The sequence below is a fragment of the Vigna unguiculata genome, chromosome 1 (genome assembly GCF_004118075.2).
Source record: "Vigna unguiculata cultivar IT97K-499-35 chromosome 1, ASM411807v1, whole genome shotgun sequence".
Classification (NCBI taxonomy): Eukaryota; Viridiplantae; Streptophyta; class Magnoliopsida; order Fabales; family Fabaceae; genus Vigna; species Vigna unguiculata.
In genome coordinates, this window is record NC_040279.1 from 37,923,464 (window position 1) to 38,045,904 (window position 122,441).

Genomic DNA, 122,441 nt, shown 5'->3' on the forward strand with positions numbered 1-122,441 from the left:
TCTTCTCCGGGGTAGGAACTTGAGCTTCTTTACCAACAGCCAACTCCAACTTCTTGAATTCTTCTTCAATATCTTCATCCTCAATATCCACGTATGACGGAGTTTGTTCTGCAGTCACCAAAAAGTAAAAAATTGCTCACAAAAAAAAAAAAAAAAAACTTAATTATTAACATCAAACACAAGACATTACCACCACCCTGAAATCGCCTCAAGTTCAATATCTCACAAACCAATGAAACCATTTCATTTCAAAATAAACTGCAAAAGCACGGTTCAAATGCATGCCACAATAGACGTGACAAAATATACCTAGTATCTTTTCAACTTCCTTGTGTGAATCAATGGTCTCTTGGATATCTCTTAAACAAAGATCAACATCTTCCACGCTGATCTTATTTTCTTTAATGGCTCGAGCTCCAATCTGCATAGCTTCAGCAACCTGCTAGCAAACAACCGAGCACCAGTCGTAACAAAGACAATATGCAGCTAAAAGATTCTTCAGATTATGACGAAACTGAACAACTTTGTATAATGTTTAAAATCCTGCCTTCTTTGTTGACTCGGCATCAGCGATAACACCAAGTACCTCCTCCACTCTGTTCAAAAGTGATGAACATTTTTCTCTACTCTGGGTGACTAATTTCAGCTCCCTTGCATAGCTAAGGGCCAACTTTTTGTTCCCAGATTGTAGAGAAGCCAGCGCTGATTTTCTCAACCTAATAAAATGAATCTGTGAGGCAACTAAACTTTTTTGAGCAAACATCCCTACCAGATGCAGCATATCTGTTAAATGCAACGGATGATAGTATATGATGTGAAAATCACAGCAACTTTTGATTTTTGGCTTCTGAAGACCACACTTCTCTTGGAACATATAATTTATAGAAATATAACCAATCAAATTACATTACAGTCAAACTGTTGTCCATTAATCCATGTTTTAAGAGTGGACGGCCCATAAATTATCACAAGAGGTCTAAAACCAAGGTGAAAAGGTCTATGACAATGGTCACACAACAGAAACCGTAAAGTAAGATATCACGTGAATGAGGATATCATGCACATCAGAAATGCTATTTTGCCCATATGTTTGGATAAGCTAATTTGCGTAAAAGAACGTCTTATAACCAGAATGCTACTGAGAGGTTTAACAAAAAGGAAAATAATTTTTTCTAAGAAAATATCAAAACCAAACATAGAGTAAGATAGTATAATATTTTTCTTTGGAACAAGGAAGGAAAATAGTTCAGCATACGAAGCAATATTTTCTTATATTTTTTCTTTAAACTTTTTTACTGTTTGTATTTAGAAGTTCCTTCAGGATACATATGCAAGTATAAAGTTTTATAAAATAAACTCACAATTCATAACGCCTGTCAGTCACATCCAGTTGCTGCTGAAGCTTCTCAGTTGTCCAGATCAGGTGCAGCACATCATAGTCTAAATTGGTGATGCTAGATAATGCTCCAGCTGAAAGAGAAACTTTTACTCCCTGAAAATAAAGAAATTGAAATAAGACAAGTACGTAATCAGTATTGATAATTCCAGCCTGTAACCAGTATCTATAATAGTCAGATTTTTTATGTGGTCTATTTATTTACCAGAAATGTCAAAAGCTATATACGTCCCATTCAAGACTTACATGTAAAGGGAAAAATCTTCCCTGATAGCATTTTTTTTTATTGGAATAATAACTTCAGTTACCTCAACAAAATCTTTCTTGTTTACTGACAGATACTGTGCTGTTCTGCACCCAGACAGATACCTCAATATTACAGATGCCTCCTCCTGCCCTCCACATATGTCCTGAAATTTCTTCATTGTAACCACACAAGACGGATTCCAGTGACTCTCAGATAGATGTTTGACAACTTCAGCAGCCTTATCCTATACATGAAGAAATCAAACTACAGTTGAGTAGTAGTAATCACAAATCGAGCAAAATCATGGTTCTAAATTGCAGTCTGCGACCACAATTGCAACCGCAATATTGTTGTTGTGGTGCACCCCATAATCACATTATTTGCCACAAGTCCATAACGTAGATGCAATAGTCTCAACGAAACCTCAACATTGCTTTATTTCATTTTTATCACAAGAAAAAACAAAGATTCTAATTTCAATTTTTCATTCTATCTTCTTAATGACAATGGTGGAATCAGTATTATTGTGTTGAAAGCCGAAGGAGTACAAGAGGCATCTCATGGTAGTCGGTGGAGGGTAGTGTGATGCATAACTGTAGAATATGTATCAATAATGACCACAGTAAAAATCTTAACCAAAGATGCATAAGATAAATCAAACACTAAGGAAGGCCGGAATTTTCATAAGAGTTATTTGGTTCAAAATTATGGAGTGGGAGATGAACAACAATGAGGAAAATTATTGTGCTCCTCCAATTTACCTTCCCACCAATTTCTAGTGGATTTGATGAGGGGAAATGCTAAATGGTTATGGACTACACTTACTAAGTTATCCTTAAACTTACTAGTTTCACAAAATTTATCTTTTAGTCTCTACACTTAAAATCATCTTTTTTAGTCTTTATACACATTTACTAATACATGCCATTATTAACCTCATTTATATAAAAGGATTAGAATGATATTCGTAAAAGATAAAATGAATACTTTTTAAGTATATGTAAAGTTTATATAACTATAAGGACAATGAGTAATTGAATCTTATCTGTCTAGTATAAGGGTACTTTATTTTTTCTTCCCACTCTTTGCAAACCAAACAAGAAATCTCTCTACCCTTCCTCTTACCAAACTAACAAATGAAAAGAAAGGATTAAAGCTCTTGACATAAAAGGGTGCGTGATAACTGATAACCTTAAGCACAGCCGTTACGATGACACGCTGTTCAGCCATAATATCTGGAGTTGCTGGTCTTGTTATCAAGTTACTCACTCTTCTGACTAGTTGGAAGAATCGCCCACTCGATGGATCCGCAAGATCCACAGTTCTTGTAATGTCACCTTCATTATACATTAGAGACTGGCAAATGAAAATATGTAAAGACAAAAACAAACAAAAAATAGTAATGGATAATAACATAAACTGATCAGAAAGAAAGAGTAGTGACTCGTCCACACTCACCAATACATTGTCAAGACACAAAGGGGTTAACCCTCCTCGATTAAACCAATCATTCTTAACCTGAAAATAACTAACTTAAGGTGAGAGAAAAAAGAAAGAGGGAAATTGAAATTGGAAAAACCTGGTATCACCTCGTACTTACTTGGGAGGGTCGAATGAGGAGGAGGCGAAAATGTGTGGCGATTTTGATGATCAATTGTTTCCAGAATATGAAAGAGGGTTCCCAATCGCATCTTTGCCCGGAAAAAGCTTTGAATCGAGCAACGGCAATCACGTCGTCGTCCCAATCAGCAACTTCCTTAGCTATGAAATCCCTAACGCTCGCCCCATTCACATTCGAAATTGAATCCATCTTCCAAATTAAATCACTTCCTTTCCCGCATGTTTTTTCCGTAAACGTAACCCTTTCTTGACGCTCTAAATTCGCTACTAGCTAATTATTCTTTTTTTCATGAAATTACAAATGCTCGGAACAAAATCAGTTTCTTGCTAGTGTGTTCTTCAAAAAGTCAAAATAAAAAATAGTTAATGACTTCCATCTGAAATTTAAAAATTGGCACTTCAACAAGGGCGATACTCAATTAGTTGTTTATTTCATATGATTGAAATTTCTAATAAAATTGGGCGGGCTTGTACGTGCATCTTGGTGTAAGATGCGGATTGAATAGTAAAAGGCTTATTTGTTGAATATGAATATGGGCCCAAGCCCAAGCCCGCAGTGATTATGAAAGGACGTTGGTTAATAAGAAACAACGTAGTTGTTACTTAATCAACTAATCATATAGTTTTTTTATTAGAATTTAGGATGAAGATGCATTTGTGGAATTAAAAATTAAAAAAATTCTATTTTTATTTTTTATTTTACATCAATTTTTAGGGTGGTAAGATAAAATTTTCACGTAACCTTAAATATTTTCAAATGATATTATTTAGGCTACAATATATTTCTAATTTTTTTTTTTACTAATTTTCTTTCGTTTTTTGCCTTTTAAAATATTCATTTTTTTTCTTTAACCTGTAAATTTGATTTAATGTTTTCATTTCAAAATATGATTTTCTTTACATAATTCTTTTTTATTGATACAAGATACAAAACTCGTCTCGTTAAATTCTCTTATATTGAATTTAGGATTAAATATGTTTTTAGTTTCTTAATTTTCAGTAAATTTTAGAATTAGTTAATTTCAAAATTTTGGATTAATTTAGTTTTTCATCTTTCGAAATACGTAAATTTAATTTTTTTAATCAAATTTTGTTAAATTTATTTGATGTTTCGTACGCATCTCAGAATTATATTTGAGTTATTTATATTATTTGACATATTTTTACTTTAATGTTAAGTCAAATATTATTATAAAACGTGTTTGAAATGTCAAATAAATTTGATAAAATTTGATTAAAATATTAAATTAACATATTTTAAGAGATGAAGAACTAGATTGGTTCAAAATCTTAAAATAAATTAATTTTAAAATTTACTGGAAGTTAAAAGAAGAAGAGCATATTTAACTCTTATAAATGAAGAAAGTCGTTAATGTCGGATCTATCAACATGTTATTAGATGTTTCAAATTTTCTTACTGTTCCTCCGACATACTTGTCACATTTTTTATGATTCTTTTCGTTTGAAGCATTACTTGAATTCTACACTTCTCACGGAGATAACTCGCGAGTCAAGATTCGAAACGGATAACTATTATATATTGCTTAGGAATGAAAACCATTAACTCAAATCTGAGAGTTAAGAGAATAAAATGAATCTTTAAAAAAATATGTTTTAGCTTAATATTTATACCACGTATCATAACCTAAAACATTTTCAAACAGCCATGTCTTTTTGTTTAGTACAGAGAAAATAAAAAACAATGAATGGAAATAGATAAAAAAAAATGGTAAATTTTCATGTTTTCGATTTGAGAAAATAAAAAAAGTAAAAAATTACTTCTTGTGGTCCACTTTACGGTTTGTTTTTCCGACTATTCAATAGATTTAGTTTTGCTCACTAAATAAAACAAGATAGAGGAGGGAATAAAGAAAGAAGGGACAAAACTTTGGAGAACTTTAGTCCTGTGATGTGACAAGAAAATGAGAACACAGAACTTTGCATGAGAAACGATAATGAAGAGGCCCAGAGAAAAAAAGAAAGAAAAAAGAAAGAAAGAGAGAGGTTGAAAAGGGACTACCAGAGCATAACAATCATTTATATTTTGGAGTATACTAATTATTATTTTTTCAATTAAACGTTAGTGATACCCATCATTGAATGACTGAGATATTTTAGTGACTTGTAAACATATACATTAGAGGTAGAAAAATAAATAAAATTATAGTTGCGTACGTCATATAATTTTTTATTTGCATTGTTTGTTCTAGTGACGCACATTATGTAGTAAATCATTACTTGATGAGACTAAAACTTGAGCATGGGAAATTAATCTTTACATCTTCAAAGCTGAAATCAGTGAAAATGATGTAATCTTTATGAGAGTTGACCATCACTCCCCACTAACAACCATTTTTTTCCATTTTTAAATTGGTTCTTCGTAAGAGTTAAAGTCATGTTTTAATAATGAGTATTTGCCATTTTCCCTCTCTTTCTCTTTTCACTTCTATTCTTCATTTTCCCATCAAACTTGACTTGGTCGCACACACACTCACTCATAAAAAGTTATGTGCCTTTTTCCCCCCTTAAAAAGTCGACCATTCTCCCTAATTTCTAACATATCTCACTGTTGTAAATCCAAATTGGGAAAATAAATTTTTGACAAGATCGTAAGAATAGCACCGTTAATTATGACAAAAAGTAATACACAGTTCGCCACTAATTATGATGTGGTAATTAATCCGTTTAAGAATTCTTTGTTTCTCTTTTTTTTAATTGTCATAAATCAGACACATGCATGTGCCAGATTACTTTAACACTCATGCTCTATAATTATGGTTGGAGGACAAATGTTCAAAATCCTTTAAAACATATAATTATTATAAATTTAATTTGAATGTTGGGTGTTGCAGAATAGACCTGTGTATGTGGTGGAAGTTATTAGCATGCAAGAACATGGGATGTTTCCTAAAATAAATTGTGGGATTTGAGAGAATTAGATGTTGATCTGTTGGACGTTAACATCAAGGAGAGGATTGTGGATAAGGTTGGGCGATGCAAAATGTGAAAGTTTGCAAAGTATTATAAGACAGCTTAGCACAATGTCTAATCCCATTAAGGTGATGGTTCATGTTTGTTGTGAAATAATGAAGACATCTTTCATCTTTCATCACTTGCGTGTTTATATTCAAGGACATCTTCATCATGGTTCATTCCCACTTCAAGTAACTTCTTCGTTACAATCTACAACGTTAACCACTTTGTAACTTCCCCCTACTAATATAACCCATCCCATCACCACACCTTTTCTTTCTTTTCTTCTTTCAAACAACACTTCGTCACCCCAATCATTCTAATGCTAATTACTAATTAAGGAACAAACAAATCCAGCTCTGTATATTCTGGGCTTTATTCATTGCACTCCAGGTGAGTGCACATCTCTTCACAACTTTAATAATTCAGGAATATTAAGTATAACTCATTATCATTTTAATTATAAGAAAAACTCTAACTCCTAAAAACTTACTTAATATATACTTATAAAAAACATTTATCTATATTTATCTATTGTTGAAAGTCTTACATTAAGATGATTTTACCGCATATAAGTAAATTTTATCTTACCCAGGATTGAATTTAGTTTAAAGTTCAATTTTTAACATAATATGAAAATCATGTGATAAAACTTATCTTAAATATATAAGTAAACTCAAATATCACACTCTTAAAATTCACTTTTTAATTATCAAAACTTTCAATCTTATCATTCTGAAAATATATATAAAAATATATAAGCAACTTCAAACTTATTATTTTTACCATAGCTTTATAATAACTAACAAATTCTCCATTATAAAAATATTATCTAGTACATAAAAATCTTTATGATATATACAAGTGTTAAAGTGAGTCAGCCCATCAAGTTTACACAGGTTGACCCACGACGGGTTGAGCTAAAAAAGTGTCAGCTCAACCCAGTTCACTTGCTAATGTTTTTTTTTCAATTTATTTTATATAGTTATTGCATTAAATGATAATAAATTAATTTAATTTATTTTTTATAATAGTGGAATCAAAGTATTCACCCAATCTTCAAAATATATTATAAAGATAATATTTACGTATATAACTTGACAAACAAATTTATTAAATATTTAAACTATTCAAATATTATTAAGCAATATTCTAGTATTTTAAAATATAAAATTGTGAACCTATATAATTAAAAGTAGTCAAAATAATTATAACAAAAAAATTGTTGATAGGTTAACGGCTCGAACCCATGAGTTAAATGAACCGGATTTCGTTTAACTGACTTTTGAAAAAATTAAATTTTTCTCGATTCAATTCGGTTCAAACCGATGATAAGCTCACGGGATACAACCATATTAACATCTACGCTTATATATATAACTCATTCAAACAACTATTCATCTACCTAACAGTGAAATCATTTCATTAACAACATATGGCAAGTAAATCATTGGAATGCGAACAAATAAAAAGATTATTAGTAGCTAGATTCCTCTTTTCTTTTTCTTTTTTTTTTTTCCCTTTCGCAATGTGTTGGTTTGTTTGGACAATATATAGCAAACATTTGGTTCCTAATAGATAGGGTGCAACTCAACATGCAGGAACTGCTGTGTTAATTACTTGCCTGCAAAGAGCCAAACGCTACCCAATTTTAATGATTGATATTAAGATTAACTTCCTCCCACTTCAAACTTCATTTAGCAAAGGAACGTTTATTTACGATCAAGAAAAATCCACACCAAACAAATCAATTAAAACAAATATAAAAGTCAATTTTAAACTTATGGAAAAAAAATCAATTGAATTTCTGAAATATAAAACAAACAGTTCAGTAATAATATGGATTCATAGTTATCATCAGGGTATACTGATTTCGTATCCAAATGGTATATGTGACGATTTCTTTGAAAATGGATGTTCTAAATGTCTCGTGACCCATATTTAATATTTAGAAATAAATGATAGTTATATATCTTTTACGTCTGTGTGTCAAATAACAATCTAATAAAAGTAAAATAATTATAAATATTTTACTCCATTACAAGTAAATAAAATTTTATAACAATCAAAATATCTATTATGAAAATGTTAATAAAGTTTAAAAAAATATTTTAAAAATTATAAAAAAAATCAAGTTAAAAAATATTTCAAATATTTACTTTTTTTCTTTAAATTATAATAAAATATTTTTATATACTAATAAAATTTATAACACACTATTTAAATGAAATCATACACTTAAAAAAAACTAGTAACAATTCAAATTTAAATATAAATTTTTCATTTTTTTTAATTTTTTTTAATTTTATGACAATAATATTAAATTATTATATTATATTTATATAATTACGATAATAAAATTAAAAAAAAAAATATTTTATATGATAAAAAAAATAAAAAAATACTAATAAAGACCGTCTATTTATCATCCTAATTTGAATGGGATGTGAGTGAAATATAACCAACATGAGAGTAGAGAATTATTGTTTTACGTTACAAAAGAAAACGAAATTTGTGTGCCAATAAACACGCAGCACGTTATACTTATAACTGTTATAGAATATCCTTCATAAATTAATTACACGCTTATCATCATTCTCTAAAGTCGTTCTTGGTGATTATTTTGGCAAAAGTGTGTATAATAATGTGTGCTTTAAAAGCATTGGGTCCTGCATGAGCTAAGTTATGTCCCATCTAAAATAAACTACAATAATTCAATGTTTTGTTTCTATTTCTTCTGTGCCTTCCCTTATACTCTTTTCAAAATGGAAGACATCACATTGCACATTTCTAAGTCAATTCCTCATCAACATCCTCACATTACCTTATATCAACTTTCCATGCTACTTAAGAAGATAAAAATTATTTTTAATTAGGACTAATTTACAACAAACACATTTTTAATAAAATTTCACGTTCATCATTCTCACTCCACATGTTTTATAAGCGTGTCAACACCATGTAATAACACATACAAAAATACACTTTTCGAATTATATCATATGACCAATTATCACTTTCATTTTCATTTCCATTGAACAATTCAAATACCGTTCTAGTTTTATCTGGTTTTTCAGTCGTGGGCATTGGAATAATTAAAGTCGATATGCTTCGTATTATCGTTAAAAATTTAAGTGTAAGTCTAAGTTTTACATTGACTATAAATGAGAATGTAGAGCATTATATAAGAATAAAGACTCATAAACACATTGTCTTAAGGTTTTTGGTTGAGAATGGTGTCAATATCTTATGTGGTTGGATTCAAGTCTCATTAGTGTTGTATTTCCTCAGTGAAACCCCCTCTATAAACCTAACAAGTGGTATCAAAGCCGATGATTAAAACCGGCTCAAATGAGTGCAGGTCCCTGTATCGAAAGTTTTCCTGATAAGGGTTCTAGGTAAGCGTAATGGTGGTACGAGAAGGGGGTACTCATGGTTAAGAATGTTTGGTTTTGGGTTGAGAATGATATCAATATTTTATATGGTTGGACTCAAGTTTCATTGCTATTGTATCTCTCCAGTGAAACTCCCTCTTTAAATCTACATTAGTTGAAAATTATAATAAAGAAGTACAGGGAGAAGGAATATAAATAAATATATAGGCCAAGTAATGAAGGTGTCTCTCTTTAATTAATTGAGCAACCTATTGTTGAATTGACACCGGTAGTTACCAGTTATTTGGGGATCTAGTTTCCCCAACAGTTATTTATGTGAAAGTAGTGTTTCCCTTTTTGGCATTATATTGCCTCTGGCTGAAGGGTGACCCTAATTATATATGGAGCAAGACAGGGACCATATTTGGCACAACACATGATTTTCATGATGAGGAACCCTAGTTCTAGATTCAATGTCTACCTTCGAATAGGGATTTTTTTTGGGGCGTGTGTTGTTCGTCAGAGAAAGAGAACAGAATAAAATAATAGAAAGGGAAATGACCTTTTAAGTTGTTTGGCATAAAACAAATGAGAGAAAAGAAAGATATTAAGTATGTAATAAAAGTGAAAGGAAAGGAAAATGGTGTGTATGAAATTGCTTAAATCTTGTAAGTGACAAAAAATAAGGCAAAAGAAATAATTATAGTTCTATAATTTCATGGGTAGAAAAGGGACTTGTTTTCCATCCAATTTGGAAAGAAAGACTCGGTGTTTTTAATAGAATGTTTACAAATTACTTCATTTTCCGTGTTTTTTGGCATTGATTTTCAAACTTTCTTTACAAATTCACGCCTCCTAACTTTTCATGGCTAGAAACGTTTTTTTCCTTTTACAATTCATTCTGTCAACTTCCACTTATTTAATATGAGAAATATTGCTTAGTTAATACTGTTTATAAAAACCACACAATAATTTGAAGGAAAAGCAACAGTATATTTGACACACACAAAAATCCTAAATTTTAATTAACTATCATAACTAAAGATGGTTAATTATTTTATCTTAAACTTTATACCTTAAATACAATATACTTAAAAAAGTTTATTAGAACCATGAAATAGGTGATGACCTAATATTATACCTAATAATTTCTTCGACACTTGTGCTTGACCTTAGACTATTTCGAATGATTGTTAAATTTATAAGAAAATAAATTAATCAATTAATTAATAGTGTTTTTGTGTGTGTTTGTGAAAATTGTTGCCACATTTTTTTTTTGTGAATGATGTTGTTTATTTAAAAATCCAAAGTAAATTAATATGAAATAGAGTTAATAGGAGGTGATTTATTAAGCGTTGTAATTTGAGTTTAATTCAACTCTAAAAAAGTCGGTTTGTAAGGAAATTGTAAGTTTATTTATTTTTATAAAATTAGTTGACGAGAGATTTTAAATACAAATTCTCATACCGTAACATGTACAATAAATACCAAATTTTACTGTACGAGTCCTAAATAATTACGATATTATATTAAAAAGTTTATTTTAAGTCTAATTTAATTTTTATAAAAAATAATTTATAAAATAAAATTTATATAATAAATTAATCATAAATTGTATCGATGAGATAGTGATTTAGTAAATGATTTTAAAAAATGCATATAGAGCCTATTAAAAGGTGATGCTGCCACATCTCTCTCTTTTATGCTCCTTATTAATTAACTAAATATGTTGACAATTTTGGACCATATATTCTTCCTTCCCTCTTGCCAATCCTTGCAACGTGCACATACATAAGGTAATAAATAACAAAGATTTAGATTATCATTTTGCTTTTTAAAATAATAAAATTAGTAATAAGATATTCAAATTGGTTGTTAGTTGTGCCGAGTTATAAACATAGACATAATACCATTAATAGACACTTTAATAGTTATTCGTATTTGTCAAAGATTTATTTATATTGAAAAAATAGTGTAATTTATGCACTTATTTTAGTTTATTTTTAAGGGAAATTAAATATATAACGATTTTCTTTTTACCAAAGCTACTTCATACATATTGAGAGAGAAGGGTGTATTTTTTTTTTCTATGAACGAGTTTTGTAATAAGAACTAACTTATTGGTCACAATATCTTGCAAAATGAAGTTTTAGATATAAATTTTGAGGAACTGAAATTCTATTCTAAAAAATAAGTGCTAATTTGTTTAAAAAAAATTGTGGGCTAAAACTGTATTTTATTAAATTTCGAAGATTAAAAGTACAATCAACCGTTAAACATATAATACTTTTGCAAAACACGTGTACGATAAGATATGCATTGAAAAATAAATATAATTATATTATGATACAATGTTATCCTTAACTATTGACAATTTATTTATATAATTTCAATATTTAACAAAAAAATATAAAGAAAATGAGATTGAAGTAACATGAAAACAAATAAGTGGTTGTAATCTATTTTTTATGATTAGAGATCTCATAAATAAGATTTATATGTGTAAAAACTAGTTATTTGTTAACTCTGATACCATTAAAAGTTGATTTCAAATCAATTATGTTCATTTTTATGGTATATGTGAAAGTGCTAGATATTACATTGAAAATTTAAACTTTATAATTAAAAATCTATGTGGTGTAAGAATTTTAGTTAAAACAAAGTTTTTAATCATTTTCATATCCCATATGGGTGGTAAATGATTTGCAGCATATGCATGATAAAATAACATAACATATATATGAGTGTCAAGTGGGATCACTTATATGAGATTTTAGCATGATCTCTAGGGTACTTGTGAACACCAGACAGTGCATGACCTAGTAAGCGCAACACATCGATAATAACATAAATTGTTGAGTTGTATTGTGATTGATAAATCGCTAACACACACTAAGTGTAAAAACAAAGTATCTTAAAATCACTCGGTTCTTGATGAGATTTTAAGGAATGAGATTTTAAGGATTTTTTATGGGTTCATCAGGATTATATTATATATGATGTGACTTCATTTAACCCACATAAAGAATTGACACCACCTTAAAACCTCAAGACATTGAATTTATGGGTATTTTTTCTTATATGGTATTTAGCTCTTATTTTCAGTTAATGTGGAACTAAACTCACACTTTAATTGTTCCTAAAAATCTTCTCTCAAGGATGAGTCTCTCTCATATGATATATTCCCCACATGTGTATGTTAACCTTTACTTAAACCGTTGTTGTTGTTATGATTATGATGTTGTATTGTTATCACAATAGTCTAAACCGATCTCTAAGACAAATACTACTAATTAATTTTATTGGTTTTTGGACGGGGTTTGTTAGGATTAAATTATATATATATATATATATATATATATATATATATATATATATATATATATATATATATATATGTGTGTGTGTGTGTGTGTGTGATTTTAGTCAATTCATATAAAAAATTGACACTATTTTTAATTCAAAATTTCTGAAACATTGAATTTATTAGTATTTTTCTTGTGTAGTATTTACTTTTGTCATTTATAACAAATTTTACAATTTAATTTATTTGTGTTTTTATTGACATTTACAACACCAAAAAATCTTAAATTCTTTCATTAAATTATAAATTTTGAAATACTCACGTTCAAATAAATGTTATAATTTATAAATAAAGAAAATGTGAGTGGGATTCTTTGTGAAAGGCTGAGAAAGAAATTTGTGATTTTAGCTTGATTGATTTGTTTATCTAATTTTTTAAATTCTTAACCATGTTATGTATAAATTACTGCATATTTTTTTCTCCATCACATGTTTTCTTTTTCATGGAGGTAAAATTGAAAAGAAATGGAGCAATGTGAATGAAAATAGCGTGACGAACATAGTTAAAAAAGTAAAAAAAAAACATGGTGCATAATAAATTATATTCTCAGGGAGTCTAACTTAGTCGGTTTTATAAGGTACACAAGTTTTCGTGATAAACATGTATTCAATTTCCTCCTATCAAAAGAAAGCAAGTTGTTACTTTTCTAGCCACTAAATCAAGACATTGAATGTGAAACTTAAAAGAACATAAACACGGGTAGGTAAATTTCTTTTTTATCGGCAAAAATATCGGTTAGTGTACTAATTTTTTATATATATATATTTTTTTCATTATACAGTAAAGTAGGAAATGCTTATCCTAATTGAAGAGAATGATATTACTTTCGTAGTACTTTTTTTTTTAAATCAAATATTTTTAAAAACAATACACGTGTCACTTCTGTATATTTACTTCTAAAAATCATTAATAAACGATCGAAACTTAAACATAAATAAAAAAAAATATCAGAATAAAAAAAATAACATTAAAAACCATAAGCATAATCTGTAAACTTTTTATGTTAAAAGAATTATTTGAATCATCAAATAATATTAACACCTAATTATTTTCCAAAGCAAACCTCAAGCACATAAAAGGAAAATATTAAGGAAATATGACAAAGAAAATATAAGACAATACAAAAGTATTTATGATTTATATATATTTTCCAAACTTATATTAACATAGTGATAAAAAAGTAGTTTATGTAATATCATTTACATCGTCAATATTTCGATATTTAAACAACAAAACAATAAATGCTTAAGAAATGATAGGGGTTGTAAAAGTCAAACATGTCCACAGAAATTGACAAATTAGGCCTGGTAATGGGTGCACCAAGAACTCAATAAGTACAAGGCACGTTAAAGTATCTCTATTCATAAGTCAATTATATTCTTTATGATTTCAAAACACAACCTAATTTTAGAGTGAATCTTTTTTCTATCCTTTTGTTATTTTTCAAAAGATTATAACGCATTGCTCTAATTAACTAAGATATATTTCAGAAATGGGGTAAATATATTTTTGAAGGGTTAAATATGTTTTTGATCTTTTTACTTTCACTAAATTTTAAAATTAGTACATTTCAAAATTTTAAATCAATTTAATTTTTCATCTTTTGAAATGTGTAGATTTAGTCATTTTGATCAAATTTAACATTTCAAGCGCGTTTAATAATAGTATTTGACTTAACATTAAAGTAAAAGTGTGTCAAACAATATAAACAACTCAAATACAAATAAATCCTGAGATGCGTACGAAACATAAAATAAATCTATCAAATTTTAATTAAAAAGACTAAATTTATGTATTTCGAGAGATAAAAAACTAAATTAGTCCAAAATTTTGAAATGGACTAATTTTAAAATTTAGTGAAAGTAAAAGGATCAAAAACATATTTAACCCTTCAGAAAATAATTTTTCAATAAAAAATGAGAAATATCAATATTATGAACTCTAAAAATATATTAATAAATCAATCCAGTCTTTTTTTAAGTACAATTTTATTATCTCACTTCCCCTGTCGGTAGCCTTGCTACCATTCTGTACTTTGAATGGTTGTTAAATTTTCTGTTCAAAACAAACACGTATTCTTCTCAATTAGTATTATATTTATTTGATAATTAATTTTATGAGTTCTAAGAAGAAAGGACATTGAGTTACAAAAAAAAAAAACACAAAAAGTTTACAATTATTTTATAATAATAAACTATGATTCTTTTTCGAAATATAAAAAATACTTGTATATGCTTTAAACTCATCATTATTTATGAAGTCTAAACTTCATAAAATAACTTACGAAAAATCAAAACACCGACACAAGATATTAAAATAATAAATTTATTGATTTTTACACGTTGATCTTGTTCCTAACCATGTGGATTGTCCAAATACAAAAACTAAAGATCTGGTTTGAAATTAAGGATATTGTAGAAAGGAGTCATACTCCATCCATTCATGGTACATATGGCAAATAAATCCGTTTCCGTGGGTATTGCTCGAACCCGTCCCCGTTTTGACGGGGAATCCCCGCATTGACTGGGTATGGGTATGGGTATGGGGAATCCCCAATTTTTTCAATTGGGTATGGGGATGGGGATGAATATATCCCCGCCATAATACCCGTCCCCGCCATATTTCCATCATCGTTTAAATTATTAAAATATTCACAATTAATTAAGTAACCCTATATATTTTTTTATTTTTTATTTCTTCTAAATATTTGGTTTGTCATGAAACTCATTCGCATCTCCAATATATTTTTTATCTTATCATAATCTTTATGTAATTATGTTAAAATGATGTATGTCAATTAAAAAAAAATTATGTCTAACATTTGAATATTTCTATTATTTTTTAATATTTTTATTTATTGTATATTTTCCTTTCACATGAGAATGTTTAATACTCTTAATTTAAGTGTTTAATAGCATAAACATTTCATTTACTTGGTAATATAAAAAAATCTTTACTTATTATTATTAATTTTTATTTCATTTCAATAACTCTTTTATTTCGCTAAAACAATTTTTGTTATTTTCAACCATTGAGTATATATGTTGATATTTGAAAAGTTTTCTTAGATCTCTAAGATATTTTTCGTCTTATCATACCCTTAATTATACATTTGTTTTTCTTTGTGCAATTCTTTCCAATAGTCTCCAAATTGTTTATAAGACACACATTTGTTAATTTTTTAATATTTTTATTTTTGTTTATTTTCATCATGTAGAATACTATTTCGATAATTTTTATCTAATTATTTTTTATTTTCTAACTCATTACAATCATACTTTAATTTTTTCACTATAATTGTATAAATAATTTTTATTTACTACAATATAAAAATTTAATGTAATTGTCATGAATATTTTTTTATCACCATCCAACATATATTGGAGTTTAAAAGATACAATATCTATGATAAAATTTTATTATGTTTATTATTTGTTCTTTGCGTCATTTTTTTTATCAACCATTGAGTATATATGTTGATATTTGAAAAGTTTTCTTAGATCTTTAAGATATTTTTCATCTTATCATACCCTTAATTATATATTTGTTTTCTTTTGTGTGATTCCTTCCAATAGTCTCCAAATTGTTTATAAGACACACATTTGTTAATTTTTTAATATTTTTTTTTGTTTATTTTCATCATGTAGAATACTATTTCGATAAATTTTATCTAATTATTTTTTATTTTCTAACTCATTACAATCATACTTTAAGTTTTTCACTATAATTGTATAAATAATTTTTATTTACTACAATATAAAAATTTAATGTAATTGTCATGAATATTTTTTATCACCATCCAACATATATTGGAGTTTAAAAGATACAAGATCTATGATAAAATTTTATTATGTTTATTATTTGTTCTTTGCGTCATTTCTTTATCAACCATTGAGTATATATGTTGATATTTGAAAAGTTTTCTTAGATCTCTAAGATATTTTTCATCTTATCATACCCTTAATTATATATTTGTTTCTTTTTGTGTGATTCCTTCCAATAGTCTCCAAATTGTTTATAAGACACACATTTGATAATTTCTTAATATTTTTATTTTTTGTTTATTTTCATCATGTAGAATACTATTTTGATAAATTTTATCTAATTATTTTTTATTTTTTAACTCATTACAATCATACTTTAATTTTTTCAATATAATTGTATAAATAATTTTTATTTACTATAATATAAAAATTTAATGTAATTGCCATGAATATTTTTTTACCACCATCCAACATATATTGTGGTTCAAAAGATACAAGATCTATGTTAAAATTTATTATTATGTTTATTATTTGTTCTTTGCATCATTTTGATCAAGTGATGTATTATAACTTTTATTAGTGTATAAAATATAGATTCATTATAATTTAAAAAATTGAAGTAAACAAACATTTAAAATATATTTTAATTTAAATATTTTTTTCCTTTTATATTTTTTTAAAAATATTTTTTCCTTTTATAGTTTAAAAAATATTTTTAAAGTTTATCAACTAGGTTTCATTAATGTTTGCAAATTTAATAAATGTTTGTGTTCTCATTAAATTTTATTTGGTATTCTAATCTAAAATGTAAACAATTATAATTTATTTCAAAGTATTTGATATCAAAGAAACAACCATACTCCTAATATTGAATATTTGATAATATTATGTTTCCTTTACCGTAATTTTTATTATTTTATAAAAATTAGTTAAAATTAATATTAAAGTAGTAAGTAAACGGTACGGGTATGGGTACGAGATTATACCCGTTACCCGGTGGGGATGGGGATGGGACAAAAGTTTAATACCCGTAGGTTTGGGTATGGGGATGAGGATGAATTTTTTTTACGGGAATGGGTATGGGATAATGAAACCAGTCCTCGCCCCGCACGTTGCCATCCCTAATTCATGGATGTAACTAAAGAGGTTATATATATATATATATATATATATATATATATATATATATATATATATATATATATATATATATATATATATATAATATTGAATCTGCAATTGATGAAAGATTCCAATAGTGACATAATTTTGTGGAGGTACAATGATAAAGGAATGGTTCAATAATCGGAGTGAGAAAGTTTAGGACAATTTAGGGCCCAGGAAGAAGAACACCTACCATCAATCCTTATCATCTATGATGGAGATGCAAGGACATGTTTAGAGCCATCTCATAAATTCAACCACTCAATTTTTTTTATCAGTTTTTCTGTGATATCTCCTTCTTTTTGTGGCTGCTATACCCATTTTAATTACAATATCTTCATGGGAACATAATTCATTCCACTGCAACTTTAAAACATTTCAACTTAGAGTTTCAGGTTTATTGTCATTTTTCATTTTTATTTTAATCAAATTGTCTTTTATAATATTCCACTGTTAGTTAATAATTAATAAAATATTTAATCTTCAAACAAAAATAGTAATAATTGATAAACTACAATAGTTAAATTTTCCATGAAATGAAAATAGAAATATAATTTTCATGTCTTTTTTTTCTTTAGTACCAATTCATTTTTAACAGCTAATTTTATGATACACTTTAAAACAAGTTAATTTCATAAATTTTAACTTTAACTTTAACAAAGAAAGTGTTAAAATTTCAATTAAATTATGAATTATTTTTTCCAATTACAGCCTAGATAAAATTAATATCACCATTCATAATTAGCATCACGTGATACATGTCACATTGTTTTTTAGATATACTTTTCTTCTAAAAAAAAAAATATCCAATTTAGACATGGTTTTTCAATGACCATAAGATATTGAAAGTTTGAGATATATTAAATACCAATTATGTACTGAAGTTCTTTTTAATAACTACAGAAATTTGAAATATCAACTGACTAGTATACTATCATTGCCTTTTTGTCTTTATCCTACGCTACGCACTTATATTAGAAAATATTGTGAAATCTTATCAACACTTACATCTTTAATTTTTGAATTTTTGTTTTGTTCGTGAAAATGCAGCTTATTTGTCAATATGCATCCGACCCATACTATACAAAATTAAAATTATTCAATCTTATTATAATTTAAATTTTTACCAATAATTTTAAAAACATATCTTATGAAACGTTAATTACGAAACACCACAATTTTAAACTTAATAAAATATATAAATTACATACAAATTACTTACATCCATATATATATATATATATATATATATATATATATATATTATTACGCATAAAGTATTAATACATCCTTAAATAAAAAAGTATAATTTAAATAAAATTGCACAAAAACTTAAAAGTGATTTGTACCTCAATAACACAACTATTTAAGCTCGTATATGGTGATAATACTCAAATCAATTCTTCGTTAATTTCTTATCATTTTTTATATTAAAAGATGAGATTTAGGCCGATGAGTTGTGGTATTCGTTCTTATAGTAGGCTTCTATATTTTTCTTTGTCATATTACTCAATTAAACTTTAGTAAATAACCACGGGATAGCCAATCTATATTATACACTCTCTAATATATATATATATATATATATATATATATATATATATATATATATATATATATATTTGAATTATGTAAAATTTTTGACCAATTTTAAAAATTGTGTAATCATATACTACTACCATCTAGGAATGGTAAAAATACTCGCGTTGGTATCCATTGATAAAATTTGCAGCACATAATTAGCACCTGTAGATATTTTTAATATTCGTTTATAAACGAATCGGATCGGATCGAATGTGAGTATCATACTACCCGTACCCGCATGTATCCGTCATTTGCAAAAAATTAAAATTAAAATTTAATTATATTTTATTAAGTTAAATTTAATTAAAATTATATTTTATTAGGTTAATTTTAACTAAAATTAAAATTAAAATTTAATTTAATTTATATTTTTTTTATAACTTTATTTAAATTTTATTAAAAAAATATAATTTTTTTTTTATATTTGTGGGTATGCGGGTATCCACGGGTACCCACGGGTTCAACAAAATCTGCAAGTATTTTTTAAACAGATACGTGACGAGTAAACAAACAAATAACAAGTGATTTTATTTTTTTACAGATAAAGTTACATATAGGTACTATCCGTGTCCGACCCGATGCGTTGCTATCCCTACATCAATCTCTAATATTATGATAGCCAAATTTGATAAATAAACAAAAGTGAAGTAACATATTATTATAAAGAATTTTATAATAAATCCCTATCGATTATAGACATGTTATCCATACAAAATATATAATAATAATAATAAACATATTTTCAAATCTTTATATTAAGTTTGAACGTAAAAACTAACATGCATCATAATATAGATTTCATCTAGCAATATCTGAGGACAATGTGGTCATGTACATATCTTGTTGAGCTTTAGTGACTCTTCGACATTCAATTTAGGGTCAGAAACCTCCATTGAATTTCATCATATGACCATCATTTATATGACTCAATGTATCTATGGAATATGTTATATTATCCCATATCATAACTTGATTTGTCGATAACTCATTATAACTACAAAAACATGTATGTTTAACACATTGGTTATTACTCATAACATCATCCATATATGTTGCAAATTCTTTTTCAATAATAAACATCATAATTATGAATCACATCATCAACATATCATATAATGTTGTTTGAGTGAAATACTCTAGCTTGAACGACTTATCTTCTCTAAATAAGAAAAAAAATCTCGTTTGAATGAGAATGAGTCATTTAAGAGAAAAAAAAATCATTAGATAAAAAGGAAATTTGTTTGAGTAAAAATCATCTCTTAAGAAAGAAAAACTACAAAGAAAAGATAATTAATTGTTTTGACATATTTTCTTCTTAACAAATTAAAAAAAAAAAATAAGAATTAAAAATTGTAGCAAAATATAACTAAAACATCACTCAAAGGTTTTAATTAAATCCATTTTGAGAAATTAATATTTGTGAATAAATCCTAAATTCCTAAATCAGTTGCACCATAGATGTCCAACTCCCAAAATTCAATTATATTACCATGTTTCTTATGTATTTCCATGTCAGTTGCGATAAATATTATGATCATACAACCATTTCTTTAACCAAAATTCAAATTTTTGTTCCGAAAAATACAGCTAATTGGTAAAAAAATTGGAAGAAATGACAGTGGAGAGGGTTTGATATTTTGGAGGGAATACATAAAGTTATTCAAGAGCTTTATTTGACAGAAGATAAGGTAACAGACCACTTTGGATTTTCGAATAGTTCCTTTGCAATACAAAATAAAATAAAATGAAACATGTGACAAAGAACTAGGTTTTCCTTTCATAAAAAAGTTTAAAGAAAATTTTGATAAGAACCAGTACCCATCAATATTTACTTACACACACTTACGATAAATAAAGTTATAGTATGTATAAAACTAAGGATTAAATATGTTTTTTGTACTTTAATTTTTAATAAAAATTGAAATTAGTTTTTTTCATAAACTTTGAATCAATTTAATTTTTTAATTCTGTAAATACATGGATTTAGTCTTTTTAACCAAATTTTATTAAATTTAATTGACGTTTCAAATACATTTCATTATAATATTTTAATTTATTTACATTGCTTGATACATTCACATTTTTATTTCAATATTAATTAAGAAACGCGTTTAAAATATCAAATAAATTTACAAAATTTTGATTTAAAAAACTAAATATATTTCCATATATAAGAGATTGATTTAAGATTTATAAGTAAAAACATATTTAATCCTAAAATAATTAATTCATCGAAGAAGGTACTTATCGGTGCTTCTTGTGCAGCCACGGTACCATTGCTTCTCTTTTTTCTTTTTAATTGTATCGACAGTACTTAATGATGTTGAATCATTATTATTAAATAAAGGGAAAGTGTTAAAATATATTTTTTTTATAAAATCAAATCATTGTTAATCAACCAACATTTTCATAATACTTAATTAGTGAACAAGACTTCTATCAGAATAAAAAAAATAATGTAAATTGCAGTGAGTTGAAATTTTGGGACCACAGTATTGACATCCAAACAAAAGCAAGAAATCCAGATGCAGCAATGAGGGGAAGTTCAATTTCTAGTTATAGCAACTGCATTGTAAAAATTTTCCTTAAATGCTTAAAATAAGGAAGAACCCTAATCATAATGATGATTAATTTATATAAAATTGTTTGCAACAGATCGATGTTGCGTAATGATCCCATATTTTGATATTTTATTTGTGATTCTTAGAGCTTCTGCATTTCGATGTGGGCCGCAGATTCGACAGTTAATGATATGCAATAATTCAGAATGCTTCTCTTTCCTTTGTTTTTTTTTTTTAATCCTATACATGTTTTTTTTGAATACAAAACATATGATGTTGTTGATGAGTTTGTAGATGAGCTAGCGTTGAGTTGCAGAATATTCTTTTCCATTTTTTAATTATATGCAGAAGCTTCTTAATTCTTATCCACCTGAGTTTCTGTGTAAGGATACACATAATAGAAAAAGGTGCAGAAAGCACGAATGGTAAGCTATAAAGAAAAAGAAAGAACAGAACAGAACATGGAGAATGAAGCTGTTGTGCTTTAGTTTCATAAAATATAAATATACCTGCTTTTCTGTATTTTTGTATGTGTATATGATGGAACCAACCTAAAGTATCATCGTTATCGTGCTTTGTTCTTTCTCTTTTTTGTTTTCTTTTTACCTTTTGATTATTCAAAATTAATAATTTAATTGAACCAGAATATATTTCATATATAATTGCTTATCAAATGGGGCAGACCATTTTTTTTTACAGAACATATGAAGTTTATGCTTTGAATATCATGCCTTAAACAATATTAACCTTTAAATACTTTATAAAAAGTCTTACAAAAATCATTTTATTTAATACATTTTTTTTTAATTTTCTAATAAACAATAAGTATCATTAACATGACAATTATGTTCCAATAAGTGATGAATACCTTTTATGACAGTTGTATAATTAGATTTTGAATATAAAAAGTAATGTAATACTTATTTAATATTTAATGACCCGATGCGACTGGTCAATATTAATATATATATTTAATAGTTTAAATACATTTTTGGCAGTTAATTAGAGAAGAAAAGCTAAGCACTCTCATATGATTTGTTCAAAGAAAAATTGCATATGTGGTGAACATACAACTGCAATTTTTTTTTTCTTATGTATGTAGGGGGTCCGTAATGGTGCTACCTTATAGGATTAGTCAACACTCCAACTGTTTGTATTATGTACCAAGAGAAGTTGTATTGTAACTTGTTCTTATTTCTTTCCTTCCTCCTATAACTCTTGGAGTATATCCATTTTCATGCTTCATGTACAAGCATGAATTGTAGTAAGATAACTCTTTACCTTCATAATACTACCACTGAAATTGCCCCACCTTCCTAAAAGAGACATCAACATTCACAAGTCATACTACCGATATGACATCTTATACTGTTTTTCTGGGTAAGCCCAAATTACTTTAATTCAAAGTTAAAAACTATTTTTTCAAATATTAATGTTTTCTTAAGCAGATAACTCTTTCATTTTTCTATACACTGATTTAGATATTAAACATCTGGTACATGTATTGATGCTTGAGATATAGTCGTATGCCACAGTACTGTTTCTTAACCCCATTTTTCTGATTTTATCATGGAGCTAAAATGAAGCTTCCCTGGCTCCAAATCCATCTCAATACGTACACATACTTTTAAGAGAAAAAAGAAAGAAATAGAAGGAACCTTAGCAGTAGTGAGTACTGATTATGACATCTCTTTGGGACCTTCCTCTTATATTAATTCAACTCCTTTTCTTAGCTGCCACTTCATTTTCCTGTCTTCAATTCACATAATCTCTCTCGCTCTCATATTCTCCCTATCACAGTCTGGCTCAGTGCCACTCCTGCTGACATTTCACCTACACCTACACACAAGTTCAATTCAAGAACCCATCAGTTAATTGGAAAGGTTCACCCCTCAGTGTTGTGGGGTGAGAAGCTACCAAAAACTACAAATGGGAAGACATTCCTGCTGTTACAAGCAGAAACTTAGGAAGGGTCTGTGGTCACCAGAGGAGGATGAAAAACTTCTGAGGCATATTACTAAGTACGGTCATGGTTGTTGGAGCTCGGTTCCTAAGCAAGCAGGTACTCCAACACTCTACCACCTCATCTACCGAAAAATCAAGGGAAGAATTTTTTGTAAATTTTCCTGTCAATGTCGTTTATTGGCAGGTTTGCATAGGTGCGGCAAGAGCTGCAGGCTTCGCTGGATCAATTATCTGAGGCCTGATTTGAAGAGAGGTACATTTTCACAAGAGGAGGAAAACCTTATCATTGAACTTCATGCAGTGTTAGGGAACAGGTAAATCCATTCCTTCTTTTCATGATTAAACTCTTCCGTTTTCTTCACGTTTAGTCTCTGGCTCTTGCCCAATCATACTTAGCCATAAAAAATAAAGAAAACTCTTCCATCCTGGATATGTTGACATGGACATTCTTTCTTTTCTCAGATGGTCTCAAATTGCAGCACAATTGCCTGGGAGGACTGACAATGAAATAAAGAATCTGTGGAATTCTTGCCTAAAGAAGAAACTGAAGCAAAGAGGTATAAACCCTGTGACACATAAGCCACTGTCAGAGGTTGAGAATGGTGAGGAGGACAAAACAAGGAGCCAAGAATTTTCCAATGAATTGAACCTCTTGAATTCTGAGAGCTTCAAGTCAGATGAAGGGTCCTATGAGCAGAGAGCATCTTCGATTGCCCCCAAAGCCTATGAGATGGAAGGTTCCTGCAGCTCTAAGATTAAGACCAAAAACGACACCAACTTGATAACCAATTGTTCCAACAAAGACTTGTTCCTAGACAGCTACACCACTACTTGCCAACCCTCAGATTTGATGGGAAATTACCCTCTTCAGATGACTGATACTCTCCCAACCAATTCAGACTTCCCAACCAATTCAGACTCCAGCCATTGGTTCAGTCCAACTGCAAGACCCATTGATATAAACTCTGAGTTTACTTCCGATGTTATGTCCATTCTTCCACCTACAACAGCCTCATTTCTCCCTAGCACTTCTTTTTGCTACAAGCCATCACTTGCCGTCCCTCCAGAAGATATTTCAGCACCTTCTTTTGCTCTGAATGGACCCAATTACAGGGAACCCAGTGCCTCCAACAACAGCAATGGCAGCAACACAAGTGATGGCAGCAGAGAGTTCACAAGTAGCAAGAACAGTGTTCTTTCTTCGTGGGGACTGACAGAAGAAGCCAAGTGGTCTGAGTACCTCCACAACCCAATGTTGATGCTGGCAGCTCCTGAATCATTGTGCAACCAAACTAGGCCAGCCACACATTTGGTACCTGATAACACTTTAGGGTCCATAATTTCTGGTTCCAAGGAGCAACACCAGTCACAAACTTCTACCATCTTTTCCAAGGACATCCAAAAGCTAACAGCAGCCTTTGGACATATATAATAGCATCAGGATTTGATATAATGAAAAATTTTAGAAGGGGTTCCAAGGGATTTATTTATGTTCTCAGTACAGGTGTGTGAAACAACAGATTAATTTTGCTCATGTATATAAGCCAGGTCCGTCACAAAAACATTTCATTTTGGTAATTTTTATTGTGAGCCAACTCATCTGTCTTTTTACCTTCTCCTGTTTGGGTGGAATATAATTGCAGAATAATAAGGATTGCTCTGCTTTGTTCTTTCTTTCTTTTGACTGCAATGCAATGCTGCATTAATTTCCATATCTATGCCATCACAAATGTTCACTACTGCACGGGAAGTATCACTTTATTTTTCAACGGGACTCACTTTTAGTTACTTTGCTTACACACAATTTACCGAATCTCTTTTATCTCACCCCATACCATCTCCTATTCTTCTCTAACCACACCACACCATCTTTTAGAGTACTAAAAATGACACCAAACCTGTGCAGCAAGAACTTTACCCTATCCAATATTCTAAGTGTTACCCATCATTTTCTTTACACAAGAAGGACCACTATTTTATCTCACTTCCATAAATAATAGCCTAAGCTCGAGACTTTCCCATCTAAGAAAATTTTAATTTTACCGGCACAAGGAGGCGGCTAGAGCTGTTCTCCCTATAAAACTATATAAGTGAATAATTTCCTTCACTCATGAGCAAGAAAGGGACAGGAGCAAAGATTAAATGTAGAAAAAGATGCCCCAGGATAACCTTTGACATTTGCGAGCATTTTGCTTACTTTTAATTGATTTCTTGAGACCTTGTTGGGTTCTCCCTTTCACAAGTTATTGACGCAAGGGAAGACTATAACAGGATCATGTGCGTGTAAGTAGTAATAAAGTGGCACCACTAATGCAATGAATTGAAGTTGAAAGTTGCTCACTTGGTTACGGTCCGTACGATGAGACATGGACAGCTAAGTGAAGGAGCACCTTATATGTGTGCAATGTCTTCTAGCCCTTTGAACACTCTTGAAAACATTATCTCAAAACAACCTTTTGTTTTGCAAGTGAGTAACTTGTAGTTCCTAGAACCGCTACTACATAATTCCAAGCCAGTTTCTGCAAAACTGGTTTGTGGCTAACCACATCCCCGCCACAGGTGGCAACATCAATGTCTCCTTGGCTTTCGTGTGCCAATTCACCTGGCGTGTAAAATATCTATTGCAACCATACTTTAATTATTGAGGGTTTCTCAAGATTTCATAATCCACAAATTTCCACAAGTTATTTCATTTATTTGTTTGTCTCTCAATTTGTTGGGAATAGTTTAAGTATGAGTCAAAAAAGTTCCACATTTGATAGAATAAATAAAGTTAAATACTATATAAGAATAAAGACCCATAATACCATTGTCATAACATTTTGGTGTAAATCTGATGTCAAATATCTTATATTTATAAGACTAATGTCATATATACAAAATTAGAATTTCTCGATGATTATGACTATAACTAACACATATATGAAAAAACATATATAACCCCACAATACGGAAGGATCCAATTTTCATTATCAAAACATAATTTCAAATAATTGCTAAAACTTGTTTCAGTGTGGATAAAGCAAATCCAAATCTATCATCAACGTTCAAATTGAAATTAATTTAAATAACTTTCATTCTTTTCACATTCGAAATGTCGAGGCGCACACACCTTTTAAGTGTTAATTGACTTCGTCATAAAATCTATTGAATTGTTTTAGTATGTATCTTTTTGCATTTTACACTTTTTTCCTCTAGTGCCTCTTCAACAAATTGATATTGTATAACTATGTGTTCTGTTTTGAAATTAAAGGTAAGATTCCTTCTATCGTGCAGGAAACTGAGTGTCACAATATACAATACTCATCTAAGGTTAATGTCCGAGTTTTTCTACTAATCTTTGATTTCAAACAACTTAGATAGTTTTGATGTTCTAAGCTTTGATAGTAGACAAAACATCGTGTAGCTTTGATAACTAATTTATTGTACCTCCTTCAAGTGTAAACACATAGCCATCAATGCATCTTATTTTATAAAGATTACTTGCAAAATATAAATTAACATAGCTCTTAGCAACAAATTCTAATATTTTAAAAGGCTAGAAAACATATGAAATTCATTTGACACATTTAAGGATTTTCTTATCATTATTCTAATATCTCCACTTAGATTTGTCATGAATCTACTTATTGATTCCATTGTTTATGTTTGATCTTGTACTAGTCATGACATAAAATGATCACTATAACGGATACACTTAAATATCAAATCTTTGAAGCATGTATTTTCACTACCATACTTTAATAACTACACCATTGTTTAGTACTTTGGTACTAGAATGATAATATTTGCTTGCAACTATAATCAGATACAGGACACGAAGAAAAAGAGTAACAATGAGCATGAATAAAATTTCACTCATACAATATTTTTTTAAAAGATTCAAGGTTGTAACAGTAATATTATCTTCGTTGAAAATAGCTCTCATGCACTAGTGTAAAGGAAAGAAGAGATTTTTGGAGTGATATTCAGAAGACATCATCAACTCTTTTGCATAAGAATAAATTGAGGCAAAAGATTCATCCTACCGATGTGCGATTCAACACTACTTTTGAGTACTTATTCCTTAGGTTTTGTTGGACCACCAAAACAATTTTGGTACAATGACAATTGTAAATAAGGTGGAAAAACAAGTAGTTTGGTCTAGTTTAGTTTGATAGACCACTTGTCATTTGATGCAACTCATATTGTAAATGTATTGTAGCTTTTTTGGGTGTTTAAAATATGTTTATGTTTTTTTAGATACACTTATATTTTTTTAACATTAATTATATTAATGATTAATCTTTTTTATAAATGTAATAATTTGATGTATAAATAAAGTTATTGTTATATAGAATAAGTTAGTTCACAAGTTTTTTTAATGAATTTAATCTAATTATGAGAAGAAAAAAATCTACTCCAATTTAAGATACAACTTTTATTACCTATCCAAATCCATTGTTTAGACATTTTAGACCTACGTATTAAGTCTATTGAACATTCTAAAGGTATATAATAAGTGACAGCATCCCAACTAACCTACCTGAATACTTTCCAACTTTCTTTAATCGAAAATTATTTTTTAACCTTTTTTTTTATAAATGTTTGACAATGTCAACTTAACAGTATCTCATTGGATGAAAAAAAATTTAGCGTAGCTTGAAATGAAAAGAGAAATATTTAGTTTGACTTGAAAAGAAAACTTTATCAAAATTTATCAAAACATCATTTTACTTCTTTAACTGTGTTCACTGTAATATGAAGAAAAAAAAAGTTTAAAACCAAACTTTTGACTCTTACTTTGGTTCTGTTTTTCATTTTTTTTTCAATGCGTATGTGCAAAAAGCCCATCCAGGCAATATAGAGAAAGGGCCTAGAGACACTGGCCCAAAACATTTGAAGAATGGTCTTTCTTCGTGTACTTCCAAAATTCTTTTTACACCTCCAAAAAAAGTTTAAAATAAAAAATACTCATTGACCATTTAAGTAAAGTCATGCACATCACACTCCCAAAATTATTTTTGGATGTCGACTTTCGAAAGTCAACTTTCGAAAGTCAAAATATATTACCGGAAGTCGACTTTCAAAAGTTAAAATATATTACTGGAAGTCGACTTCCAGAAATTAAAATATATATATATATATATATATATATATATATATATATATATATATATATATATATATATATATATATATCCAGATATATATTTTGACTTTGGGAAGTAGACTTCCAATTATATATTTTGGAGGTGTGATGTTTGTAACTTTATTTAAATGGTCAAAGGATATTTTTGAAATTTAAAAAAATATTTGGAGGTGTAGATAAAATTTTAAAGGTGCAGAAAGAAAGATCCTTTGAAGAAAAGGCACCAAAATAAACAAAAAAATATTAGACAAAAAAAAGAAAAATATAGTACAAGCCCATATTATATCTACCGTCACCATATTATAAATGTATTGTCACTATCTACCGTCACCATATTATATTTCGAAAAGACAACGCGTGTTTTCCAACATTAAGATGAACAGAGAATTATGCACAAGATTTTGCATTTTCCTTTCACTGTCAAACAAATTTTCTATCCTTTGTATTCAAATAAAAAGTCAAAAGCCTTAATCTTCGGTTCATTCTTAATTAAGCACTTTCTCTACCCGATAATGCTACTGGAGAAGAAAATTTCAGGTCAGTTTAACCACTTTTCATCACTGGTGAAACACAACAAAAAATAATATATATAATATAACAGTCATATGATAAATAATATTTGGGGTTTTCAAAGAAAGAATCTTCCATTACTATCAATCAAACTTTTATAATATTGTGAACAAATCTATATAAAAAATTGAAATATTATTTTAATTCAAAATTTTAAATATTTTAAAGATAATAATCTGTAGTTTTTTATTTATATATTGATTTTTATTTTATTCATTTACCAGTAGACTTCGAAACTGTTCCTGAAATACTGATATAATATGACCTAGAAAGATGAAAATTATAAAAATATAAATAAGATTGTGAAAGATAAATTGTAAATCTTTTTCATCGGTTTCTTTCCTTCTCAACTTCGTCTACATCTCTTTACTTACTAAAAAGTTCATTTTCTTTTAATCAAACGAAAGAAACTATTTTAAAATCATTTTTCAATTATAATTCGTTATTAGAAGATTAAATAAACATATAAAAATTTATTCAAATAAATAATTCTCACAGTTAATCAAACTCTTTTCTACAAACAAAATTTGTTCTTCATGGTAAAAAAACATTACAAAAAGAAAGTCTAATTAATGATCGATTATAGTGATAAAAAATAATTAATTACTATAATGACAAATTATAATTTATAAATTAAAAAATGATTGGTACTAAAATATTTTTTAAATTGATAATTATAGGGAATTGATATCTAAATTAGTTACTAATATTATAGTTACCAAGGTTTTAACTAAAAAAAATTAGTCTTTAGATTTTTTCTATTAGTGACCAATTTATATACAAATTTAGTGACAATATATATATAAATTTAGAGACCAAATTCTTTTTTATAGCTAAAATTTTGGTAACTAATATTGGTAACCAATTTAGAGATTAATTTACTATAAATGACTATTTTATAGACTAATTTAAAAGTTATTTTAATTATCAATACATTTTAGTTTATAAATTAATATTAAAATTGATCATTGTAAATATTAATTATTTTTTATTACTAAAATTCATTATTAATTAGATTTTTTTCATAGTGAAACATTTACATAACTAAGATATTTTGTTCAACTAAAAATCCACCCAGAACTAGAAATTGTAATTTTTTTTAAACATAATTTTCTTATAATCAAGACTGACATGCACATTACATTTTGGTATACATATTTTTGGAAGGCAGATTCAACTCCATGCTTTTTATTTTTAAAATGCAAAAGGTGAATGTGTAATTTACCGCTGTTTTCAGTAATCAATAATATTTTTGGCACGGAATGTATAACAAAAAATGTTGTCGATTTTGATGAGTGAGTTGAAATTTGGGTGTTACTATGTTGTAATGGCATAATATTTAGGGTTCCATGTTAATAAATACTATTGATTAAAGATCCAGATTCAACCACCACACATTTTTTGGTTGCTATCTATAGATCACAATTCTGATAAATTTCATCAATTCAGACAACTCCATTTATTATTTGACTTTATTTCTGAACTTTGTTGCTCCACCTTTCTTTTCTTTCTTTCTTGTCACTTTCTGGGAAGATACCAATGCTTTCATTAATTGCTTCTGCTTCTACAAATATCTATACAAGTACTTTCCTTCCTTAACTACCAATTAATTATCGTTAACTATGAAATCTACCGTATCAATTTTTTAGCATAGTTATTTCGTTTAGCATATATATTGAGTTTTACTAAGTAAATATTTAAATTCAAAAGTACTTCCAAATCTATCAATTTATGCTTCCTTAAATGAAGAAAGTATATGTCTTGAAAGAAGACCTTAACTACATTCAATGTGTAATTATTTTCAAATATACACTAAAATCACAATACAAACACATGACTATATTCTTAATTAAATGGTGCCTTATTTTTCGGCTACAAAGAAAACATTACAAAGACTGAACTAAACCTAGTGGCACTAAGTCAAAAGGTTTCGACCTAAACATGACTTTATATTGTTCCAATATTATATATATATATATATATATATATATATATATATATATAATATTCAGAAGTCTTGCCAAAGAGAATCTGTGCATGGGTGGAGCAAATGCAATGTTAAAAATGTATTGCATAGTAAAAATTTTAAAACCCGAAAAAAACTTCTTTTTTTTTTTCTTCGTCAACAGTATATCACCTCATCCAAACACAGTGTTAAATGAAAAAACACTCATAGTTTCGAACAATATTAAGTCAACAATACATATATTTTTTATAAAACTTATCACGAGAGTTATGAATCTTCACTAAAAATAATATGTTTAAAGTAAAGGTAATTTTAATATATAATTTCTGTGTCAAATTATTAAAACTCGCACATAGTGTACATCTCTCTTTTTCCTACATATTTTTTATATCACTCTTACTTTACATATGAACTAATAATATCAAAAAATATATTTTGTAATCACCAAAACATAAGTCTCTAACTTTACTCTCTTAAAAATATCACAAAATAATATGAGAACAAAGTTTGAAATTGAAGTTATCTCACTTAAAAACAGACTAAAATATATATTTTCTTATTTGTTAAAATTTGTTTTATTCTTCTATCATCGTTTATTTTAGAATTTTTTCTTTTAAATTCAGGTGAATAATATCTCTTAGCCAATTTTAAATAAACAGTTTAGTATTTTATTAATATTTAAAATAATTAATTTTAACAATAGTAATACTTTTTCGTCCATCTTATTCACTAAAAGTTACGAATATTTTTATGAAGTCACAAATCAATTTTTTGAAAAAATGGTGAAGGTTTCTTTTTGTCTCTCAAAATCAGTAAAAACTCTTCAAAGTATCTTAAGTTTGGGATGGTTCTCAACACCCATTTTTTCTTAAAAAGGAAAAAAAAGTAATGAAGAAAAGAAAAGATGCAGAAATAAAATAAAAGAATAAGAGTCAAACACTATATATTTTTTTTATTAAAGAATGGGCTTGGTTGATAACTATAAAACTTATGCCATAATTTTACGCAAAAAATAAAAATGTTCTTCTTACATTAAAGTGTCTATATCTAAACAAGCAATAATTGTTTGAAGTCTAGTTAAGTTATAATTCAAAAAGACCTTTGGATTCATGAAGGCTGGATTATAAGTTGAGATGAAAACCAAAATTTAAGTGTAGCATTCAAAAACGGGTGAAATTAAAATGTACATCCTGGAAAAAAAAATATATAAGTATAATCAAGAAGAATAAAAATATTAGTGATATTATAGTATAAAAATGTAATTAATTGATCAGTGACCGATAAAATTAACATGTGATATAGGAATAATAAAATTATTAACAAAGCTGATTATGTATACATGATAACAATTTTAAGTTATATATTTTGCTGTTATAAATAATTATTGTTTTTTTTATTGATTATGCTTCACTTATTTTTTATGTTCTGTTTTATCTATGTTGTTCTGGTAAGATATATAGTATTTATTTTAATTGTATACAAACAAACAAATTGATTTAATCAATAAACAATGGTAACATAATTATAATATTTTTATAATTAAAACATATACAGCAGAATAAGATCTTACTTTTTTTTTGTCACGGTTAACGTATTTATTTAATGGACAAAAAGCAACAGACAGTCCAATATCTACTTCTGTTTGCATTTAGATCTGTAAGTACCAAATTTTCTAAAATAATTCATCAATTGTAGAGTACTGTCACTTCAAATCTCTTTTGTATTTGCAAAAATAATTTTAAATCTATATTTTCTCCCTGAAATTTCTTTTAGTCAAAGAAATATAACTTATGTGTGTACTCAATTTTAATAAAAGCTGTTACATGTTATTTTTATTTTACGTTTTTACAAACCGTTATTTGATTTAGGCAGCATCTTTAACTTAGTTAAATTGTTATATTAAGTACAAATAAAAATTTTGAATAAAAAAAATTACAAATTTAATGTCTCAAAATTTTGAATTATATTATAGATGACAATATCTTATATGAAATTTGAGCTAGATTTATTGTTGGGCACAATATTTATCTGACTAGTCGAACCTTAACAAATATGAGTACGAGTGTTCCTTATTTAGAGGTTATAATCATATTTGTACATGATAGAAATTGTTAATGATATAGTATGAGTGGTTTAAAAACTTTATGTTATACTAATCCTTTGAATAGAGGTGAATTGAGTTGGCAATTAATTTAAAGTGTTATTGATAGACAATGATTCTGACTCATCAAACGGCTAGGGACCCAACGTGTCCATCATGTCCCTTTACTCATCATTCTACCATGTCATCCAAATTTCAACCACCATTTTATCACCACACATTTCTTATATGATCATCGTGCAAATCTCGACTTCTTTCGTTATTCATTGTTTCTCTTTTTGAAAATAAAATAATATATATCTTTTTGAAAATAAAATAATATATGTATATTCTAAAATTAACTATGATATCTCTTACCAGTAAAGTAATAAGACAAGAAATAAAACTTCCGTTTTAGTACTGGTGTCGTTGATAAACTTGGTCCTAAAATTAATTTTTTTATTTCAAATCTCAATATAAATGAATATTTAAATTTAAAAATTGGATAAATATAATGTTTCTAATTTGATTATGTTAAATATTTTACATAAATTAAATAATATTTTAAAATAATATTTAAGTTAAAACGTGTTAGTCTACGACAAAGTTCAATATATATAAAAAATTAATGTTATTTGAATTAAAATCGACAGAGTAAAAAAAATATAATGTTATTGAATTAATATTATTACATTCATTATTTTTATAATTTGAGAATCAAATTTCAATTTTACATTAAATTTAGAGATTGGAAAAACATGTTTAATCTAAAATTTAAAATAATTATTGGAAAGTCACTTTTAATAACATAATATGACTATAAATTACTATAAATAAAGTATAGTAGACTAGATTGAACCACGTTATAAATATGCAAACGTTTAAACTTAATTAAGTTGTTAATCATACAAAGTGTATTCTACCTGTTTCAACCAGAAACTGTAAAATTGTTCCTCATAATTTATAGGTATATACAGTTTTGTGCACAGATGATGTTGTAGGTTTTTCAAAGAAATCCTGCTTTCCAAATACGGCATTGATTTTTTTAAAGTTGTTAAAAATTGTATTTAATGAATGATTGAATCTCCTAACATTCAAAACCTAATTGAATAGTTTTAATTAATTAATTAATTAATTAAACATTGACAGATGAAGTATTGAAATATTCAGATGATTAAATTTTGCAGCAGAGCAACTTCTATACATATTAAGATTCTATAAATGTAGCATAATTATTTTAACATTTTAACATTGTGAATTGGAGAGAGCATACTACTATGTTTTTATTCAGTGAACCACATATATATTCCAACTCAATCACGTGATTCAATTTTTTAGTTTTTTTTTCTCTTAGTACGTAGTATATACTTAAAATTTTACATGTCATTTTTCATTTTAATTTATAATCTTAAATGAAACAATGTACGTTATTCTTTCAATACATTTAAATTTTATATTTAAAATGGTAGTATCATTATTCCAATTCTAGAATCAAGAGTAAAAATGGTTGTAACTTGTATGAATGTATATATTAAAAGATATTAGATAGGTAAGTGAGACTTTTAATATATTAGAAGAATTTAATTGTATATAACATTGATAAGTAAGAGCTGAAAATGTCTCAAAAAGAGGACGTGTAAACAAGTTAATGGCAGATTTAATACATTCCAACCGTCCAAGCTTCCTTCCATCACTGTTCATGCTTTATCAACGGTCGGTGAGCGTCCCTGTGTTAATCAACGTAGTCTCACCAAAAACCCCATTCAAATTCATTTAATTACTCACAAATCCAATTTTTAATATTCTTTTTCAATAGTTTGAACTTGGACAGTGACAAATTCCCTAAAAAAATATAAATAGAGAAGAAAATGGGTGGCTAAAGAAAACGTTAAAAAATGAATATCCATGATCTTATGGCCTGCAGGTTTGCCTTGTGCAACTATACCCCAACAATAGTGAAACTCAGGGACCACTTTCTCTATCACTCCTACTCACATCTTCTTCATAAATTATTCTATTTTGAATAACAAATTGTTTTTTAATATATATTTCTTGTTAGAAGTGGATTTGTAAGGTCATATTACACCTACTTATATATTATAAATTGATCTTATCTCTAGTTAATGTGAGACTTTTAATATATCTACTTACACCAAGGTATATTTATAACAGAATGTTCAAAATTTTTGTTATGATAGACTCTAACCTGACTCTGATACCATGTTAAAAATAAGTTTTAAATTTAACTCAATCCCACAAAACTGATTTATAAGATAATGATTACACTCAAATTATATATTGTGAATTGACCTTGGTCAAAGTAAAACTTTCAATAATTTTATTGATAAATAATAAAAAAATTTAGAACTAGCAGAAAAAATGATGAAATAAAAAGTTAGATATGCGGCATGATTATATTTGTTTAGAAATAGAAGGTTTCAATAATTTATGAAATTTTCTTGTTGTCTGGAGAATGAATCATTACGATCAAGCGTTGGATGCAGCGACGAAAGGGCACGTGGTGCAGACTCTGAGAGAAGGAGACAGGTACACAGGGTGGGTCTGTTTTGTTGTGCGACAGTGAGTGAGATTATCAGTGTATATCTTCTTTCCTTTTTCTTTCCATTAATTGTTTTTTGTTCAAATGTAGAAACATAACCCAAGGTGGTCACATTCATCCCATAAATAATTTATTATTATTTGTAACGAATAATGAAAATTAAAAGCGTAATAAAACGTGGACAGGTGTCTCCAAATTCCCTCGGAACAAACGAGGAAAGGGTGAAATTACGTCACCGGAGTTGCACGTGGAGAAAAATTAGGTTTTTGTTTTGTTTGGGTTACACCGAAATAATTAGTTAACTAATTAAAGTAACATTTTAAAAAAATAAAGCGAAGGTAAGAGCCCAATTCCAATGGGCACCACAAAATTTCGAGGCTATTCTTTGTTTGTTGGTTGAATGATTGCGTCCCAAACCAAACAGTCATCACTTCAACTCCTAATTCTTATCCTTTTCCATCCTATATTACTCTTCACAAGTTTAGATTTGGATAAACCACTATTATAAAATCAATTAAAAAATCAAACTTTAAGCCTAACATTTTTTTTTATTAATTTTACTAATTTAATGTACACAATCAACTCATTAAAAATCACTCCAGACATTCTTTGAGTAATTATACCAAAACTCAATTGTTTTAAAACACAAGAAAATTCGTTTTTTTTTTTACTTAGAAAGATTAGTCCAAAGCTTTTGGTATTGAATAACATTAACACGGTCAACTGATTTTAATTAAGTAATGTTGAGTAAGTGTGAGGTTGATGATCTGAAATCTCCGCGTAGTATGCGCGTTCCTCGAAAGTAAAAAGATGATGGTAACATAGAATAATGAGTGTAAATGGCACACCACACTACAGATAAGAATATCTGAAGAATAAGAATAAAATGGAATGAGAAAAAAAAATATGGTGCCACATAATGAGACGGTTAATCAGGTAGTCAATTATTACTTTTGCTTTAACTAACCCCAATCTCCTTCACTATCCATTCTTTGACCGCCAAATATCACCTTCTCTTCCTTTTAGTCCAAATTAAAAAAATACAGAGAGCATACGATAAACTAGTGAGGTATATGTATATAATTTAATTTATCGGTCTCGGAAAAATATTAATAATAATATTAAAAAAAAAATGTTGCGTACAAAGTTTTAGCATAAATAGGGTGGTTGAGTGAAGGTGGTGTTCTACTACTTCTCTTCTCTACCTTATCATAAAAAGCCAGAAACGAATGATTCACATTAGCCAACACTAAACGCCGCTCTACAACTCTCTCTGTCTTCTTTCTTACTTACTAATATATGGCTTCGGATGAGACCATGACCTTTCTCTCTTCCTTACACGAAGAGGATTTTGACGATGACGATGACGATGATGGATTTGATGACCATCATCTCCGACAACCTCATCCCCACAACTTGTCGAGGCTGTCAGTGTGTACCAGCAGCACCTTTGGCGTAGACGACAACGACGATGATGTTAACAATCTGGCGTCCATGTGCGTGTCACAGTTGTCCATAGAGAGCTTTGATGCAGACGGGGAGTTATCAGACGGGAAGGAGTTATCCTCGGATTCAGAAAACGAATCGGGAAGTTGTTACTCTTTGCCTTCCACGCCCCCTCAGAGGAGGAAAGAGGTTAAGGAGTACGCGAGTGACAATGGAGGAGAGGGAAAGGGCACGAAGAAGAATGATCCTCGGAGGAGGAAGAGGAGAATGAGGAGAGAGAGATGGGGGTTTGAGTTTGAGGAAGTGGAGAAGAGTAAGAGGAAAGAGGAGGAGCATGTGGGTCAAGGGTTAAGTGGAGAGAGTGATCAAAGTGGGGTGATGGTAATAACCAGGCCAAAAGGTGGGAAAAGGTCTCTCTGCATGGATTTGGAGGAAGTAAAAGCTTGCAGAGATCTTGGGTTTGAGTTGGAACACGAACGCATGCTTGAGATCCCTTCTCGTCTCTCTTTCTCCAATTCAACTTTTGAAACTAGCAGTGGTAGCAACTCTCCCATCGCCAATTGGCGTATCTCTGCTCCAGGTATAAACAAACATATATGTGCTTCAAATCATACAGTTTTGTCTTGTGTTTAATTGGCTTCTCATGCGACTTATATCAAACATTGTCTGTGCACAACTGTGTTATTAGATATGCATTGTGGGTGTTGTTGATGGTTGTTTAAGGAATTGAATAGTGAGTGTTTGTGAATTAGGTGATGATCCGAGAGACGTGAAGGCTCGGCTGAAGGTGTGGGCGCAGGCGGTGGCACTGGCATCTGCATCAAAATACAGCACATGAATTCGATTTTCCCCTAATTCCTATATACTCGTTTCCTCTCAGAGACTATATAATATACTATACTATAGGGTACTATAACACAAGTTTTTTAATTTTGTTCTCACTATGATTATTGGTTATATAATTTTGTTGTAGAAGTGTTGAGGTTGATTTGAGGTGGAAGTTTCTTTTTTGAGTGGTGGTCGCTTTTGCTGTGTACAGTAGTGTTTTAATGAGATGAAAAGGCCTTGATGAAAGAAATTAGGGTGTGAATAGCCAATAAAAATATGTAATACAAAAAATGTGAATTGAGAAAGGTGGAACTTTTATGGGAATTTTGGATTCATATACACATCTTTGGTTGTTATTTTATTTGTCGCCGAGTTTCGGAAAAAAGTGGTCAGACAAACATACATTATCGAAAGATTTTTCTTTTATCTTCAACAAACCGACAAATGGTCAATTATTAAACAGTGTTAGTGCCGTAACCAATACTTATTTGGATGTGTTTGAAGCGTCAAAATTCAAATTCAAATCAAGTTTCGTGGTTTAATTTTTTGGATTAAACATGCCTCAAATGTCATTTCAGAATACTTATGGTTAGGAATTTAAATGTATTGATCATAAATGAAAAAATAAAATATTATTTATAAAAAAGTTATAAATTCATCGTCTCAATATTTTGAATTAAAAATAGTATCAATATCAATTCAGATCTTATTAATATTATATCTTCTTAATAAAACTACGTGTGTAGACCTAACACTTTTATAACATCATAAGTTATTTTATTATTTTAAAAAATCTGAGTTTAGACAAAATCTTCATTGATTTTCCTTTCCCAGACGTTTTCATGGGATACGATTCTATTCTTAAATTATTATGGTTCAGCAAATAAGACAAAATGAAATAAACTGTTCCCTTTTTTTTTAACATTCTTTTCTTAGTTTATTGAATAAAAAATAGTACTATTCTCTTTTTTAAACAAATAATGACCATCCAAATAATTAAAAAAACATTAAAAATAAACTTGGATTTTAAAATTATTGTGTTCATTTACCCTGTCGGCAAAGCAACTTATTAGTCGAGGGATGGGACGAGTATGTGATTTCATTTTTAGAATATTATCCATTTATTTGTACATTGACAAAGTATAAAAAGTTACCTCATTATATTTTTCAGACAAAGAAATTACGGCAACAACTATAATGATGGTATATCACAATGCATAAATAGTGTGTTACTAAACATTGATATACTAATCGGTAAAAAAATATATTGTATACATATTAATCGAAGTAGAAGTTTTCTTTTTATTTTATATTAGTATACCATAACTAATATAATTCTCAATTTTCTCATATTCACAAATAAATTATTATAATCCTAGAGTTAAAAACTATAATATGTTACCATGTTTTCATAAACATAATTATATTGTAAATGTAATACAATCATATCGTAATATATACCTATAAATAAAACCGTTAGATACTTTTATATGTGTAGCCAATGTGATATTTAATGTTTTTATTTGAGAAAGTATTTATATACTTTTTGATACATTGTTGCTTTAATGTTAAATTAAATACTATTAAGAAATATGTTTGAAATGTCAAATAAACCTATCAAAATTTGATTAAAAGTATTAAATTCATGTATTTCAAAAGATAAAAGACTAAATTAGTTTAATATTTCAAAATTGACTAATTCTAAAATTTATCGAGAACCAAAAACATATTTAACCCTATATTTTTTAAGACGTCAATTATTTGAGAAATATGTTGCAATTACTGTGGTGAGTCCTGTACACACCCACTAGTTATGGGTTGTGTTGTTTTATGTATTGACCACAGATTCATGTCTTAACTAAACCCACTAAACACGTTAGACTTTATGTGTCAATGTTTGATCCGTGAGTCCAAAAAATTAAGAAAAATAGAAAATAAATAGATTTGGCACTGTCTATGGAAAATAACTTTAATGAGTGATAATGATATTAATTAATTTTTAGGACAGATCTACTCAATAGAATACCAAATTTATGGCGCTTCATTGATTTGACATTAACAAGTCGCCAACGATAAAATTATTGAAATAAATGAGTCTAAGATTATGAAACCAAATAAATTGTATTTGGAAACACCAATTTATTTTACATCAAATTGTATCAAACGCAGTTTTCAATTTTTTTTCTTTATAAAACAAAAACGAAACCACCATTAAAAACACGTTTCAGTTTAATTATAAATAATACTATAATATGAATACAATAACACTAGATGATATTGGTTATCCAAATTGTTATCGTCTAAACAACGTTACATCACTAAAACAACATATGATACTCTAATAAAATACTACAAATCATTGGAGCCATGTAGGAGTAATAATTATACGTGGTTTAGTGGTTTTTCCTCAACATTCATTACGTTATTTATTAAAGTGCTAAATGCCTCTTAGTAATACATCACTTTCATTTCCATTTCCATTCTCATTTTTTTTCAAAAGAATCTATGTTTATTGTCGTTGATATAATGTACCTTCATGCCAAATATTAAATTTATCACTCTTAGATCATGTTTAAATATGTACTGCTCCATTGTTCTATCGAAGACGTTACATTTTTTTGTCTATATTTCTTTATTTTACATTTGATGTTTTGGACTAACTCTAAAAATTTCTACAATAAGTTACGAAAATAAATTTTTAAATAAATCTAGAATTATATATAAAAAAATATATAGCTGATGCTTCTATTAAAAAAGTGACTGCAAAACAAATTGAATTAATGTACAGTGTGGACCTTACCGGTGGTCCATTGGTTTGCAAAAGAAGCATAGTTGGCGGACTCTGTAAGGTGGGTAGGTGTACTGCTTGCCCAACTCATTCAATCAGCCCACTTCATAGGCCCACCTGGTCTAACTACTTATATATGATCTTAACTACTACTCATCCATATTTTTGTTAAATATATTTTTAATTCTTAAAATTAGACGTAAAATTAAAATTCATCTCTATAATAAATTTTGATTCAAATTGATATTTAAACTGATTACATTGATTGAAACATTCTAGTTCAAGTGTCCGTCTCTTGAATACTGTTTAATTATTTCAAAAAGAGTAAAAATAATAGAAAAAAAATATTCATTTATTTTTAAAATTTGAAAATAAGGACAAAAATATATAAAAGTTTAAAATAGGGACAAATTTCAATTTCTTCGTACATAAACCTTTTTTTTCATCACCATACTTTACTAGTATCTCAATGCTGACAACAAACTGGTGCAAGTACAAATATGTCAACCATTCAATACCCGTGAAGTCAAACATATGGTAGGGAACATATCCAAGTTTGGAAAGCGTGATTAATGATTGTGATGAACATTCACAATAAAGAGGTCAAGAGATTAATGAAATTTGAAAAATTTAATCAGGGGATGAAATGGTATTAGAACAAAAGATAAAGGTAAATTTTAAACTAGTTGTTGAATTTTAGAACAAAGTGAACTGTGCAATTTGCTACAAGTATTTGAGGAGGTACCACCATAGTTGCAGGTTGTTCTTCCTTAACCCAGATTGGTTGTTCGAGTCCTAAAACAGCTATTGCTGACTCTTAACGTGTAACTAATAGCTGACAATGTCCATAGACGGCCATAAGTGACTTAAATGTAAGATTGAATAAGGAGTGGTAAACTGACCATAGTACAGTAGGAGTAAGTAAATAACAATAAAATACTCAGAATATATAGGCTAGCACTACGAGTCAGCCTCGTGGAACGAGAATATGTCATGGTCATGGTAGATGTGTCATCACCACTGCAAAGGAAGAATATGAGAATTTCAGTCTCACTGAGGAATTGCAAAGATGGCATTCAGAAAGGAAAGGAGGGTGAAGTAAAAGTCAAACTAGAGGACTGGTAGTCCACCACAGTAGATCTACCAGCTCTGCAAAATCAGGATATTGTCAATCTCAATGTCACAGTGGAATTGAAGAAAAGACAAAGGGTGCAATTTTTTTATACTGGAAAGGGACAAAATAGGAAGACAACGAGAATGGTTTTTCTTCCTCTGCAGATGACATTGTTAGTGTGTCACTACGCAGTCAGGACATGATGGTAGTGGTGGAAAGGACTTAACAACAGTGAGTTACTCTGGGATTATGAGGCTAAAGGGAAAATTATAGCAGGGCACGAGACATAGGAATTCTCCTTGTAACGAATACAGCAACCGAAATTTATTCCATTTACGTAATTTCTACAATGAGATATATCAGTTTATCATACGTAGAACCCTATCAGGAAATTGATGTTTCCAGGAATCATGTTTCAATCTTTTTTTTTTTAAAACAAACATCAATCCATCACTTTAAAGGAAGCCTGAAAGGTGGTGTGATTAGTTTAAAAGGGAAACACCCTTAAGGCATAGGTTAGGGGTCCCTGCTAGGCATTAGTACGAGAAAAATATCGACAATATTCAAAAGGTAGCAGTAGAAGCACAAGCTCAATTGTTAATTTTAGGTTTTTAATCGAAAGAAATCTTTTCGACTTATTAATAAGCAGATAGATCTAACTAATTGCAACCTCAATGAAGAACTATATTTATTTTCATTACAATTGATCAATGTTACATACACATGGCAATTACAATGATTACATTGATAAAATATAAAATTGCCACATGAAAAATCAATAAACTTACACTCACTTGAAAACCGAATTATGGCAGGTTTTGTCACAGGGGTAAGGACAGTCTATAGCTTTGACAGTTTTCCGATCAAAATACCATTGTCCAACAGAAATTGCAACTGGCTGCAGGAAAAGAAATATCAACTTATCAGATGACGTTTCTGTAAGAACAATAAATAGTGAATAATTTCACCCAAAGGCATTAGCTTCACTTTGTCTTAGACCTGATCGAAACAAGCGTTTTCAATGAAATGAAGGCTAGATATATTTTGAATGACTGTTTTCCTTTTCATGAAAGGGTCAGACTAAATTGTCATATGTTTAACCATGAAATACATGGATTGAAAATGAAAAAACAACAATATTGAACTAATACGTAATTAGTCAATGATTCTAGCTCCCCAGAAGATTTATCCGCATATAACTTTAAATCTTTATCATTCTACTTTTTTTATTCTATACAGAAATGGTAGCCTCATGCGTTTGATTGTAAATGAATCCGTGCTTCATATGAAGACAAGATCGAACCATAGAGATGCAATGCTTTTTAATTCCTATCAAGATAGTTAGTATTAACGAAATTTTTTTGGATTCTCCATACATGATCTCTCACTGGTCTTTTCATTACTCCCAATTAGAAGAAAAAGTTAGTCTAGAAAACTCTAATGTATTCCACCAGCACAGTTTTAGAAGCATAAAAATCTAAAGCATGCATACCGTCTTGCCGATAGCTGGAGAGTCATCAGCAAACCAAGTATCTTGTAATTCAGAGTGGCAATGAGCAAAACAAGAATTGATGAATAACCCAGTACGAGGTTCCCCTGAGAAGCCTTTGATGTAGTTTAGCATTTGATTTCTGAAGTCTGATTCAGAGAAAAGATATATTATATTATATTATATTATATTTCAATGAAATCAGATGATTGTAGATATATAAATTCACATACACATTAGAGATCAAAGTTACCTTGGAAAATGTGAATTTGAGATGAGTTACAGAGTGCACGATCATGTTTACAATCATTCCAAGAGCCATGGGGATCTGCTGAACGAGAGACCAAACTTTCTTGGACCTAAAGGAAGAAATAAGACTGATTTAGTCCATATCATAAAGAATTCAGATCTAATCAGGTTGCCACAGGTACATACAGGGTAATCATCGATAATCACAGAGAATATATGTTTCTTGCTTAGCTTACCCTATGGACTTTTGTTTACGCATAAAATAACTAACATTCAAAACTAATTAACTGAATGATGTTTGAATTCAACGTGCCTACAGGGCCAAAGCTTTTACTATGGATTGGGCATTGGTAAGAGTCCAAATTAAAATTATTTTTCCTGTACCAAAAAAATGAGAAGTAGAAAAATTCCTGACAGTACTAGGAACGTTTGTGACAGGAAAATCATAGACCACAAATTAGTTAAACAAGAAATCACAGCATCCATACGATAGCATTTTGAGGATAAATGAAGAGATACAAAACATATAATCAGGCACTTTATTAACAAAAAAATTACAAGAGAGTGTATCCGTTAATATCACCTGCCATGAATCATAAGCTGCATTGAGAAGAAACAATGGAGTCTGAACATGGTTGATCAAATTTTGAGGAAAAAAGCACTACAAAAAGAAAATTTATGTTTAAAATTTGCAAGTTTTACAATTTCAAGTTATCGAGACATTCAAAATAATAGAAAAATACCGAAGTTGGGTCCAATTCACTGAGACAACTTTTTGGAAGATTTTTTTGCACTTCCTGCAGTTTCAACAACATCAATGTAATGGCATACTTATACATGTTTCTGAAATTAATATAAAGTAAAACCTGTAACAAGAAAGTTATCGCAAGATTGAACCAAATGACTCTTGAAAATTGAGCTCAGAACAACATATCCATTAAGCTACATTCAATTTCTTACACATTTTTTTACGACATCAAACATTACCTGTAACTTAACTACACCTCCAAAGAGATTCCTCATTGTGCGAACCCCAGCAACATCAACCCTACATTATTGAACAGATAATCAATTACATCAAGCTCTATTGATGATGTGCGCCAGTTGTAGCAGTATAAAACAATACAAAACTTACGCATCCAGGAAAAACCCTGCATCACTCAAACATTTCACTTTGGTAGATGGAGGAAATAAGGTCCGGAACTCATCACAGTGTATTATAGATGCTAGACCACCAGCAGAGCATCCAGACAAAAGAGCCTGATAAAAAGAATTAATTAGCATCCATGGATTTTGAAGATTGATTATTGCGACAAAAGGGACATGGTAAACCTGGTTGGCCTTCTTCATCCCCTTTGACAACAATTCCTCCATTGCAGCTTCCCAGATTTTTTGTCCTCGGAATTGAAGCTGTGCAGCCTGAAACAAATTCACATTCCAATATAAACATAAATTCAGAATATTTCCGTGTGCAATCCACCAACTCAGTAACACACATTGGAAAATTCACAATTCAGTAACACATTGTGTCAGTATGTCAGTATGTCTACATTTGAAAAAAAAAAAAGACATGTCAGTATGTCTATTTCTTTCATAAAAAGCAAATCAATTTTGACACTAAGAAACATTGTGTCACAAAAGTTGCCTTCAAGAGATGCAAACATGGCATATATGAGTGGAAGAATGAAGTAACACTAGGACCATAACTGTGATTCTCCCACTCTTGCAAGGAAACAAAACTCTGCTTCTTTGCCATTGATGAGTCAGACGATGTGAAAATAGATAGCAAAGCTCTACTTACTTACTTACTTCAAGTGACTACCAATTGACTGAATGTTTCAATAAGTATATAGATACGAGGGGAAAAATCTATACTATTATACTTTTTCATACTCTCACTAACCTCGTCTTGACTATCTCCACTGAAAGATGCCCCATCACAGTACCGTACTTTAACTCTGTTCCAGTTAAAGAAATCTGTGCACACACGAAAATATCCGTAAAAATGGGAGCACACAAGACTCGAGTAAGCAAATCCTGTAATCTCAGAAGGAAATAATGCATGAATTTGTAAGGTAAAGACAAAAACCAGGGTTTTCTTCAGCTTTGTTGCTCAATATCCCTGTGAATGCTAGTTGCTTTTCCATGAATTTTGAGGAACCACGACGAGTAGTTTTTCTGAAGACACAACTTCTGATGGTATTACACCATCCTCCACCCTAAGCAAGCCGGGTAGGTAAACATTTAATGAGGTGTACATCATAATAGCGTTATGCCGATAAATTATCACAGTTGCATACAGATTTGAATTTTTTTAAGAAATTGTAAAATCTTTAAAATATTTTTAAAATTCTGATTGAAACTCAGTGTCATGACACCTGGATATTCTGTTACATACCTCCAATTGAATGAGCCAACTATTTGCCCCAGATCCAAATCCAGGATGAAAGTGGTAACCAGGCAACGTTCCATCTAAACAAACTGGCAATTCAGGACAAAAATTATTACAAATCTTGAAAATGCAACTCTAGGTAATGTTTGCGTTCATTTTTTTATACAGCTCTAACATTAATTTGCTTGTAGAATAAAAATAACAAAAAATAAAAATCACTCCACTTATCAATTCCAATCAGAATCCACTATGCAAAATCGACTCCATTAAAAATTATTTTTGCAAACTCTCATCTAAACCCACGCAGTAGAGACAGTCTTTATTAACCTAAATTAACCTAAAAAGCATGCACAAAAATTATATCCATCATACTCGTACAAGTACTATCTTAGTGCATAGACATGCATAGTCCCGTTCAGTGACAGTAAACTAATTACATAACCAGAAAGTGAAAAAATTACAAAGAGAGCATTTGGGGGCACAAGGAAAAAAATGCAATGCCAAGTTCAGAGGATCTTTTACAAAGTGGCTTAATGGTGAAGCCAGCATTCAAATCATTTCAGAGAACTAGCTTTAAGAATTGTCGAGGCAAATTACAAATAATTTCATTCATTCAGAGAAAGAGAGAGAGAGATACCAGCTCCTTTGGAATCAGCTCCCGGAATAAGAGTGAGAGGGACCATGAGAGGCCTTGCAGCCATTGAAACGGCATCGTTTTGGTCCAAAAACTCATACTCAGATCTAACATTGATAACCACAGAAACAAAGGTAAATACTATCAGAAGGAGCACCCTCATTCTCATTTCTGAATCTACTCACTGAGTTAATCACTTGTGTTGTGATAATTATTGGTTTGTTTATACAGAACACAGAGTGTGGGTTTTGGGTATTGGTTTACTCACTACACTACTGCTGAAGTTGTTATATAGGGCTTTTAATTTATCGCCGATAAAACGGAATCAGACATGTATCTCGTTTAGCTGGTAAGTCACCAAGGATACCTCTGTCGGTCCCTTTTTGTTTTTGTCTTAATTAATTTTCCATGTGCTGTATGATCTGCATTTGTTGCCAAGTGGGTGAGGATGTTTTGTCCAAACCATTTTCTCCTTAATGTGGAATGTTCAAGACAATAACTGGAAAGTAATTAAAGTAATGAAACTGTCTTGTGATTGATGAATGTTACCTGCAAGCATTAAAAATAATGAAATCTCAATTTAATATTCTCTTAATCTTCCTAAATATCGATGAAATCAGTTCAAAGTCATAATAAATATATATTTTTAGCAATTTTTTAATTTTCATAAATGTAGATGAATGCTTCCGGTCGTCATTTCAAAATAAAAAAATATATATTTAATAATTATTTTAAACATCCATCAATATTTTATTCTGTTGAAAAATGTAATGGGTAACTTTAATAGACTTTTGGCTGAATTATTCTTTTCACACTTTAAATTATTTTGACGTTTTACTTTTGATGTTTAAATCCTATTAAACCTATTAAACTAATTCTTGAAAGATAGTAGATTTTGATTGCTGGAGTGAGGAGTCTTTATTCATCGGTTCTTTAATAGGACGTATTTACGTTTTATGACCAAATGCACTAAAGTTAATTTACGTGATAAGGAGTTTCTAAAACATTAATAATGACAATTAGTGATACTTTATAACATCTCTTAGAAGTCATTGGAGTTGGTATCTCACTTTGAATGAAATGTCTTGTGAGCATTATTTTTACTATATTTTTATGAATTTTTCGTTAAAAAATTTAATTATAAAAGTCCTTCTACTATTTTTTTTTTAATTTGTAGGCAAAAATAAATGTTTTTAAAGATAATTGTTTTTATTTAACACGAAAATAAAGTTATGTCATATCATATACCAAGAGAAAATATTTTATAAGAGTCGGCTTTTAAATATTTGGCTACAGGAAAAAGAATAATATATACATTCATATTCTTATCGGTATTTATTTGTAAATTTAACTAGTAGATGAAAATAGGAAGATGAGTAATATATAAAATAAAAAAAATTATAAATTTATTATATTTAGATTTTAAGTTGAAATAAAAAATTTATAAATTTATTATCTTAAGATTTTAAATTAAAAATATATCTATTCTTTATTTAAATTTTAATCAAGTTTTATTAATGTTAAATATTTCTGATAATTTTCTTTATAAATGGTGAATCTACAATCAATTTTAATAACGAATTTATACGAATTCAGTATAGTCTCTATATAAAAAAAAATTACACGAAAAAAATATTCAAGTAAGTGCATTCATTAATATAAATTGGAATATGAAAAGATATTCTCAATAATTAAATATTCATAATATATATATATATATATATATATATATATATATATATATATATTGTAACTATGTAGTATGTGAATCTCGTAATTCTTTTGCATTTTAGATATATTGTGGAGAGTACTTGAAAATAAAAATATGAAAGCTTATTAAAATATTGCTAAACATTACTCATAAAAAATTTAAAATAATAAATACTTATCAAGCATTTTTGTTTTATAAGACATATTTACTGTAATTCTTCTTTTCTAGGCTCCGTTCATGTGAGATTCTTAGCTCACCAAACACTTAATACATTATTATTTTTACTCGCAATCTATAAAAGGTTGTAGGCAGTAAAATCGAAAGTAATCAATTTTTAGTTCTTCTAATAATATGGATACGATATAATTATTTTTTTTAAAATTTTAAAATATTTATAAAATATCTTTGTAAAGGCATCAACTACCACCGCATATGAATAAATACATGTACTAATATTTTTGAAAAAACAATAATGTTACATAATCTATTGTTTTGGATCATCCAATCAGTCTCATATTGTTTGAGAGTTGAGGTCAAATACAGTTTAAATATTTATTTTTGTTTCCATCCTCTGACATACTTTTTAAAAACAAAACTGTGACAAAAATTCACGTTTCAAAACGAACAATACCTTGAGAACATAGTGATTATTAATGTATAATTTCATCAATATTTTATAAAATTTTATATAGACTAGATAATATATAATTATAATTCAACCTACAAATTAATTAATGCTACATTCTCAATTTATAGTATTTATGGAAGTTAAATTATTTGTATTTGATATTTTCAAGCTACCATATTAAATGCATACATTTGTATGTAATATTATTAAATTAAATATACTAAATAATAGTATTGTGTGTATTAAACATGTAAATTAAATAGTGCAATATTAATTATATGTTATATTTATAGATATTAAAGTTAGTATGTTTTTAATATTTAGATAATGCTATCTTAATAAAACATATGTAATATTAATTATATATTATGGGCAAAAAAGAATATTAATTGTATATAGTTTTAAATAAATAAAATTTGCATAAGATATATATTAGTAAAGTGTGTACAATATTAATTATATATTGCATATTTAATAAGCGTATTTATTTAATGACTAAATACATGTGTGATTTTGTAATAATTACATTTTATTTAATATATGTTTCTAAAATATGTAAAGTTCATAATTTTCTTAAAATAAATTATATTTAGCAATATCATTGACTTAGTCCTGTACTATATTTCATTAATGTGTTAAATGATATTATTTAATGTTTATGAAAATGCTGAATTAATAACTTTAAATAAATAACACGTTAAGCTCTATCAAGTTTAACAATAATATAAATGTATATGCTAAAGACTTGTCAATTTTATATTTCAAGACAAATCATCGTCGTTTGGAGTGTGCTTTCCAAGGGACGTTGTCCAATTTACAACTTTAGATTTTTTGTTTTTTTGTTTTTGTTTATAGAAACCAACTTTAGACTTTAAAAGCACTAACATTCTAGAAATAATAATTTTATGTGGTCCTATAACTATTTTTAAATGAAACACAAGACAGGTATATTTCTGTTCTTTGTCCTTAACTTTATGCAAGGGAAAAACCCTTTTGAAACTATTTTTGGTAATTTGGGTAATTCAGTGTTTGATGAAGGATTTTGGACTGAAATTTAGATCAAAATTTACTATTTTGCACACTTGTCCAAGAAAATAAGTTTGGGGGTAGAATTCACCTAGGTGAATGTGGCTCTAAATAGGTTAAAAGAAGATTGGATATGGGCTGGTTGCTATGCTAATTCGGGCCTGGTCCATAGGACCTTATCCTTGTGTGGGTTGTTTCTTCCTGCACCCCACAAAACCTAATAACCCAATTTTACCCCTACTAAAATTATATTAAAAATATCAAATTATATTCCTAATCATTCTCCTCCCTTCCCTCAGGCTATGGTTTTCAGTGTTTGGATCATCTTTGCATTTCATTTATCCTTTTTTGTCTGGATTTGGATTTTTTAACTTAGAAAAACTGCACTCATTCGGGTTCATGGTTGGGCTCTTTGTCTTCGCATTACAATGTCTCCAGCAACAGTGTCCGTTGATGGTTGGATGTTGATTGGACGCTTGTACTACTAAGCTCCTTTTGAAAATCATTATGTGCAAAAGCTTTTAATGGTTTGAGGGAGAAATATAATTTTTTTTAATTGTATAATTTTAAAGTTATTTTGATTTTGAAAATATTTTTCAAAATACATATTTTGGAATCTATTTTTTAATGTATTTTGGAATGCATATTTCAAAATTTGAAAATATTTTTCAAATGTATATTTCAAAATATTATTTTCTTTAAATATCTTTCGGATTTTGAAATCCTATTTCTGGATCGAAAAATGCATTCTAAATTATACGTTTAAAAATGTACACTACTAAACAAATTCATATTTCCTGCCAATTTCTTTTTTATTTTTTTTAGAAAATACTTATAAATTTTGTTATGAAAAAAATTTTACAGGAAATTGCTGTCAATTTTTTTGTAAAATATTTTGTATAAAACACTTTTCACAACAAATTTTGTAGGAAATACTTGCGAATTTTATAATTTTGTAAAAAATAATTATCTACGAAAGAATTACCTCTCAATCAAAATTCTTAGAAAAAATAACAGAAAAAAGTCTTTTCTTACAAATTTTTTAACAAATTTGCAAGAAAATTTCATATTTAGTAGTGGTATTTTGAATACATCGAATACAAACATGTTTTTAGTTCTAGAAATATCTTTCAGATTAACAATGTGTAAGTATTAAAAAAAATTCAGAGATAAATTTTACTTTTTATAATATTTTTACTTTTTATAATAATTTTAATGAAGGATAATTTGGAATTAGTGAATTTTATGGATGTGCAAGAAAAAAAGAGACATAGAAAGAAACAACCATGTGTGTGTTGTAATGAAAAAGGAAAAAACACCGGATAAATCCTAAAAGGATCTCACTATTCCTACACACCTATTTATAAGTAAGGATGGACAAAAGATATAAATTGTAAAATTCAATATATAGAAATCTAATCCATATTAGTTAAGTTTATTTAAATAGATTTTTCCAAAATCAAATCTTTATTTTTGGATTTTAAATTCAATCCACTTAATTTGAATTAGATTGAATTTAGATTGAACTATTTTTTAGATTTGAAAATCCAAAATCAAAGTGTGTTTAAATCAAGCTAAAGTGGTTGAGAATTAGTTTTAAGCAAGTCAGTTCGAGTCAAAGGTCGAGCAGATTCGATATGAGTTAAAGGTTGTGCTAAGTCAACCTAAGATGAAGGTTGAATCAAATCAGCCAAAGTAGAGTCAAGGTCGAGCCAAGTTAACATAGATACAGACTCAAGTCGAGTCAACCTAGAATGAACACCGAGATAAGTTAGTTTGGATCAAAGATCGAGACAAGTTGGTACAGGTTATTAAGAAGTGGACTTTAAGTCTAACTCAACATTATTCACATCGAGGCATATACATCTTGTGCGTAGAACTATAAATGGGTGGTCCGATAGTGGGTGATGTTGAGGTAAGGCGACCCCGACCCAAGTCAAGCTAAGTGAACCAAATCCATGTCGAGTTTAGTTGACCCGAGTTCAAGTCAAGACGAGCTAGTCTGATTTTATGACAAACCAAATTGACCTAACCAAATCTAATAGACCTAATAATCTTATATATTTATTCGATCTTCCTAAATTTAATTTAATTGACAAAGTGGATTCAATTAAATTTAATCCAATTTTATTGAAAAAAAGTTCAAATAGAATTCATCTAGCTAAAATAACGAGTTATAGATCTAATTTATTCTATTATATCTATATGGAATCTACTCTTAATTTTGGAAAATCTAAGACTAACCTTATTTACAAGCACCATCAACTCTATAACCTGTCTTATTCAAATACACTAATACATTTTGGTGATCTTTATATCTTGACAAAATCTTAGTATTCAAAGAACGACTAACTCTTTTTTAAACATTAGATGAAATAAAAATAACCGCTAATCTACAGCATAAAAATGTTAGTCAATTATCTATATAGTAAGTGTTTTAACTATAATATTTCTTATAATTTACATAAAATTTGGTTTTTGTTTTGTTGTTCTTGTAGACTTCTTTTGTTCATATCAGTTGCTACAAATTTTCTTGGCCTAAGATTATCTTTTTTGTCAGTGCTCTTAGGAACAAAATGTGTGGCTCAATCACTGGCTAAGCTCGATACATAAAACACAACGAATGGGATGTTACCTAAGCCTCTTTTTCCTTCTAAGTGGGAATCAACGAATATCTTACACTCTCTAGTAAGTAATGTACTTTGGGATGAATTGTGAAAAGGAAACTTATTCATCATTAACTTCAATTTTAAATAATATCTGTGTTACTAATTTTCTCTTAATGGTTTTTTTATCAGCAATTTGCTTTTAAAGTATTTCATTTAATTGAAAGTGATTGGACATTGTTATAAATCTTCATATTTTATGTACTCAACTATAAGCTTAAAATACGGAAGGTTTTAACTGACAGAAACCAGATATTCCATAAGAGAATAATCTTTACAAGGGAGTCAACTAAAATTTGAATTTTCATTGAAAAAAAAAGGGTTTTTATTTAGTATTTGTTCTGTGTGGATAACTGTCTATGAAGGAAAGTACATACAAAAGTAAGAAAAGAGAAAGAAAAATTCCACGCATTTGGACAATTCCTCAGGAGTTTCGGTATCTGATTTGGTTGCAAAAGGCATAAAGTAAAAAACACTGTGAGGTTGATATGCTTCTTAGGGTTACAGAAAACAACGTTGATGCTTATAATATTCCTCATGAAAAGGAATAAACCTCATCTTCATCACCCATCTCTACATCCAAAGAAGAAAAAGATTATCCTATTCGTGTGACAAAATTTATATGCATAAATGGAGAAGATTGATTGCTGCCTAACTGTGCTTTTGATGAGGTAGCACACACATGGGCCACATGCATTGGACCATATATTTATCATAATTAAAAAATACTGAGTCCTAAGTTGAAAGTTATGGACTTGATGAATGAGAGCAACAAAATTACAAGTGGTGCAAAAAATTCCACCCTTTATCGTCACCTCGCACATTCTCACTTGGTGGCGGGTCTTTCTACAACTTCATGCACGCATGCTCTCGTATAAATAGATTCACGTGAGTGTGCTACTACCTAATTAATTGTTCCTGCTACCTTCAAACACACCACAGCACAAGTGTTGTTTCGTTTCTTTGCGAATTATTGTACTTTCTTATTCTGTTCTCTAATTAATGTCTTGTCCTTGATTCTCCTCCTGTGCGTAGCCTTCATAATTATTTTTTTCATTATGCGGTTCACATCCATGATTGATGTTTATCAGTATCCGACCACATTAAATAACTCACTATAGGCTCTTGTTTTTATATTTAGGTGGAACCTGTTATACTGAGCTAGAAATTGAGGTTTGGATCATATATATACCTCTATATACTCACTTCATCTTCTTCATTGGTTAACCAAGTAAGTCTTCAGTACATATACACTATAACACCTCTGGTAACCTTGTTCTGAAACTTGTTTGTTTTTGTATGTTTCGTTTACCTTTATGATCGATCTCACTTAAACTGAAACCATCAAGTTACCGGAAGTGATGTATTTGCATTTCAAATTTAAATGGCAAAAGGAAAATATAATATTAACGCTTTTCGATCCACTCCCATATATATTTTTTCATGTTTACTGAGATGTTAACAGTTGCTGCTTCTGCATGCCATACTTAATTTCTTACTTCTCAATGGATTTCCACACATATTATGGTTTAGTGAGCAGGGTTTTTGTGAACATTGGAATTGACACATTTATTGCATGTTGATGCAGATTATAATTTGTTTGAGATGGATGCTTCTTGCGGGATTGTTGGATTCAAGTATGATTGCTTGCTTTTCGGTATGAATGATGCTACTCTACTACTGCGCTCTTACATGTTTCCCGAGCTGTACAATTTAACGAAACTGCACGTGAATTTACTATTTTTTGAATTTTTGTAAGCTCTGTAAACATTATGATGGTAATGATATAATCAAACAAAGAGTAGGGACGCGAAAGTGTGGAATGATAACTCAAGATTTGGATGAATTTTATTTGATTTTGAGAGAAAAAGAAAGAAGGGAAAGTTTAATACATTGGATAGTGACAGTGCGTTTTTCTCCTGCATAAATTGGAAAGAGAAAATTTAAGAAGAGGAGTTTCGGAGAGACAAACAAGCTATTATTTCCCTCTTACAATTTTAAAGGAAAACGGGAAGTGTTATTTATGTATGGCTCCAACTTTTCCACAGATATGGACGATACTCTCTACCCATTGAGCTCAGGTCTCAATTTGGCATGTCGGAAGAACATAGAAGGTACAAACACTAACCATGAAAATTACAATACCTCTAGTGTCAAGATAATATGCAAAATATGTACCTTAATCAAACCAATATTGTTTACAGAGTACATGTTAAAACACTTGCATATGGAGGAAAGTGAAGTACCAAAGATTTGCCTGGACTTCTACAAGGAATATGGGACAACTATGGCAGGACTAAAGGTAGAGAAATATCACCATTTTTCTCGGTTTCCTCTTCATCGTTCTTTCCTTACTAGAGTATCAATTTCAGGCCTTTGGCTATGAGTTTGATAATGATGAATTTCATGCCTACGTGCATGGAACACTACCATACTGGAAACTGAAGCCAGATCCAGTGTTAAGGAACCTTCTGCTTTCCATGCCTCAGCGTAAAATAGTATGTGTAAATATTATATATTAGTCTGTTCAGCGGAGAGCATTCCGTATAATTCTAACTAGGAAATGGTCATCTCAGATATTCACCAATGCAGATGAAGCTCATGCACACCAAGTGCTCAACAGATTGGGCTTGATCGAATGTTTTGACAGTGTCATATGCTTTGAAACGCTTAATCCTCCTGATCACACAGATAATCCCGTGCTAGCATGGGGTAACTCGTTGAACAAAGAAGGTTGTAACCAGGTAGAGAGTGGATGCTTTAACAAGACACAAATCCTCTGCAAACCCTCTGTTGAAGCCATTGAAGCTGCCATTCAGATTGCAAATGTAGACCCAAGGAAAACGGTACAATCAAATTACATGTGTTTTGTGTAGCATATAGTGTAGAAATAAGCATGCATCACTTAAGCATTTACATGTCGCTTCTGCGTCATTTTAACCTATATGACATGAAATTATTGACGGATGCACGTTTTAACAAAAAAAGCAAACACACTATATAAACTAAGTGACGCATGGAAATTATGCCTTTGTGTTTATTTATATTTATAGAGTTTGGCCATTTAGTCTTGGAATCATCTTACTATAGTTATTTGTTGTTCTCTCTTTTCCATCCTATGCAGTTGTTTTTTGATGACAGTGCTAGAAACATTGCAAGTGGGAAAGCTGCTGGACTTAACACGGTTATTGTAAGCTATAATTTATTATTCATGATTCCTCTTGGGAAATTTTAGAAATCGAATAGCTATATGATTTATGCACATATCTAACTCAAGTTACCACTTTGGCGGCAGGTGGGACGCTCAGATTTGGTGCCAGGAGCTGACCATGCACTGAACAGCATTCATAACATCAAAGAAGCATTACCCGAGATATGGGAAGCTGAGGGAGATCAACAGCAAATGATCCAATCTCAAGCAGTTGAAACCATGGTCCTTGCATAGATTTTGCTTTGAACAAGCAAATTTTTACTATCTATCAATCCCAACCATGGTGCATAGCAGTTGGCTCCCCACTAATAGTGATGCTTAAAAATGTAAATCATGTTGTTGGGAGCATGTGATGTAAACCCAAATAACAATAGCATAAAGAAATGGAAATGAGAATATTATTGTTCTAAAGATTAAGCACGAGTCTTGCCATACAAAATATGGGTAATTAGGCAGCAGCTAATGACAATCCAAACCCATTAACATGACTAATAAGGGATAATCAGAGCATTGGGAAATGAACTCAAAATCAGATGAAAGTAAAGGAATTCCGGGTAAGGATCAGCCCTCTATAGGCAGTTCTCCGCAATTAACAATTCTGCAAGGCTTCCGAGGGGCATCTAACCTACTCGTCTCCTGGGATTCAAGTGTTCTCACAACATCCATGCCATCAATGACATGTCCAAAAACAACGTGACGATTGTCTAGCCATGGAGTCTGCATAAAAAATAAAGACAGTTAATATTTTATAAAATTCAACAATTTAAAGATTCATGCATTTTAGTTTAATAATTCAGTACTGAATACGATAAATAACACCACAACGAAATGGTCCAGATCTGTGAAGAAAACATATCTTAGATCAGGAAAAAGACTTGATAAATACATTCCCTAGTGACTAGTGAGGCTTTTCCAATGAACAACCACTCAGTGGATATTGATGTTACGCTTGATTTTGAGTTTACTTTTATTGAAGTTTATCTATCATTAACTTGAAATAATCAGGAGGGGCAGTACATGTCTCTCACCTTTACAGTGCAAATGAAAAATTGACTACCATTGGTGTTAGGACCAGCATTTGCCATGCTTAGAACTCCAGGACCCGTATGCTTCACTGCAAGAAAGTGTTGAAACTAGAAATGTAAGCAGACTAATTAAACTGAATTTTAAATACCAATCAGGCAATCACTATTAAAAATTTATAATTAAATATTACTATCCAGCCAGAATAGAGAGACATACAGGCAAAACTCTCATCTTTGAAACTTGGACCATAGATACTAATTCCACCAGTTCCCTGCAGCAAATAAAAGCACAATGTAAGCGAGAATAAAACTCAGTAGCCTCTTTGATGCATATACATGGCATGTCAGTTGGAAAGTAAACGCACTCATCACTACATATATGCAGGCATACAAACAAAAAGTAGAGCTCACATTTCCTTCCGTAAAGTCTCCTCCCTGAATCATGAAATCTTTGATTATACGATGGAAGGAGCTTCCTTTGTAACCATATCCTTTCTCACCTGTTAAAAGATTATTTAGCTTGATATATAAAATTCAAAGTTACACAATCCATTTCAGAGAAGAAATCCAACGGCAGCAAGAAAAATGCTGCAGAAAAACTTGATTGCTTGCCTGTGCACAAAGCACGGAAGTTTTCAGCTGTTTTGGGAACATCATCTCCAAATAGACCCAAAACAATCCACCAATAGCCTCACCGCCAACTTCCACGTCAAAGAAACACTTAGTTGTCACCTTGGCTTGAAGCTCAATAGCCTAAAGAAAACAAAAGCATGCAAGAAAATCACGTTAATCACAGCAGAAGATAATATTGAGCATTGTCCAGACTTTTTTACATTAAACCATTGAATATGATTCCAAACATGGCGTCGTGAGTATGAACAATCACAAATCCAAATACTGAATGATAATTCGATCAACAAAAGATCTAAATTTTAAAAACTATTCAGGGTCTACTTGGTTAAGAAAATGTTTTCTCCTTCTATTTTCTATTTTTGATAATTACAAATACCACCTTGTTTTGTTTTCACTTGGTTTGCTATTTTCAAAAATTTGTAAAGAAAGTGTGAAAACCATGTTCTTTTCAGTCTTGTAAGGACGTCCAGTGGAACAGAGAGTAAAGTTTAAGAGACCCTGAAGGTTTTATCCTTTAGCTTCTCCACTGTCTTGTAATAATCATAGTTATTCTTTCAGTAAACACAATCCCAAACCAGAAATTTCAAATTAGAAACTTACATTGTCTGTGGCGTTGACACATGTCATGCTCCGGTATCTAATTGACCTTGCTCCAGATTGTTGCCTCACAGGGAACCTCAAGGCATAGTGCGACCTAGATGCCAATGCTTTACCGTAACCAAGCTGTGACCCTGTAACGCAACAGACCACACGTGGCCTTTGAACCTTTGACACATCTCGGCTCAAATTACCCTGAAAAAATGGTAGCAAACTTCCATCACTGTTAACAGTTGACACCTTTGCAATCCAAAACCCCTAATAGGCAAAGGTGTGAAAAATAATCTCTTTCATACATTACATCGAACAAAAGCGATTTGGGTGCTTCCAAAAGGGAAAGTCAAAACGGTGCACTTAACGGTAACGCATTCTTGATAATTGTTAGTATTATTGAAGGATAAAGAGAAGGAGAAAGGAAGCAGAAGAGACCTGAGCCCGTGGAAGTGAGTTCTGACAGTGAACAAATTGAGCTGATAATGAAGACGCCATACTCACTCGAACCTTCCCTTGCTGTGCTGAGCGGTGTTGATATTGAAGAACAAGACCCAAAGAGATAAAAGGGTTATAAGGATGTGTACCATTTTATATGTAAAGAAAAAACTGAAAGTATATGCAGTTTTACATTTTAAAGCATATTTTTTTTTATTTTAAAAATAATATTTTGTCAATTAAATTAATTATCTTTTAAGTGTGTATTTAATCGTTTACATCTAATATGTTCTGTATTCTAATATCTAATAAAAAAAGGGGGAAACTAATAAAACAAATAATAGGCATGCTTGCCTTCAGATTTTTTTACGAACAGTCTAGAAGAGATATTGAGGGATTAATAGAAATAAGAGTATAACATTAGTTTTTTGTTTTACATAATGAAATGGAAGATAAAAGGAAGGGCATGTTTATGTTTATGTTTAATAGTCTCCAATTTTACTAAAATTTACAAAAAAAAAAACATTTTAGATGTTTTTATAGAGTGGATTGTAAATTTTCGTCAACGGTGTTGGGTTTGAATAATTTCTTTTGACTATAGTCTATATACGAATTCCACTACTATTATATAGTATTTTAAACCAAAAAATCTTTCTAGTTTTCTATACAATTATGACACTTTGATTTTATTAATTATATAAGATATGATATTAATAATAAGTATAATTATTGTTTTGCTTGCTGGTGCTGGTCTTATCATCAGCTGCACTCACCTTGATTTCTCAGCCACCATTTGTGAATTTAAAATGTCGGAATGATTAACGGACAAAAGAAATAATCAGCAAATAATTTAAATATGCATAATTCTTATTTTTCTTTTTGTGGTCCATTCTAAACCAGATTTTATATTTGGGCTTTCACCAAAAACAATAAAAAAGAATTTCAGCCCATAAAATGGGCCAGGCTTTGAATACAAACAGTGCTTCTGTTAGAGCTCCAGAACAAAAAACTCCTCCCAGAAAACGTGTCTGCTTTTACATTGATTAATACAGAAGAAAGAAAGTTTTATATAGATGTTAAGTTAAATGAAAAAGTCAGTTAAGATATTTAATTTATTTTAAAAAAAATTATGTCAAGTATTTAACGGGTACTTGAAAGTTATTGGTCCTAGTTGTTAGGTCTTTTAATAGTTTTTTTTTTTTTAATTAAGTCTTTTCTTTTTGTTATTAATGGTTCAACATCTAGAATGGAGTGCAATTCATTCTCCATAGTCTTCTTTCTCAAAAACAAAATACATATTTTCAACTTTCTATATTCTAACAATCTAACATCGTTTTTGACGAACTTTCCTCTGCAGGGGAGCACAATTTTATAAACATTACTAGAATTGAAAAAAAAGAAAAAAAAGGTAAACCCTAAATGGATGAAAATGGTATACCAAGGATATCCATGTGACACAGCTCACAAAAAGTTGTGATTTTTCACCGTATTTACGCATATACATACATATATATAATAATAATAATAATAATAATAATAATTTTTCAAACATAGAAAGGACCACCTACTAATAAATACACAATAAAACTTTTGATAAAAAAAATAAACTAAAAAATTTTAAGTTCCACCGTCAATTTAAATCCGTCTAAAAAGGAAAACATGTGCGTAATGCAACCAAAATGTTGTTGGATTCACATTGACAATAAAATTGACTATCTTGTACCAAGTGTGGATACATAATGATGCGGAATTATGTTGATTAACCCTAATAAAAGACAAATGTAATAAGGAATATATATATATATATATATATATATATATATATATATATATGATGATCGAGTGTAAAAAATCAACATGCCTTTAATATTCCTGATATAAGTTTAACACAGTTTAAAAATATATTTTTAGTCTTATACTTCGATTAAAAATTGGAAATCGTTCCTTTTCGAAACTTTGATCTATTTTGGTCTCTAAGTTAAAAAATAAATAAAAATATTTTTTGTAACCTAATTATGTTAATTTTAATTTTACATATTAAGCATATTTCATGTTAATAATAAAGTTATTTACACTGTTTGACATATTTTCGATTCAATATTTTTTAAAAGATGTATGGACAGTTAAAAAAAATTAATATAATTATGTTAAAATAACTATATTAATTTATTTTTAAAATTTAATGACCAAAATATATAAATTTTTTGAATGAAACAAAGACGAATTTTAATTTTTAAATCAAAATTTAAGTACTAAAAATAGTTGACCCTCCAAATTTTTTTAACAAAATAATGAGAATTAAAGGGTTTGTTGGGTGTATTAAAAACGTTTGTCTCACACGTAACATAGCATCCATTACATGTCATGTTTCGCATAAAACAAATAAATGAAAGTTGAAACCTGGTTGGATCAGTGACGTACATTGTTTCATCCAACAGCTTTAATTAGTGTATTCGTTCAGACTTTAAAATAAACTTCAACACCCGTTCCTCACAAAATATTTATTATACGTTTAAAAGTCGCAGCAATAAAAAATCAAGCAGGTCCTACTTTTTTTAAGACAATGTTTCTTAAAATTTCACTAAAAGATAAGACCAAATTCACTTGAGACAGAATGTACTCTCATTGTCTTTTCCCTTTACCTCATTATTTTTCACAGAGCGTTGACTTTGTTTACGCAAAAATCATTTTTGTGTAGGCCTTAAAATAGATATTATGTCAAATAATTGATAGATTTTTAGAGAGGGTAACGTTGAAAAATATAACAGTAATGAGACCTAAGCTTAATCATTTACTGACATATCATTTTTAACTCAAAATCTTAAGATAATTAATTTATGAGCTTTAATCTTTGTATGATGTTCTACTTTCTCATTTATAATTAATGTGGGACTTAGACTCACACTTAAATTTCTAACAATAATATTTCGGATAATTCTAGGAGGGATTAAACTGCAGTTTTATTTTTTGTTTTTCTTTTTTTAATTTCCCTGTTAGTCAAATAATTCTTGAAGGGATTAAAGTGTAATCCTTCTTTTTTTTTATTTTAATTTTCCTGGTAATCAAATAATTATTGGAGGCATTAAAGTGCAGTTTTTTCCCAAGCGAAACGTGAAGTCAGATATGTGTTTTGTGTTGAATGTTTTATAATAATAAGAAAAGGTTTGAAATGATAGCCACTGAGTTTGGGTCATCCATCGTCACTGCACAGTGCTTCATAGTGGGTTTGGTTAGTAGTGATCGTGGAGAAGTTGGTGCCTATGCTCGTGGGAATCAGTTTTGCGTCACTTTTTATTTAATTCTCTATTTTTTTTTTCTATTTCACAACGGTGTTAATAATTTTATGTTAAAATGAATTAATTAAAACATATCATTTGATATTTTTTTAAAAATGGATACAAATTGACAGTCTAAATGAGAGAGCGAGTATTATTAAATTCTCGTTATTATTATTTTTTTTCTGTTTCACAACTGTAACAGTAGTATTTATTGGATTTCAAACTGCACCAAACTCAATGATGACAGTGTTGGAGTAGTGCCAAATCTCCACCCATTACATTCAATCCTCTTCTGCTACATTTTGGTCGTCACACCAATTATGTTTATCCAAATGCCCCTTCTCAAAAATATGCTTAAATCATAGTGTTTCATATTTAACCTAAAATATAAAATACTCTGTTTATTTAACAATTTCAACAAAAAGAAAAACTGTAGCTAAAATTGTGATTTGAAAAGAAAACATGCGAAAGGAAAAAGCTTACACGGTTATTATGAGTTTGCAACTTGAAGACTTTTTTGTTTTCACCTCACAAGTGAGACAAAAACGTAACCCCAACATTGGGGCCTTACAATTAATGAGGAACAGTGGTAGGGTAAAGAATTTAACCACAAATTGTGTAATTGGCGAAATTTTGAAATAATGGAAAGAAATATTTTAAATTTGGTATAAGAGAAAGAAGATCTAAAGATCCTGGAGCAGAAAATGCATTCTCAATTATATGAAGCCACAAGTCAAAGAGATAGAAAATTAAGAGTATCATTGCATTTTGTTTTCAAAGTTTTTCGGATTGATTGGTTCATGTCTGCAATTAGGAAACTATTCTCCTATTATGTCAAACATTGAAAAATACCACACCTACACATTTATTTTCACTACAAGTTTAGTGATTTTTTTTCAAAGATTGATGCTTAAGTGGTCAGATAAATAAATAAGAAAAATATTATTTGGTATATTATATATTTTGTAAATGTGTAAAAGAAATTATTTATTTTCATATAATAAAAAGTGTTTTGAAAGAATATAACAAAATAAAAGCGACGTTAAAAAATTGTTGGGTATGTCCCACTTGATTCCCACCCATCCAATTTCATTGATGAGAGTGATGATGGGCATAGCTAATTTATTGACTTCAATGGCACCAAAAACTAGCAATCATTTGGAGGAAATTATGTATATTGTATATTAATTAAAGTTTGTATTAAATTATACAAAAAACTAGCAATAATTTAATACAAAATTTGTGATTTAAAAGTAATAAATCAGATTTTTCAATAAAAATTATATATAAACTTGTAATATTGTTTTATTGAAAGTTTGTATTAAATTTACCTCCCAAACCATTCGAAACGCAATGAAAGAGACCCTCCATGTTTGAGTCTTATTTCTCATAGTCAAACCAAATCCCTACCAACAACAATTTATTTTATATGTTATATCTTTTTAATCACACACAAAAAAGTTTTTCTTAGTTTTCCATCAAGTTACAGAGTATCTATGGATAAAAAAACAACTTTTTATTTTACAAAATCAAGTGTATTTTTTGTTATTACATTAAAGTTTTTTTTCTGAAAGAAAAAAACTTATATACGCACTCTTCGATAAAAACAAACATGTTACATCAATTTCATATAATTTGAAAGGAAAAAGATATATAAAGAGAATGATATATCTATCTTTTAATCGCTCTTAAACTTATAAATATGACTATTATAACATTATCAGCAGTCATGCTCGCGTATTAGTAAATGCAATTAATTATTAAAAATGTGCGAGTTGTCATATAGAATTAATGCATTTATTTTCGATTAATTATTAAAATGTGCGAGTTGTAATATATAATTAATGCGTTTATTTTTGAAAAAAAAAATATATTATAAACTTAGTTGATTTTAGAATGAATATGTCGACATTTGTTTTTCCAAGTTTAGTATTATCTGTGTAAACAAAATATTGTTTTAGTTAATAAAAATACTTATCACTGTTAATGTATTTGTTAAAAATGAACATACTTGTCATACATTCATACATGGCAATATCAATATTTGTGACGGGATAATAATTTTATATATTCTCAATATATGCGTCTTCGGCTAAAAATTATTTGCTTTAAAATGATCACTAATAATAACATAATATTTATAAGTTTGTAAGTAAACTTAAATGTGTCAGTGATCATTTTATTAAGTTAGTTTTTAATCTTTGTTTGTCGTTAATATATATATAACATCATGCAATTATAGCATACACATATGCGCTACGCAATTTTTAAATATTATAAATGATAGTATTTTTAATAGATGATAATAGTGTAATGTTATTAAGTTAATATATAAAATAAATTTATATTTATTAAAAATGAAATGAGATATTAAAAATAAAGTGAAATGAATAGAAAAATTAATTGTTGATGAATAAAAAAAAATAATTTTATAGAAAATAGATAAAAATAACCATTCATTTTAAAAAATTAATAAATAATTATATTATAAAAAGTAGAATTGGTATTATGAAACGTGAATACAAAAGAAGAAATCCTCTTTATATATTGTTATAATAATGTAATGTTATTAAGTTAATATATAAAATAAATTTATATTTATTAAAAATGAAATGAAATGTTAAAAGTAAAGTGAAATAAATAGAAAAATTAATTGTTGATAAATAATAAAAAGAAATTTTTTTTATAAAAAATAAATAAAAGTAACCATTAATTTTTTTAAAAAATAATAAATAATTATATTATAAAAGATATAATTAATATTATGAAACATGGATAAAAAGAGAAAAACCTCTTCATATATTATTGTAAATATCATTACTTGAAGACATATCTCAACATTCAAATCTATAATATAAAGTTTTATATCAGAATGAGAATGAGAAAGACAATCCAATTTTATATCATAAAAATCACAATAAAATAAATAATTACATTAAAAATATAAACGACCTATTTAGTATGAACTATTTTACAGATTAATCCCTATTATTTTAATTATATTTCTAAAATACAGTGTCATTTTTGCATAAAAATGTTTTTTCAAGAGTGAATAATTTATATAATGTTATTAATTTCATTAAATAAAAAAATACAAATTTCAATATACATACAAAGCAAAAATAATCTACTAAGTCTTTTTCAATGTTATTATTCTCCTAACAATTATATTTTAAGGTAACTTAATAATTTTAATTATATATTCTGTGAAATCAAAAATATTCAATTAAGTTAACCACATCAACATTTTTAATTGTTTCGAAATTTGGTATTAAATAAATAAAAAAACTTATAAATTATATATTTTTCAAAATACTTTTGTGTATACACGAAATAACATTTCAAAAGCATAATATAAAACAATAAAATATTTTTTGTAAATATAATTTTATAGCAAAATAATTTCTATCGTCTTTAAATATAATTTTTTGTCTTTAAATACATTACGTAGGAAATGTTACATTTCTGTGGCACACGGGTCATGTCATGTATTGGAATGTCATGTTCTATATATCATTTTATTATCTAACTACAAAACTTTGATAAAAGCATTAAACCAGTGGAAATTAAATTTTGAGGGACTAACATATTAAAATGAAATTAAAAACTAAAGTAATAAATGACTATATCATACCCACCCCACCAGTAACATATTTAAACCTTGTATGTGTGATGAAAAGAAAAGATTATATTTATGAGGTATTCTAAAATAGTTTCAGACTACTGGTTTAAAAATAATATTAATAATGAATTGTGATTAAAGGATGATGTAGAATATGTTAGAAGATGATAAGTTTTTATGAGGCATTAATAGTTAATTTATGGTTTAGGTGAGGAAAAGGAAAGTGAAAGAGTAAAAAGAAGAATTAAAATTGGATAGAAAAACAAAAGGCCACACCACACTGCTCTCATCTTCTGCTCTTGTTGTCTTCTCCCTCACTCAGCTCTCCACGGTTAGTCAAACACACACTCACTCCATTTCACACCTCTTCTCAATTCCCCTCAGAACCCTCTTTTCCTTCGTTCATGATTCATTTCGGCCACGCCTTCCTCCATGTTCATCTGTCAGATTCCGCGCCGAAGAAGGAAAAAAACTCTCTCTTCTAAAATGGGTCTGCCTCTCTATTCGCCTCTCAACTCTCTTTCACCGCACCTTCTTTCCAGTTCTTAGATCTGTTTCTCCACCACTGTCCACCAGGTTAGATCGCAACATTTTCCCACTAAAACTGCGTTTCCTGCTTTACCCCTTTGGCGCTGTTTGAGGGATTTTGTTTTTTGATTCAGACCCACTTTGCAGGACAGTGTTTTGGTCTCTTTTTATGTTACTTTATCCCCAAGCAGCAAATGGGTCGCATCGCTTTCAGCCTCGGAATTTGATGACGATGATGATGATGATGATGGTGCATGTTGGTGACATGTGTAATCATGGGGTGTTTAATAATTAGGGCTATATTAGGTTTTCGTCTGGTTTGTATTTGTATCTGGTAATGGTGCTTATGTTCAGAAGCCTTGTGGTGTTGGCATCTCTGTGTCAGGGGTGTTTGCATTTGTTGGAACAATAATGGGCAACGGCACTTCTCGTGTTGTTGGCTGTTTGGTGCCGTTTAATGGCAAAAGTGGGGTTGATTTGGAGTTTCTAGAGCCATTAGATGAAGGGTTAGGCCACTCTTTTTGTTACGTGAGGCCTTCTATTTTTGAATCTCCTGCCATTACCCCTTCAAACTCTGAGAGGTTCACTGTTGATTCTAGCACCCTTGATTCTGAGACATTGAGTGGTTCATTTAGGCATGAGACCATCGAAGAGAGGCCTGGCAAGAATGTTCCGGAGACAACATTCAAGACAATATCAGGGGCTTCGGTCAGTGCCAATGTTTCCACTGCCAGGACTGGTAACCAGAATGCTCTACTTGCTAGTGATGTTCTAGAGCCTGCTGCATCCTTTGAGGGAACATCGTCGTTTGCTGCAATCCCTTTGCAGCCTGTTCCCCGCGGTTCTGGACCTTTGAATGGATTCATGTCGGGGCCATTGGAGAGATTTGCTTCCGGTCCCTTGGATAAGGGTGGTGGTTTCATGTCTGGGCCGATAGAGAAGGGAGTAATGTCAGGACCTCTTGATGCCACTGACAAGTCCAACTTCTCAGCCCCCCTTGCACGTGGTCGCCGAAGGCCACACCTCCAGCGCCTCATGAGAAGTGTGAGTGGTCCTATGAGAAACACTTTTTCTCGGACTTTTTCCAAGCACTCCATGGGTGTCAGTTGGGTGCAGCGGTTATTCCTTCATCCGGTGTCCCAACTAGCTTGGAATTCCAAAGAGGCGAAGTTTCGGTCTGAAGTTTCTAGAAACTGTACTGAAGTTGGATCGTCGGAGTTGGAGTATAAACATACACAAAATTTGCAGTGGGCTCATGGTAAGGCCGGTGAAGACAGGGTTCATGTTGTGCTTTCTGAAGAACAAGGGTGGTTGTTTATTGGGATATATGATGGTTTTAGTGGACCAGATGCACCTGATTTTCTGATGAGTCATCTTTATAAGTTTATAGACAAGGAATTAGAAGGGTTGCTCTGGGATTATGAAGATAATCCTGTTGATCCACTTAAACCTGATGTCCTTAATAATGGAAATGATGTAGTTGCTCTAGAATGCGGTAGGGAGGAAATGTCAGATGCTCATAATAACATTTCAAATGAAGAAAGATCCTGCTGTACAGAAACTTCTTGTCCAGTAATGGTCAAGGATCAGCCATCTAATAGTGAGATAGTGGAGGTAAATGCTGAAATTAAGGTAAATGTTGAACAGAAAAATTGTGGAAGTCCCAGTGTTGACCATCCTGTTCCTGTATCTGTTCCAATTGGACAATTGAGTGGTCAATGCAGAAGAAGTGTGCGACTTTATGAGCTACTTCAGATGGAATCTTGGAATGAACAAGTGTCAGAACAAGGCAAGGATTCTATAGTTCCTGCTGAACTAAAACAAGAAAGGCAGTTGAGGTTCTGCTCATCTGATGGTAAAGAGGATAGATCTGGACACCAGGACGAATGTCCTACTACTTCAGGGGAAAATGGACGCCCTGGGTTTAGTTCGACTAATCTGGAGCCTATAGCTCCCTTTTCTGTTTCAGGACAAAGGCAGAATACAAGAAAGTCATATATTGGTACAAAAATCAGAAAAATGTACAGGAAACAAAAGTCCTTACGTAAGAAACTTTTTCCTTGGAGTTATGATTGGCATAGGGAGGAAACTTGTTTTGACAAGAAATTAGTGGAATCCGCAGGACCCATTAGAATATGCAAGTCTGGAGTAGATCATAATGCAGTTTTAAGAGCAATGGCTCTGGCACTTGAAAGAACAGAAGAGGCATACTTGAAAATGGTGGAGAATAGTATGGATAAAAATCCAGAGCTTGCCTTAATGGGATCATGTGTATTAGTGATGCTGATGAAGGATCAAGATGTCTATGTTATGAACCTAGGAGATAGTCGTGCCATTTTGGCTCAAGAAAGACCAAATGATCGTCATCCTAATCCTTGTCTCGTCAAAGATGACATGAGGCATAGGAATCGTTCTAGAGAGTCATTAGTAGGCATGGAGCTGGACAGAATTTCGGAGGAGTCCCCAGTGCACAACATAAATAAACATGTCAACAAGATAAACAAAAATCGAGAGATATCCATGTGCAGATTGAAAATGAGGGCTGTTCAGCTTTCTACTGATCACAGCACAAGTATAGAAGAGGTGTGTTTCTTTCTCTTTTTCTATTGATGAACTGTAGGTTAATATATTATAATCAAATGTTCTATTTCTAAATTGTGTTCAGATAGTCTTACATGGTTTATTGAATTGTCATGTATATTTGTTGATTTATCTTGTCTCTACATATGTTCTTAACTACCTTTTTGTATTTAAATACCTATGAATGTTCAAATTTGAATTTATGTGAGAAACCCATTTGTGAATAATCATTGGGCATTTGCTAGAGTTTTTTTTTTTCTTTTCTTTCTTTATTCTCATGCTTTTAAACAAAATGAGGAGTAAGATATGGTTGGTAAATGGAGAAATCCATGTTGAGGTGTAATTCTCTGGATGAGATGAGGTCCGGTCAGACTTGTTGGCAATTTTTCTCGAGGAATTTTTTTTTTTTCCAATTTTAAACTGAGTTATCTATCTAACAAAAAATTTAAGCAAATACCTTGAGTTTTTCAAATATTACCTATTGAATACAAAGTACTTCATTTAGAATCACCTTTTCTAAATCTCATTTACCCTTATTTCATATTTCATCAGTAAGATCTGGACCTAGCATATTTTTACTTATATCTTCTGCCTATATTACATCTAGTATTTACGCATACAACATACAGTTGTCAAGTAGCAGTGCGAGTTTCTTATTATTTATATTTGATGCTTTCTGAAATTCAAGAAAAAAAAAATCAAACTGAATAGAAATTTTGGGTAAACAGAAGACTTGGGTAACACCTTATACAAACATTGAATTATTTATATTTACTGTAAAGGAGACTTGATTGTATTTGTTAAAATAGTTTACCAATTTTTTCAATTCTGGTGGCAGGAAGTTTTTAGAATAAGAGCAGAACACCCTGATGATAATCAGGCCATATTTAATGATCGAGTGAAAGGACAATTAAAAGTGACCAGAGCATTTGGTGCTGGATTCCTGAAGAGGGTCAGTTGATCTTCTGACTTTAGCTATTTGAATTTTAGTTTCCTCCAGTCCTTTTGTCCATAGTTTTATTGGTGGGATTCCACTTGTGTTCATATTTCATCCGTTTTTTTTTTCATGACATGGACAATACCCTTTCAGATTTTGAACATAAAAATATACATATTTTCAAATTCATGCTGTCTCCTTTTATATGCGTCTGTATCCTTGAAAGAAAATGCATAGACATTTCTCTTCCAAGGACGAGTATCTCCATCTCCAATCACTGCATTAAGAGGGTTCTTGTTCATTAGAAGCCGATCATACTATCTGATTTTCTCATTTAACCGTCAAAATGTTAACCAAAAAAGGAGTTGGTGGATAACCAGATGATGGAGTCAATTGTGAATTATTATATTTTAGCTTCTCTAGTGTAATCTACTTTAAAGGGTAGGTAACACATATCAGAGATAAAGCATATTCTTTGATCTTCTCTTTACATTTAAAATTTTTAGTGTAGTTTGTACGGGGTGGTCAATGATAGATTTGTCCCTAAAGAATAATAAAGAGGTAGCATGTTGATATGCATCCTTTAACATTCATTTACTTTATGCATGTTGTGTATCACCGAATTTGAATATTAATTTTCTCCCTACTAGTAGTAGTGACAAGACCAACTTTCGGGCCTCCAGTATGCATGATATCAGAGATGCAGAGTTTATGACTTTGATATTATGAAGTTCGTAATCAAATAGTTTATGATAACTCACATTCAGAAAATAATTTACATCTGCATTTTGGCTACTACATTTTTATATATTAAAAAACTCCTACATATTCATCATTGTTGAAACACTTCTACACCAAACTCTTTGTAACACCTTACACATCAATGACTACTTGGGTAACGAATTGAGTGTATGTTCTTTTCTTTCAATAAAGTCTTTGCATTTTCAGTATATTTAGTTTATTTTCAATTTATGTTTATATTCTTGCAATTTACGCTACAAGTCATTATTTTTTACTTTGTTTCTCTTTTCATATTTCTCTTTTATGTATCATTTTACATTTCCATCAATTTACGCTAAAAGATATTTTTGAATATTGCATGTTATTTTCTTTGACTTCGCAATTACTGATTTGTTATCAATTTGACGTGTAATTTGATTTACGTAAGATAGAAACATACATGGTTCATTGTTATTTGCTTAGACCCTAGTTACAAATGTAGATGTCAATAGGAGCATATTTGCTTACAGACACAGTACTAATCTTTTTGATGGTGTGAATAAATAATGAAATGAACAATACTTGTTGTTTTCTGAAACCATTTCTAACTAAAATTGTATGATTTAGCCATGTTTTAACGAACCTCTACTGAAGATGTTTCGAGTTGATTATGTGGGCAACGGTCCTTACCTGAGTTGTGCTTCGTCTGTTGTTCATCACCGGCTATCTTCAAGCGACCGGTTCCTGGTGCTGTCCTCAGACGGGCTTTACCAATATTTCAGCAATGAAGAGGTAGTTGCCCATGTCACCTGGTTCATGGAAAATGTTCCCGAAGGCGATCCTGCACAATACCTTATAGCAGAGCTTCTATTCCGTGCTGCAAAAAAGAATGGTCAGTGTCACCCATGTTATGTCATTATTGTTATTGTTATGGCATTCATTTTTGATGATGAAGATTTTTGCAGGAATGGATTTTCATGAATTGCTGGATATTCCTCATGGAGATCGCCGTAAATATCATGATGATGTTTCTGTCATGGTCGTTTCCTTGGAGGGAAGGATTTGGAGATCATCCGGATAATCATTTTTTTATATTTTATTTTAAAATACGACTCTTTCATTTTTGCATGTTCCTTTCATAATGTAACAATTTTGGGTTAGAAGAAGTAAAATTATTTTAGAAATCAAAATTAGCCTCTCATATTTTTAAAAAGAACCTCTTCTTCCCTTTAATGTCCTTTTCGCTTGACCATTTCTTTACAAAAGTAGTCAATTTAAAAGTGACATTTTTTGTTTAAAAAAGTTCACATTTGAAATAGTTCACTGTTCGGAAAATATTAGTTAGGTTTTGGGTAAAAGGAATGTATGTTGTGGCTTTATTTGAAATGAATTTGTGAAGTGAAAGATTGAAGTTGACTGAGTTTGTGGATGGATGGCGATACACATACTTAATTGGGAATTGGTGACGTAAATTTGACTGACAGCAACGCCTGCCGCGTGGCACCCAATTCATTCTACAATTTATGACCTTTGTGTCCAAACCATAAAAACTATACAAAATCTGGTCATTTTTTCATTTTTAAGTCGTAAATGTTTGGACCTAGATTTCTGAAGGCTAACAATAAAAAGAAGGTACAAATTCAACTTCGATATAGATCATAATTCTGATTTGAGTTTAAACTTGCACTATGATAAGTTGTCCCATTTTGAGGGTGATTTTAAAGTAGAAAAAATATAGCAAGAGAATAGATGATAAACATAATAAAATATTCAAAGTATACGTAATACTAGCATTTCGCACGGGTCTTGGAATTTTAAATATTTAAAATCAAAGTATATTTATTAAATTAATTTGAAATTATAAAAGCATAATTAAATTTAATATAAATATTTTATTTTATAAAATTAAATAATAATATTTTAATTGATCTTGCGAAAAAAATGTATTTAAGTTATTATATATATCTTTAAGAAAATGTATTGTAAATTCAGTTTTAGATAAAATATTGAGTAGACAATGTAGAAAAATATAATAGTAGATTCCTTAATAATAGAAATGATAACCATATAGAAATTGTTGAATAGATCTTATAAAAATATAAAAATTAGACAATACAAAAGATGTGAAAAGTGAACAACATAAAACTATAAATGATAGATCATGCAATATAAATGTAATTAGTAGATTCTTTAAAAAAATACAAATATTAGATGATACGAACAAAATATAGTAAACGATTGAAAACTACAAAATGTAGACCATGCAAAAAGATATAAAGAGTAAATTATACAAAAGATATAAAAGTTAGATGTCCGGTGGACTCTTCTATTAAAGTCATTTTTCACAATTTTTTGTATTTTGAATTTTAAAGTTAAACTTTGTCATCATATTTTTATAGTTTTTTACAATTTATAATTTTAAATTCAAACTTTAATACTTTATATTTTAAATTTCAAATTTGCAATATATATCTTAGTTCAAGAAAAAAATATTAAAATTAAAATCATGATTTTATATCTTTAAAAGTTTTAAAAGTTTATAATTTTCACTTTGTAATAATACATTAATGTCCATGTTATAAAAGATATTTGAAAATTATTGTTTAAACTTTTGTGAAATATAAAAATATGTGAAAATTATTTTAAAATATTTAAAAATTCGTTAAAAAGACTTTAATATTTTACAATTTTTTAGATGCTGTATTTTAAATTCAAACTTTGATATGATATTTTTACCAATTTTTTACTATTTTTAATTTTAATTTAAAGTTTATTACCATATTTTGAATTTTAAATTTTCTGTATTGTTGACAATATAAATGTTAATAAAAAAAATTGATTACTTCTTTTTCATAGTTTAAATTTCAAATTATAATGTAAGTTTTAAAATGATTATAAAAATGTAACTTATCTGTTTTTTTTTCTATTTAGTAATAAGAAAGTGATTCAATAACTTAGAATGATAAAAAAGATAGAGCAGTATGGTCATTTGGAAACATAGTCCCTGATTTATTAATAGCTTCGAATGATAAAAAGATAAAGCAGTTGGTCGTTCCACAATTCACATCTTAGATGTAATAACAATCGAATTTTGAATGATTTTTTAAGAATTTCTATTTTTTTATCCATTTCCGAATTGCTTTTCTCTGGAAACCTGTAATAATATCTTAGTTGGAAGCATGCAGACAATTAGATTTAACTTCAACTTTCTTTGGTACCAACTGTTAGTGAATTTTAGTGGTTGAACTGTATTGAAAAGTGAGGTGCTGCCTTGTGAACGATAGAGGAAGGACTGAAAATTGTGAATTTATTTTGTACAGACAAAAATAAAAATAATTTTTGTTGGAAGGACTATACTTTTTTTAGCCCTGTAGCTGATTTTCATATTCTTGTCAAATTTGCTTTTGGATTTGTTAACTCCTGATTAATTAATTGTGTTTGTCTATGCATATAAAATAAAAATGCTTGAATTTTTAAGCCAAAAAATTAAAGGGCTGTGTTAGGTTGATAATAATCTTCTGCTCAAACAGTCTTGTTATCTCTAATTCTAAATCTGGAGTTCTTCATTTGACTGACAATACGCTTTTAAATATTCAGTCTATTTGAATAGCTACCCTTATGAAACTGTAATTAATCAGTTTGATTACACAGATCATAGAGAGTTGTGAGGGACGTTTTCCAGATGAAGAGGTGACCGAAATAGTTGATTTGGTGACAAAATGAGTTTATAAAGTGAAGTTTGTACCTCACTTATATAATACAAAATTATTTTATTAACTATTTTATTTCTAGTTAATGTAGAACTTTCAACATCGGAGAGTTGTGGATATACTTTGAGCAAAGACATGGAAGGATAGTCTATAAAGGTATAAATTTTCACATCTAAATCTTAATTTTTTCTGTGATGATGGAGTTTTCACGTTCTTGTGTTTCTTGTTTTTACTGATGATGCGTTTTTTTCGACAAGAATCTAACTCGATAGTTGAGTTTCTTGTACTATTTGGTCAAATTCACTTTCTTTCTTAGCTTCTTAGAAGGACCTTCCAATATTATACTTTTTTAATACAATAGGTTTGTGATTCTTTTTGCTGTATACTTTTCATCTTACTCTCGCTGCCCAACGTGTAATCTTCCATGTCACTTAACATCAACTTCTTCAAAAGATACATGCATCCTGTTGGAGTGATAATTTTAAGCAAAATTTTCCTTTTCTTTTTAACATAAGTGATCCAAGATGGCTTATTTCTCTTCTTGGCATTAGTATTTCAGAAAATCATTGGCAATTAAAGAAACAATTGGCTATTGAAGAAGAGTGTGTTTCTCAGGTTAGAAATTCAACCATATTGTTTCCTGTTCTATGTCTTAATGTTAAGGATCTGCAGAATCACCATGGAAGAGGAATGTTGTTCCAACTAAGGCTTGGAGCGATGTTACCCCAGCTTCTCTCTTGGTTTTTGGATCATAAATTCATCACCTACTACTTTTATCATATAAGCAAACACCTAATCTACATTATTTAAAGGTCTTCATGGCCAACAAAAAACATACACAATGTGCTGTTCTGCAAATAACTATACTTGTGAGGGTAAATACTTGATTCCCCTTCTGAAGCGATTCGGATATGTCGGTGTTTTATACCAATGTCTAAAATAAATAAAAGATATCAGAAAATGCTAATTAAGATATATTAGTACGTCATAAGTAAAATGTAAGCTTCCAATATAAATTCGTGCTTATGTAAATAATACAGACCAAAGTTGGTAGGCTTCATCGCAATACTTAAATTGCTAAGCCACAACCACATGGAATGGAACATTTATAGTAGTAATTATTACAGGCGTAGGGAATAATAGAAGAAGAGTCAAACACTAATATTGATAGGTGCATTAATTTTTCCGTTTTCAGAACTGAACATTGGTGATGAAAGACTGGCCAAATCTCCAATTGGAGGGTACTGCATTGTTTGCGGTGCGAGTCTTTCCATTGCTGAGTTGAACTTTGAAAGACAAACTCTGAGCATTCAGATATCTCAGGCTTTGCCAGTTAGCACCCCAATTTCTTGTCATGCTTTCCCACTTGTTCATTTTCGACCCTTTGATCCAAACTCCAGAAATCTCTCCTCCTCCACCTACGTTGCTTATAAGCACCAATTCAAAATAGTCTCTCCCGTTCATGCTAAATCTGATGCCTCCACTTCTTTTGCACCCAACTCTGCATAATACCAATACCAGTTAGCAAAAGTTTAAGACTTTTCACAAACACATAACATCATAAACATACTTCCTGTACAAAATTGGCACAATCCCAGCTTTGTACTTTGCTATTGTCTCGAATGCAGGTTGAGACATGTCAAAGTGTGGTCTTGGAGGATTACACCAACCACCATTGTCATTAGGGAGAGCATAGTTTGGGGGACAGAAATTGGTGGCAGTAATAGTGATGGAAGTGCCTCTAAGGCACCATTGAGGCACTTGGTTTGCGTCACAAACTATAGTATAACAACCACCACATGATTTTCCCTCATTAAACAAAACAGTGCTCAATGCAGCTGTTTTTATACCATAACCATCAGTGTTCAGATTTCCATACCCACATGCTCCTCCTGCCAATCAAAGTTAGTCGTCATTATTTGTTTGTTACACTTATGAAATGAAAAAACGAGACAAGAAAATGCATTTTAATTAATTACCCATTGTTCCTGAGGCATCACTTCCACCATAGAATGTTGCATGAGCTCGCAACCAAGCAGCTGATGCTACTCCAAGTTCTGTGGTGAATAGCACCAGAAACCATATGAGACCACTCACAATGAACTTTTCCATCTTCTCTTTCTCTAAAGACGAGGATTGTTTAATTTGATGCTCTTATGGCATATTCCTATGATCATTTATAGCAGCAGCAAGGACTTTTAGCCCATAGAAACAGCTAGCTGAAATTCAAATTGTTGGAAAAGAAATGTTGACCAACAAGTTTGTCTCCTCTTATCTTGAATTGAATATTCTCTATTAAATGTATTTATTAAGAAACTAAAAAAGATGACATGAATCCAAGAGTAGTGTGTAACGTGGATCTTTACAATGCTAAGTATAACAGGGTGTTATACCAATATAAATGAAAAAAAAAAATCATCTTAAAATAAAGTACTTTCTAAAGTTAATGATAAATGATAATGAGCAGAAGGGAAGTAGAAGTGAGCAAAAGAGTGTAGTTTAAAATTAAAATTTTACTTTATTGTTCAAATTAAATTTCAAAAATGTTATCCAATGATTGGGTATAAGGTTTTTAACCGAATTGTGGTGATTAAGGAAATCCATGTCACAGATTGGATGATTTAAGATGTCCGTAGTACGAGAGTGGTACAGCACATGCAATTCCCACAAGCACACAACATGCATGATATTATAATGATAAATGGTATAAATTATAGGGCATTTCAATGATAGGTTATCAAAGAAACAGATAGAAGGTACTTCAGTTCCGTACTTATATGTATAATATATGAAAAGTCAATTGGAAGATGCAAATGAATGAAAGAAACTATGGGTATTATGGATGAATATTTAATTCTTTCATAGTTGTAGTAACATGCAATTCCTAACTACATGCCATCATCATATTTGTTTATATATATATCAAGAGATGGGGTCGCATGCAGCTTCATGGCTAGATGCCATGTATTACTGCACCCATCACATGGCACATGGCTTTTTGATTTATTAATTATTATTTTGGATCCATTTAAAAACCCCTTTCATTAAAAATAATCAATCTAAAAAATTGGTACATATACTTCACATTCATTTGATATTCCGTAGTATATAGAATCACCTCAAAAAATTAAATTTGTTCTTCATTTATTTTTTTATACAACTATTAGATCGTAACCCTGAGATAATTATCGTGTAATGAATCCCTGGTATAATAATGGTTTTGATCGATAATGTTTTTTTTTTTTTTTATATTTGTAACAAATTTCACATTTTATTTAATATTTGTATTAAATTATTGAAGTTACAAACAATAAATAGTTACAAAGATACTTTTTTAGATTTGTTGGATCATAGCATATATATGTATATATATATATATATATATATATATATATATATATATATATATATTAAAAGTGAGATGCTAAAAACTAACAATAAGACTAAAGTTATCATATTTTCAAAATTGCAGAACAAAATCGAACAATTAAAACCAAAATTATCATTACACTTCAACTAAAGGAACATAATAAAGTGTATTTGTAGTAAAGTATTTGCTTGAACGTTACCTTGAGAATTCTTGTTAGAAAGACCATTTCTTAATTAATAATGAATAGTATTATGTTAATGCCCGTAGAAACAGTTACGCGTTGAGAAGTACATGGGCCCAAATAAGAAAGGCCCACACCAAGCAAAGCAACTCAGGAAAAGTTTTCTTTCAGTCTAAACGAATCCTACCAGAGAAAAGAACCTGTGTTGTGATGATTATATTTGTATTAATTGAAAATAAAAAGATAGACCATGAAAAATAAAATAATATATATATATATATATATATATCTCGAAACACATAGAAACGCCTTTTTACTTTTACGTTTTTTTTCTTTTAATTATTAACGTCTAATGATATTACAATAAAAAATATAAGAGTTTTTTGCAGGAGTCATGTCATAAATATATTTCCCTTAAAAAAGTTAGGTTAAGAAAAGATAATTACAAGTTTTTGAAGATGCTGGGACCGTTTTTGGTTTGGTGTTAGATGATTATTGAAATCGCTTTTGGAAATGGCTTCTCGACATTATCTCTTAAGGATAACAATGGCTTTAGGGGTGTGTTTTATTTTTCAAATTTTCGTTGTAAGGGATAATAACGAACTAATTGGTGGATGTTGTTAAACTGACCAATCGATGTATGCTTACGGAAAAGACGTGCTGAACAGTTATGACAAAAATAAAAAAGTTTGAGACAAATATCATAATTCGCAGACATATATGTTGTATTATGAACTTTTGTTTACGTTTTTAATTAAATCAACAGTTTTAGGGTTCAGTCATTAGCATTATCCATGTTATTTTCATTTAACCGTGTCGCTAATACGAGAGAACCGAATGCACATTACCAATCAAGAGTCTTAAGAAAAGGGTTATCTGCATTGTTGGGTGTGTATTAATGGGTTTTGGTTTGGTCCATTCACAATCCAAGCTGTGGGACCAAAATAACCAGCTGTTCACAACTGCATCTCATCTTCTTTTCCATTTTTTCCTTTTTCTCAAAGGAAATTTATTGAAAAAATGGCATTTCAATTAAGCTGGTGGGGCTAGCTTCTCCTCTTATCCTTCCAAACACTTGTTTCCATTTTTGGACGTTACGCAACGCAAGTATCAACTTTAAAAAAAAAAAAAAGAGTGTATTCTTATTTTTCTCTATACAAAATAGCATCAAATTATTTGACAGAGACACAGAAATTGAAGAGACTCCTCTGTAATGGATATAAGGATAAGTATTAAACGATGTGTGATTATTCTGGATAGACATCAGAATAGTTCTATTTTTTGTTATCATACTATATTTTTTCCCTCTTTTTTTTTTCTTCTTATTTTTGTTTTCTCTCTGGATATAAATAAAACCCCATCAAGGCGTGAAAAAAATATCATTCATTATATGAAAATACGTTTAACTGGTGATGTTGATGAACACTGTAACGAGTTACTCTATCAGAATTTTAGGATACTCTCTGTAATAATATTGTTTGTTGATTAAAACTGTCAGAAAACAATGGCACATATATCCAACTCTGACTAGTTCATGACGTGGCCAATTCAAGATAAAACCAAGATTTTATCATGCATAGTTTCGAACCACTTAATCTAAATAAATCGCATGTTGTTGTTGTTTCTTTTATAAGACAATACAGGATTTGAGTGTGTATATATTGAGTACTGAATACAAAATTTATCTGGCGAAGAAAAATGAATAGCATTTGAATTAGTTCTTATTTTAATTTACTCTTTTAAGAAGTTAACTTTTGACTACCAATAATTGTAGAAGTTTTCGTTTTTATATCTATCAGAGTACCCATTTCAATCAGATGTGTTTGGTATGCATGAACTACATCGTAACTCGTATACTTACAAGGGTTTGCGTAGAATATAGTCATAAATATATATTGTATCTCTTTGAAGCATGAAGAGAATTAAAAGAGTGTGCATAAAATAAATTACAAAATTCTAAACTGCTAACTCAAACTTAAAGTTTTAAAATAATGACATGTACCTAATTATTTAAAACTGTTTCAATTCATATCTGGAATAGTGAAACCCTTCTTCTGTTGTGTATGTGTCTCTTTATAACTATATAAAGCCCCAAGAATATGCCATTTCCCACAAACTCTTCTTCTTTCTCTTTTCAATAAAGCTTATGCTCTGCCGTCCTAGCTACTCTCTCTTTCTGTTTCCTCACACTCTCCTTGGTTAGTTACTTTTAATAAATAAATCATCAATTTTACTACTAGCCACCACTTTCTTTACTAAATATCTTTCAAAGTATTTCAATATTCATTATTTAGCTTTTATGTCAATATATTTTTATACTTTGAGAAATATTTAGTATGCCGTTCAATATTTGAAAATTTTACTTATTTTATTTATTTATTTATTTCGGTGAGTATCAGGAGAAAATAATACTTTAAAAATGGAATTGATTACACTTAGTTTTATTAGATGTGGAATCAACGGTCACTATTTTTAGTGAATTGCACTGCCACTGTTTTATTATTTTAATGCTACGTCTTTATAACAAATTCTGCATGAGAGAAAGGAAAAGATGAAAGAGAATTTATTATAAAATAAGTAGAGGTGATAAAATATGTTGTTGTGTCTGTCATACATTTGAAACAATAGCAGGTCAAACAAAAAAAAAAAAACTAAATTTTATCTGGACTTGAGTTCAAGTTCCAATATATTATGGTATTTTGCTTTCTAAAACTTAAAAGTCTAAAATTTAATTTTTATATTTCTTAAACTGAGGGGGTTTGTGACCTCTAAACATAGGTATATTTCTTAGAAGTTTATTGCATAAAAAATACTGTTTTTTTTACTTAGCTGATTTAAAAACCATTATCATAATATGCATATATAGTTACTTACGTTAAATAGTATATATATATAGCATTGGTAGTGATGTATTTTATTGTCATGATCAGGAAGCGATAAAATGGGTTGGCATGGAGGTCTCAAAAGCATGGTCTTGATGGGTGCTGTTATGGTGGCCATGGTGGTTGTTCAAAATGTACAGTGCGAGGAAGGTGTTGTTAATGTTCATGACACAACACGCAATTTAGTTCAGAATGGTGGCTTCGTTCGACGAAGCGGCACCAACTTTGTTCTGAACAACAAGCGTTTCTACTTCAACGGATTCAACGCTTACTGGTTAATGTTAATGGCATCTGACCCATCAACAAGGCCAAAGGTCACTTCCGTTTTGCAACAAGCTTCCAGCCATGGCTTAACCGTTGCCAGAACCTGGGCTTTCAACGACGGAGCTTACGGAGCCCTTCAGGTTTCTCCTGGTTCATACGACGAGAAAGTATTCAGGGTTAGTATATGTATATATATATTAACTGAATCCATCTTCCATTAACATTTCTTTGTAATGAAATTTCATGGTGATGAAGTAGTGCATGCGTGTTGCGTAGGGATTGGACTTTGTGATATCTGAAGCGGGAAAAAATGGAGTACGATTGATACTGAGCTTGGTGAACAACTGGAAGGATTTTGGTGGGAAAAATCAGTATGTGGAATGGGTGAAGGAGCATGGTGAGTACGTGAACAGTGAAGATGATTTCTTCACGCATCCTTTAGCCAGACAACACTTCAAAAACCATATCAAGGTAACCATATCCAACCATGCATGCACCACCATATAGTACTGCTGGACCACCTAATTCTTTGCGTGTAGTTTCTGCCGTCGCAACCATAATTACGTTCTATAAACATCTACATCACCATTTCACTGTCAAACTATATATTATTACCAAATGACACGTTTAATGCTTTCTATCGAAACACTAATCAATCTAATAATTCACTTTGTTAGTTAAATTGGTAATTATTTCTGTGGTTTACAAATATATATGCAGGCCGTGCTGACAAGAAAAAACACAGTAAGTGGGGTGGCATATAAGGACGATCCTGCCATATTTGCATGGGAACTTATGAATGAACCCCGTTGCCAACACGACAACACCGGAAAAGTTATTCAGGTCCTTTCTCAGTTGCTCTCGTGCGATACTACTATATAGTTTAGATATCACCAAACATCATAGTACATGTGTGCACAATAACTGGCCACATACGCAACACATATGTGATTGCTTTTGTTTGACAGTATTGCATGTATATAATTACACTTGTCTCATCTTATTCCTTTCCTTCAATTCAAGATTCCCAAATGGAACAGGCCACCGATTTTGGAAGAGCCAAATTCAATACTATCGCTGCGATGTGGACATTGATTAACCGATTCTTTAGAATATATAAAAAGAATTATACTTGATGGTTAATTATTTCTAATATAGATCATATATATAATTATATTATATATGGTACTGAGAATATTACTATATGCGTTTGCAGGAATGGGTGATTGAGATGGGTGCATACGTCAAATCCATCGATAGCAATCATTTGCTTGAAATAGGACTGGAAGGGTTCTACGGTGAAGATAAAAAACAAATCAATCCTGGGTACCAACTTATTGGCACTGATTTCATTTCTAACAACCTAGTTCATCATGTCGATTTTGCTACCATGCATCTCTACCCTGAACAATGGTACGTACGACATATAATAATGATCATGTTTTCACTTATAAATGAAGAAAAGTGATAATAAGTTATAATACCACGTACTTGCAGGATGCCCGGTTCAAATGAAGCTGCTCAGGTTGCATTTGTTGACAAGTGGCTAGAAACACACATTGAGTATTCGAAAAATGTTCTTGGGAAACCTGTTGTTGTTGGTGAATTTGGGAAGTCTTGTAGGTCATACAGTGTGGCTGAAAGGGACAGTTACTTGAGCAAAATGTATAATGCAATATACAGTAATGCTTTGAGTGGGGGACCCTGTGCCGGAGGGCTTTTTTGGCAGCTCATGGCTCAGGGAATGGACAATTTCTATGATGGTTATGAAGTTGTCTTCCAGAACAGTCCTTCAACTACCAGAATTATTGATCAACAATCCCACAAAATGTCAAGTATTTCTTAGTTCATTAAATTCCACCATCTTTATATATGTTACAACATATATTCCCCTTACTGGAAGTGTTCCTAGGAAAATACCATGTGGTGTGAACAAATTAAGCGAGTGAAAGAATTATAACATATATGGGTCCAATCATATATCAGGGACAGTTTGTAAGCATTTTCCTTATTATATACGAAAGTGAATGTTCATTTCGTTGTGACTTGTACAGCATTCATGATTTTGAATCACGCAAGTGCCTTTCCTTTTTCAATATTTCTGTGGTGGATATGTATATTTGATTATAGATATTAAGCAAAAAATTAAGCTTTCCTTCGGCTTAATTCTGGGGGTAAGATAAAAAAATTATATACTGATAATTGTTTACTCCAGAACAATTTGAGTTTAGCGACCAAATAAAATCATGTTTCATCAATTCATTTCTAGCTGAGATGTCGTAATACACGGAAATACAAATTGGTTTTCTCAAAATAAATGCTACAGAGATCAATTCTATCAAAATTGAAAACTCAAACGGACCCTTTTAATTAATAAATGAGGTAGCTAAACTGAGTTTTGAGCCTAATCAATTCATTACATGATTAGGCGAAAAAATAAAAAATAAAGTGGTTGCAAGTCGGTGATGATGGAAACCCTGCATTATTCTTATTACTAGCACAAATATGCAAAGGGGGAATAATTATGGGATGGAAATAAATGGGAGATGGAGCGTGAATCCAGAAGAAATTAAGGAAGTTGTCTGATGTTTTTTACTGAAAAGTTTTCTGGAGGAAGATGATGCTGTTAAGGACAGTGATGACTCCAAAAACATGAATTAAACCTTCACTCTATAAAGGATGATGGTGTTGAATTTTAACATGATTTTTTATGTGAAAGAGAATATGGTGAAAGGGACAGACTAATGCATGCCTTCTGTTACTGTCTTTAATGGTAGATTTCCAGTTAATTGAAATTTTGTAATACTAATGAAAAGTGCTTCAGTTTCTTTTGGTTAATGGAAGTCTCCAATATTCAAGGCGGAGAGATGAATACAGTGAAAATTGAGATAACACCATTCTCTGTTCTGTGATGCTACTGTACGACACAATAAAGCAATTAAATTTAGAAGTCTGTGTTGTTTTGTATTAGTATTGATTCAAGGTTAACTATAGTAAAAGTCAGTTCATAAAGGATTAACACTGATGCATGCAGATTCAAGGTTCATTGCTTTAACTGCAAGATTGCTTCATAAACAAATTTTGTGGCTAATAGAGAAAAGTACAAAAGGATCTTTATATGTGGGTGAGATTTGGTAAAATAAGGATAAAGCATTGAGGTGTTTGTAATGGACAAGCAAGAAATGTTAAGAAGTTGTTAGCATGGAACTGTACCCTGCAATGTAGACTAGAGTGGTTGCAAGGAAGATTCCTAAAAAAGTTAGAGATTGGAAAAAATGAACTCGAAAGTTGTTGATTAAACCAGAATGAGATATGCTTCTTTTATTTCTGTGACCGATTTCTTTTGAACTAAAAGTAATATTCAATCTTGCAAATAATCTGAACTAATCTTTAACCATTTGGGCTTATATGAGCCATACAAATAAAGGTATAAAGAATTTGATTGCCGCACAATTTTGTTGGGTGTTCTATTGAATGAGCCAACAAAAATGTTGAGGGAAGTGAAATGAATGTGTAGTTTCTTTGATTCCCATGATTGAAGATTCAAAAATTGATGGTTGAGATAGCCCTTTATTTCCAGGACTGGAGAATTTATTCTGAGTGAAAAATTGAAGTGATGCTGTAATTTGGGAGCACCTGGGAGTGAAGTGGTGATTAAATGATTGTATCATTGGTTATTTCAGAGTCTTTTAACACCACAACGATTCCTGATCGAATATAAAACCCCTCTGATCCTCTGTCTGCTTCCTGCACATTCTGCATCACAACTACAACTGTCACTAAATCTTCTAATCAAAAAATAATAACACCACCTTTCGCTAAATCACCCTAAACTATGCAAAGCTGTTCTGAAAAGAATGATTAACATTCGAGAAAATTAATTGTAAGTATAGAAGCATATCTCTTTTAGAGTTATGTTCAAAGTAACTTCATTTAGCTTTTCGTTGAAAACATATCTTGAAACAAACGTTTAAATGACACAAAGATTTATTCTTCAATGTCAACAACTTTACATTTTAAATATGAATAAATATATAATTAATATGTATAGTATTAATAAAAACGTATGTATGTTTTACATAAATCGATGACTTATTAAACCTAACATATTTTTTAAATAACCTAAAAGCTGACTTATTCTCACCCTAAGACTTTGGAAGATATAATTAAATTCTTCACACTTTTATTATCAAATTTAAAATTTGATAATTTTTATTTTATCTTTTAACTCCCCTAATGAACAAAAAAATTGCCAGAGAATTGTGAGTTGCAAAAGCAGAAGAAAAAAATTGCATTTAAAGACATAGTTCAGATTAAAAGAAATTAAAGTGTAACACGTATTAATTCATCAGAGAATGTGATTTTTTCAAAAAGAGTACAAAGTCAATAATTTAAACCATTCATAGAAAAAGGTGTTTTCTCTTTCACTGTTTTTTTAGCGGTATCCCCTCTCTTTCTCTCTTTTCTTTCATGATGATTTTACATGGTATGGTACTAAAGACAATTTCTTTTATACCAAACAAAGTATATATTCTTAATCATTCTTTTTCTAAAAAAAGAAAGAATACTATTAATAATTTTTTAGAACTATTCTTAATTATTCGTTCTCAAAAGGATGCTATCATGAAATTAACCATAAGTGAAGGAATCATTTGCCCCAATAAAACATGAAGAATGAGAAGAAATAACTTCCAAAAGTAGAGAACTTTGACAACTAAGTTATTACTTACGTCTTTGTTTGCAATAATTACATTGTTTCCAATTCTTGCGTTTTTGTCAATTATACAATTCCTGCATATAAGATTCGCACAAGAGTTATAAAAAGAGTAGCAGGCAAATGTAATGATTAGTATAATTCAACAGCATGCAAATTTTTTCATGCAGTATGCGGTAGAATGTGAAAATACTTGAAAGCATTTTCTGGATTCTTACACAATTTTTGTATTTTTCCCAATGCCTATTGGAACATTTCCCGCTGCTACAAGAGAAGCAATTTCAGCTTCTGTCTGGTAATAGTCAGCACCCATGATCATGGTATCCTGAAAAGTGTTTGTAAATGTGATTCATATGGTTTCATGTCAGGTTAAGAGAAATTGAACAGGAAAAAATACTGATTCACTCCCATATGAATGTGATCTCAATTCTAAAAGAAAAGGAAGATTACCTTTATCTGCACTCCAGAATCAAGCCGTGATCGAATTCCCACAATGGAATGTTCTACTGTGCACTCTTTCAAAAAGCAACCATCTGAAATCAAAGAGTTAATTACCTACAATTGAAGTTATTGCACAGTCTCATTAGTTTCTGTCAGAATCACGTAAATTGAAGTATATGGACTAAATTTAATAGTTTTATTTACCTCACACTTCTCCATTTTAGTTGGTGGTAGGAACCGAGGACAAGTAAAAATAGGCTTGGACTGGTCATACAACTGAAACTTGGGCGGCTTCAACATGGAAGAACAATAAATTGCAGCTTGTGTAAACTCAGTGGATTTTGTTTTCTGATTCAGACCTATAACTTAAACACTAACAAACCTACCTGGTCCATAAGAGCCAAATTCGCATCAAAGAAAGATTTTATAGTCCCAATATCTTCCCAATAACCACTGAAAAGACATGCCTGTCATAAAATCCAGGGCCATTCCTTCATCATTATGCATTCATCAAAAACTATATTCATAGAATATTTGGAAAAATTCTTCAGCTAAAACAATTTTTATAACTTTTGTAGTTTTTACATTGTGCAGCTACCTGGACATTAAAATCTCTTGCAGCCAATGGAATGACCTCAGATCCAAAATCATTTGCATTAGGATAACAGCCCCTGCGAATTTGTCATAAAAAGAAGAATGAAAACCACAATAATAGATTACAAGTTTTTCTTGAAGAGTCTAATGTGATTGTTGGATCTTGCCCATTAGAATGAGGCTTGGTTATTGGTTATTGCACAAGGAAGGAAAACAGGGAAATTTTCTTTACCTGAGAACTTTTAGCAGAACATCTATTTTAAACACATATATACCCATTGATGCGATGTATGGAAATTTTCTTGCTTCTTGAGCTGATAGTCCAAAAATACTCGTATCTACATGCTATGAAAACAAGTACTTTAGTCAGAGACAGGTGATATTGACAACTGCAGTAAATTATTATTCAGTCTTTTAACAGGAGATTGGAAAAGTAACAACCATAGATCTTAACAATTCTCCCTTGGGTTTTTCCAAGAACTGACATATCCGTCCTCTTTCATCAACCTTCACTAATCCAAAATCAGAGGCCCGACTACCAAAGGAAAAGAAGAAAATATAAATATTTCAGAAACCAATATTGTACATTGGATCAGAACAAGCTTTACATAGAATACCTGCCATCCACTGGGAGACAAGATACTGATATATCAGCACATGAATTAACATGCTTCTGCAAGTGTGAGATCAGTTGAAATATCCATAGAAAGTGAATTAGCAAAAAGCATAAAATTAACAACTAATACCAACCTGCACAATGTCCATGTAATCCATTCGATATAGCTGATCACCACACAATATCAGAACGTTCTCTATATTTTTATGATCAGCGTCCTATTCAAGTACCACAAACTCAAATGTAAGAAGGGCATAATCTTTAAACACCTGCATTTCTGTGGCCAAACGGACTACTCTGACAAATCTACAATTTTATGAACTGGAAAAAGATTTATACAATACCTCAAACAACCAAAGGAATTGTCTTACAGCATCGGCTGTACCCTGAAACCACTTTTTTCCTGATTCACCAGGTGTTTGAGTTGCAGCCAATACCTATCATAACAAAATTTTAGTAAAGACAATGGTGTATGCATACAGTGTCATATTTTACACTATCTACCTTACAATCATGACTACCATAATTTCAGATATATTAACAATGTAAGAGTACATAGAAATTAAACTCTTTGTAGTTTCTGCATACCTTGCCAATAAGTGTGTTTAATCTGAGACATAATTAAAAAGGAAGGTAAAACATAATGATAACGATAATAAATTAATAATATAAGATTGAGTACCTCAACAAAACCACCTCCAAAGTTGATGCAACCTCCCAAATTATATGTTCGAGCAATGTGTCGGTTGAGGGACTGAGAGTTATATTGCGTGAGGACGTAAATTTTGTTAATTCCACTGTTAATGCAATTACTCATGGGTATGTCAACTAGTCTATAGCATCCTCCAAATGGTACCTGAGAATCACATACAGGTGAATGAATTTAAGCCTAGGCCTGGAGTAAAATATAAAGATAAACACAGATTAGTGAAATTAATAACTTACTGCAGGTTTAGCCCTTCTTTCAGTAAGGGGGAACAGACGAGTTCCAGCTCCTCCGCCTAATATGATCGATGCAACAGTCTTTGGGTTGGCTTCTCTTCCTGTTAGTATCGGTGATTGAAGGGCCTGAAATGCAAAAATATCTGGGTAAATTAATGTACACTTTCAAGTGTACTGGTTAGAACAAATAAAGAAGATTAGACTCACAGGTTTAACAAAATTTCCGTCACTATAAAATTAACCCAAACTAAGACATCGCTCGCTAAGCAAAATGAAAGTTAAGTTACCATAAAGTCATTTGCAACATCTGCAAGAGTAGACATAGTGATAAATCTTCGGGTTGTGTTTCTGTGTGTGACACTAAAGAATTTTCCAGGCGGAAAACCAGATACTACATTCTTTGATTGAAGCAAGTTCACTCTGCTACCGGAGAATGAGGAACACAAATCCTTGTCACGGTGGAAGGTTGGCTTCTTTGAACCCAGGGACATGGAAAGTCCTTGTAGCTCACTTGACACCATCATTTCTAAATTCAGTAAATTGATAAACACTATGACAACCGTCTTATTTGATTCTTCCCACTGGCGGTTGATTGAACAATCAGATTATTATTCAGAGGCGAAGTTTAATAGCAGCGAGCAGAATTAATTCAGGTAGATTATCTAGAGTATAAAATATAGAAGAAAAAAAAAGGTGAATAAATAGAAATAGAAATGTACGAAAACATAAGAGAGCTTTTGCTCCCCAGTACCTAATAGTCCATTAACGGGAAGGAATATAAATGGAAACAGAGATGAGACAAGACCCTTCTGTTTAAGCAATGTACAAGGGAAGAGGAAAAGGGGGGAAATTAAAGCAGCAGCATATATGTCTTGTTTGGGTATCATGTTGTTTTATGAAATATCTAAAAGAATTAAAGCAAGGTGGGATTTCCTCGAGGTAGAGCAAGGAATGGCTTATTAGTTAATAGCTTCAAACCAACATGGAAACCCACCAAACTTTTTTTTTTTTTTTTCTTTTTCATTAGAATCAGAAAATCTCTTGAACAACACAAACCGAGCTATAAGTTTCTAAAGATTCCCAAGCAGCTTATACCACACTAAAAGCTAAAATCGCATCCTTATTCCCAAATGCACGCTGTTTTTGTCAGATCATGTACGCTGTTTCCCTCCTCTTTTGAGGTTTTGGTCCGTTAATTAAGGTGGGTGCTTTTGGAATCTACCAAACAGCAATTTACGGTTCTCTTTTATAATCTTTGTCGTAGCATTAATAATGTGTTCTATGCCAAGAATCCGATTTCTCACTTGCTGGCTTGCATTGCACTGATGAAACCAGGTTACTAAGACAAATATAACGTCCATGCTGCGTCTTTCTAATTTAGCTTCGATTATGAAATGATCCAACAAAAACCCAGAAAGTGGATTCAACTTTAACCCCATCGTCTGGTTGGCTCGCGAAGCAAAACGAGCTGTCAGAGATCAGAAGCATAAAAAAATTGAGGAGCCATAAGACATGTGCAAATACTCGCTTTCATAGTAGTTCGGTCTACAAGAGAGTAAACATGATTTACAGAACACTACGTAATGTGAAATCTGTGAAACCTATGAATTCTATGAATTTAAAAAATACTACTATATGACACGTCAATTTCTCTTATATATGCTTTGCTATAAAAAAATACTTTTACATTCACCGTATATTTTTCTAATATCTTCTTTTGTTTTCAGCAGAGAACTTTTCCGGAAACAAGACAACCACAATATGACGCTTATCTTTTTACTTATCTTTTCTAGAGAAGAGACTTCTTTCTTTATTGAAGAATAATCGACGCTCATTTTATTTTGTAACCTAACGCTTCCACCTTACTTCAGCCATAGTAACGAAATTCTGTCTTCTCCGTTGCAGTGGTATAAATGGTTGTCTTTCGGGCCTCCAGTATACATGATATGATGCAGAGTTTATGACTTTGATATTATGAAGTTCGTAATCAAATTGTTTATGACTTTGTCATTTTTATTATGCACTTTTGATTCTAATCCTGATCGCTCTTGAAGATATTTTTGAATATTGCATGTTATTTTCTTTAACTTCGCAATTACTGATTTGCAAATTCAATCAATTGGACGTGTAATTTGATTTACACAAGATAGATACATACTGGTTCATTGTTATTTCCTAATACCCTAGGTAAAAATGTAGATGTCAATATGAGCATATTTGCTTACAGACACAGTACTAATTGTTTTGATGGTGTGAATAAATAATGAAATGAAGAATACTTATTGTTGTTTTCTGAAACCATTTCTAACTAAAATTGTATGATTTAGCCATGTTTTAACGAACCTCTACTGAAGATGTTTCGAGTTGATTATGTGGGCAACGGTCCTTACCTGAGTTGTGCTTCGTCTGTTGTTCATCACCGGCTATCTTCAAGCGACCGGTTCCTGGTGCTGTCCTCAGACGGGCTTTACCAATATTTCAACAATGAAGAGGTAGTTGTCCATGTCACCTGGTTCCTGGAAAATGTTCCCGAAGGCGATCCTGCAAAATACCTTGTAGCAGAGCTTCTATTCCGTGCCGCAAAAAATGAATGGTCAGTGTCACCCATGCTCTTTACTACTCGTACGATTATTGTTATTGTTATGGCATTCATTTTGATGATGAAGATTTTTGCAGGAATGGATTTTCATGAATTGCTGGATATTCCTCATGGAGATCGTCGTAAATATCATGACGATGTTTCTGTTATGGTCGTTTCCTTGGAGGGAAGGATTTGGAGATCATCCGGATAATCATTTTATATATTTTATTTTAGAGTTCAAATGCACTTCGGTTCGTACCTACCATTTTAATTAATTTTAATTATGTTCATTAGGAATTAAGCATATAGTTTGTTGCATTTAGTGTAAGAATAGGTTTTGTAGCTCAGTGTTGCATGACACCAACTGCACTCACTCGAATCAAACACCTAAAGTACATTTAGGTGTTTGATAAAATGGAATCGATGTTCTCTTACTTTTTCATTATCACTCACACAAATCATTTTTATCTCTCTTGAAGGAAAAAAAAAAATCTTAGAAAAGGAGAGAAAGAAAAGAGAAAAAGTAGTTATAATATACGAAATGAGAAGGTGAGATTGATATAAAACAAAAGATATTGAATTTTTTTGAAAGTACATCACTTCTAATTTCTTTCTCTCTTTTTTTCAATTTTCATTATATATATATATATATATATATATATATATATATATATATATTTTTTTTTTAAATCGTAACATATTTTTCCACATTTCTTTGGTGTTTGTCCGGTCGCCCCTGACATCCATCTTAAAATTTTACATTTTTTTCTAAAAAATATATAAAGATCTAAAAATAAAAAATAGCTTTCTTTGTTTACTCTTTAATATTTATCTAGTAGCTCAATCACATTCACATCCACCTTCAAATAAGTTTAAAAAAATATGAAAAATTATAAGATTAAAAAAATGAAAAAATAAAAGATTAAACAAAAAGAATTTATTTTCAATGTTTGTTCGTCTGTTCGCGTCGCATTGTACCAATTCTAAAATAATTCAAAATAGTAAAAATTGAAATAAAAAGGTTTTCAAAATTATCAAAAAAAATCAAATCATTTTTCAAATGGTTTTCGGATAGCTTTCCCATAAGAATTACGTAACCTTGATTCTTGATTCTTCATTGTAAATGGAGATACATAGATGCGAAGATGATTATTGATTCTTCATTGTAAATGGAGATACATAGAAGCGAAGATTAATCCTTGTTGGGTCCAAAAAACCAAAAAATTATTGGCTTAAATGGTCTTTTGGTCCTAGTTTAGGACGACTTTTTTCACTTTGGTCCTACTTTTGAAAATGTTTTCAGTTTGGTCCTACTTTTGGTAATTTGTTTTCAATCAACTCCTTTTCGTTAACTCCGTCAAAATCGTTAACGGAACAGTGCCAGCGTGGTGATTTTGTGTGACGTGGATACTGTTCATTGACATGTCCGTTTGCACTGTCATTGCCCAGATTTTAAATTGAATTTTAGGGTTTGTGTGTTCATTGTAGTTTAGGGTTCCATTTCAGCTGAAAACCAATGTCTCGTGGGGCATCTTCATCTTCTTGCAACAGTTGGGTTAATCGGACTTGCAATTCCTGCCATGGTGGTTCTAGGGTTTCAGGGTCACCCCCAATTTGCGATTGCGGAGACATTGCAGTGGTGCGCACAGCTAGAACTACAAAGAATTTGGGTAAACAATTTTGGGGCTGTGCGAACTTTAAGGTTTGTTTTCCACTGTTCGAGGGTTTGGGTGTTTCTATCACTTTCAGTCTTTCAGTTTCATGTTCATGGTTTTTTTGTGTTGCAGAGATGTGGTGAAGATGTGTTGGGATGCAACTTGCACTGTCTTCACTATCATGGTTTTGTGAACTAGGACCAACTTCGCCTTGACCATAATCAACATCTATTTCTACATCAACTACGCCTTCAGTACCTCCATCACCACAACCCCATTCGTCTCCATCACTATCTCCTATACAGTCTGCATCAGAATCAATCCAACTATCAACCTCAACCCTTTCATCATCACAATCCCTTTCATTATCCAGCCCTTTATCAACTCCAACTTCTGCTTCACCTGTACCCACATTCTCAACTCCAACTTCTGCTTCACCTGTACCCACATTCTCACCTCCAACTTCTGCTTCATCTGTACCCAGATTCTCACCTCCAACTTCTTCTTCACCTGTGCCCACATTCTCACCTCCAACTTCTTCTTCACCTGTGCCCACATTCTTAACTCCCACTTCTTCTTCACCACACCTCCTTAAACTGTCAACCACTTCACCTTCATCTGATCCAATTTCAGTGTCTTCGTTCCTAGCATCATCAACTGGAGCAGAAGTTACATCTTCAGGTGGAGCAGACCAGACTACAATCTCAGTTCCTAGTACCTCAAATTCACTAACAGCATGACTGTTTTCTCCACTCTCTACAGGTCTCCCATCATCTCCTTCAGGTTCCACTATATTATCATCTACCTGGGCCTCATCAACTCCATGCACAACAAACATATGCACTTCACCGTAATGTCTTGCGATATGAAGCATATTAAGTGCACCCTTGTCATCATTCAAAGGGTGCAACAACATCTCCACACAATAACATAATCCCTTTACGCTATGATACCCCATTTCCTTAAGAGACCCCAATATTTCGAAATAACTCCAGTGGTCAGGATCGCATGACCAATGAGTAGTTTCTCCACCAACATACTTACACCACTCATTTTTAGCAAATTCACCACGGTGGTGGACCACAACCTCAAACCTTTCATCAGACATTGGAAACACAAAAAAACACACAAAAAAACCTGCAAATGGTAAACAATGTTTAAATGGGGGAACAAATACGCTTTCTATAACCGACAAACCGACAAACCGACAAGTAACCATGAAACCCACCCACCACAGATAGCGACAACAGAAGCAATTAAAAATGGTGGGTCACCAGCGAAAACAATAAACAATGCAGCACCAATTATACAAAACCCTAATCATTAACATTAAACCCAATCAATTCTGACAATCAGTAATAACCTAAAGCACCACATACCTTCACGATGATCGCTTTTCCCTCCGCAGCGATTGAGCAAAGATGAGCGACGAAATTGGATGCCAGAATCCCTAATGCGAGCCCCAAATCCACAAGTTCAAAGAGCGAGGACGAAATCCCTAATTGGACCCCCAAATCCACAATTTCAAAGTGCAACGACGAAATCCCTAAACCAAACCTAAACCCAATTTAATCAGAGATTAACCCTAAACAAATCCACATTTTCAATTAAATGGTCAGCATAGTGCAAACGGACACATCACTGAACAGTATCCACGTCACACATAATCACCACGCTGGCACTGTTTCGTTAACTATTTAGACGGAGTTAACGAAAAGGAGTTCATTGAAACAAAATTACGAAAAGTAGGACCAAATTGAAAACATTTTCAAAAGTAGGACCAAAGTGAAAAAAGTCGTCCTAAACTAGGACCAAAAGACCATTTAAGCCAAAATTATTATTGTTTCTTTTATACTATTTTTATTATTATTTTTTGGGGAAAATAAACATTTTGAAAAAACTACATCTTTTTGCATGCACATTAAATGTATGATGAACGTTGTGGAGTGCTAATACTTTTCCTATATGATGAACGTTATGGAATGCTAATACTTTCTTTACGCATGACTGACTCTCAGACCTAAAATCATTTTTTTTAGATCTTGTCTTATCCTTTTGATTTTTTCATAATCTTTTAGAATAAACTGTTACGTCAACTCCAAATTCTATTTTTTTCAAGTTTTATTTTTTATTTGTCATTCCGTCACAATTTCTGCAACGAAAGGAACCTAAGAAGGGTCACTGATGTTCTCTGAAATTATTGTCTTGAATCTTAAGTGTGGTTTTGCAAGTTGTGTCAATAATATGTAAGTGTTCTGATGAAACCAGGTTACTAAGACAAAATGTATAATGTACATGTTGCGTCTTTCTAATTTAGCTTCGATCATGAAATGATCCAATAAAAATCGAGAAAGTGGATTCAACTTTAACCCCATCGTCTGATTGGCTCGCCAAGCAAATCGAACTGCCAGAGATCAGAAGCATAAAAAAATTGAGGAGTCATAAGACACGTGCAAATACTCGCTTTCATAGTTCGGTCTACAAAAGAGTGAACATTGTTAGCATAACATTACGTAATACGTCATATAAAAAATATTACTATATGACATGTCAATTTCTCTTATATATGCTTTGTTATGAAAAAATACTTTTACATTCACCGTAATTATTTTAATATCTTCTTTTGTTTTAAGAGAAAACTTTTCCAGAAACAATAAAAACCACATGACTCTCGTCTTTTTCAAAGAGACTTCTTTTCTTTATTGGAAGAATAATCGACGCTCATCTTATTTTATAACCTAACGCTTCCACCTTCATTCAACCATGGTAACAAATTGTATTTTACAAAAGCACATCAGGTCAAAAACTACAAGAGAAGTAAAGAATATGACGCACATGTACAGTTTATGACAGAGAACCAAACACACTGATATGCAAGCACAGACATTGAGAATCAATGGGAAAGAACACGGGATAAACAGCAAATAGTTCTGCTGAACTATGTTAAGCCAGGAGAGAATTAACTATTCGATAAAGGAAGATAACATATAAAATACAATTGAATTTGAGTGAAATAACTAAATTCTTAAGGACATTAAATCTTGGGCTTACAGAGAAATAGGGAAGTTTCCTCCCTCACACTAAAATGGTATCTTTTCCAATTCTATTGAAGCCCTACTTTTCATCCTTTACAAACCCTCCCAAAACAACATGACATAGAAATACAATTTTGGAAGAGTTACTATAACATTCCTCAACAGTGTAACCTACTGTCCTACAGGTCTCGAATGAACACTTGGGTTCACCAATATTTGTGCCTTGTGTCAGCCAGCCTCTCGTAACATACAAAGCTAGATAAAATGAGTGCAGGATGTTGCTCTGCCTGAGATTGCAGTTCACAAAGTAGCATGCGTGCTAGTGTACTACATTTGAAGGCTTTGTAGCAAAAATAAGATATTGTGCAGCATGAGGACAGGTTACAGGGTGGCTCAAACTGTCACTGTAACAGCAAACGCCCACACAACAGTAACGACATGATTATTGCCATGTTATTTGTCAATTCTTAGATTGTTACATAGATGACCAAGCTCTGGTCTTGCGTCCATCCATGCTGCAAATTTCACATTGGCAGGAGAAGTGCAATAGAGATAAGATCTGAAAGTGATAAGGTAAAAATATCGCCTGCAGATGGTGGGGAAAAACAGAAATGGTTACACAACAAAATGGTACGTCATATCCAACATACATTATATATATATATATATATATATATATATATACATATATATATATATACATATATATATATACATATATATATATATACATATATATATATATATATTTAAATGCAGATTTCTTAAGCTGATTATCATTTTCACATTATTATAAACTCATTGTGGTGAAGATCATGAAATGGTAAGTCCTTATATTTAAAATCCCTTTTTTGTAATAAGTTTTCATTATTTAAACTACATTATGTGTTTTACACTCATTTAATTGATGATAATTGTTATAGGAATAGGAGAACAAAAACAAAGGCATGTTAGACTAGATCATGCATAAGAGGTATACAAATGATTGTCATACTAATTGATTCAATTTTTATTTATGTATTATATATCAAAATCTAAATATTAAAAATTTGATTGTAGATCTGTGAAGTTAAATATTTTTATAATGAGTAACTTATTGTGGTCAAGGTCTTCAAATAGTAATTTCTAATATTTATCATTCTCATATTTATAATATTTGATTTTGTATGTAAACTATAATTTTTTTACAGTCAATCTATTACTTATACTAAACAAAATTTATTTAGTATGTTTTGAAAAACTCATGTGCACGGGTGTGTGTGTGTGTATATATATATATATATATATATATATATATATATATATATATATATATATATATATATATATATATAAATGGTTAATAACTTCTTATGCGATGACTACCTCAAAAAATTCAATATTATGTAATATAAACAAATTATCCTTATTTCTCCCTTTCAATTGCATGCGAGGGCAAGATCTTAAATTCAAAATGCATGGGTGAAAAGAAATGTAAGTAAAAGTCAATCTTACACCACCCATGAGTAACTCTTATAAGATAAAATTCTTTTTACAGCAATAATATAAATTTTCTAATAAATTCATTGTTGAATAAAAAGTTTGTAAGTTTTAAATTTGTAATAAGTAATTCATTTCACTAAATTAACATAGAAATTACTTTTCAAAGAAATTAAATTATCGATAGACTAGTAGTGTTTTAAATTCTAAAATTTATCATATACTTGGCTACAATTCTAGAATTGGATTGATCAAAATCATATACTTAACTACATAAGCACATCCATGTGCAGGTGCACTCTCCACATGTTTTAGAGAAAATATATCAATGGGATTCCTATAAAATATAGAAAGGACGTTCCTATGTGTGAAACAAGTAAATGTACCTCAAAGCTTTGATACCCATGTCCATAAGACATGCTCGTTCCTCATCATCATCATCAGTGAACTTCTCAAATTCTCTTTTGTAATATAGAATATCTTCTCGTATATGCCCTGCACCTGAACATCTATAGATAAAATAGAAAAAGTCAGTATCTTCAATGGAAACCCCATACTAAAGATCAAATTTTACCGATCGTTAGAAATGATGCAAAATTTATTCTAGACCTACAAAAGTGAAACATAATATATTTGCAAAAGTAACCCTCTTCCTCTCACCCGAGATTATGCATTTCTAAATCAAGAGCAACATAATTCATTCACTTTGATGTTGAACACTCTTAAAAGTAATAACACATGGCTTGTAAGCAAATAAAAAAAATTGCTAATAACCTTTCAATGACAAGGTCAACGTCTGCTTTGCTTTGGGGACCATGTATGAGGACCCTTGTAAGGTTCAAAATGTCACTATAGTCACCCATACTAAGTGCCGTTTCATTGGAAGCTTGAGAAGGTAAGTTCTCTTCAGTCACTGCATATATATGAGGTCCAAATAATGGTTGTGAGACTTTGGATCCAGCATCAAGTCGGATACAGATTATGGCCATTGCATATGCGACACCACCAAAACCTGTGTGTGATACAAAAAGGTAACTACCTGCAGAGCTACAGCAAAGCAAGAGTTTAGGAGTACTTTCTATATTGAAACAAAAAATGCCTCAAAGATTACTATAAAGGGATTACAGCATCTAGAAAATTTGGATAGACACACAGGGAATAAATGAAGACTGCTAGGCCGGAATTAAAATGATGAGCAGTTAACATGTATTGATTAGCAAGACAGATTTGTATAGGCATTTACGAGGTATGAAACCTGTGCCTTATATGGAACTATTACACATATTTATTTACTACTAATATAGTATGAATCTCCTATGCTTTTAACTAAGAAAAAGTTTGTTTATTTAGCTTACTTCAAAGATGTAAAGAGTCAACTTCAACAGAGGAATAGAGTACTATAAGCCAAACTGTAACGAATAACCTCATGACTGCATTTCAGTAGAGCTGTCAAAGGTCAAAGCCCATGAGTCAAACTGGCTTCACCATGGGTTGCCGACTAAACAAATTGTAAATTAAATTGTAAATTTTTGTACGGGCTGAAATCGAACCCAGCCCATTAAAGAACCAGCTCACCAACCTATAATAAAAAATTAAAAAAACCAGACACAGTCCAATGAAAGCCCAACACAATTAAAAAAAATTGGGTAGACAAAATATACACTGCTCACGAGTTCCAGTTCTCCTTCTGTCTTATTTTCTACAGGTTCTTTCATATATATTAATGTACGTCACGGTCATAATATGCATAATATAATGAATATTTTGTCATGGTTATTGCAGTGATTTGGACTGTTTCCAGTTTTCATATAAGAAAAAAATAGCAAAACTAAAAAGCTGCATTTTTTTAAAATTAAGTGAGTTGGTCCATTTAACTCACCAACCAATGGTAAACCAGACCAGACTCATTTTTTTGAAGCTCACTAATAAGTAATCTGGGCCGAGTAGTCCATTTTGACAGGACTACATCACAGATAAAAAGATGAGCCCTATATTATTAGCAATCATAGGTTGGTCATGATTCTAAGGACATATTTGGTGTGTTGAATATTCTTATACATATTAACCCCCAAATTATAATTGATGCAAACAGTACAAGAACAATCAAGTCACGACACTTTACATGACCCTTATACTGCAAAGTAGGGGACACTTACTCATCTTGACAATACTGTATTGCGTCAATATCAGATGCCAAAGCATCTCTCTCTCTTGTTAAAGGTATCCTCTGGTAGACAATATCATATCCATCACCTTTCAGAGCAGAATAAACTTCCGCTGGTGTCTTCACATCATCTGCTCGAATGTTTTCCCAGTATCCAACCACACCTGACTGATTTGTCGAGGGGTTATATTCTTCACGGTGTAACAGCATTCGCCCACCTGATTGTCTAATCTCAGCTAGTATATCTTCTTTTAGCCGTGCTTCCATGTGTTCAACCTGCATTGTAATTACCGTGAGTAGGACAACACAATCAATTTTATGAAATATGCCAACATCCAACTGACAAACTACAGTAAAGATGACTCACCACAGGACCAGTGATTCCCACGTACTTGAGTGTATTAACTGGTTTGTTTAACTCCCTAAGGACAAATGGAGTATAATTGATGTAAACAACTGCCTCTTCTCTCAGATCAGTCAATACAACCTTTTGAGCAATGAATGAAGGTTTAGGCTTAGCACCCAAATAGTCTAGCATCTCTTTGGCACCAGAGATGGTTGGAGTTGCCATGCAATAAACAGGGTATTCATCAACCTGAACAAGTGAAGAATTAGATAATGACATTCTCACAGTCAACCGCATTACATTGATAAAAACATAAGATAAAGCTTTCAACAATTACAAAGAAAAACGAGAATTAGAATATAATGAAAAGAAAGTTCTCAAAGTCCTTCAAACACCAAAATAATAAAACAAGCTACTCTAAGCAAATAATGATGTTTCATCATTGCAATTCTTTTCCAGTTCTCGCCACCTACATAGACCACTGGTCATTTTCTTGTATATTATCAGCAGTCCAAACAGACAAACCATGATGTCATAATTGCATATAAACATTTTAAATTAAAAATAATGATACTATAAGTTATAATATAATAGTAATTATAAATATATGATAAATACAATTATTGTAATATGGTTATTATGTGTATGAAAAGTGTAAAAAGGAAGCACAAAATAAAATGAGTGGAAGAAAAATAAACTAATTAGTAAAGTATCAATTAATGGTAACACAATGTATTCTACTTGAACAACTATTAGATAACAAGATTGGTCATTTGTTAAATCAAGTTTTCTGCAAATAAACTCACACCAAAAACATGTTAAAGATGCTAATTCTACCTACAATTGGATGATCCTGTAGGTCACCACTGGACGTGTAGCCTTACCCTCTGGCATCACAAATTTGATGAGTTAGTTTCTTTAGTAGTACTTGCAAAGGTAAATGTACCTTGAAAACATGAGGTGCGCCATGAATTTGTATATGACTGGAAGTTCTCTGACCAGGAAAGAAATACATTTTCAGAATGGAGCCTTTCCCCAAAACAGAACCATTTCTGGCCTTGACAATGGCCTCCATCACAGCATCTCCATGTTGAGACTCTTGTGGCTCTCTCAACTCCTCCTACAATATAATTGACATTCTTGAATAAATCATGCTTCAAATTGGGGAATGTAGTATTGCAAATAGAAAGGTTGAAAAATATTTACAGGGACAGTGAAAAAACGCCCCGGTCTTAATCTGATGCTCCATTTCATAGCCTGCACCTCTGGCCTTTGATGCAACCAAACCTTAAATGTCATTCTGGATTCTCCTTGTCCACAAAATCCATCAAATGCTTCGCTTCCAAGATATGCTGCAAAAGCAATTAGACGAAAGTAACGCTCCAAGTACTCAGCACCACGATTTAATGCCACCCTCCTTACTCTAGGCTCAACATGCTGTTGATTGAATACTTTTCTATACTGCAAGACTGCTTGGCGAATATTTTGAAGTGCAGAACATCTATCAATGATAGCATCTAATGCCTCTCGGCATTCAACACCGTTATCAAATAATGTTGTTATCTTCCATAACAAAAGGATGTCATTTATACCAAAAGCACGATTTTGTTTCTCGTCTGTCTTTCTTGACAAAGTACTTGAGGTTAATGAAGTGGTATAAGCCCCAGCTTCATCTCCACTTGAAGAACCACAATCTGATTCTTCACAGATCACATCATCACCTAGTATTTTAATGGGCCTACCATAATCGATTCGAAGTTTCACAAGGCAAGCTATGACAGTACCCGTGGTTGTCCTGCCCCTGCCCATCTGTTATATCAATAACTGCAGTAAGAAATGGATAGGAGAAAAAGACAAAAAAAAATAGACCGACTCAAAATGAACAAGGTCATAAAAAAGTACAGCGTATAAGATAAAAGATTAAGAAATTACCTGGCAATTGAAAACAAAAGCAGTGTCCTTGGCAGCAGAAGATATATTAATTGCCAAAGTGTCAAAATCAGAGCTTTTAGGAGCTTTTCCATCAGTGATGGGCACACGTGCATACTTAACAGGGAACCCCTCAGCTTCCAGACTTTTGAAAACTTCAAGTGGGGTTTGAATTACATCAGGAGTAACTAACTCCCAAGCATCAAATATATGTTTGTCATCTGTTTCATGAATAACCATTATGGCACCACCATAGTGCTTAGCTTCTCTTAGGATATCTTCTTTTAATCGGGCTTCCATTTTCTCCACTCTTTCACGGTCAATGCCCTGAAAGAACAAATTACAATTTCCTATTCACCAACAATTGAGGGCCAATTTCCAAAGTAACAAGAAATTCAATGAGTTCTCTAATGGGATTTTAATTTCAACAAATTAGATAAGCTTCATTTTATATATACTTCAGCATTTGTTGATCACTATATATTAACACATGACCTTCACCAGAAAACATATACGGGGTGGACCAAATCATTTGAGCAGACCTTTAATGAATCAAATAATGTTTTTAAGACATAAACATATTCAACAGCTGAAGCTTTTAGAAGAGTCACTCCTTGACAATATTCATCCAATGGATTAAGAACTTCGTTGGCTTTAATACTTTATCTCAAAGAGTAATATTATACTTCAGTATGGAACAGATACCTTTGCTACCTTAAAAGACACTACTACTACAGCAATAGCTTTATAACTCCATACATCACATTATGTGCAAAAACCAAAAGAAAAAGCACTTTAAACACATCTCGTTGCCTGTATCACACTGCTCATCTAGATACATTTTTTTCACAATTCGATCACTACATTCTTTTTGTAGTATAGTTCTTGCCACAAATTAAAACCAACTTGTTAAATATCCATACTAGTGGTAAACAACTGGAGAAAAATGGGAAAGCCAATTGCTGGTATATGATCTAGTGGGCTCCAAACCAAAACCCAGTTATTCTAACATATACATTTGATTTACAATCCCCCTTAACTAAAAATTGATAGAAAAGATACGTTAGAAGCATTTTTTACCGTGTACTCCAGCATGTTTTTGTATGGCCTTTCAACTTCACGAAGAACAAATGGCTTCCCATTGATGTAAATAACAGGCTCTTCTCTCATATTATGCCAAAGTACTGGGCGTCCACCTTTAGAACTTCCAATCCTCCGGATGACAGATCGAATACCATCAATTGTTGGATTTGCCACTCCATAAACTGGAAATCCAGGAACTTCTCGGAAATTAGGAGCACCGTCCACACTCTCAAGTAAACTTAGGTTTTGAGATCCAGGACAGTGATCACTTTTGAGAACAGTTTGACTACCAAGAACCTCGCCATTTCTCAAGGCAGCAACCACACCCATTTCAGAAGGGCGGCCATCAGTCGATTCGGCTATCATCTTTAGAGATGGCTTCAAACTTGAATAACCAAGTGCACCCATTGGATCTCTCCTAAGTAACCTGCAATGCTAATTGTCATGAGTCATGCCAAATGTTAATAAACATAAGATCAAGCAAGCTAATGAATTAGATTACAATAAAAATCTATTGGACTTGGATTGTGCCAAACTCAACCCCAAAAGTCAGTTCATGGGGAGAGGATTGCCCAAACCTTTATAATCTCTACTTTGGCCACATCTATAGTCAATTTGGAATGTCAAGACAACCCAATTGGTAAAAATGGTCCAACTACATGATGAAAAAATTTATGTCAAGGAGGAATATTAGATCAACAGAGATATCTAGCACCTTCAAGTGAAAATTAACTAAGAAAATTGCAATAAACTACAAGTTTAGCAGATATCACAAATGAAGTAAATTCCTTGGTACCTCTTTCCAGATTACTGATGTAAAAACAAAATAAGGATGCAATAAAAGTGATATCTTTACAAGGTAAAAAGGTAGAACAGAATCAAAGCATGATGTCACAATCAATAATAAAATTAACTCCACGATGTTTTATATACAGAATTAGAGCCAAGTTTAAATTGACTGCCTTAGAGAATCTGTCTTGGAGCCATACAAAGAAGCTTTTTTAATTACACAAGCATCACCATAATGCAAAAACAAGAGATAACTACTGCCAGAAGTGAATGCCAATCTGTGTCCTAACTAAGCACCAACGTAAACCTTGTTGTGAGCTACAGACAAGTTACTAAATAAACCCAAGGATTTTTTTAATAGCAGTGCCAAGGCACAAAAGCAATCAGGACCTCAGACCAAATAAATATAAATGAAGGTTATACTTGAAAGTAGAAGCTAACTCAGTTCAGTAACATTTATGAATATAAAGTTTTCATAGCAAGATATATGGGCCAAATCTATCAACCAGTTACAATTTGACTAAATAAATACCGTGCCATTTTCCACAGACAAATGAACAAAAATAAATAAAAATTAGACTAAATTAAATGTTTGACCTCCTTTAAATTTTTTATCCATAATTTTGGCCAATTTTATCCCCAATTTCAGCTTAATTCTCAATTTTGCAAACAATTATTTCTCTTATTTTGGTCCAATGGAACCTGAGCTAACATATTTATTCAAGGTATCTTTAAAAATCAATTTAGTTAGTTAAAATGTAAAAAATAAAAGAAATTAAAATATGCAGAATCAAGAATTCAACCAAAGTTACAGATTTTTTAGAATCAAGGAGCTATAATCGCTGAAAAAAAGATAGGGAGATCAAAATTGCAGATCAATAATCAAAGGGTAACTAAAATGGCAATTTAGCTCAAATTAAAAAATACATAAGGCTTCGTACAATTATTAAAACTTTAACCTGCGAATAATGCTGTAGAGTTCAGGCCTTGCTCTCATCCAGTCAGCAAAGCTACAGTTATCAGTAGTATTAGAACGGAGTGCAGCCCTTTCTGAATGAATGTACACAGCAAAACATATTAAAAAGTAGTATCTCTCCAGGTACTCAACAAAAAATGATAGTGATGCTTCCCTTTTCATCTCATCAGGCTGCCGCAAAATACTATTGCGATACGTGGCAATTGCTTCACGCAGGTTCTAAAATTAAGACAAGGATCAATGAGACAGTTAAAGAGGAAATACAAAAATTCAACCCGCAAGATACAGGTGAATAATTCAAGAACATTGAAGAATAGAAACAACCATTACAATTTATTTGAATAACACAATAATAAAATCATTAGAAAATAGAAACAGATATACCTGCATTGAAGCACATTTGTCAATGACTTTGTCCACTTGTCTTTTCCCCTCAACACCACCCTGAAACATATCTGATAATTAGGACAAGAACATCTTTTTATTTTATAAAAATAACATTAAATTCAATACCAGTACCTCTAACACCCGAATCAAACTTCTAATGACTGCATACTCTCCTCTGCGAATTGCTTCTTCCGTGTCAGGCAAATGATCAGCAACATTGGTCATACTTTGAAAAATTCTCCCAATGGAATTGCTTCTTGGAAACCCTGTCATTCAATGACAAATACGATATCTAGTTAATGGCAATTCAACTAGTACACTTAATGAGAATAGAGTAAGAATAAATTAAAGAAATTCAATAATGCTAGGCATAATTCAATTTTCTTCCAAGAGGCTCAATAATTTTACATAAAGGTTACTCAGCATATAAAATAGTTATACCACATTCATGGAACTAAAGTCTTACGCATGTATGCATGCACACATACCCACTGAAGGTAGTGATATGTTGAGAGAAGAATGAAACTAATCACATTTATTGAATAAACTATGGATGGCAATAATTGAAAACAAGTAGACAAGACCTTCATTCTAAAGTTTCTCTCACTCAAATAAATAGGCTAGTGCTTTCATGACATATGTTAGACACATTTGCACTTACAAACCAACATGCAACATTCCCATGATCACTACCTGGACTGAGGCCTTGTAACCTAGCTATAGATATGGAAAAAACTGGACCCTTTGGAGATGAACTAAAGAGATTTCTTACCATAAGATATGTTTTCTTTTTCAAGAGATGATGAAATAACCAGGCCATAGAAATAAGCAACCAGATCCTACTCGATTAAACTCAAACTAACATCATAACCAAGGTAGATGCTGACAGAAACAGAAAGGAATGATGTAGACATCTTCTATATGTTGTCTTGGTATTAAAATTCAACATTTATGGACGATCCAGACATTTTATGCTAACTAAACACTGGAATGTGTATTCATATGCTCCGGTATTGTGGAAGCATAGTAATGAATTTTGAAGAAAAAAAACTGTTTTTTATAATAAACAACAAAACTAATAGTCCCAAATCTGTTTCTGAATATACAAGAAACCGTTCTTAGATTCAAATTTCTTCGAAGAACAACTATTTAAATAAAACAAAAATAAGCATTAAAAAATCAGAAAAATTAAAAAATAAAAAATAAAGAGTACCAGAGGCTCCTATTCTGTTGAGGTAGACCAAAGTTGCAATGACCATTCCAGTTGTGGTTCGACCACGCCCCATTTGACAATTAAAAATTATCTCCGTGTCTACATCAGCTTGAGAAATTTTATTAACCTAAAATAAAACAATAAAAGTATGAATTTTCAATGTCAATAAATATTGTATGATTGTATCAAATACAAAATCTATGAGTTCTAACAATTAAGCACTGTTCAGCAGCAGCAGCAGCTCAATGACAAGACGGTAGAGAAGGAAATTACATTACCCAACCCCTTGATTGCACCAAAAGAATATGTATGCGGAAAGTGATACCAAATGTGATAGAGCATAACAAATCCAGACAAAATACTAACCAAAATATCAAAATCCATTTCCTTTGGTGATTTTTCATCGGTTATAGGAACGCGTTCATAATCAACAAGATATCCAGCTACTTGCAATTCCTCATACACCTACGGCAAAGAAAATAACCTTGATGCATTTGTATCAGAAAATTGATCGGCAAGTCTCACACGACCATCATATACTAGTTTCGGCCATACCTCTAGTGGTGTCTTCACAGAATCACAAGACACCGGCTCCCATTGGTCTACCATCTGCCCATCTGGCAGTTCATCAGTCACGAGAATCTTATTTCCATATCTGTTGTATCCATGCGCAAATAAGATAAACAGTAAAGCACACAACCACAAATTCACAGGACAAGCACGGAGCATCGCCACAGAAATACCTTGCTGCCTCCACCAGGATGTATTCTTTCAAACGAGCCTCCATTTGCTCAACCCTTTCTCTGTTAATTCCCTAATCAAGTACAGACAGAATGCCCCACAAGTTAACGGACTCAATTCAACCCAACTTGTAAAGTATGCAGTATGCATCACGCTAAATTGAAAGTCAGCACAAAAGCTGATATGCCCCGAAACTACATACCGTATACTCAAGGTTGGAGAACGGCTTCTCCACATCACGCAGAACAAAAGGACGACCATTAATGTAGGCAAGCTGATTCCAACACAGGAAGGAAATAAAAAGTAAGGAGAAAGCATAATCAAGCATCCATCATCAAACTAACCGATACTTAGCCTAAACTTAAACTCCAAGTACAATACAAGAATTAGTTTCAAAAACCTAAACTCCTTGAAGTCAGCCATAGGTTAAATTAAAATAAAAATATAACACACCGGTTCCTCACGAAGGCTAATCCACAGAACTTTCAATCCAGCACCAATGTGGTTGAGAACGTTCCGAATTCCATCAATGGTTGGTATGGCAACACCGTGAACATGCAACGAGTCCGATGCCTAACCATAACAACAACAACATTAACTACCTGATTCATTTTTTGAAAAGGAAAAAAAAAATATATATATATATATATATATATATGAATTGACAGAAGATGAAAAGACGAAGAAGACCTACCTGGCGATAATTGGGAGCGCCTTCGATCTGAGGCGACAAACGTTTGTTCTGGCAACCAGGGAAATGGTCGCTCTTCAGAATCGTTCTCTTCCCCAACACACCTCCTCCTCTCATCTTCATCACCTGCTCCGGCTCCTTCGGTATCTGCGACATCGAACCAACTCACTCACTTCTCTTCCAATTGCAAATCCAAACGCCCAACTCTTCACCACGCTTCTCTTCTCGTTTCTTTCTCCCCTCTCTCACACACAACAACACTTGTTACACTTGCAGCTGATTTTCTCTCTCTACCTCCCGCGGATTTCCAATTATTTATCTCATAGCTTCTTACTTACGACTAACTCAATTTCTGAAACCAACACCAACAACGTGAAAGACGTGAACGAGTGAAGAGTGACGAAGAAAGGCGTGTGAGCTCAATGTGATCGAGCTCCCAAACAAGAATCTTCTCCGATTTTATTTCTTTGTTAATCAACCTGTTTAGCGTGTTAGCTTTTATTTAATCCTTATTAATGTTATTGTCCTTATAAAATTAAAAATACAAAAACACTTTTTTATCTTCGGAACCCATTCTTATTTCTCAGGTTGCGATTAATGCTTAACTTATAGCTTATGCCGTGGATATTCTCTTCCCTCCCTGTCTCTGTTGGCTGCACCATGCGCTTTCTCTCTCCATCCACCGTACCACCTTTTTCCTTCTCAACGACCCCTTTTATATTCACCACACAAAAAATTCTCGCCTTCGTAAATTAATTACGGAAAGGAATAAAACATACCTTCATATCTTCTGGATAATGCTACAACTCAACAAACTTCTTCCTTATTCATCTTCATCATACACACTTATCTATGTTCAACTAACGTATAAAAAATTAAACTAACTTTTTCTTTATTTCATCAAGCTAGCTTTATAAATTAATCAAAATAATTTACAAATTCTTAAACTCTCTAACCTAATCTTATAAGCCAATAAAAAATAATTAATATATGTATAGACACGCACACACGTGACAGAAAAATCCACAACTTTTAAATTTCCACCAGTTGGACTAGTCCTTATATGTATACACGTGGCCGGATGAGTTGTCCATTAACTATATAAAATAAAATAAAAATTCAAAATCGTTTTTTTTATCCGAAAAAATATATATATTTAATAAAGCATTTGGATGCCAAACCCTTTACCATGTATGAACAAAGAAATAAATTCAAAATCGATTGAATTGATCCACAGCAAATAAAAAAGGGGATAAAACCTGTTCGAATGTATTTTCCAAAAACAACATTGTAAACTGTTAACTTCATTTAAAATGTTCTTATTAAGATAAAGAAAACTTCATATTTAATATAGTTTATAAGTTGGTATAAATTATTGTGTCATTTTCTTTTTCCAAAAGAAACATATAATTTAGTTACTTGAATTAATTTATAGTTTTCTTTCATTTTGATTTCTTATAAATTTACGTAACTCAAATTTACTATTTTGATTTTTATTTTATATGAAAAGTCGTACTTGTTAATGGAATTCGATGTATTTTATTAAAATTTAAATATAAATATTACGACATATTTTATTTAGATTTTTTTGTTTAATTTGAATGGAAACAAAACCTCAAATAGTCTTTTTTTTTTATTTTAGATGTAAGTTTGTAATTATTGATGGAATGATTGATTGTATTAAAGTTTAAATTTAAATATTATAGCATGCTTGATTTATATTTTTATGGTTAATTTTGAATGCTAGGAATTTAAAAGTTGTATTATATTTATTTAATTTTAATTAATTATTAATACCAATTCGACTATTAATATCTTGATCACGTATTTAATGATCAAATGGATTTAAAAAATTATATATATATATATATATATATATATATATATATATATAAGTAAAATAAGCTTTGTAAATAAAATGCAATCCTCCAGCAAATTTTGTTATGAGAGGAAGTCTCCCGCTTTGCATAACTAACATCTGCGCCACTGCTTTCTTACAAAAATGATTTCTTACATTAATATTGAAGAAATACAAAATAAAAATAAATAAGACTTGGAAAGTGGTTTTTTATTTTTTTAATATAGAGTTAAACTAAAATTAATATCATTGCATAAAAATGAATCATTAACAAAAAGAGAGTCACTATGAATTAATTTATATATTAATTTATAAAATAAAAAATTATTGATTACTAAAAAATATTTATTATTATAAATAAAAAATTATAATTTATTTTTAAATGATTTATAAAATTTAGTAACTAAGATTTTAGTTAAAAAAAAATTAGTAATTAAACACTAGTTATCAAAATTCGTTATTATGAAGAATTAATTTTTAAATTAATTTCTCATTAATAATCAATTAATTTAACAACTAATTATAATTTTTTATTTTTAACAATAGTTATTTTAATAATTAATAATTTTTATTTTATAAATTAATATCTAAATTGATCATCGATTACTAAAATGATATAAGAATATATTTACTCGCGATGTATGAATACTAAATAGTACTGATATTAAAAATAATTTATACATCAGTATTTTGATATATAAAAAATGATGATAAACAGTATTTATAAAGTGGTGTTGTTTATTTTTTTTACATGGAATTAAACTCAGTTTAATTCAATCTTTTAATATCAATATTTTAAACTTCAGTTTGACCAAATTCAACTTAAACAAAATTATTAAACAATATCGATACTAATATGAATAATAACATAACCATTATTTAATTTACTTTCTCGTTCCAATAATTAATGTATTTTTAAATATGTAATTGTTAAAATACTAAATAATACAGTGTATTTTTTTTTAAATGATTGTTCTAAAATATGTAATTGAAAAAATAGTACGAAACAATATTTCTTTATGAAAAACATTTGAAAACGTTGAATACAATAAACTCATCCTAATATAACTCCATTAAGAATAAGTTCACTCGAATCAAGTCTAATAAAAAATTAGATAAAATAAATCCGACCTAATTCAATTTTTTATTGGGTTGTTTAAACCCACGTCATTCGCATTCAAAAAGGTATATATATAATATAAAACGAATAAAGAAACGTGGAAGAAATGGCAAATTAGTGGGTCCCGAGATTAGTTGGTTGGTACAATGGTCAACCACAAGTTAGAGGGCCCAACAAACATGCCTGTTAATTACTTTCAGAAAATAATATCATAAAATATTTAACCTAAAAAAATAAGCTGCGCTCTCTGATTTTGAGTAACCCTAAAGCCAAAATGGAATTAAAATTGCACGTTTCTTTCTGCCTTAAACCGCAATGCATGTTGTGTGTTACTAGGTTTAAAAATACGAACAAATTAAAAATAGAAACATATAAACGGGGGACAGTTCTTATCTTGTAAATTTATAACTGAATTTAAACTAAACCCAAATTATAATGATAGATATTATTTTGTTTTGTTTACCTAATTTAGATCATGGTAATCAACATTTGCATATTTTTTTTATTTGCAAAAACAAATTAGTTACTTCTGTTGTGTATCACACTATCTATAAATAATAACACAACCCAATTAAATAATGCGCGTGTGAAGGGGCAATGAAGTAAAATAAATTAATGGAAAATTATAGAAAGAGAACGTGAAAGAGATGGTGGAGAGCAACTGGTTTATATAATTACTCTGAACTGCTTTCACCATAAAGAACATTATTAATGGATGCTTACACAGAAATGACAGAGGTTTTTTTTTTCTGAGGTGAAGTTGGGTTTTACTTGGAATTAATTAATCTTTAACAACCCATTTGCTGTGTTGTTTCAAGAAAGGAGCGTGATTTGATGCAGCACACAGATTCTCTCACTACCTTTACGCTCTCTTTTAGAGCACTGTTCCATCACTTTCGTTCTTTATTTGAGAAAGCAACGTGTATGAGAAATATTGAGAAAAGAAAAGGTAGAGACAAAAACAGGTGTCACGTCACTCTCATTCTTTCAAAGGTTGTGCTATTATCCTATTCATGGCAATTAGCCAAAAATGGTGGCACTTTGTCAAGAGTCACGTATAAGGAATAGTGGCATCGATCTGGTGTTAGAATGAGGTAGGTTGCGTTGCGTAACGAGGAAGAGGTCTTGGTTGTGGAGATGTGATTTGAGGAGTAGAGTAGGGTGGAAGAGAGTAGAGAGAGCCATTTTTGTTATGTTGTCAACTTCATTTCCCTCTGCATGCAATCACGTTGTGTTATATTTATCTGGATAACTAAGGGAGACAACCACACATGCACATCTAAAGATTTTTCTGAACCAACATTTGCTTTTCCACATGAAAAAATAATGTATTTAAGTGCTCAAGTTTTTAAACATGTGGCGTAAGTTGAGTTAATTTAATTAACTCCGAGTATTAATGCCTATGTGTATAATTGTTAAGCTTAAAATCTGTCTTGTATAGTTCCTTTATTCCTTTTTAAGATTGCTCAGTGTTTTTTTTTTTTTCTTGGGTGTGTTTATTTTTGGGAATAGATTTAGGGAGGTGAATTTGAGGAAAAATAAGGTGAAAGTTAGATCTTTTGGATTGAAAAAAATATATGAGATTTGAAGAAAGATGAAAAAAAAGTTTACGAAAATTTAGTGAGTAATGTGATAGTTGGGATATATATATATATATATATATAACATTTAATTGATAGAAAATAAGATTATTATTTTATTTTTAATATAGAAGTAATTTAAATTAAATTGTAAATATTATAAATTATATTATAATGAGATGTGAAGATTATTTAAACTGAAAAAATCAATATTGATAAAAATATATTAAATTAAATATGATTTTTAGAAATTGAGATGAATAAAATTTTGAAAAATTAATTTAAATAAAATTATAACAATTTGACTGAAAAGGAAAAAGTGAAAAAGCACATTGGAAAAAGTAAAAGAAAAACATTTCTATCATGGACCGTAGAAACAAACAAAGACTTAACTACAATTTTTTTTTATTTAGATATCATTTTCAAACAACATTAATTATTCTTTTACTAACTATACTCATAATTTTTAGTTAGTTTATATATGTATATTTATTAATAAATTAATGTATAAAAATAAAAAGAATAAAACAAAAGATCTTATAAATATTTTATGAAAATAAAAAATATATATATTTTGGACGAGTAACTGATCTTGTATAAAAACCCAACCTGCTGTATGGGATAAAGTCTAAAAAACATTGGACTTTTATTTTTCATATGTTTGGAATAAATTTTAAGACTTGTATAAAATCTTGGTATTTTTAATTAAGTTTTTTCTTGAAAACCTTTTATTTAATGAGTATTCAAAAATTGTATGATTTTTAATTAAATTCTTAATCACATATTTCACTTTTTTTTAATATGAGAAGATAACTAAATAAGGTCCATCACATCATTCATATAAAAAAAAGAATAAACATTAAAAATTCAATTAAAAAACATTAAAATTTTGAATACTCAATAAAAAAAATAATAACTATAAATTAATTGAAAATATACAGATTTATAAAAATTTAAATTTAAATTAAATATAATTAAATAACAAAAACTTAATTAAAAAATATAACAATTTTAAAAACAGAATAAACTAAGAAAAGTTAATAGTCATAGAAATTGATGAAATACTTAAAACTTAACAGAGTATATGTTCAAATAACAATTTGAAAACCAATCTGACCACATAAAAAACCAAAAAACACAAAAGATCGGGGCTTGTAAACCAAGAAACACATCAATACCATTACAATTAACATGACTTTGCACATTATAATCATAAAAATAGCGTGGTTCAGCCTACAGGCAAGATTTAGTGCAGATTTTTCGATTTCAATACCCATACATCATATAATTGGCAAGGTAACGTATTTACATTCAGAATGAAACAGCAACGCCATCATCCATATCAGTCACCTCTCTTACGAGGTTTTTGGTAGAAGGCAAACCAGCAGTTACCTCCTCTTCAATCCCGCATTCATTTGTCCCCCTTCGGATTTTGAAGTAACCATCCTGCGATTAAGATTAAACTAGTCCATCAGCTAAGACACATCATAAGTAACAGATATTCAAGTTGAAGAATAAATCAAGAAACATACATCTCCCCATTCTCTGTTCCACTGATTTGCAAGAAGCTGAAACAATGAAAAGTACCCAATCAGTACAAAAATCTGAATTTCAGATACTAGACGCCAGGCCCCAGGCGGCTGAAATGTAAATCAAGAACATATCAACATACCCAATAGTCATCGCCATCATCAGTTGTTCCCCACCCAATTAGCTTCACTGCATGACCGCCTAGTACATAACCTGTGACGTGTTTGTAAACTCCTGACTTGTAGTGAGCAAAATCCTGCGAAGAGGTCAAATTAGTAAAAGGTTAACTTGTCTTAAAGCAACCAAGAAAACTGCTCAATATGCTTGAAACTATTCACACAAGAAAACAAAGGCTAACGTAATCTATGTTTGAGGTCTAGACACTACATGCAAAATGATGCAGGTAATAGTCACGGATGCTTTAGTTCATTGAAAGGTCACTGGCAAAGAGGGGCCCTTCGAAATGCTTTAACAGGAAGGATGCTATTATATATTCAAGTCATGCTCGAATGATGGGGACAAGAAAGTGACATAAGAAGTTGTAGTTGCATGTATGAGACCAAACAATAAATAAATGACTCCTAAAGGTTGATGCTTTTAATATAGAGAATCCAATGACTCAAAAATCTGCTAAAGGGGCTTAATAGCTAGGGGTTGACCAGTGCAACAATAGGGCGAGGTTGTTGTAAGGCCTGTTCTGTTTTTGGTAAGATAAAATTGTATCTCCTCCAGTTATGATTGATAATAATAGTTTCTGATTTAAAATTGTTACTTTCTATCCTAATGTCAATCCACAACCTAAAGTATAAAAGATGACAACTTCCCCCATTTTTGTTCTGATAGAGAGAGCACCCAAATAAAGGGGGAAAGAAAGAAAAAGAATAAATCTTTAATGTTCAACCATTTCTATTGTTAATGCATAACTCACTCGTATTTTAGCAAACTGATTGCTGAGAAATGAATCCTAATACGAAAACCCTTGCACAGAATCCTTGTCCTAATATGATCCCTTAATGAGCATCATATACACTTGAAAAGCCTACTACTTTTTAGTATTAATCAAGTGTAGGAATGGAATATGATCTTAGTTTACTTAGTATTTTTGGTCCAAGACCTTTACAATGTTATTCATACGACCATACGCAGTTTATTCCACCTTTTTCTCATTTGAAATTTGATATTCTATCTTTATCTGTAAACATCAAACTTAAACCCTCCATGAAAGCCAGTAGCTCCAGACATATGGGCGATTGAAAACCAGCCCCAAAGGAACCATTAAGGAGGAGTATAATATACCACCGAAGATGATAGCTATGACACCGACTAGCTAATGCTGGTGAAAAGTAAAGGGATTGATCAAAAGCAACAGATCCCATTAGAATCGACATTAGCCATATCAAAGAAAACAGGGCTACGTACATGCATTTGCAAGTTTAAGGAGCAAACTTAAAAGATAGGTAAATATGGAAAACATATATATAGACTTTAGAGGCACAAATCAGGAATGCGTGAAGATCTATGAAATGATCAAATACACAAAATGAACAACATGTAGACAATGAGAGACTTGCGATTGAGTATGAAAAACCCAAAACACACGAAAAGAAAAATTCCCCGCTGGTGATGTTCAGGGAAGTTAATTATAATGTATTAAATCTCGGTGCAGATAAACGTAAGCACCAATGCCAATATGACAGTTAAGGAGAAAACATAATAAGGAAAAGTTCATAATAAAAATTGAAAATCGCCATGTTATAAAAGATTGTTTTTACAGACTATAAACCCAACAACTTTATTACCCACTAATTATCACTCGAGTCCATTTATCTGATCCCCAACCATTCTCCCTTCACATATCTTGTTTAAAGTTTTATACCCAAAACAATCCTCAATCGTAATATTCAATTTGCACACCAACTTGAAGCCAGTACCAGAGTCGGCAGGCCCAACTAAATGTTACACTTACACATTATTAAAAAGTATTTAGCATGTTCATATCAAAAGAGCTGTTCTGTTTTGTACAACATCGTTTGATTAGAGCCTTTTAAGCAGCATTTCTGTGATTAAACCAGGACTAAATAGAAACTCCAAAATCTGATTAAAGTCATTTGGAAAATCAAGGTTTTTTAACACTTTTATCCGTTTGTGAAAAAATTTGTAGCTTTAAGATCATTCGTAACAAATTATCTCCACCCACTACTTTGTCTCATTAAGTTCTGATTTCATTACTGACTCAACCTTTCATATAGTTAAAATTAAAATACTGAAAATGTTTACATTAATAACCTCTCTTAATAGATAACTCTAAAAATAACCTCTCTTAATTTTTGTGACAAATGCAATCAAGCTTGTAGAAATGTCTATCTATGCAAATATATAATGGGTAAATTTCAAACATTTCGTTGTGAATTCTGCATAGCAGTTTATATATTATGTATGGTGGTAACTGGAATGGCAGTGCCGCCAACAACAATAATGTTAATAGCGGTGGTATTAGTATTGATGGTTGTGAAATTATTGTTGCCATTGATGGTGGTAGTAAGAATGAAGGTGATAACAACAACGAGAAGGGTCTTCACCAAAATAGCAAGGGTAGGTTTTGCCCAAACTAAACCAAATTTACAAATAATTTTTCTTGGTTTTGAAATAGAATGTAAAAAAAATTTGAAATTGAGTAAAAAATCATTTAACTCCAATTTCACCAACACTTTCTGTTTGAAAAATGCATTTTAAGACCAAAAACTCAATCATTCCAAACAGAACCTAATACGTGTACTTTTTTGTTGTTGTGACATTATTAACAACTCACACTGCTACCCTAAAATGAATTTTCAACTTTCTTAATTCATTTTATTACAACAACCTAGGTAACTGCACAACCTACTTCTCTTGCAAACACTATCCCAACATTGCAATCAAATACAATAAAACAAGTACTCTCAATAAAACAGATATAACAAATACCTTTAATCTAAGGAGAAATTGCATGAAATCTACATAAATACACTCACACTCCCTTGAAATCTTCTTAAATGACATGCATACTCCCTCTAGATTTTAATCAGACACTCGCCTCTACGATGTTTTTTAAAGTAATACATACCCTTTATTTGATTAATAAAGTGACACATACAACCCTTCTTTGATGCTATGAGAAGGAGAGTATTTTTTTAGAACTAGAGGGCTTAAGAAAGATATGTGCACCTTTCCCTCAATTCAACAATAATTCTTTAAGAAATGGCCTAGGGTTAAAGAGCAGTTCCACTACCTTTAATGTTCCCCCTATAGCAAACCACTATTTTTCAACTCTATACTTCATGTAAAACTTTGAAAGAGTAATATATCTTCAATATTCCAGAAAAAAAGTCAATCCACAATTAGTTAGAGGATCCAAAATAACCACAAAAGAGTTCAACATAGATATTTATTCTAAAAAGGTTTAGAGTCAAGCATAATGGAAAACAACAAATGGTCAAAGTCACTCAGTCATTGAGCCTCCAACAATAGAATATTCACTTCAACCTCCCCACTAATTCTTCTAAACTATGAAAAGCTGCTACTGATTTCCCATTCCTCTCCACGTATCCATAAGTTTTTATTTTGTAACATGTTTTCCATGTTAGATCACATGCACCAATCTCAAACACTCTGAATCAATTGTTTCCAAATTATTGTCATATAATTATAAATTACAGATAGGATGTTTTGAGTTTTTAAAATTGACCATTAAAGTTGCAGAAGAATTAATTGCAAGGCGTGGATAAGAGTTCTCATTTACCTCATAAACAGTAAATGCGACCTCAACTGGCCCATTTTTGTACACTTCTGCCATGATATCATGGGGATTAGATTTGACCTTGTAGGTACTGACACTATAGTGCTTTGACTTCTTCCACAGCTGGTTCCCACTTACACACTTTTTAACACACTTGGGAGTCCGATAAGCTGGCTCACATCCAGGATGAGAACAGCCAGTTTGATCAAAATATGGGTCACACTGCCACATAAAAGAATTTGCCGAGCGTAAGAAAGTTTGGAGGAAAAAACAGATATAGGATAAGTTGTGAAATGAGCCTTCAGAAAGATAAAATTGCATCAACTGGAGGGAAGATCTAGGTGACAGGGAGCTTAGGATTTTCGTCCCCAAGCAATAACCGTTTTTATGATACCCAAGTGGAAACCGTATTACCTCTTCAGTGACAACACCGTGGTTGGATAAGTATCGCCATGCAGATAAGGGATATCCCCCATTACACCCAGATCCACACAGAAAGCCACAGCATGCGAGAAGGTCATTGACAGAGAGAGAAATATTCTGCAATTACACATATAGTACATAAATTCCTCTTTCAAGCAACTAAGTAGTTGTTACCCAGGGACAAAGGAAGAGGAGAAACACTAAAAATTGTCGCGAATAATCACAATCACGCACAATAAGCAAAACAAAGTTCAACATTAATAAGAAACTTGACTTACAACATCAAAATGAATGCAAAAGCGATCTGACAATGATTCTACAGCACCAAATGCCCAACAAGAACCACAGTGACCCTGAATCATCATACCAGCACAAGGATCACTTAAAAAGTCTTTGAACCTCGAATGTGTTAAAAGTTGTTAGACTGAGAAAATTGAAGGAATACCTGATCTTTAATGCGAAAATTGGTTTAGCAATTCATGTCATAGTCAACAACAAAAACAAGAGTCAGCACCTCCTTCCAAATGCACAATTTAACTAAAATAAATAAAATAAAGGGAAAGGAGAGAGTAGGTGGCGACCTAGAATTCTTCCAATAGTGCTACACTGCGACCAAGCTGTCCTTGCATCAAAATTCACCGGCAACTTCAATGATTTTGGATGAGAAATAACAGGTACACTCCCGAGTACGGCCTTAGGCGTTTGTTTGGCTCCAAGGAGGCGCTTAAATTGTTCAACCTGTAGGTCAACGGACATTATATAACTAATCATCTGAAAGTAAAACAGTGAAATCCACACTTTAAAAGGGTGGAAAACAAGTTCAAGACTAACTGTATAATTGGAGAAACGAGGATTCATGGCAGCCTCCCATCCCGCCTCAGGATTTTCGTTAATCTGTTTAGCAATAGATTCCTGCATCACAAGGTTAAAAGCATGATCAATCACATGACACAGATCGTATGTTCAAATACTCATCCCACATCATCTGAATGAACAGGATGGAGCGAAACTATTAAAGCTCAATCAACGTTTTGCATATACATATGCTTCAAACACTAGTAAAAATACATACAATCTTAAACCCCAAAAAAAAAAAAAATCATCCCAGCCAAAATTAAATAAATAAAAATATAAGCACAGACACTAGCACAGTAAAAAGATTAAGATCACTCATGACTTTGCCACAGTTTCATAAATAAATCGACCCTAGAGATTGGCATAAACACGTGTGAAACGAGGAGAGTTAACGAAACCACCTGAAGAATTGGAGAATTAAGTTTGTGAGCAGTCAACGACTCAGCTTCCGCCCCAAGAATCTGTGAATAACAAACCGATTAGAGAACTAAACAAGATACTAATCATGATTACAGAGATAGGGTTGGAAAAAGTGGAACCTGGAGATAAGAAGCGGAGAGAAGTAAGAAGAAGGTTGCTAGGGGAGACCAGTTAAAGCCATATTCTGTTGTTGGATGAAATGGTAATGGAAAGTCGGAGGAGATTTTTATAGATTAGTTGTACTTTTCTTCCCAAACACTGCAATTGGGTTTGGTGGGGCACACAGTGAAAGAGAATATCCTACTTAACCGCTTTATTTTAGTTTTCATAGATATTAATAAGAGCGGTGCGGCATCGGAGTTTGAACCTAACGGAGGCTTGGGATTGGAGACTGTGTTGGGCGGGTTCGATCAGATGAACGCTGGCGTGACACGACAAAGATCACCGCACCCAACATTCCCAAGACTTCAGATTTTTTTCCTTTTTTCCTATTAAAATACGCATAGGTCATGTTCAACCAAGTCTCCCTCATTATGGCCTGCGTGCTGCCATAAGATTCATGTAACGTGTTTGACGAAAGTGCATTACGAAAGCGAATAGATTGTTTTAATAATTAGTTTTAACTTTTCTAATTTCTGAAATTTATGAAAATAGTTTATTTTAAAAATATCCTAAAGTTTAAGTAGATATTTCAGATACCAAACTCGTTTTATAAAGAGCTTGTTTTTCATAAAAACAAATCCGAAACAGTCGTCAAATTATATGCGAGAGAAATGTGGAAAATAAAGAGATATAAGATAAGACTAATATAATTATCCACGTCACACTATACGAATAAAGAAAAATTAGTGTTGGATATTTGTTTTTAGTTTTCTTTTCCTTTTGTTTCTCAGGTTGTATTTCATTCAATCAATTTTCTTTCTGTGTTTCTTTTACAATTTTGTTGCGATACTGTCTCTCATTACAGTTTTAAAAAGAGCAAGAAACGAATCCAAAAGGTAGTTAATGTTATTGATGATAAATTTTACATTGATAGATAGTAAATGAAGTTAAAATAAAATAAAGGAAACTAATTGAATAAGGTGTAGATTATATAAATAATTCAACCTTATTAATTTGAAGCGTTTTCCCACCATTATACGTAAGACCTTAGAAAATAATTAAGTGAGATATAGTTTTTATAAGGACATACGAATATTTGATTATTAAAAAAATTAGTATACACAGAAATTAGTTTAAGTGAGTTATTTTTTATAAAAACTTATTAATTTTTTTATCTTCTCTCTAAAGTGTTTAATCTTTTATGAGCTTGGTTGAACAGGACTCGCCGATAAAAAGGTTTAATTTTTGTTTGATTATTTTGTTGAAGAAAGTAATAAGTTCTTTTATTATTTTTTTAGAGGAGTTGGTCTTGAGATTTGTATGTGCTGTTGTTTGGGTTGTATGTATAGTACAAAAACTTTTGATGAATCTTTGTTCAGTTAAAGTTATTAGGATATGATCAGATTATTGATCTCAGTCTTTTTTATATAAATATTTGATGTCTTTATGATTATGAGTGCTTAAAGATCAGGGAGATTGTGTTGTGTTTTAATGAGCTAAGGAAAGTTAATTATTTAAAATAGATTATGTTTTGGTATGACATTATAGTTTAATTCTGAATTAAACTGGTTGAATTTGTTGTATGATATGAATGGGTTGGTTTGAGGATGTGTTTTGGTTTTTGGATTGAATTGGAGTTTATGGTAAAAATTGGATATGTGTAATTATGGTTGATGATGCTTCAAAGATGGTTAAGTCTTCATTTAATTGGTTTTTGAGGCTACATTTTTATTTGGAACCATTGGTTTTGACTTGTAAGAGGAAAGAAAAACACTCTTTGCAACCAATGATACAAATTCACTGATATGATAGAATTAAGAATTTGCATACTAATTGGATGAGTGTTCTACTCACTGAGCAAGTGCATAGTAGCAAAGTTAAAGAGGCAAAATTATTTATGCAAATTACTCGTAGTAATCTCATATGCTAAACAAGTGAGACCTTCGTTTGGTAAACATTTAAAACTTTCTTCCCATATTCTTTCGCCTTTCGCTACGTGAGACAATGTTACTCGTCGAAATGAAAGACTTTAACTAAGATGATATATTAATTTTAAGGAAATTGAAATGATTTGAAAAATATTAGAGTTAATGATATACTCAAGAAATAAAAAACACCAACAAATACAAATATGAGAAGGACTATCATGGGTAAAGGGAATGTAAGGTTAGGGTAAAGGGAATGTAAGGTTATAATGAGAATAATAGGAATGAGTTTGAATGTAAAATCATTTTAAGATATTTTAAAAAACAAAAGTAACATTTCATCGAGATGACCTTACTCGTAGACTTACTGTCATAGGAAGCTATTAAATTATTGGTTTAATTACTCTTTTGATCTATATTTTTGTCTAAAAATATCAAATTAGTTATTTAATTTTTTTAAGTTTCAATTTGGTCTAATTTTTTAAAAAATTGATGTAATTTGGTTATTTTCGTTAAATTACTTGAACCAAATAAATGATTTTTTATTAAAATTGACACTATAATTTTGTTAATTACATTAATAAAAAAATAATCCTTATTAATAACTTAAATTTTGATAAAAAATTCAGGATCTATTTCAAGAAATTTAATAAAAATAACTAAATTACGTCAATTTTTTAAAATCGAGATCAAATTGGAATTTAAAAAGATTGGAGAACCAATTTGATAACCAAAAGAATAATTAAACATAAATTATTTTGCATTGATAATCATGCTTTAAAATGCAAATTCATTTTCATATATTCTTTTAATTTAATTTTGTTAAAGTCGTGTGTTTTATACTCAAATTTAGTTTGACGTTCATTAAAAATGCATTTTCATTTAACGTATTCTGTAAAAAGCCATTTTTATATAAAATCATGAGATAAAACATGAATTTTATTGTAACTAAATTAAAATCACTTTAAATTCATTAAAGTAAATCAAAGAACACAGAAAAGTCTTGATTGAAATCACCATTTTAGAAGAAAGAAATTAATAAAATTGTGCTTAATAACATCAGTTAAACATAGCAACAAACCAACTACCCCTGCTTATTTGTTGATGGAATCATCTGTTCAAACTCAAGATAAATGGAAGCATCACTCCTCTGAATAAATCACATTGGATCGACTTCAGATTTAGTTTCTGCATGGGTGAACACAGGTGAGTAATTCTAA

The 122,441-nt window shown here is 30.8% G+C and overlaps 14 protein-coding genes across 21 annotated transcripts in view; 6 read left to right on the forward strand and 8 right to left on the reverse strand.

Annotated features, from left to right (window-relative positions):
• The window catches only part of LOC114180004 (charged multivesicular body protein 7), a 4,007-nt gene extending 341 nt beyond the window's left edge, over positions 1 to 3,666 (reverse strand). Inside the window, exons 1-8 of the mRNA XM_028069638.1 lie at positions 3,244 to 3,666; positions 3,102 to 3,161; positions 2,835 to 2,999; positions 1,705 to 1,887; positions 1,362 to 1,492; positions 548 to 716; positions 310 to 439; positions 1 to 108 (exon numbers count right to left, since the gene is read on the reverse strand). The exon at positions 1 to 108 is cut by the window's left edge and continues 341 nt beyond it. Of these exons, the coding sequence (XP_027925439.1) occupies positions 1 to 108; positions 310 to 439; positions 548 to 716; positions 1,362 to 1,492; positions 1,705 to 1,887; positions 2,835 to 2,999; positions 3,102 to 3,161; positions 3,244 to 3,453 (1,156 nt within the window). The 5' untranslated portion in view covers positions 3,454 to 3,666. The remainder of the gene's footprint in view (positions 109 to 309; positions 440 to 547; positions 717 to 1,361; positions 1,493 to 1,704; positions 1,888 to 2,834; positions 3,000 to 3,101; positions 3,162 to 3,243) is intronic.
• A 20,259-nt stretch (positions 3,667 to 23,925) lies between these two features.
• Positions 23,926 to 25,682, forward strand: LOC114175525 (transcription factor MYB61-like). Its single transcript, XM_028060284.1, has 3 exons — positions 23,926 to 24,109; positions 24,197 to 24,326; positions 24,475 to 25,682. Exons 1-3 carry the CDS (start codon positions 23,977 to 23,979, stop codon positions 25,442 to 25,444), a joined length of 1,233 nt encoding a protein of 410 aa, XP_027916085.1. The 5' UTR covers positions 23,926 to 23,976; the 3' UTR covers positions 25,445 to 25,682.
• Positions 25,683 to 37,495: 11,813 nt separating this feature from the next.
• Positions 37,496 to 38,934, forward strand: LOC114176482. Its single transcript, XM_028061909.1, has 2 exons — positions 37,496 to 38,345; positions 38,518 to 38,934. Exons 1-2 carry the CDS (start codon positions 37,619 to 37,621, stop codon positions 38,601 to 38,603), a joined length of 813 nt encoding a protein of 270 aa, XP_027917710.1. The 5' UTR covers positions 37,496 to 37,618; the 3' UTR covers positions 38,604 to 38,934.
• Positions 38,935 to 43,158: 4,224 nt separating this feature from the next.
• Positions 43,159 to 47,625, reverse strand: LOC114175079 (pectin acetylesterase 6). Its single transcript, XM_028059838.1, has 12 exons — positions 47,263 to 47,625; positions 46,632 to 46,714; positions 46,323 to 46,452; positions 46,137 to 46,210; positions 45,566 to 45,652; positions 45,369 to 45,493; positions 45,221 to 45,281; positions 44,977 to 45,030; positions 44,817 to 44,894; positions 44,238 to 44,343; positions 43,988 to 44,133; positions 43,159 to 43,393 (listed from the first exon to the last, which is right to left on the reverse strand). Exons 1-12 carry the CDS (start codon positions 47,426 to 47,428, stop codon positions 43,286 to 43,288), a joined length of 1,218 nt encoding a protein of 405 aa, XP_027915639.1. The 5' UTR covers positions 47,429 to 47,625; the 3' UTR covers positions 43,159 to 43,285.
• Positions 47,626 to 54,175: 6,550 nt separating this feature from the next.
• Positions 54,176 to 56,918, forward strand: LOC114184192 (uncharacterized protein C24B11.05). Of its 3 annotated transcripts, none has more exons than XM_028071485.1 (9): positions 54,176 to 54,265; positions 54,432 to 54,557; positions 54,879 to 54,947; positions 55,339 to 55,404; positions 55,495 to 55,592; positions 55,663 to 55,788; positions 55,867 to 56,136; positions 56,415 to 56,480; positions 56,586 to 56,918. In XM_028071485.1, exons 3-9 carry the CDS (start codon positions 54,896 to 54,898, stop codon positions 56,733 to 56,735), a joined length of 828 nt encoding a protein of 275 aa, XP_027927286.1. In that variant the 5' UTR covers positions 54,176 to 54,265; positions 54,432 to 54,557; positions 54,879 to 54,895; the 3' UTR covers positions 56,736 to 56,918. The 3 variants fall into 3 exon arrangements, with proteins under 3 accessions (XP_027927286.1, XP_027927270.1, XP_027927278.1); XM_028071469.1 differs by having other exon boundaries at positions 54,177 to 54,265; positions 54,432 to 54,521; XM_028071477.1 differs by having other exon boundaries at positions 54,202 to 54,317; positions 54,432 to 54,521.
• LOC114184213 (peptidyl-prolyl cis-trans isomerase, chloroplastic) lies at positions 56,857 to 59,348 on the reverse strand. The gene is given in 8 exon segments (XM_028071496.1): positions 56,857 to 57,218; positions 57,530 to 57,615; positions 57,744 to 57,798; positions 57,938 to 58,026; positions 58,139 to 58,207; positions 58,210 to 58,279; positions 58,760 to 58,951; positions 59,186 to 59,348. Coding segments are annotated over 8 exon segments (777 nt in total). The 5' UTR covers positions 59,246 to 59,348; the 3' UTR covers positions 56,857 to 57,062.
• Positions 59,349 to 66,339: 6,991 nt separating this feature from the next.
• Positions 66,340 to 72,051, forward strand: LOC114184167 (protein phosphatase 2C 32). Of its 4 annotated transcripts, none has more exons than XM_028071442.1 (5): positions 66,340 to 66,661; positions 66,748 to 69,196; positions 70,032 to 70,145; positions 71,478 to 71,742; positions 71,816 to 72,051. In XM_028071442.1, exons 2-5 carry the CDS (start codon positions 67,025 to 67,027, stop codon positions 71,929 to 71,931), a joined length of 2,667 nt encoding a protein of 888 aa, XP_027927243.1. In that variant the 5' UTR covers positions 66,340 to 66,661; positions 66,748 to 67,024; the 3' UTR covers positions 71,932 to 72,051. The 4 variants fall into 4 exon arrangements, with proteins under 4 accessions (XP_027927243.1, XP_027927250.1, XP_027927258.1 ...); XM_028071449.1 differs by having other exon boundaries at positions 66,761 to 69,196; XM_028071457.1 differs by having other exon boundaries at positions 66,766 to 69,196.
• A 3,501-nt stretch (positions 72,052 to 75,552) lies between these two features.
• Positions 75,553 to 76,688, reverse strand: LOC114162773 (putative expansin-A17). The gene is made up of 3 exons (XM_028046750.1): positions 76,540 to 76,688; positions 76,131 to 76,452; positions 75,553 to 76,061 (listed from the first exon to the last, which is right to left on the reverse strand). The coding sequence occupies exons 1-3, from the start codon at positions 76,670 to 76,672 to the stop codon at positions 75,752 to 75,754; spliced, it is 765 nt and encodes a 254-aa protein (XP_027902551.1). The 5' UTR covers positions 76,673 to 76,688; the 3' UTR covers positions 75,553 to 75,751.
• Positions 76,689 to 80,228: 3,540 nt separating this feature from the next.
• LOC114173696 (mannan endo-1,4-beta-mannosidase 4-like) lies at positions 80,229 to 83,335 on the forward strand. The gene is made up of 6 exons (XM_028058241.1): positions 80,229 to 80,309; positions 81,042 to 81,433; positions 81,534 to 81,728; positions 81,978 to 82,100; positions 82,474 to 82,670; positions 82,755 to 83,335. Exons 1-6 carry the CDS (start codon positions 80,258 to 80,260, stop codon positions 83,101 to 83,103), a joined length of 1,308 nt encoding a protein of 435 aa, XP_027914042.1. The 5' UTR covers positions 80,229 to 80,257; the 3' UTR covers positions 83,104 to 83,335.
• A 1,228-nt stretch (positions 83,336 to 84,563) lies between these two features.
• Positions 84,564 to 89,417, reverse strand: LOC114180408 (glucose-1-phosphate adenylyltransferase large subunit 1-like). Of its 2 annotated transcripts, XM_028066736.1 has the most exons (16): positions 89,316 to 89,417; positions 88,852 to 89,145; positions 88,568 to 88,690; positions 88,305 to 88,478; positions 87,967 to 88,059; positions 87,757 to 87,840; positions 87,624 to 87,679; positions 87,448 to 87,541; positions 87,239 to 87,351; positions 87,011 to 87,083; positions 86,799 to 86,879; positions 86,617 to 86,703; positions 86,422 to 86,526; positions 86,190 to 86,296; positions 85,988 to 86,048; positions 84,698 to 85,013 (listed from the first exon to the last, which is right to left on the reverse strand). In XM_028066736.1, the coding sequence occupies exons 2-16, from the start codon at positions 89,086 to 89,088 to the stop codon at positions 84,912 to 84,914; spliced, it is 1,590 nt and encodes a 529-aa protein (XP_027922537.1). In that variant the 5' UTR covers positions 89,089 to 89,145; positions 89,316 to 89,417; the 3' UTR covers positions 84,698 to 84,911. The 2 variants fall into 2 exon arrangements, with proteins under 2 accessions (XP_027922530.1, XP_027922537.1); XM_028066729.1 differs by having other exon boundaries at positions 84,564 to 85,013; positions 88,852 to 89,397.
• A 1,421-nt stretch (positions 89,418 to 90,838) lies between these two features.
• Positions 90,839 to 91,350, forward strand: LOC114165308 (protein phosphatase 2C 32-like). The gene is made up of 2 exons (XM_028049960.1): positions 90,839 to 91,157; positions 91,241 to 91,350. The coding sequence occupies exons 1-2, from the start codon at positions 90,919 to 90,921 to the stop codon at positions 91,254 to 91,256; spliced, it is 255 nt and encodes an 84-aa protein (XP_027905761.1). The 5' UTR covers positions 90,839 to 90,918; the 3' UTR covers positions 91,257 to 91,350.
• A 2,385-nt stretch (positions 91,351 to 93,735) lies between these two features.
• Positions 93,736 to 95,175, reverse strand: LOC114191085. Its single transcript, XM_028080256.1, has 3 exons — positions 95,096 to 95,175; positions 94,180 to 94,357; positions 93,736 to 93,937 (listed from the first exon to the last, which is right to left on the reverse strand). Exons 1-3 carry the CDS (start codon positions 95,173 to 95,175, stop codon positions 93,740 to 93,742), a joined length of 456 nt encoding a protein of 151 aa, XP_027936057.1. The 3' UTR covers positions 93,736 to 93,739.
• Positions 95,176 to 95,743: 568 nt separating this feature from the next.
• On the reverse strand, positions 95,744 to 108,221 carry LOC114164775 (paladin). 2 transcript variants are annotated; one of them, XM_028049541.1, is made up of 19 exons: positions 107,637 to 108,218; positions 107,396 to 107,515; positions 107,145 to 107,216; positions 106,945 to 107,015; positions 106,757 to 106,856; positions 106,568 to 106,666; positions 106,202 to 106,328; positions 105,121 to 105,254; positions 104,986 to 105,045; positions 104,585 to 104,820; positions 102,834 to 103,263; positions 101,757 to 102,080; positions 101,031 to 101,633; positions 100,771 to 100,944; positions 99,846 to 100,073; positions 99,471 to 99,754; positions 98,089 to 98,361; positions 97,701 to 97,823; positions 95,744 to 96,421 (listed from the first exon to the last, which is right to left on the reverse strand). In XM_028049541.1, the coding sequence occupies exons 1-19, from the start codon at positions 107,787 to 107,789 to the stop codon at positions 96,289 to 96,291; spliced, it is 3,744 nt and encodes a 1,247-aa protein (XP_027905342.1). In that variant the 5' UTR covers positions 107,790 to 108,218; the 3' UTR covers positions 95,744 to 96,288. The 2 variants fall into 2 exon arrangements, with proteins under 2 accessions (XP_027905342.1, XP_027905349.1); XM_028049548.1 differs by lacking the exons at positions 95,744 to 96,421; positions 97,701 to 97,823 and having other exon boundaries at positions 98,089 to 98,353; positions 107,637 to 108,221.
• A 5,106-nt stretch (positions 108,222 to 113,327) lies between these two features.
• LOC114178665 (cathepsin B-like protease 2) lies at positions 113,328 to 119,618 on the reverse strand. Its single transcript, XM_028064706.1, has 11 exons — positions 119,314 to 119,618; positions 119,176 to 119,235; positions 118,751 to 118,831; positions 118,501 to 118,657; positions 118,365 to 118,369; positions 118,198 to 118,272; positions 117,911 to 118,036; positions 117,500 to 117,718; positions 113,864 to 113,977; positions 113,724 to 113,759; positions 113,328 to 113,637 (listed from the first exon to the last, which is right to left on the reverse strand). Exons 3-11 carry the CDS (start codon positions 118,775 to 118,777, stop codon positions 113,503 to 113,505), a joined length of 894 nt encoding a protein of 297 aa, XP_027920507.1. The 5' UTR covers positions 118,778 to 118,831; positions 119,176 to 119,235; positions 119,314 to 119,618; the 3' UTR covers positions 113,328 to 113,502.
• Positions 119,619 to 122,441: the final 2,823 nt, after the last annotated feature.

Excerpts from the sequence above, each read along its gene's own strand:
- LOC114175525 (XM_028060284.1), top strand. The coding sequence starts at position 23,977 with ATGGGAAGACATTCCTGCTGTTACAAGCAGAAACTTAGGAAGGGTCTG. Across the intron at positions 24,110-24,196 it reads CTCGGTTCCTAAGCAAGCAG|GTTTGCATAGGTGCGGCAAG; the intron begins GTACTCCAACAC and ends GTTTATTGGCAG. Across the intron at positions 24,327-24,474 it reads CATGCAGTGTTAGGGAACAG|ATGGTCTCAAATTGCAGCAC; the intron begins GTAAATCCATTC and ends TTCTTTTCTCAG.
- LOC114173696 (XM_028058241.1), top strand. The coding sequence starts at position 80,258 with ATGCTCTGCCGTCCTAGCTACTCTCTCTTTCTGTTTCCTCACACTCTC. Across the intron at positions 80,310-81,041 it reads GTTTCCTCACACTCTCCTTG|GAAGCGATAAAATGGGTTGG; the intron begins GTTAGTTACTTT and ends TGTCATGATCAG. Across the intron at positions 82,101-82,473 it reads ACACCGGAAAAGTTATTCAG|GAATGGGTGATTGAGATGGG; the intron begins GTCCTTTCTCAG and ends ATGCGTTTGCAG.
- LOC114180408 (XM_028066729.1), bottom strand. The coding sequence starts at position 89,088 with ATGATGGTGTCAAGTGAGCTACAAGGACTTTCCATGTCCCTGGGTTCA. Across the intron at positions 87,680-87,756 it reads ATTACATGGACATTGTGCAG|AAGCATGTTAATTCATGTGC; the intron begins GTTGGTATTAGT and ends TCACACTTGCAG. Across the intron at positions 86,297-86,421 it reads ATTCTGGAGTGCAGATAAAG|GATACCATGATCATGGGTGC; the intron begins GTAATCTTCCTT and ends AACACTTTTCAG.
- LOC114184192 (XM_028071485.1), top strand. The coding sequence starts at position 54,896 with ATGGATGCTTCTTGCGGGATTGTTGGATTCAAGTATGATTGCTTGCTT. Across the intron at positions 54,948-55,338 it reads GTATGATTGCTTGCTTTTCG|ATATGGACGATACTCTCTAC; the intron begins GTATGAATGATG and ends ACTTTTCCACAG. Across the intron at positions 55,593-55,662 it reads CAACTATGGCAGGACTAAAG|GCCTTTGGCTATGAGTTTGA; the intron begins GTAGAGAAATAT and ends TATCAATTTCAG.
- LOC114165308 (XM_028049960.1), top strand. The coding sequence starts at position 90,919 with ATGTTTCGAGTTGATTATGTGGGCAACGGTCCTTACCTGAGTTGTGCT.
- LOC114176482 (XM_028061909.1), top strand. The coding sequence starts at position 37,619 with ATGGCTTCGGATGAGACCATGACCTTTCTCTCTTCCTTACACGAAGAG. Across the intron at positions 38,346-38,517 it reads TTGGCGTATCTCTGCTCCAG|GTGATGATCCGAGAGACGTG; the intron begins GTATAAACAAAC and ends TTTGTGAATTAG.
- LOC114184167 (XM_028071434.1), top strand. The coding sequence starts at position 67,025 with ATGGGCAACGGCACTTCTCGTGTTGTTGGCTGTTTGGTGCCGTTTAAT. Across the intron at positions 69,197-70,031 it reads ACAGCACAAGTATAGAAGAG|GAAGTTTTTAGAATAAGAGC; the intron begins GTGTGTTTCTTT and ends TTCTGGTGGCAG. Across the intron at positions 71,743-71,815 it reads CCGTGCTGCAAAAAAGAATG|GAATGGATTTTCATGAATTG; the intron begins GTCAGTGTCACC and ends AGATTTTTGCAG.
- LOC114175079 (XM_028059838.1), bottom strand. The coding sequence starts at position 47,428 with ATGAGAATGAGGGTGCTCCTTCTGATAGTATTTACCTTTGTTTCTGTG. Across the intron at positions 46,453-46,631 it reads GTTGGCTCATTCAATTGGAG|GGTGGAGGATGGTGTAATAC; the intron begins GTATGTAACAGA and ends CGGCTTGCTTAG. Across the intron at positions 44,134-44,237 it reads TCAAATTCACATTTTCCAAG|ACTTCAGAAATCAAATGCTA; the intron begins GTAACTTTGATC and ends TCTCTGAATCAG.
- LOC114162773 (XM_028046750.1), bottom strand. The coding sequence starts at position 76,672 with ATGGAAAAGTTCATTGTGAGTGGTCTCATATGGTTTCTGGTGCTATTC. Across the intron at positions 76,453-76,539 it reads TGATGCCTCAGGAACAATGG|GAGGAGCATGTGGGTATGGA; the intron begins GTAATTAATTAA and ends TTTGATTGGCAG. Across the intron at positions 76,062-76,130 it reads GTGCCAATTTTGTACAGGAA|AGTTGGGTGCAAAAGAAGTG; the intron begins GTATGTTTATGA and ends GGTATTATGCAG.
- LOC114191085 (XM_028080256.1), bottom strand. The coding sequence starts at position 95,175 with ATGGGGTTAAAGTTGAATCCACTTTCTCGATTTTTATTGGATCATTTC. Across the intron at positions 94,358-95,095 it reads AAATTAGAAAGACGCAACAT|GTTTGGTTTAGGGATTTCGT; the intron begins GTACATTATACA and ends AATTGGGTTTAG. Across the intron at positions 93,938-94,179 it reads GAAAAGCGATCATCGTGAAG|GTTTTTTTGTGTGTTTTTTT; the intron begins GTATGTGGTGCT and ends TACCATTTGCAG.
- LOC114164775 (XM_028049541.1), bottom strand. The coding sequence starts at position 107,789 with ATGTCGCAGATACCGAAGGAGCCGGAGCAGGTGATGAAGATGAGAGGA. Across the intron at positions 106,329-106,567 it reads AAATGGATTTTGATATTTTG|GTTAATAAAATTTCTCAAGC; the intron begins GTTAGTATTTTG and ends GTTTTATTTTAG. Across the intron at positions 105,046-105,120 it reads GTTTGATTCGGGTGTTAGAG|GGTGGTGTTGAGGGGAAAAG; the intron begins GTACTGGTATTG and ends GATATGTTTCAG.
- LOC114178665 (XM_028064706.1), bottom strand. The coding sequence starts at position 118,777 with ATGAATCCTCGTTTCTCCAATTATACA. Across the intron at positions 118,658-118,750 it reads CTCGTTTCTCCAATTATACA|GTTGAACAATTTAAGCGCCT; the intron begins GTTAGTCTTGAA and ends GTTGACCTACAG. Across the intron at positions 118,037-118,197 it reads TTTGCATTCATTTTGATGTT|AATATTTCTCTCTCTGTCAA; the intron begins GTAAGTCAAGTT and ends GTGTAATTGCAG.